Genomic DNA, 125,530 nt, shown 5'->3' with positions numbered 1-125,530 from the left:
CCACTACCTGCAGCAGGGCTTATTCACAATGTGAATTTTCTGTAGCAATTTGTAGCCCCCTGCACTTCACTTTCTCTGTGGCTTCACCTTCTGCAAACCCAAGGAATGTACACAATACCTAATGACCAGGGGAAGAAGATCCGTGGCTAAACAGGGGAATAATGGCAGTTTTTTCCAGAGCTGAATTTAGTAAATAAATCTGAGTGCTTACATCCAAAGTCCTTTAGACCAAAGCCGCATTAGTAGGTAGTTACTACCTACCACAAGCAACTACTTTGTGTCATCCACAGGGTAAGCAAAGTCCACTGAGACACAGTCCCTACTCTCAAGGCACTTACAGTCAAGTGTGTGTAAAGATGTCAAGAACAGGGGAGGGTCCAAAAGTTTACCCTACTTGCAAACTATCAAGTTAGGCTGCCATAGTTTCAGAGGCTCACAGATGCTAGCAGAAGACATGAGACGTATGGGTCAAGGACAAAAGACTCTCACTTGTGGCACAGCAGGCAGTGTAAGCTTCGTGTTTTGCTTCAATTCCCCCTGTCCTCTGCGTCCCTCAAGGATGATGCCAGAGCAGCTTAGGTGGATGCTGTGCACACCATGCATTCGTGTCACAGCCAAGGAACCCTAAGCTTACAAAACCACGTGTCTTAGAAGGAGCTGCTAACAAATCTGCCCAACCTTCATACTGTGAAAGGAAAATATCTTGGGCCCCCAAGATCATTAAGCTAAAGGGAAAAGTCAAGCTGGGAACTGCTTAGGGCAAACCTGCCTCCCATTCTGTTCGAAGTCATCCTTCCGCTCACTGAGATAAATGCATATCTGATTGCCTCCTTTGGAGAGGCTAATCAGAAACTCATTGCAACCATTTGTCTCTCACCTACTTGTGACCTGGAAGCCCTCTCCCTACTTCGAGTTGTTCCGCCCTTCCTGACCACTTTAAGTTGTCCCGCCTTTCTTGACCGAACCAATGTTTATTTTACATATGTTGATTGATGTCTTACGTTTCTCTAAAATGTATAAAACCAAAGCTGTGCTCTGACCACCTTGGTTACATGTCGTCAAGACCTCCTGAGGCTGTGTCAAGGCTAAGTGTCCTCGACCTCGGCAAAATAAACTTTCTTTTTTTTCTCTTTTTGAGACTGAGTTTCGCTCTTGCCGCCCAGGCTGGAGTGCAATGGTGTGATCTCTGCTCACTGCAACCTCTGCCTCCTGGATTCAAGCGATTCTTCAGCCTCAGCCTCCTGAGTAGCTGGGATTACAGGAGCGCCACCACCACGCCCGGCTAATTTTTGTAATTTTACCACAGTAAAGAGATGGCTGCTTTACTGTTTTGGCCAGGCTGCTTTCAAACTCCTGACCTCAGGTGATCCGCCCTCCTCGGTCTCCCGAAGTGCTAGGATTACAGGCGTGAGCCACGGCGCCAGGTTTTTTTGTTTTTTGGTTTTTTTTTTTTGAGACAGAGGAGATAGTGTTTCGCTCTTTCGCCCACACTGCCACACTGGAGTGAAGTGGCACAATCTCAGCTCAATGCAACCTCCATCTCCCAGGTTCAAGCGATTCTCCTGCTTCAGCCTCCCAAGTAGCTGGGATTACAGGCACCTGCCATCACACCCGGCTGATTTCTGTATTTTTAGTAGAGATGGGGTTTCACCATGTTGGCCAGGCTGCTCTCGAACTCCTGACCTCAGGTGATCCACCCACATCGGCCTCCCAAAGTTCTAGGATTATAAGCATGAGCTACTATGCCTGACCTGGCAAAATAAACTTTCTAAATTCTCAAATTTAAATTCTAAATTCTGAAATTTCTCAAATTTTCGGGGTTCACAATCCCTGAGGGGGAGATTATTATACTGCTCAGGAAATAAAATCTTTTCTCTGCCCCAGAGAGAGATACTGTCTTCCAAGGCTGTTTGCTAAGTAAATATCCTTGGAAAGATAGTCTGAGACAAAAGCTGCCATAAGATGGGTAGAAACACCATGGAGAATTGGCCCCAACAAAGGATGGGGTATGGGAAAGACAAGCTCAAGATGTCACAAGTACAGTATTTTTGTGGGGAGCAGGGTCTTGCTGTGTTGCCCAGGCTGGTCTTGAACTCCTGACCTCAAGCAATCCTCCCATTTCAGCCTCCCAAGTAGCTGGATCACAAGTGTGAGCCACCACATTCGGCTCCTGCAAGTACAGTTCTAAGATGTAAATACAGAGAACCTTGGGCACAGTCAGATGGAGGAGCTACTTGCACTAAAGTTTGAAAGCAGGACTTACCAAAATTAGAAAGCCAACAGGTGGAGGCTGGGAAGGCAAAATTCTAGAAAGAGGATGTGCAAAATCATAGGAGTGCTTGAAGTGGCAAGAATTGTTTGGAAACCACATATGATTTTTTTGCTTTTGATTTGTTTTTGTTTTTGTTTGAGACACAGTCCCGCTCTGTCACCCAGGCTGGAGTACAGTGGCACAATCTTGGCTCACTGCAACCTCCGCCTCCCGAGTTCAAGTGATTCTCCCGCCTCAGCTTCCTGAGTAGCTGGGACTACAGGCATGTGCCACCATGCCCAGCTAATTTTTGTATTTTTAGTAGAGACAGGGTTTCGCCATATTGGCCAGGCTGGTCTCAAACTCCTGACCTCAGGTGATCTGCCTGCCTCGGCCTCCCAAAGTGCTGAGATTACAGGTGTGAGCTACTGTGCCCAGCCAGTTTTTTGTTTGTTTGTTTTTGAGACAGGGTCTCCCTGCATTGCCCAGGCTGTTCTCAAACTCCCAAGCGATCCTCCTGCCTCAGCCTCATGAGTAGCTGGGACTACAGGTGTGTACCACAGGGCCTGGTGGAAACCACAAGTAATTAAGTAAAGCTGGAACAAGCTATCAAAAAAGTTGAGAAATTAGACTAAAGATGTTGGCTGGAGCCAAATTCTGAAGGTCCTGAAAGCAGCAAGTGAGGACAAGTCTAGGGTGGCTGGGAGCAACATTTCTGATTTAAGCAATGGGGAGGACAAAGGTTCCACCCACTGTGGGAAAGTCTGTGGGAAGAGGGGCAGGTGTAATGGTGAAGACCATGATACCATTTTGGATGAATATGAGGAGCCAGGTCTACATCGCAATGCAGTTGTCCAATAGGCAGTTAGGAAGTTTTGGAGAAAGGTCTGGCTCAGAAGCATGGGTGTAAAAGTTAGTTTTAATTATGACTAACCATGGGTGTGGTTTAAGTCAGTGAGATACGGGATAGGAATAAACACACTAGCAGCCTAAAGGACGAGGCCATGGGGAGCATTAGTCTTTTGTTGTTGTTGTTGTTGTTATTGTTTTGAGACAGAGTCTCACTCTGTCACCCAGGCTGGAATGCAATGGCGTTGTCTTGGCTCACTGCAACCTCTGCCTCAGCCTCCGGAGTAACTGGGACTACAGGCATGTGCCACCATACCTGGCTAATTTTTTTGTATTTTTAGTAGAGACAGGGTTTCACTATGTTCACCAGGCTGGTCTTGAACTCCTGACCTCGTGATCCACCTGCCTTGGCCTCCTGAAGTGCTGGGATTACAGGTGTGAGCCACAGTGCCCAGCCTGGAGCATTAGTCTTTTAGGGGCAAGCAGCAGAGAAGGAGCTAATGAAGAGAACTGACAAACACTAGCCAGGAGGATAAAAAGAGAACTCAAGAGGAGCACTTTCGTGGAAGCCAGAGGAAGAGAGCACTGGGTAGAGAAGGGAGTGCTCAACAGTGTCACAAACTGAGGAGAGGTCAAGTGAGGCAAGGGCAGAGAGCATTAGGGCCAGACACAGTGGCTCACACCAATAATCCCAGAACTTTGGGAGGCCAAGGCAGGAGGATCACTTGAGCCCAGGAGTTTGAGACCAGCATGGGCAACATGGCAAGATCTCATTTCTGCAAAAATAGAAAATTAGCTAGGCACAGTGGTACGTGCCTGTAGTCCCAGCTACTAGGGAGGTTAAGGCTGGGAGGATCGCTTGAGCCCAGGAGTTTGAGGTTACAGTGAGCTATGATTGTGCCATTGCACTCCAGCCTGGGCGAGAGATCAAAACCTTGTCTTTAATAATAATAATAAATAAAAGAAATAGCAGCATTAGCTGCGATTACTGTGTAACAGATTGCCCCCAAATTTAATGGCCTAAAACAAGCATTTTATTATCTGAAAGTTTCTGTGGGTCAAAAATTAAGGACTGGCTTATATGGGTGGTTCTGGCTTGGGGCCCCTCAGTGGGTTGCAGTTGAGATGCTAGCTGGGGCTGCAATCATCTGGAGGGTTAACGGCACTCAAGGACCTGCTTTCAGGATGGCATCCTCATGTGGCTTTTGGCAGGAGGCCTCAGTTCCTTGCCATGTGAGCTTCTCCATGCGGCCGCTTGGGTGTCCTTGTGACATGGCCGCTGGCTTCTCTCAGAGCAAGTGATCCGAGAGAGACACTGAAGCCACAATGTCTTATATGATCCAGCCTCAGAAATCACACTATCATTTCTGCCTTATTCTGTTTGTTAGAAGTGAGTTAGTAAGACCAGATCACACTCAAGAGGGGGAAGTTAGGCTCTATCTTTTGAAAGGAGTGTCAAAAATTTTGTGGATATTCTTGATATTCTTTAAATCCCCACAGCCTATCTTTTTTTTTTTTTTTTTTTTTTTTTTGAGTTGGAGTATCGCCCTGTCGCCCAGGCTGGAGTGCAGTGGCACGATCTCACTGCAACCTCTGCCTCCTGGGTTCAAGCAATTCTCCACCTCAGCCTCCTGAGTAGCTGGGATTACAGGTGTCTGCCACCACGCCCGACTAATTTTTTGTATTTTTAGTAGAGACGGGGTTTCACCATCTTGGCCAGGCTGGTCTTGAACTCCTGACCTCGTGATCCACCCACCTCAGCCTCCCAAAGTGCTGGGATTACAGGAGTGAGCCACCGCACCAGGCCCCCACAGCCTATCTTTTGAAAGGAGTGTCAATTTGTGGATATTCTTTAAATCCTCACAGCCTATGCCATGGTCACATTTACTTTCATTCCTCCCACATGGAAAACATACTCACTCCCTCCCAAAACCTCCCCGAGATCCCAGCCTTCACGGTAGCCACATGAGGCTCCTCGGGTCTAGTTCCTTGAATACAGCAGTTCCTCTCCATCTGAAGACCTGTGAACTAAAGAGATATCAACACACAATGGTGGGATAGGCACAGCATAACTGCTACAGACACCCCTGTTCAAAAAGGGGGAAACAGGAGATACCCAGAAGTCACAGGTCCACAGAGATTCTGAAATCCAGCCAGGCAAACTTGGAGGTTCCCTTATTAGGACTCAGTCCTCCTCCTGCCTGTGCCAGATGAGGTCATGCAGGGAGAGCCAGCCCTAGACACACACTCCTCTTCCTGCCCCTGGCCTCTGTCCCACACTGGGAGGGGCACACCCTAGCCTGCACATCCAAGCTCTCTCCCCATCACATACATACCCTGCTTGACCACCCCAAGGGCTTAGGGGTATGTCACTGGCAGTTCAGTCCATCTTCTGAAGGAGGGACTCTGAGGGAAAGTCCATGCAGGCCCCAGAAGCAGGCTCAGGATGGCTTCAAATAGGAATTCTGAGGTCTCCTTATGCAGAGTTTGGTCTAGATATGGAGAGGGTGGGCATGGGCTCTGGTGGGCATGTTCACTGGGCCCTGCAGGCTCCTCACCTCATAGGAATGGGCACAACCTGAGAAGGGTTCTGGTGGGGCCTTCCAAGGCATGAGACCCAGGGGGGCCCTCCAAAGCCTGAGACCCAAGGCAGGGACCCTCCAAAACATGAGACCCAGGGGGGCCTCCAAAACATGAGGGCCAGGGGAGGGGCCCCTCTTCCTAGGTTGAAGGGCAATACTGGGGCTAGGGACTGAGAATCTTCCTGTGATTGAAACATGTTAGGATGAAATGAGAGAGAGAGAGAGAGGACTGCAAGCTGGGGTTATGGTTAGAATATGGGACACAGGGAGGCAAGATTTCGCCATGGCACATTCAAGGTGGTGAGCAGCTGTAGAAGCGTGGAGTGAAGTGAAGCCCAGTGGAGCTGAGGTGATCAGGGCTGTAGCTGAGGCTAAGATGTTGAAGCTATGCACACCCCCACACACACCCAGCAAACAGTGGTGGGGTCGGCACAGGTTATTGACAGAGGTACTGATGTCACCAGGGTGTTGCCAGGATAAGAGATGAGGAGGACAACGATGAGTCAGGTACCAAAGTCTTCAGGGGACATGGAGGTGTGACCAGGAAGCTGGCCATAAAGGATGGCAGGAAGTAAAGGATGGCAGAGCTGATGGCATGAACCTCAAAGCAGGTGATCTTATAGGAGGTGATGAGCGAAGTAAGTGGCCCTCTCCTAGCCCCAGTCCAGTCGTGGGGTGTGGAAGGGAGTCTTCCCTGGGCTCCAGTATCCACGGGGAAAGGTGAGGAGAGTGAAAGAGCATTCAGTGGTGCAGCTGAGAACTTAGGGTAGTTTGTTAACAACAGCACAGGCTTCTAGAGGGGCACAATGGGATGGGGTGAGGAGGGCAACAGTAGAAGTTCAAACCAAGGAGAAGGAAGTGCAGACAAGACTGGGATAAAACTAGGAAGAGCAGAAATGAACAGATGAACTCATATTTTGGGGAGTTAGGGCCAACGGCCAGAGGTGCGGGGCATGCTAGGGTTCAGTGGGCTCAAAAGTCAAGCCAGTGCCTGTGAAAATCCATTAAATCATGCATAAAGGACAGTGTGCCTGGTTTTGGATATACAACCTCGGGCTGCCATTTTTAGCCACACTAAAACATGAAAACCACTGATCTAGACTGTCTATCAAATCCTAGGAGTGACTGGGAGAAAGGAGGAGCATTCTGCGGCTTTCCAGATCACATTCAGGGTTAATCTGCCCGATTTAGTCTTTAATATACAATGTGATTATTAAAGCAGATAATGGAGTTATAGCTCAACAGTCAGGACACAAGTTAAGTACAAGCTTCATGCAGCTCCTCTCAACTGATATCCCAGTTTAACCATTCAGAGTTGATATAAAGTTTGATATAAAAGGACTTTCCCGCCGGGTGCGGTGGTTCACGCCTGTAATACCAGCACTTTGGGAAGCCGAGGTGGGCAGATCACTTGAGGTCAGGGGTTCGAGAGCAGTCTGACCAACATGGTGAAACCCCATCTCTACTGGAAATACAAAAATTAGCTGGGCGTGGTGGTGCATGCCTGTAATCCCAGCTACTTGGGAGGCTGAGGCAGAAGAATTGCTTGAACCCAGGAGGTGGAGGTTGATCCTCCAAGATCGTGAGCCAAGTGAGCCAAGATCATGCCACTGCACTCCAGCCTGGGCAACAAGAGCCAGACTCGGTCTCAATTAAAAAAGAAAAAAAAAAAAAAAAGGACTTTCCAGCCAGGCTCAGTGGCTCATGCCTGTAATTCCAAAACTTTGGGATGCTGAGGCGGGCAGATCACTTGACCTCAGGAGTTTGAGGCCAGCCTGGGCAACATGGCAAAACTCCATCTCTACCAAAAAATACAAAAAAATTAGCTGGTGTGGTGGCACACACCTGTGCTCCCGGGTACTTGGGAGGCTGAGGTGGGAGGGTCGCTTGAGCCCAGGAGGCGAAGGTTGCAGTGAGCTGAGGTCGCACCACTGCACTCCAGCCTGGGTGACAGAGTGAAACCCTGTCTCAAAAAAGAGAAAAAAAAAGGCTTTCCTATTCATTGTCCAGTCAGTAACCTGTGGCCTTGCTCAGAGTTCTGGTTGGAACACTGGTGAAACATTGTTTTGTTTCTTTAAAAAGCTCAGCACAGCTGGGCACAGTGGCTCACGCCTATAATCCCAGCACTCTGGGAGGCCGAGGCAGGCGGATCACGAGGTCAGGAGTTCGAAACCAGCTTGACCAACATGGTGAAACCCCATCTCTACTAAAAATATAAAAATTAGCGGGCCATGGTGGCGCACACCTATAATCCCAGCTACTCAGGAGGCTGAGGCAGGAGAATCACTTGAACCTGGGAGGCAGAGGTTGCAGTGAGCTGAGATCGCGCCATTGCTCTCCAGCCTGGGCAATAAGAGTGAAACTCCATCTCAAAAAAAAAAAAAAAAAGCTCAGCACATTCTGTGGGAATGCTTAGCCCCAATAGTGGGGATAATGCAGAGACTCCTGCTCAAGGATCTTCAGTGGCTCCCATTTACCCATAGGATAAGGTCCCTGACACAATGATGATGGAACCATGATCCTACCTTGCCTCTGTCACAGTCATGTTTCCCACCTGCCACCTGTGCCAATTCAGGTCACAGGCAATTCCCAAATCATGGTTTGTTTAGTGTCACTGCCATTGCTTATGCTCACTGTACCTAGAATGCCTCCTTGTCCCCACTGTTTTAAGTTAAATTCTCTGAATCCTTATAAAGCCCAGCTCAAATATACTCCCACCACAATTTTCTTCTGTCTTACCAGCTACAAGTTCATTTTATTTCCTCTGAAATTCTATGGAATTTGTTACCTTATAACATTTATTACATATTTTTTTTTTTTAACTTTCCGAGTGAACATCATTAACACAATATTTTTGTTTTTCTTTTCTTCCTTTCCTTTTTATATTCTTTTTTTCTTTTCTCTTATTTTTCAAAACAAATGCAGTGGCGCAATCTCGGCTCACTGCAGACTTAACCTCCCAAGCTCAAGCAATCCTTTCACCTTAGCCTTCCAAGTAGCTGGGACTACAGGCACGTGCACCACCATACCTGGCTATTTTTCTTATTTTTGTAGAGACAGGGTCTCTCTATATTGTCCAGGCTGGTCTTGAACTCCTGGGCTCAAGTGATCCTCCTGCCTCGGCCTCTCAAAGTTCTGGGATTACAGGCATGAGCCACTATCCCCAGCCCACTTTTTTTTTTATACTAAAAAAAACCAAAAACCACAACTCTGCATTCCCCATCAAGCTCTTCAATAGAATCTTGCCCTGCCCTGCCCTGCCCTGTCCTGCCCTCCTTTCTTTTTTTTTTGAGACAGAGTTTCACTCTTGTTGCCCAGGCTGGAGTGCAATGGCGTGATCTCAGCTCACCGCAACCTCCGCCTCCCAGGTTCAAGTGATTCTCCTGCTTCAGCCTCCCAAGTAGCTGGGATTACAGGCATGTGCCACCACGCCTGGCTAATTTTGTATTTTTAGTAGAGATGGGGTTTCTCCATGTTGGTCAGGCTGATCTCAAACTCCTGACTTCAGGAGATCCACCCGCCTCGGCCTCCGAAAGTACTGGGATTACAATTGTGAGCCCCCCGCGCCCGGCTGAGAATTGTTTCTTACTCAACTCTATCCCCACCACCCACCAAATATCTAATAATGATGACACTAGTCATGAATAATAAACACAATCAAAGTAGTCATGGCTAACACATATCAGGCACTTCCTTTGTGCCAGGCATTGCTCGAAACAATTCATGTGCTTTATTTAATTCTCTCTTTTTTTTTTTTTTTTGAGATGGAGTCTTGCTCTGTCACCCAGGCTGGGGCGCAGTGGCACGATCGTGGCTCCCTGCAACCTCTGACTCCCAGGTTCAAGTGAGTCTCCTGCCGCAGCCTCCCAAGTAGCTGGGATTACAGGCGCCCACCACCATGGCCGGCCTATTTAATTCTCATAACAACCCTATGAGACAGGTACGATTAAGCGTGAAACACAAGCTTACGGAGATGCGCAGGCCTGGCTTGGGATGCATAGCTAGTTCTTCAAGAGCTAGAGACAGAATCTAAGCCAGCTCTCTCTGAGTGTGAGGCGCATACTCTGAGCCACCACTTATATTGCCTCCTCATTGTCAAAGCCTTCCCCATGGAGGGTGACTAGTAATATTTATACAACATTTTTAAAGAGTCCACTGCTTTGGACTATTCCAGTCATGACTTGCATCCATTGACAGAGTTGCCTTCAAAATTCTTTCCTTTTAAATTTGTAGTGAGGACAGGAGCTTCCACAGTGAGGGTAAATTGGGCAGCAGGGAGGGGGCTTCTCCAAGAACTTTCACTGGGTCACCACTGAGAATGTCTCGTGATTCACATCCCACGGCTGTCTGAATCTACTATGTGGCTGCCCTGTGTCTCTGGGGCCAGTGTGGGAGGCAATGGAAGGAGGGAAAGGGAGCATTCTGAAGCCTGGGAAAGTCACACGGGCAATTTGGCTGGCAGCCGCCTGGACACTCAATACAGAGGGAAGCTGATGAGGAGGCCAGAGGGACAAAGGGCCATTATTCTGGCTGTAGGAGTTTGGTCAGTTTGATACTGGGTGACCCACCATCTCTCCCACCAATTTGAGTTCTCCTAGAGCTTTGGTGGGAAGTAAAGCAATTGGATTTCAAATGAGTCACATCCTATGTCTGGAAACTGAGGCAGTGTCAGGGCCGGTTATGGCTGTAAGGACTGATCAGCCATGACTTTGAGGACTTTTGAGGACCACCCTCTCGCTCCAATACACCCCACTGCGAGATGAACACAGCTCTGAGTACATGACTCCCCTTTTCAGAACCTCTCCATGAAGCAACCCACATACCAGGTAACATACAGGTTAAAGCTCTCCACGGCATGGCCTAAACTTAACTTTCTAAGCCAGCACAGCTTTGTTGAATAATTACACATGTCATTAATATAATTTACATATACAGAAAGAGCTCTGTGATCAAATAGGTCGGGGAAACTTTGGATTAAACCAAGATTAACCCATTTTGTAAGTGTAACTTCTCAGAGCCCCACTTTTGTGCAGGATGAGTCTCTGAGAGAATGCAGTATGGCCCCAGTTTTTTACAGAAGGATCTTGAGAGACTAAAAAAGTATGCTGCATTAAATATCATTCCCACCCTGAAATTTAACCAGTTCTTCCAGGCCCATTGTCGCAATCATAGAAAGGTGCTGTTCCGATCTGCTGTTGTGAGGAGCAGAGGGCTGACTGCTGCAGCTGCTGGGCTCTGGACCTACTGATGCCAGGCAGGCTGCTCCCCGCCAAAGACCTGCACTCATGCAGGGCCACCCCTGCAAAACCCGGGACTCCTCTAACAGGCTGCAGCGTTGGCTTGAGGATGACCTTTTGTCCTGGCTGAACTTTATTAGAACTGTGTTGCCATCTGAGGCTCTTCCCACTTTATCTCCCCTCCTTCCTGTGTCACAATGTGCACACTTACACAAAGACATATAGTTTGGAACATATATAAGCTCTGGAAAACTTTGTAATTTTGAGTTGGTCTGGTGATAATTTCCAGGCCTTTGCACTGGTTGCAGAAATAAAAACTCTCTTCCTCCCTAGTTCATCTGCATCTTGTTACTGGGCCATGAGAAATAGCAGCCCAACCCTCAGTTTGGTCCAGGAACAAGAGGGTCTCACCATGTTGCTTGGTCTGGCTTCAAGGGATCCTCCCACTTCAGCTTCCCAATATGTTGGGATTACAGGCGTGAGCCACTGCGCCCAGCCTGGTGGTGCTTGTTAAGCCCTGTTAAATACAACCTGGAAGGGCGGTTTGAGCAGTGAAAGCCTCAGACTCAAGTTCAGCAAAAGTAGAAAAAAATGGCAGAAAACCAAAGGAAGGAAATTCCAAAGGCTGGTGAGAGACAGTGTATCGATGAGGGAGCACAATGAGGACACACAGAATCCAGGCTTTCCTGGCCTTCTCCATTAGTGCAGCATGTCAGGCCACCTTAGTTTTAGAGTTTTCCCAAGGAGTCTGACTTGGCAAGGGAAACCACAGGTCAGGAGTGGTGGCTCCCAAACTAACCTGTTGCGGGTCTTTGTAGGAGGAAGCTACTGGAATTCTTAGATCTTCTGCCTATGTGTCTAGCTGTGGCCTGGCCTCTGTGGAGGCTCAGTTAAGGGCTTCACTCTGTCCCAGGAGTCCAGCATTGCTCTCAGAGGGGAGAAAAGGTTATTTTCACTTACTCCAGCTCTTCCCAAAATCTCATTAGTTCCTTGAAACCATAGCACCAGGACATTTTACTTCCAGCTGTAAGTCACAGCAGGAAGAAATGCCTACGGCCCTACTTTGGGGGCATAGCCCAGCCCTAAAGGCCTCCTTGCTCTTTTTTTTTTTTTTTTTTTTTTTTTGAGACTGAGTCTTGCTCTATTGCCCAGGCTGGAGTGCAGTGGCGCCATCTTGGTTCACTGCAACCTCCACCTCCCGGGTTCAAGCGATTCTCTTACCTCAGCCTCCCAAGTAGCTGGGATTACAAGTGCCCGCCACCACACCCGGCTAATTTTTGTGTTTTTAGTAGAGACGGGGTTTCACCGTGTTGGCTAGGCTGGTCTCGAACTCCTGACCTCAAGTGATCTACCCGCCTCAGCCTCCCAAAGTGCTGAGATTACAGGTGTGAGCCACCGCACCGGCCACCTCCTCGCTCTTATAGGTAAGGGAGCTCATGTGTAGCAAGGTCTCCTCCCCACAGGATCCTTCTTCTGTTCTAACTGGATGATCCTCCATGACCAGTCTCTGTTTTTCTTCATTTAAGCCCTTATGTAACAGGGAAGTTCTACGTGTATGTGTATGTATACAGATGTGGGCTTTTGTGGTTGTAGTTTTTTTGGGGGGTTGGAGGAGGGGAAGGTAGGAGGAGTTCTTGTTGAGAGTTGAGGCTGCTGCCACAGCTGCCCTACAAGTAGAAAGCCACCGGGTTTATGAAATTCAAATATAGAGGCCAAAATGTACCAGGGATGCCACCGTCACCTCCAAAACAACATCGATTTATCTGCATTTCCAGCAATTTTATGAGACAAGCTACAAAGATACACCATTTAGATGAATCACTCTGCTCTCTGCAGTGCCAAGAACTTCAAGCATAGTTAATTCAGAATGACTAGGTCCAGTTAACAAGAGTTGGTTTGTCTGAATCAAAGTATATTTAAAGAAACTCCATTTTATTACCTTCAGGAATCTAGTGGAACTATGCTAATAAATTGCTCCTCTGTGTAGATCTTAAGGGAAATATGCTTTAATGAACAGATGAGAATATTTCCTAATTCAGTCTATCCATTGTTTATATAGAAAGGGTTACTCATCAAGTGTTTAAGTTTACTTGAAATGCTTGCTCTTGTTTACAATCAGTATTTTAATGAACCCTGTGTTTATAAATGGTTTAAAATAAACTATCCATCTTGTCATTCCCTCTAAATTAGTGAAGTCCCAACTAATGCCTCAATGGCTCTGTTAGCATAAAATCAAAAGTCATTGTACCAGCTGGGTACGGTGGCTCACACCTGTAATCCTAGCTCTTTGGGAGGCCGAGGTGGGAAGATCACTTGAGGCCAGGAGTTTGAGACCAGCCTGGGCAACATAGTGAGACCTCATTTCTACAAAAAATAGACCAAATTATTTTTTGTGGCCATGTGCCTATGATCCCAGCTACTTGGGAGGCTGAGGTGAAAAGGATCACTTGGTCCCGGGAGGTCAAGGCTGCAGTGAACCATGATCACGCCACTGCACTCCAGCCTGGATGACAGAGGGAGATCCTATCTCAAAAAAGAAAGGAAAACAATTAAAAAAAAAAAAAAAGAAAGAATCATTGTACCCATCACTCGAAAGAAATACTTAGCTTTTGCATGGGCTATTCTTCCAAGGGTAGGGGTTTGGGGATCCAGCCCTATTCTTTCATATTTTGTGACACACATTCTTTCTCCCTCCTTTCTATGAATGTTTATTAAGGAACTAGTAATGTGTGAGACACTGTGCTGGGGTCTAAGTAACAGTCAACAATCTCACAGTCTAGAAAGGGAGACAGACATGAACAATGAGCAAGTATTGTAAAGTGCTGTAGGTACAAGGATAGCTGTATGAACAGAGGACAGTGGGGTTAGAGGACTCAGTTCACCTAGGGAGCTTCATGAAGGCTTCAGCGTTGAATGGATTCTTAAAAATGGGGGATACGGCTGGGGGCGGTGGCTCACGCCTGTAATACCCACACTTTGTGAGGCTGAGGCAGGTAGATCACCTGAGGTTAGGAGTTCGAGACCAGCCTGGCCAACATGGTGAAACCCCATCTTTACTAAAAATACAAAAAATTAGCCGGGCATGGTCGTGGGTGCCTGTAATCCCAGCTACTCAGGAGGCTGAGGCAGGAGAATCACTTGAGCCCGGGAGGTGAAGGTTGCAATGAGCAGAGATCGTGCCACTGCACTCGTCTGAGCAACAGGAGTGAAACTCAGTCTCAAAAAAAAAAAAAAAAAGGGTGGGGAGGCCATAAGGCCGGGCGTGGTGGCTCACGCCTGTAATCCCAGCACTTTGGGAGGCTGAGTCAGGCAGATCACCTGAGGTCAGGAGTTCGAGACCAGTCTGGCCAACAGCCAAGATAGCACCACTGCATTCCACATTCCAGCCTGGGTGACACAGGGAAACTCTAGTCTCAAAAAAAAAAAAAAAAAAAAGGAGGATATATTTAGTTGCATCATGGGCTATTAAAAAAAGAGAGGATGCTCCAGGCACGGTGGCTCACGCCTGTAATACCAGCACTTTGGGAGGCTGAGGCGGGTGGATCACGAGATCAGGAGATCGAGACCAGCCTGGCCAACATGGTGAAACTCTGTCTCTACTATAAATACAAAAATCAGCTGGGCGTGGTGGCGGGCACCCGTAGTCCCAGCTACTTGGGAGGCTGAGGCAGGAGAATCACTTGAACTGGGGAGGCGGAGGTTGCAGTGAGCCGAGATCGCGCCAACTGCACCCCAGCCTGGGTGACAGTGCGAGAGTCTGTCTCAAAAAAAGGAGAATGTGTTTGGCAGACAGGGAGAAGAAGGGCAGCACATGAAGGAAAGGTGCTCAGGCCTGATACTGCAACTGCAAGACATATTTAGCCAGCTGCAAACAATATGGCAAGAATGAAAATGACAATGGATGGGATATTAGGGGAGAAGGTTACCCAGCAAGACCAGGCTGGAGAGGTCAGCTAAGGCCCGATTGGAACCTACGCAAGACAGTGCCTGCTCAAGTTCTACCTCCTCATGAAATTACAAGCATGAAATAAGACATAGACGCCCAGGTGTTGCTTAGCCCATATCCCCAGCCATGTCATGACCCATATATGCCCAGTCCAGGTCAAGGGAGAGCACGGGTTGGCTGTCCTCAGCACCAGACCCATATCGCATCTGGAAGATCACATTTAGGGCCTCAGTGACAAATTAGCGGGCATTGATGAGGCAAAAGAGTAAATCTCATCCCTGTTACTCTGTCTGGGCCATAGGCAGATGTCTAAAAATATGATTTCTGGCTGGGTGCAGTGGCTCACGCCTGTAATCCCAACACTTTGAGAGACCAAGGCAGGGAGATTGCTTGAGCCCAAGAGTTTGAAACCAGACTGGGCCACAAAGTGAGACCCTTTCTCTAAGAACAACAACAAAAAATTTAAAAATCAGCTGCGTGGGCTGGGCGCAGTGGCTCACACCTGTAATCCCAGCACTTTGGGAGGCTGAGGAAGGTGGATCATGAGGTCAGGAGATCAAGACCAGCCTGGCCAACATGGTGAAACCCTGTCTCTCCTACAAATACAAAAATTAGCTGGGCATGGTGGCGTGCACCTGTAGTCCCAGCTACTCGGGAGGCTGAGGCAGGAGAATCACTTGAACCTAGGAAGCGGAGGTTGCAGTGAGCCGAGATTGCGCCACTGCACCCCAGCCTGGGCGACAGAGCGAGACTCTATCTCAAAAAAAAAAAATTAAATTAAATTTTAAAAAAATTAGCTGTGTGTGGTTGTGTGCACCTGTATCCCCAGTTACTCAGGAGGCCGAGTGGGAAGATTGCTTGATCCCAGGAAGTTGAGGCTGCAGTGAGCCATGATTGCACCACTGTACTCCAGCCTGGGTGACAGACCAAGTCCCTGTCTCAAAAAAAAAAAAAAATTGTGATTTCTCAATTGAAAAATGTAAAAATCATTTGCATTGCTCCACTTAATTCCAGGCAAAGCCAAATGACGATGCACCAGTGAGTCACCAGTGAGATTGCATTTAAAATCTAGCAGCCTCAGAGCCAAGACCAGCCTTGTGTAAACAGAGTTCAGGGAGGAGGGAAGATAGTGGAGTGAGACGTGCCGAGGCCAGCCGGCCTCTGGGCTTGGGGTGGGCTGACCTCTGGGGGGCCGAGTGCATCTGCTGGACTGAAGGCAGAGTAATTTTTTCATCTCATCCAGAAGAAGAAAGAAGATATGTAGCAGAGGAAAGGAACGGAACATTCTCCCTCCCTACCTTACACAGGGGAGTGGTCATCTACACTAAAGCAAAACTTCCTTATCATAGGAAGACCATTTTCCTTGACCTTTAGGTGATTTTATAGTCATCTCGAAAGGGAAACAAAACTCAACTCAGGACTTGATTGAACACAGAGAGTCCACTAGGATGCAGTATTCCTGCCCACTTCTCCAGGAAGAAAGAAGCAAATGACGTGGGTCTTTTGGCACTGTTTGCTTAATTATAAAGAAATTATTTTGCAAGCTGAATACTGATGTTTTATTTGAAACAGGTGCTTAGCTGGTGGCATTTATGAATTCTTTACCTTTTGTTCCAAACCAAAAGACTAAATAAATAGCAAGTATTGGTGGGAAAAAAAAAAAAAAAAAAAAAGACTTTGTTGGGCGCGGTGGCTCATGCCTGTAATCCTAGCACTTTGGGAGGCCAAGGAGGGCAGATCACGAGGTCAGGAGATTGAGACTATCCTGGCCAACATGGTGAAACCTCGTCTCTACTAAAAATACAAAAATTAGCTAGGCGTGGTGGCACGCGCCTGTAGTCCCAGCTACTCGGGAGGCTGAGGCAGAAGAATTGTTTGAACCTGGGAGGCGGAGGTTGCAGTGAGCCAAGATCGCACCACTGCACTCCAGCCTGGGCGACAGAGCGAGACTCCATCTCAAAAAAAAAAAGACTTCAAAACAGTGTGGAATTATGGAAATGGATGCCATCCAAGAAGACTGGAAAAATACACTCTGACCTCTTTATGCAGTAGAGCTAGGCTTTTCAAGATACAGGAGACCAATGAGAAGGGTTTTTTTTAGGCTGGGCACAGTGGCTCATGCCTGTAATCCCAGTACTTTGGGAGGCTGAGGCAGGCGGATCACTTGAGGTCAGGAGTTCGAGACCAGCCTGGCCAACATGGTGAAACCTCATCTCTACTAAAAATACAAAAATTAGTAATCCCAGCTACTTGGGAGGCTGATGCAGGAGAATCACTTGAACCTGGGAGGCGGAGGCTGCAGTGAGCCGAGATTGCATCACTGCACTCCAGCCTGGGCAACAGAGTGAGACTCCATCTCAAAAAAAAAAAAAAAAAAAAGAGAGAAGGGTTTTTTTGTTTGTTTGTTTTGAGACAGAGTTTCACTCTTGTCGCCCAGGCTGGAGTGCAATGGTGCGATCTCCGCTCACTGCAACCTCCGCCTCCTGGGTTCAAGCGATTATCCTGTCTCAGCCTCCTGAGTAGCTGGGATTACAGGCGCATGCCACCACGCCCAGCTAATTTTTGTATTTTTGTATATGGTTTTTTTTTTTTTGAGACGGAGTCTCGCTCTGTCGCCCAGGCTGGAGTGCAGTGGCGCAATCTCGGCTCATTGCAAGCTCCGCCTCCCGGGTTCACGCCATTCTCCTGCCTCAGCCTCCCGAGTAGCTGGGACTACAGGCGCCCGCTACCACGCCCGGCTAATTTTTTTTTTGTATTTTTAGTAGAGACGGGGTTTCACCGTGTTAGCCAGGATGGTCTCGATCTCCTGACCTCGTGATCCGCCCGCCTCGGCCTCCCAAAGTGCTGGGATTACAGGCGTATATGTTTTTTGAAACAGAGTCTACTCTGTTGCCCAGGCTGGAGTGCAGTGGCATGATCTCGGCTCACTGCAACCTCCGTCTCCTGGGTTCAAACAATTCTCCTATCTTAGCCTCCCGAGTAGCTGGGATTACAGGCGCCTGCCACCATGCCCAGCTAATTTTTGCATTTTTAACAGAGACGGGGTTTCACCACATTGGCCAGGCTGGTCTGGAACTCCTGACCTCAGGTGATCCACCTGCCTCGGCCTCCCAAAGTGCTGGGATTATAGGTGTCAGCCACCATGCCTAGCTTAATTTTTGTACTTTTAGTAGAGATGGGATTTCATCATATTGCTCAGGCTGGTCTCAAACTCCTGACCTCAGGTGATCTGCCCGCCTCGCACTCCCAAAGTTCTGGGATTACAGGCGTGAGCCACCACGCCTGGCCTCAAAGTACTTCTATAATATGAACTCAGTAGGTCCTTATAATATCCTTAAAATGTGCTAATAATAGCAATGTTTAACATTTAGAATAATAATATTTAACACTTTACATTCTTTGCATGTTATCCTCAGAATAACCCTATGAAGGTAAGTACTTTAATCACCTCAAAACGGAGAGAAAGCGAGGTTACGTGATTGCCCAAGGTTACTCAGCTAATAAGTGGAGGAGCCAAGATTTGAATCCAGGCACTTGGCTTCTGAATCTGTGTCCTTAAACCACTATGCTATATGCCTTCCAAATATTATCATGCGTTATATCAAAGGAGGAAATTGAGACAGTGCAGTTTGGTGACTTGCCTGACCTCATACACAGTCCCATTACATCATGACTAAGAGACGGAACCCAGGTCTTCCCCTTGAAAGCCAAGCCCCATTAGAGTGTGGCAGTTGAGATTAGCAGCCATTTCTACTTTAGATGGCTTTCTTAATAGGAAGGATTGCAGAGGGTGAGGGGTTGAGTCCAGAGTGGGAGGCCAAAGGCTTGCTGATATTTGCCTTGAGAAGACAATGGCTACCTTTACGTTTAGCAGCAGAGGGTGGATGAAGCCGTGTAAACAGGAGCTGCTTGGTGAGCTGCAACGGGAAGCCAGTCCACATGATGGGGGTTTGGCAAAGGTTGGGCCAAGGGAGGCGATGCTCCCTGTGCCTCTCTGTGAAGACACCCAGCAGCGTATGGGGGAGAGGGCGCAAACACATTACACTGCCACCCCCCCTCCAGATGCCATCTGCCCCCATTTCACTACTGTCCAGGAAAGGGCAAATTCACTCTCCCTGCTGCCTAGATCAGAAGCCCCGTCTCCTGCCTGCCTTTTGAAGCACTCTGAGAGAGCAGCTCCCGATTCCCACTGACCTATCAAGTGGGCTGAGGGCCACCTCCACCTCTGCCAAGCCCTGTTCCACCCAAGGCTTTGCCTCAGAGTCCCCTCGGATGCCACAGCTCAGATACTGGACCCATTCAGGAACTCTGGCTCAGAGAAGCAGGACTGTGCTCAAGGTGAGGCTCAGGGCTAGGCACTTCCCCACTGTGGGCAGGTAGGGGTTCCACTCGCTAGCTCTGGCCAATGAGAACAAACTATTTCATCAAGGCTAGGTCTCCCTCATTTCAGGGCCAGTGGCCTGATCATTTCAGATGTTTTCCCCCTCATTGTCCTTAGTGGTCTTTGCTAGGATTCAGAATACTGTCAAGTTGCTTTGTGAACTGGTGTGTTATCTGCCCCTAAATATCCTGACAGAATGTGGTCGGCAGATCTAGTTCTGGCCACCAGAGAAACCAGAGTTCAAGGTGGAATAGGGGGAAGGATAAAACTGTTCCTATTCAGAAATGATGTGATTGTCTATGACTATGTAAACACACTAACAAATCTACAAAAGAACTCCTAGAACATGACTTTGGCACTGTCACAGGATAAAAGGCCAGCAATTAAAAATCAATTGTATTTCTAGCCGGGCACGGTGGCTCATGCCTGTAGTACTAGCATTTTGGGAGGCTAAGGCAGGTGGATCACTTGAGGTCAGAAATTCGAGACCGGCCTTGGCCACCGTGGTGAAACCACATCTCTACTAAAAATACAAAAAATCAGCCAGGTGTGGTGGCGCGCGCCTGTAGTCCCAGCTACTTGGGAGGCTGAGGCACAAGAATCACTTGAACCCAGGAGGCAGAGGTTGCAGCGAGCCAAGATCATGCCACTGCACTCCAGCCTGGGTGACAGAGTAAGACTTTGTCCAAAACAAACAAACTAACAAAAAAAACCTTCTATTTCTATACACTAAAAATGCACAATTAGATACCAAAATGAAAGCATAGGAGGGAGGAATAAAAAGCTAAGATGCTGGCAGTGATCATTTGTATGGAGATTACTAATTTACAGCATTCAGTACTTTCAAAACAGCCCAGGGGAGGGAGGAGGGAACCCAGGAGCTTGGGGAACACCTGCGTCTTCACTCTAGCCTGTTCTGAAATGCCTTTGGGGGACGCTGCCTCAAGCTGTGGGTGTTGGTGAAAGGCTCTTCAGGGGGTTCTGATCACTTCCTGAGGAAGAACCAGTCTGACTGGGAGCCTCAGCCTCACCTGGGAACCTGTCAGAAATAAAAATTCCTCCCACTTAGGCGGAAGGTAGGGGTTAGCAATGTGTTTTAACAAGCTAGGTGATTCTGATGCACGCCTATTATGTTGTTCAAACCAGTGACTTCCTGTGACAAAGGCACAAGGGCTGCTGGAGGTTTGTGGCACCCTCTGCTGGTAACCAACAGCAAAGGTTGACTTCTGAACCAAAAAAAGGTTCTCATAACTCTAGTTTGTCAGCCTGTGCATTAAAAAAATAAAAAATTTAAGCAAAGAAAAGTTAAAAATCCTGCTTTCAGGCCGGGCGCGGTGGCTCACGCCTGTAATCTGAGCACTTTGGGAGGCCGAGGCGGGCGGATCATGAGGTCAGGAGATCGAGACCATCCTGGCTAACACGGTGAAACCCCATCTCTACTAAAAATACAAAAAATTAGCTGGGCGTGGTGGCAGGCGCCTGTAGTCCCAGCTACTCAGGAGGCTGAGGCAGAAGAATTGTTTGAACCCAGGAGGTGGAGTTTGCAATGAGCCGAGATTGCGCCACTGCACTCCAGCCTGGGTGACAGAGCTCAAAAAAAAAAAAAAAAAATCCTGCTTGCCATTCTATCCAGGGCTGCCTCGTCCCACTGCAGCACTTCTGAGATCACGCTGTATTTTCCTTTGGCTCTGCTGCAGCTTTCGTCTCCTTGAGCATCCTTCAATTCTTCCATGCTCCTAATAAAGCACCCAGAAGCATTTGATGAAACCTTCAAGGTCCAGGGCCAGGCAAACTGGTCTACGCAGAAAGAGCTGGGTGGGGGAGGCCTTCTCTGCCTTGGCCTACACATGTCACTCCAGCTACAATGGAGATGTGAGGTGGGGATGTGAGTCACTCCCCTGCACAAAACCCAAATCCGCCAATGGCTTCCCATGTCACTTGAAGCAAAACTTAAATTTTCACCAGGACCTTCAAGGATTGTAAGACTAGAGCCTAGCTACTTCTCTAAGTTCATGTTCAGTCACTTTTTTTTTTTTGAGATGGAGTTTTTGCTGTGTCGCCCAGGTTGGAGTGCAGTGGCACAATCTCGGCTCACTGCAACCTCTGCCTCCCAGGTTCAAGCGATTCTCCTGCCTCAGCCTCCTAAGTAGCTGGGACTACAGGTGCCTGCCACCACACTTGGCTAATTTTTGTATTTTTAGTAGAGACAGGGTTTCACCATTTTGGCCAGGCTGGTCACGAACTCCTGACCTCAAGTGATCCACCCGCCTCAGCCTCCCAAAGTACTGGGATTACAGGCATGAGCCACTGCGCCCGACCCACTTTCAATGACTCTTCCACTTGTTTACTCTTAAACCAAACTCTTTTTTGTTTGTAGAACATGCCAAGTCTGCTCCAGAGGCTTGTGCAATTGCTATTCCCTCTGCCCCACATGGCCCCTCACTTCATCCAGGGCCTCTGCTCGAATGCCACCTCTGCAGAAGGACTTCCTTTAGTGCTATCTCAGTAGTGAGCATTCCCTGTCACTCTATCCTTTTAGCTGTTCTCTTTTTTTTTTTTTTGTCATAGCTGTTTGGGCTGCCTGAAGGCAATTTCTGCTAGCTAAATATCACCAGGAGCACACCTTAGTAAAACTAAGTTAGGTTTTGTTTTTGTTTTTTTTGAGACAGACTTTCACTCTGTCCTCTAGGCTGGAGTGGAGTGCATGATCTTGGCTCACTGCAACCTGTCTCTCAGGTTCAAGTGATTCTCTTGCCTCAGCCTCCCAAGTAGCTGGGATTACAGGTGTGCACTATCATGCTCGACTAATTTTTGTATTCTTAGTAAGAGTCGGGGTTTCACCACGTTGGCAAGGATGGTTTTGAACTCCTGACCTCAAATGATCCACCCACCTCGGCCTCCCAAAGTGCTGGGATTATAGGTGTGAGCCACTGCACCCAGCCAAAGGTAGGTTTTTAATTAAACTTCCTGCAGCGAGAAAGACTAAACACCTGGAGAAGGGAGGGGAATCTCAGTAAGAGAGTGTTAGGTGGGGCTGGTACAGGATTTGGGCTTGTGTTAGGTGTTCTTAAGGAAGGTTTAGGAAAGCAACCAAGTAGGGTGCTGCTCTGGATTGAGTGCTTTCAGAAACCTGGGGCAATTCGGAATCTTAATTCTTATGAAGGAACAAAGTGATAGTTGCCCATGTTAATCAGGAGCAGCATGTATGGCTATTTTTATGGCTGCACAGTGTCTTTATTGCTGTTCAGGCATGATTACAAGTGAAGAGGATCCATTACAGCCAGGCAGGGTCCTCATCTGATGATGATATTCTATAGAATTGCTTATGTTCAGTAGGAGAATGCCACTGTACCCAGGTCAATTACTAGTTGACAACTGCCAGGAATGCTTTTTTTCTCTCTCTCTCTCATATATGTGTTTATTGTCTAGAAAGTAAGATTCCTGAAGGCCGGGGCTTTGTTTTGTTTACCACTGAACCACTAGCACTTAAACAGTGCCTGGCATAGAATAGGTACCGAATAAATGTTTAATAAATATTCTTTTAAAACATCTTCCATAGCTCAGATCCCACACATCTATAATGAAGCCCTCCACAGGTAAAGCTGGGTCTTTGGAAGGTCTTCCAGGTGATGATGGTAGGGCCAAAAATAGCTACTGCAGGCAGACCAGTATCAACATTACTTTTTACAGAACTTTAAAACAGAGAGCAACTGAGTCCTTTGGCCTTTCCCTTGGGCCAGACAGGACTTAGCCTCCTACAGGTGCTCAAGGAAGACAATGATCAGAAAAAATTGCTACTTTTGAATGACAAGAGATGGCCAATGTAAAGACTATGTTAAAAATTAAACAGGAGAAACACTCCTCAATCTGCTAAATCATCTTCCTGGCTGGGCACAGTGGCTTATGCGTATAATCCTAGCATTTTGGAAGGCCAAGGTGGGAGGATCGCTTGAGGCCAAGAGTTCAAGATCAGCATGGCCAACATAGTGAGACCCCCATCTCCACACACACACAAAAAGATTAAAAAGTATAATTGGAAAATCATTTCTTTTCCCCCTCAACATCTTATAGTCATATGGTCTTTAATAAGTCATAGTTGGCAGTTTAGTCTTCTAGAAAGTTTTGTATACCAAGTTGTCACCACTCCACCAATTCCTTATCATTTTACTATTTTAAAAACATTTTTTTTTTTTTTTTAGACGGAGTCTCGCTCTGTCACCCAGGCTGGAGTACAGTGGCGCGATCTCGGCTCACTGCAACCTCCACCTCCCGGGTTCAAGCAATTCTCCTGCCTCAGCCTCCCGAGTAGCTGGGACTACAGGCGCACGCTGCCACCCCAGCTAATTTTTTTATTTTAGTAGCAACGGGGTTTCACCGTGTTGCTCAGGCTGGTCTCAAACTCCTGAGCTCAGGCAATCCGCCCGCCTCCCAAAGTGCTAGGATTACAGGCGTGAGCCACCGTGCCCTGCATCTTAAAAACACTTTTGGGCCGGGCACGGTGGCTCACGCCTGAAATCCCATCACTTTGGGAGGCCGAGGCGGGCAGGTCATGACGTCAGGAGATCGAGACCATCCTAGCTAGCACGGTGAAAACCATCTCTACTAAAAATACAAAAAATTAGCCGGGCGTGGTGGCGGGCACCTGTGGTCCCAGCTGCTTGGGAGGCTGAGGCAGGAGAATGGCGTGAACCCGGGAGGCGGAGGTTGCAGTGAGCCAAGATCGCGCCACTGCACTCCAGCCTGGGCGACAGAGCAAGACTCCGTCTCAGAAAAAAAAAAAAAAAAAAAAAGAAAAAACACTTTTGAAGATTACTTTTGTAGCTAGGGAATTAAGATATCATTTTAAAATCTATAAATTTAGGCCAGGCGCAGTAGCTCACGCCTGTAATCCCAGCACTTTGGGAGGCTGAGGCGGGTGGATCACCTGAGGTCAGGAGTTTGAGACCAGCCTGGCCAGCACAGTGAAACCCTGTCTCTACTAAAAATACAAAAATTAGCAGGGCATGGTGGCAGGTGCCTATAATCTCAGCTACTTGGGAGGCTGAAGCAGGAAAATCACTTTAACCTGTGAGGCAGAGGTTGCAGTGAGCTGAGACAGCACCATTGCACTCCAGCCTGGGCAACAAGAGCGAAACTCTGTCTCAAAAAACTAAATAAATAAAATAAAATCTATAAAATTGGCAAACATAAAAAAATTCTGTAATATATTGCTTTGGCAATGGTGTGGATTAAGCAATTCTCCTGCCTCAGCCTCCCGAGTAGCTGGGTCTATAGGTGTGCACCACCACGCCCAGCTAATTTTTGTATTTTTAGTAGAGACGGGGTTTCACCATGTTGGCCAGGCTGGTCTCGATCTCCTGACCTCATGATCCGCCCACCTCAGCCTCCCAAAGTGCTGGGATTACAGGCGTGAGCCACCACACCCAGCTCCTCCTGCCTTGTTAAGATATATTAAGATATTCAATAATAGAAATACCCCCATCTAATCAGAACAGATTCCCACTTCAGTTAAACCTTCCCCAGAAGCTGCATAACTCAAGCCCACATCCTATCCTTTCCAACACCTTCCCACTGAGACGCCCCACAACTCCCCATGGTGTGTATTCTCCATTATAACAAACAATAAACCCAACTTATTCAACTAAGGTGTGTCCTTCATCCTTGGCTGGAAGGCACTGGAACATGTTAAGTGAAATAAGCAAGGTATGAAACCACATGTATATGTACATATATATGTATATGCTACAATTGGAGTAAAATAATGTAAACCTTTAAAATTAAAAAAATATGTTTGTAGGCTGGGCGCAGTGGCTTATGCATGCCTGTAATCCTAACACTTTGGGAGGCTGAGGCAGGCAGATCACCTGAGGTTGGGAGTTTGAGACCCGCCTGACCAACGTGGAGAAACCCCATCTCTACCAAAAATACAAAATTAGCCGGGTGTGGTGGCGCATGCCTGTAATCCCAGCTACTTGGGAGGTTGAGGCGGAAGAATCGCTTGAATCCGGGAGGTGGAGACTGCAGTGAGCCGAGATCATGCCACTGCACTCCAGCCTGGGCAACAAAAGCAAAACTCCGTCTCAAAACAAAACAGAAACAACAAAAAAACCCATCAGGTACAGACATTCACTTCATAATATGACCCAGGGCTCCTAAAGCTGGAATATGAGCAGGTCTTGGTGGTTCTGTATTTCTGGCTCTCATGGGAGCCCCGTGAACTGAGAATATACGGCATTTAAATTTCATGCTACTCTACCAGAAGCCTTAAAACTATCATTTGTGCATCTTCAAAGTTCCAGCTGAAGGTGGCAACTGAGCTCCTCTGAGGCACTCTCTTAACTCAGCACCCTCATCTTAACATCTCCGTGAGCAAGGCTACAGTACTTTCATAAATTGGCCCTTAATACAACCTATGTGGTAGGCACTTTTTTCCACTTAAATAAGGTTAAGTGGAGGTTTGAAGAAAAACTTAATCAGTATCAGAAACACAACTCATACCCAGGTAATCAGAGCCTAAACCCAGTGCATTTTCTACTCCACCAAGCTCCTTGAGGTCTCTTCTGGACTATTTTTTTCCCAGAGTTCTCAAAAAGACTAGCTGGGCCAGCGCTACAGAGGCTACATATTAGCAGTGATCAAGAAGACAAGTTCAGTTGCAGATCAAGCTGATACGGTCCTGTACCTGTGACAATGCTTAGCATTCTAACTACTCCACAGTTCTGGACTAAGTTCCACAGATTTAAAGTTGCAGAGCTCAATCATTTGCTTGTTTTTTTGGAGACAGGGTCTCACTTTGTCACCCAGGCTGGAGTGCAGTGGCATCATCTCGGCTCACTGCAGCCTCGACTTCCCAGGCTCAAGCGATCCTCCTGCCTCAGTCTCCCAAGTAGCTGGGACTACAGACACGCACCACCACACTTGGCTAATTTTTGTATTTTTTGTAGAGACGGGGTTTCACCATGTTGCCCAGGCTGGTCTCGAATTCCTAGGCTCAAGCGATCAGCCTGCCTTGGCCTCCCAAAGAGCTAGGATTACAGGCGTGAGCCACCACACCTGGCCAATCATTTGCAAAAACTAAAATTCATTATATAAAAAACTGACCAGCTCCATTAATAATGCAAAGACATTTCAATAAGAAACTGTAATCCAACTTTCAAATGTTTTATTTTTAGTGTTTTTAAACATTTTAATACAACAAAGATATAAAATAATATATATTAGTTAAATCTGGATTTAATTTAGAATCAAGATATTTACTTATGTACAAACACTGTGCTTCAAGGTATGGCTACCACAGGAACTTTCACATCTTCAAGTAATACTAGTTTCTCTGTGGATAGAGAGACATTTAGGTAGAATTCACAAAACAAAACATGTCCGTTTTAGTCCAAGCTAATTTTGCTTCCCCCATTAAGTACCAGTTTCCAATTTCTTTGTTCCATGTCAGAAATACTTCATTTTTCTAATAATACATAGATCCTCTGAATAAAACTTAGTAAAACTGAACATTTTTAAGATGACATTACTAATTGATAATATTGCTTGGCTATGTTCAATTCTCCAGACAACCCAGTTCTTCAGATTGAAAGAGACCTGAAGTAACAATGAAATTACCATAGTGTTCTTTCTCTTGCCATATCAGGCACAAACTTTCCTTATGCTGAAACATGGAATACACTGAATAAAAAGTCCTTTGGTTAATTTAGGGTAGAATGTATTATAAAAACCAGAATAGCTGAAATATGGCTTACAGATTTCAGAGATATTTGTATAGAACTTGAAGCAAAGTAATTGGTCACATTTTAGTTATTTGAAATTGGTGGCATGACATCCGGGTGAGGTGAGAAGGGGGTCCAAAACCTAGTTTCATACTAATTTTAGTCATTCAAAGTTACTCAAAGACAGGGAAAAGAAACAAAAAACCTACTCAGTCTCTTTCCATTCTTATTAGTCACCTGAAGCATTCTGACCTTTGATGTTACTAACAATTCTCCTCTACAGCAGTATGGGATAATTCAGGCTAAACTGCTTACAAACACAAACTGTTAAACTGTCAAGTTGGCATTAAAATTGACACCTTTGCTGGCTTAGAAACTGTCTAAATGAAACCAGTACTGTTTAAGAAAGCAATTGGACTATTCTACAAGACAGCTGTCTTGTCTCAAATGCCTGAATACCTTAAAGAACTGGCAAATGACTATATTATCATTACCTTTAGTATGAAGAAAATGTAAGTCTATAAAAGACTATCAAATAATTACATTTATTAAATTAGAGAGTTTAAAACAAGAATGTGGTTAACATTCTTAGGCAATTTAGATCTAGAATCCTTTAAAAAAGCTTACTATGAAATTAATGGTGAAACTGCCTTTTGTTGAATACAGTCAAAGACTAGTGTTATAAATATGACTTTGTGAATACATGAGTAATACTTTCCAAACAGATGTTTCTAAAACAGACTGTTTCTTATCAGCTATAAAACAATCTGGTTCCTCTGTTTCCGATTTACAAATTACAGGATTTCTGGAATTCTTAGTAAAAACACACAGGCAGAGACAGGGCGTGAAACACCGCTGCTCACAGAGTAAAGAGTTATAATCCCTGCAGGTCTCTTGATCCAATGGGTTCTGGTCTCTCTGTCACTGACTTTTTCTTCTGAATAGCCCACATTATTATTTTATTTTATTTTGTTTTTTTGAGATGGAGTCTCGCTCTGTCGCCCAGACTGGAGTGTAGTGGCAGTATCTCGGCTCACTGCAACCTCCGCCTCCTGGGTTCAAGCGATTCTTCTGCCTCAGCCTCCCGAGTAGCTGGGACTACAGGCATGGGCGTGCACCACCACGCCCGGCTAATTTTTGTATTTTTAGTAGAGACGGAGTTTCACCATATTGGCCAGGCTGGCCTCGAACTCCTGACCTCGTGATCTGCCTGCCTCAGCCTCCTAAAGTGCTGGGATTATAGGCATAGTTCGCATTATTTAACTGACTGGTTCTAAGGATAAGTTCTGATTTCAAAGGATACAAATAAATAGAGCTAGAAGTTCTATTTTTGCCCTTGCAATTCTGGTCAGAAAACTATGGAGAGGATAGCCACATAAAGAATTCTTGCAGCACAGCCACGAAAGGTTTCCCCCAAATTATTTTGTGATAACAGCAAACCTGCCTCCTTCAAAACCTCTTACTCTCTACCACTCTTCAATTACCCTTCAATAACACTACCCTACCTGGTCTTAAAAAAAAAAAAAAAAGGCAAAGAAAAAAAAAGGCAACACTGCTGCCAGGAACACAGAAAATGCATTGAAGACTTGTAACATAACCTCCAGTTTGCATCCCCAAACCAAAAACCTTTTGGTTCCTTCCTTACTAAAGTCTCCATGATGATGTAAGCCTTCACAAGTCTGTAACTACAGAACCAAATACAAGGTCAAAAAATATGTAGACCAAAGCCATGTAGCTTCTCTGCCTAGCCACATTCACAGATAAAATGTAAACATAAATACTATCTTCACTATGGTTTAGATTTTAACCAGGAAAAAAAATGAACACAAAATCTGGAAATTTCTGGACAAAACAAAAAGCAACTAAAATACAGGTTTCATGTTTAAGTAAAACTGAAAATAAATTTGTCTCAATGTTTTCCAAGAAAGAGATGATTAATTTATGTAAACACTGCCTTATAATAGTTAAAACAATAAGTTATACCTAACTTACATTTTTCTCAAAACATACATGAGCAAGTGCAAGGCTGAAAAGTTATTTTACAATCCCCATTGCAGTCTGTTGTTAGGTCTCTCAATGTCAATAGCTCTGCAAAGTTAGTTACATTTATTTTTCTATTTGGTCTTAGAATAGAATTTATATGAAGGAAAGAAGACTGAGGTTAATAGCTATTTAAGTTTTTGTTATTAATTGATTGATTGATTGAGGCAGGGTCTCACTCTGTCCCCAAGGCTGGAGTGCAGTGGCATGATTACAGCTCACTGTAGCCTCAACCTCCTTGGGCTCAAGTGATCCTTCTGCCTCAGCCTCCCATGTAGCTGGGACCACAGGCATGCACCACCACGCCCAGCTAATTTTCTAAACAACTTTTCGTGGGGACGAGGTCTCACTTTGTTGCCCAGGCTGGTCTCGTTTACCTGAGCTCAAGTGATCCTCCTGCCTTAGCCTCCCAAAGTGCTGCGATTACAGGCATTAGCCACTGCACCCATTCTAATTTTTTTTGTTTGTTTTGTTTTGTTTTGTTTTGAGATGGAGTCTCGCTCTGTCACCTAGGCTGGAGTGCAGTGGAGTGATCTCAGCTCACTGCAAACTCCACCTCCTGGGTTCAAGTGTTTCTTGTTCCTCAGTCTCCCAAGTAGCTGGGATTACAAGTGCGTGCCACCATGCCCAGCTAATTTTTGTAGTTTTAGTAGAGATGAGGTTTCACCATATTGGCCAGGCTGATCTCGAACTCCTGACCTCAAGCCATCCGCCTGCCTTGGCCTCCCAAAGTGCTGGGATTACAGGCGTGAACCATTGCACCCAGCCATGTTTTTAAGAGAATGGGTCTTGCTACCTTGCCCGGGCTGGAATGCAGTGGTTATTCATAGGCGTTATAACACACTCCAGCTTCTAACTCCTGGCCTCAAGCAATCCTCCTGCCTCAGCCTCCTCAGAAGCTGGGACTATAGCCTTGCACCACCGCACTCGGCTTAACATTTTAGCATTAATGTTGCCATACAGTTTTTTGAACCCTTTCCCAAAAGCCAACATCAGTGCCTCCCTAGCTAAATTCAGTCTGTTCTGTCATGTAGAAAAATAACAGTAACATATCTTTTTACCTGAAGGGTCAAACCACTCTAACTGGCATAGGAAACATCCTTTACTTTTCATGATTATGCAACTTCTTTACATGAGATGTTGGCATTTTGTTCCTAGCATGTAACAGAATCAGCAATTTAAGATATCAGATTCTGAGGTGTGAGATTTAAAAGCATAAAAGTTGAATTGCCTTGCATTTCTCAAGTGAGAAATACAAAAATAATGTTCACAGCAGACACAAATTGGGGTCATTCAGCACTAGCTGAGACTTGTTTGCATAATTTCCTTTCCTACCCAATTCATTCAGGCTCCTATGTAGCTTATACAGGGGTGGGAATATGACTCAAAGTGCAAAAATAAAATATTTCACCCAGATAAGGAAGGAGCAAGCTTCTGCTATGTGGCCTAATTGCAGGCCTCAGAATGCCAGCACCTTTTCTAAGTTTTTGTTTTAAAATGGAATGTAAAAACTACATAATTAATATTCCAAGCAGCTAAGCTCATTAGTTGGGAGTTTAAATTCCAATTCCATAACCATCCTACTGTCATAACTACTGTAAAAAAATCATTAAAAATAAAGTAACAAATGTTATCATAGACGTGAAATTACTTAAAGTACTAAATTTCTAGTGTTGTAAATAGCAGCTAAGTTATATCACTTCCTGACTGCCAAATTAAGACTAAATAGAAAGAATGTATATACACCATTATATTTAAAAGTAAAAAACAACGAAACTTTTTCATATCCAAGTATGTCTGAGACTGTTTACTTTCAACGGCCAAGAATGATAAATTTCAAAAACCAAAAAGTTATATTTTGCGTGCTGTAAGTTTCTTTTCAGGAGAAAACAATTCTTTGCATGCATACCTCCCTACTTAACGGCATTAAGAACTTTATCTAACATCTGGTAAAACACTCCTATTTGGCTCATTTAATAACACCATTAAAAAAGCATAAAATTGAACTGTCATCTAACAACTATAGCACAAAGAAGTTATTCTGGGTACCTATACCACTAACATTAAGCCCATTTATTTTTATGGATGCAGCCATTTTTCCCTCATGAATACTCACTGAGGGTCACTGAACCCTCAGAACAAAATAGGCACTGCATCTTTTGTTGCATCTTTGGTGAAATATGCCAGCCCTACATTTGCATTAATGAGGAGACCAATGGCATCCTAGCCAGTACTCTGTCACGTCATCTATGGCCTATTCTCTTCTTATTTCAGGCATCCTGGTATGCTCAGTATATTTAAAGATGGTTCAGAAGGCAAAAACTCTTTGTCAGTAAAACAGATCATGTCCCAGGGTTGCATTTTTTAAAATGAAACAAAGATTAGTCCAAAGAACAAGTACTGTCACTTGTTAGGGTTTCTTCTTCTAAAGGTAATAAGGAGCTTCAAAACATATTATTTCTTGACTAGAGCCCTACTGGAAATCAATGAAAATTCCTCAACCAGCAAACTGCTCAAGTTGACTTGTTTAAAGTTCAATAAGCAAATACTCAACAGGTAAGGGTACAGCCTGACTTCAATCACAACATTAAGTCTTCCTAAAGAGAAGGGGCAGAAAACATCTACTTAAGCTTTCTGTTCAAATAGCTACATAAGGACTCTTGATTGTTCTTTCTTGCTTTTTATAATCATAACTTTGCTCAGAACAGAAAACTTTACTTTGTCAACACATAAGCCAGGCATCTAAGAACAACTTAGGGGGAGAACGCAAAGTTACTCATTTTCAACAACTATTATATATTTAATCACAAATTCATTAGAAAGATAGTATTCATCCAATTAGTCTTTTCATTATTGCTGGTTTTGAAAATGGCCAACAATATTCATTAGGTACTGTGCCATTAACATTGCATTCAAAAAAAGAGAACATGGGAAACCAAATCCTTGCTCTCCTACTCTGCTGATATGCTCTGGTATTGGCCAGAGTATGGTAGTACAAAAAGAGTCTTGTTGTTATATAAAAAGCAATAAACACATCAATGGAATAATGTTCATGGGCAGCCAAGATGAAGAAGATTCCAAAGAGGTTGAGAACCCAGGATAAAGTGTGCAAGAAATTCCAGCTTCTTGGTGTATCTAGGAAAAGGACAGAAAGATCATTTTAAAGCTACATTCCTTCCAATGCTTCTCAGTCACGTTTCTCAGGTCAGGCTGTTTTGCCATTCTTCACAGGATCTGACACCCTTCCCACAGCCTTCACTGCAGCAAGTTATCTAATACGCATAGAAGCACTAAAAAGATACTTACATTCGGTGACAAAGAAATTCAGCATAGTTAGGACGACTGTGTGGCCACTAAACATGTAATCTCCACATGTGTGAACGCCAGTCAGGGTCATACCAAAGCCACTCCAAATGGCAAAGGCTCGATGTAATTTCTCCCATACACTGCCGTATATCTATGAAGAAAAGTTATGAATTAGTGCTTCAAATGCTTAGGGAGGTGGGAACTTCCCAACATCCATTCCTATTGAAATTCAAATGCTGAATAACTTAGAAATAAGATCTAAGCCAAAGCATCTAGGCCCTCAGTCTAATGAATTCCAGCCAGACTTCAAGAATGGGTGGGCAAAGCTTGGCTGTACTCAGAAATATTTTGGTAATTAAATGAAATCAGACTGGGCACAGTGGCTCATGCCTGTAATCCCAGCACTTTGGGAGGCTGAGGTGGGCGGATCACCTGATGTCAGGAGTTCAACATCAGCCTGGCCAACATGGCGAAACCCCAACTCTACTAAAAATACAAAAATTAGCCAGGCATGGTGGTACACACCTGTAATCCCAGCTACTAGGGAGGTTAAGGCAAGAGAATCACTTGAACCTGGGAGGCGGAGGTTGCAGGGAGCCGAGATCGCGCCACTGTACTCCAGCCTGGGCAACAGAGTAAGACTCTGTCTCAAAAAAATTGATTAATTAATTAAAAATAAATAAATAAATGAAATCACTGTAACATGAACTCCTTTACTAGGAGTTCTTTTATAATAAAAAGTTCTCTATAATACAAAAACATCTCCAAGTTTTTAATCCAATATCACAGTAGTAGTTGCTTGGCTATACTTGCCAATAAGACATAGGCTATGACAGACGGAGATCAATGTCTACCTTTCAACATCCACTCTCCCCTTCTTCACTGGTAACACAATCTCAAATATATTGAGGCAGCAATGAATTCAGCCAAAATATTGCCTTTCCCAGCCTCCCTTGTAGCTAGGTGTGGCCACGTGACTAAGTTCTGTACAATAAGATCTAAGTAGAAGTGTTAAGGGTTTCTGGGAAGGCTACTTATCAAGGTAAGAGACAACAGTTTTGAGGAAGTCTTTTCTAACTTTTTACCTTTCCTTTTTTGTCTACAACTCAGACTCATTCAACCGGAGGTGAAACTCCAGCAACCATCTTGGACCACAAAGTAGCCTTGAGGATACAAGCCAAGTATTGGGATAGCAGACCAGAATGACAGAAGAATTATGGGGTTTTTTTGGATGACTTCGTAAAATTATCATACCAGACCTTGTGTACCTACCTTCAGACTCTTTTTTGAGAGAGAATAAACCATTGTGTGTTTATTAAACCATAGCCACTTTGAATTTCCAGTTATCAATAGCCAAACCTAATCCCAACTCCCACACATACACCTAAAAAAGCAGTCCATTTTGAGGAAGACCTTGAGTGATAACTGCTTTACAAAAGAGGGACAGTCACTTAAAAAAAAAAAGCATACCGCAGGGTGCGGTGGCTCACGCCTATAATCCCAGCACTTTGAGAGGCCGAGGTGGGTGGATCATCTGAGGTCAGGAGTTCGAGATCAGCCTGACCAACATGGAAAAACCCATCTCTACTAAAAGTACAAAAATTAGCTGGGCATGGTGGCACATGCCTGTAATCCCAGCTACTCAGGAGACTGAGGCAGGAAAATCTCTTGATCCCGGGAGGGGGAGGTTGTGGTGAGTAGAAATCGTGCCATTGCACTCCAGCCTGGGCAACAAGAGCAAAACTCCATCTCAAAAAAAAAAAAAAGAGGCCAGGCACGGTGGCTCACGCCTGTAATCCCAGCACTGTGGGAGGCCGAGGCAGGTGGATCACAAGGTCAGGAGATTGAGACCATCCTGGCTAACACGGTGAAACCCCATCTCTACTAAATATACAAAAAATTAGCCAGGCTTGGTGGCGGGCGCCTGCAGTCCCAGCTACTCGGGAGGCTGAGGCAGAAGAATGGCGTGAACCCGGTAGGTGGAGCTTGCAGTGAACAGAGATCGCGCCACTGCACTCTAGCCTGACTACACTCTAGCCTGGGCGACAGAGCGAGACTCCGTCTCAAAACAACAACAACAACAACAACAAAAACCACACACAAAAAGGCATACTAATATTATTATAATAATACAATTTAATAATAACATAATAATGGTACAAAAAGGTGCTAAAATTTTATGTACATTTACTATGTGCAAGGCATGCTGCTAAGTGCTTTATATGTTACTGCATTTAATTTCCACAGCAATCCTATGAAGTGCTTTAATTGTGCAGATGAGGAAACTGGCTTAGAGAGGTCACATAGCTAGTAAGTAACACAGTCAGGATGTGAACCCAGGGAGCCCAATTCCAAAGCCCTATGTCTTAAAGATTCTATCAAATATGACCAAAATAAACAACCTCATAGATATCACAATCTCATTAGGAATCTCACCTGCTGATTATACACTGCCCAGCTTTCCCTTTCTGCCTCATTTGAGGGAAAGAAAGGAAGAAGAATTTATTATTAGAGAGAAAGAAAGATAATACACATGGGTTTGGTTCTTCTGTGATCGCTATGAACACGGGCTTAGAGATATTACTTTTGAGAAAGTAAAAAATCATGTAGTAAATAAACAGAAGAGACTGGTAGGAAAATGTCTCAACCAAGGATAGGAAACTAGTGATGCCAGTCAAAAGGCAGTTATCTCTCCATCCTTTCCCATCTTAAATGTCTCATATATCCTTCCAAAAAATAAAAACTGAAACACAACGGAGCAGAATGAATAGGATGTTTTGACAAGAGAAGGTGTAGAAATATGCATTAAGTGTTTCTAAATTTCAAAAATAGGCATGTTCTTGGTTCTGTCCTCAAACCCCTTACTTCCAGGAATGCAATTTCAAGCAATTAATTTATTATAATGAAACTACCTTATGGAATTCACTGTAAGGGATTTGATTTCTATTTATAACAATTACTGCAAATAATACGGGTCAATAAGTAGGTTATATTATAATTCAAAGCAATTAACAGTATTTAGGTCAGATTGGAGTAGAAATATCTATAGATAACCAACTGATAAAAACAGTCATTAGAGACAGAAAAAGGGCTGTTTATACCATAGAAGGATGGTATCTAATTTATTTTTGCAGCATATGTTGCAGCCCTATGCACAGATATCCCTCTCCTCAGTGGCTGTCCTACAATTAAATCCCTTAGCTACGGAAAATTTTCTCTTTTCAGTGTAATAAGCTTATATTTTTCTTCTTTAAAATCTGTCCTGGCTAGGTATGGTGGCTCATGCCTGTAATCCCAACACTTTGAGAGGTAGAGATGGAAAGAGCACTTGAAGTCAGGAGCTCGAGACCAGCCTGAGCAGCAAAGTGAAATCCTGTTTCTACAAAAAAAAAAAATTAAAATTAGGCCAGGCACGGTGGCTCACGCCTGTAATCCCAGCACTTTCGGAGGTCGAGGCAGGTGGATCATGAGGTCAGGAGTTCAAGACCAGCCTGGCCAAGATGGTGAAACCCCATCTCTACTGAAAATACAAAAATTAGCTGGGTGTGGTGGCAGGCGCCTGTGATCCCAGTTACTTGGGAGGCTGAGACAGGAGAATCCCTTGAACCCAGGAGGTGGAGGATGCAGTAAGCCAAGATCGCACCACCGCACTCTAGCCAGGGCGATAGAGAAAGACTCCGTCTAAAAAAAAAAAAAATCAGTTGGCTGTGGTGGCGTGTGCCTGTGGTCCCAGCTACTCAGAAGGCTGATGCAGGAGGACTGCCTGAGACCAGGAATTTTAGGCTGACAGTGAGCTATGATCATGCCACACTATACTCTAGCCTGGGTGACAAAGCGAGAATCTGTCTTAAAAAAACAATGACTAAAATACAATAAAATCTCCCCTAATCAACTAGAATACTATTTGGGTGAAACTCTTCATACCATGTACACAGCATACTATTTTGGAGAAACTGCGCACACCATGCACAGAAACAAATTCAAAATAAATTAAACATGTAAAATATAAAAAAATAAGAACATAAAAGCATCAGATATTACCTTTCATCAATCAGAATGGCACTGCTGGCAAGAGGGTGAGAAAGCTGACACGCATACATGTTGGCAGTAGTGAAAAACTCATCTTTTCAAGTGTGTATTTCAGCAACACATATCACTTTCTTTTTTTTTTTTTTTTTTTTTTTTGAGATGGAGTCTCGCTCTGTCACCCAGGCTGGAGTGCAGTGGTGTGATCTCAGCTCACTGCAACCTCTGCCTCCCAGGTTCAAGTGATTCTTCTGCCTCAGCCTCCCGAGTAGCTGGGATTACAGGTGCCCGCCACCATGCCCAGCTAATTATTTGTATTTCTAGTAGAGATGGGGTTTCATCATGTTGGCCAGCCTGGTCTTGAACTCCTGGCCTCAAGTGATCCGCCCACCTCGGACTCCCAAAGTGCTGGGATTACAGGCATGAGCCACCTTGTCCAGCCCATATTATATTTTTTAATGTGCATGTCCTTTAATTCTATAATTTTACTTGCAATAATTTATCTTAAGGAGATAACTAAGTGCAAAAGCACAATGTACAAGAATGTTTACTATAGCACTGTTTATAAATAGTAAAATTTTGAAACAACCAAAATGTACATCATTTGGAGCCTGGTATCCACAATGGAATACTGTTAAAAAGATGAATATGACCACATGTACTTCTTCAGAAAAAAGTAAACAACATACTATTAAATGAAAAATAGGCTAAAGAGGCTGGGCGCGATGGCTCACGCCTGTAATCTCAGCACTTTGGGAGGCCAAGGCGGGCGGATCATGAGGTCAGGAGATCGAGACCATCCTGGCTAACACAGTGAAACCCCGTCTCTACTAAAAATACAAAAAAATTAGCCATGCATGGTGGCGGGCGCCTGTAGTCCCAGCTACTCGGGAGGCTGAGGCAGGAGAATGGCATGAACCTGGGAGGCAGAGTTTGCAGTGAGCCGAGATCGTGCCACTGCACTCCCACCTGGGTGACACAGCGAGACTCCATCTCAAAAAAAAAAAAGAAAGAAAGAAAGAAAGAAAGAAAAGGAAAACTAGGTTAAAGAACAATGTTTGCAATATAATCCTACCTTGTTTCAAAAGTATCTATGAAAACTTATATGAGGGCCAGGCGCTGTGGCTCACACCTGTAATCCCAACACTTTGGGAGGCCAAGGCGGGTGGATCACCTGAGGTCAGGAGTTCAAGACCAGCCTGGCCAACATGGAGAAACCCCATCTCTACTAAAAATACAAAAAATAGCCAGGCGTGATGGTCCCAGCTACTCGGGAGGCTGAGGCAGGAGAATGGCTTGAACCTGGGAAGAGGAGGTTGCAGTGAGCCAAGACTGTGCCACACTACTCCAGCCTGGGCGACTGGGAAAGACTCCACCTCAAAAAAAAACAAAAAAAAAACCCCAAAAAACTTATATGAATGTGTAAGTATGCTTAAAAATGGTCTGTGTGGCTATACACACAACTGTTAACTGTATTATTTATAGGGTGTGGTAAAAAAGAATCAGGTGAATTTTTACTTTTTAATATATACATTTCTATATAATTTGAATTTTTATAATAAACATATAATTTTATAATTTGAAAAAATTACTTTTCCTTTTTGGAAAAAGAAAAAAAGACCTCAAAACAGCTTTTACCTTAAAAATAAAACATTTCCTTTACATGAAATCCTGTGTCATATCAACCCTTCCCCCTTTCTTACTGGTCAGTCTAAGCCTTCCTAATACCAGGAGAAAGTTTTGTCACCCTTCAGCTCAGGGGTATATTTTTAGTTCTTGATCTCCTTTGGCTGCTTAATCTTCCCTTGTTGGCATTTCAGCTATGATATTGCAGTACAAGAAGTGAACGTGAATGCTGTTACAAACAACATTAAAATAATTACAAAGGTGTTAACACATACATTTATTTGAATATGTGAGAACACAGAATTAAAGCATAGAGGCCTAGAAAAGTAGAGTTCTTTTGTCCAAATTTGTATATAATTTGGACAAAATTCTTTGCAAATTTGTATACAGATTTTAGCCAATTTTGTATATAAAGTACAGGCGATTTTCAGAGTCTTATTTTGTTCCCATCTGCATAATTTCTTCTGTTTAATGAGAAGGGATGTCTACAGTACACCAAAACAAATCCACAAAATATAAAATGAAAACCAAAAGTCAGCCATTATTTTGTTTATCTCAGAAAGAGTAAAGTTTAGAGTGCTGAGTATGTCATCAAACTGCAACTTTCTTTTTGTTTGTTTGTTTGTTTTGTTTTGAGATGCAGATTCACTCTTGTTGCCCAGGCTGGAGTACAATGGTGCCATCTTGGCTCACTGCAACCTCCGCCTCCTGGGTTCAAGTGACTCTCATGCCTCAGCCTTCCGAGTACCTGGGATTACAGGTGCCCGTCACCACGCCCAGGTAATTTTCTGTATTTTTAGTAGATTGCACCATGTTGGCCACGCTGGGTCTTTAACTCCTGACCTCAGGTGATCCACCCGCCTTGGCCTCCCAAAGTGCTGGGATTACAGGCGTGAGCCACTGCACCTGGCCGGCAACATTTTTAAAGGAGTGAGGAGGACAGTGAAGGAACCAGAGCATGCCATATGAGAAACTTTTAAAATGCTAAGGATGGTGGGAAAGGGAAAATGATAATTGAAAGAAAATTGTTTTCTTTCTTTCTTTCTTTGTTTTTGAGACAGAGTCTTGCTCTGTTGCCCAGGCTAGAGTGCAGTGGTGCGATCTCGGCTCCCTACAACCTCCGCCTCCCAGGTTCAAGCGATTGAACCTCAGCCTCCCGAGTAGCTGGGATTACAGGCGTCCACCACTGCACCTGGCTAATTTTTGTATTTTTAGTAGAGATGGGGTTTAACCATCTTGGCCAGGCTGGTCTCAAACTCCTGACCTCGTGATCCACCCACCTTGGCCTCCCAAAGTGCTGGGATTACAGGCATGAGCCACTGCGCCTGGCCAAAATAAACACTTTTTTTTTTTTTTTTTTTTTGAGATGGAGTCTCGCTCTGTTGCCCAGGCTGGAGTGCAGTGGCACGATCTCAGCTCATTGCAACCTCCACCTCCCGGGTTCAAGCAATTCTCTGCCTCAGGCTTCTGAGTAGCTGGGATTACAAGTGCCCACCACCATGCCCAACTAATTTTTGTATTTTTAGTAGAGACGGAGTTTCACCATCTTGGCCCGGCTGGTCTTGAACTTCTGACCTCATGATCTGCCCGCCTCGGCCTCCCAAAGTGCTGGGATTACAGGCATGAGCCACTGCGCCCGGCCGAAAGAAACTTGTTTTCTATAGCTCCACAGCATAGAACGAGTTTCAACAGAAATAACAGAGAGGTAGAATCTGGCTTAAGACTTTTACCAAATTATTTCTATAGTTTTTTTTATAGACATTGCAGATACTAAAAAGCACATTTTAATACTATAAGCAAAATCTTAGCCCTATTGCATATAGTGTGCCATCAACCCACCAAAAACAAGAATGATAAAGAAGGTAGCAGGCTACCTTTCCAGTACACTGCAGGTGTTGTCCTGGCACGGAGAGGGAGGTCACAAACATGGTAAAGCAGCGAAGCAAGAATACAGTTCCCATCAGACTACAGAGCCTTCGCAGAAGTATTGACCTGTAACAGATCAACCAAAAAGGGGGAAAGATCAGAAGAAAACAAACCAAAAAACCCCAGGCATCAAATATTTACTTCAAGGAAGAGCAAACAGAAAAATCACTAGACTCTTTGAAGAGGACAGAAATCTTAAAGACCATCAAAAGCATCGTTGTCCAATAGAATTCTCTGCTTCTCTGCAATGATGGAAATGTTCCATATACTGTCCAAGAAGCTATTTATATACTATGTGGATCTTACGGACTTGAAATGTGGCCAGTATGACTGAGGAACTGAGTTTTAAATTTTATTTCATTTTAGTTAATTTAAATTTTGCCATAATGAACAATACAGACCTAAATTAGATTCTAAGAGCATCATTTCACTGATAAGAAAATATGGCTAAGAGTCCAGGCGTGGTGGTGTGTGCCTGTAATCCCAGCTACTTGAGAGGATGAGGCAGGAGAATCACTTGAACCCGGGAGGTGGAGGTTGCAGTGAGCCAAGACTGCGCCATTGCACTCCAGCCTGGGCAACAATAGTGAAACTCCGTCTCAAAAAAAAAAAGAAAATATGGCTAAAAGAAAGTAAAAGAGTTATACAAGACAGAAGACAAGTAAGCCTGGTGTTAGTCCTATTACTGAAAATTGCTCTTAAATTATTTATAAGAGATAAAGTTGGCCGAGGATGGTGGCTCACGCTTGTAATTGCAGCCCTTTGGGAGGCCAAGGTGGGAGGATTGCTTGAGTCCAAAAGTTTGACAACAGCTTGGGCAACATAACCAGACCTCATCTCTACAAATAATTTAAAAATGAGCTGGATGTGGTGGTGCACACCTGTGATCCCAGCTACTTGAGAGGCTGAGGTGGGAGGGTTGCTTGGGCCTGGGAGTTGGAGGCTGCAGCAAGCTATGATTGTGCCACTGCACTCTAGCTTGGGTTTCGGAATGAGACTTGTCTCAAAAAATAAAAATAAAAAACAAAAAAAGGAGGTAAAGTTAAACACCTGTGATTCCAGGGAATTTTTTGCTCATTAATAACACTGTAGGCTAGGTGCAGTGGCTCATGTCTATAATCCCAGAACTTTGGGAGACCAAGGCAGGAAGGAGGATCGCTTGAGACCAGCCTGGGCAACACAGTAAGATCTTGTCTATAAAAAATTAGTCAGGCATGTTGGTGTGTACCTGCAGTCCTAGGCTGAGGGGAGAGGACTGATTGAGCCTAGGAGGTCAAGGATGCAGTGAGCCATGATCATGTCACTGCGCTCTAGCCTGGGTGACAGGGCAAGACCCTATCTCAAACAAAACAAAAAAACCCATTGTAAATTAGTTAATGATAGTAGCTATCAAATACTCATTCTAACTTCTCTTAACTTAAACTTAAGCTAGAAAACACTATGTTTTTAAAAAAAGTTTATATCAAGTATATATCCAATAAAAATTCTGAGTAACTGTCACTTGGGTAATCATGAACTGCACTGTGACAACACCAGTACTGTTGGACTAATATTCCTGAGGACAGGGACCATACATCACATATTTTTGAAATGATCCTCCCACCCTCAGAGAAAGCACTGAACACAAGGCTAGGTATGTTTCAAGCATTAGTGTGCACTCCTGAGATGGAGCCTAGGAATCTGCATTTTAACAAGCACCCAGGTGATTCTAATGAAAGTGGTACAAACACTTTGAGAAACACTTTCTTTGACTAAGTAAACATTAACACTTGGATTTAACGGGTTACCTCTATGCTTTGTTAAACCTACCAAGGTTTCCTGTAAGGTAAACTCCAGTTTTGAAGAGTAGATAAATTCAAATTCATGAGATCTTGTGAGGCAAAGTTAACCAGAAAGCAGCAATGATACACATGTTTTAAAACCACCTCTGGTTTTAAGCAATCCAGAATTTAAAATATTGCTGCAAAACAGGACAAAATGGGAGAGAATATGGCTCAATGTGGCCTAAAAGTATGATAAGAATAGTAACCACCAACCTTTCTTTTCACCTTCAGAACACTGAAGTAACTGCTGCTTAGGACCTAAAGCTCATCACTGTGGTTTACCTCAAGCACTTCCTGGTGAGGAGAAAGGTCAAAACCTCAAGCAACTACCCTTGTTCCTCTCTCCAGTGTTCCAAAGACAATGGAGAGCAGAAGCTACATTTTTTTTTTTTAAGCAATCTCAAAAGCTCACATATCTACAGTTTTTTTAAAAGCCCCTCAGGAGCTCTTATGCAATATCTACTAATTTTATCTTTACATTTTTTGTTTACAATGCCTTGTTTTTTACTTAAATCCACTAATTCTTCCTGCCCATTAAACTAGGAAAGGAGCCCCCCAGGCTTCCTTTTTTTAATTAAAAAAATTCTTCCTGGCTGACTCTGGGTACACTGCCTGTGAGTTAGCCCTGCTCCACAAGAAGCAGTAAAAGTAAATAAAATGAAAGTAAATAAATTCTTTCGTCTATATTTTTTGGTGAAAGTGCCAAGACGCACTTTCCAATTTAGCAACTTCCCATACCATCTGAAGTAAACCACACAGACTATATGTACATGTTGTGCAAAATAATCTTTCTTTTTTTTTTTTTTTTTTTTTTTGGAGACAGGGTCTGGCTCTGTCACCCACGCTGGAGTGCAGTGGCACAATCACAGCTCACTGCAACCTTGACCTCCTGGGCTCAAGCAATCCTCCCACCTCAGCCTCCTGAGAAGCTGGGACTATAGGCGTGTGCCACCACACCTGGTTAATCTTTAAATTTTTTGTAGAGACAGGGTCTCCTCATGTTTCCCAGGCTGGTCTTGAACACCTGGGCTCAAGCAATCCTCCCACCTCAGCCTCCTAAAGTACTGGGGTTACAGGCATGTGCCACTGTGCCTGGCTAATAATCTTTTTTTTTTTTTGAGACAGAGTCTCACTCTGTCACCCAGGCTGGAGTGCAGTGGCACAATCTCGGCTCACTGCAAGCTCTGCCTCCTGGGTTCATGCCATTCTCCTGCCTCAGCCTCCCAAGTTAGCTGGGACTACAGGCACCCGCCACCATGCCCGGCTAATATTTTGTATTTTTAGTAGAGACAGGGTTTCACCGTGTTAGCCAGGATGGTCTCAATCTCCTGACCTCGTGATCCGCCTGCCTTGCCCTCCCAAAGTGCTGGGATTACAGGCATGAGCCACCGTGCCCGGCCAATAATCTCTTTTTTAATGGGCCTCCTCAAAGCAGAGAAAATTTCTTCCATCTAAACATGTGACCAAAGAATGTCCTTGGAAGAGTTTCTATCCTACAGAAAGTAACTTTTCCAGTTTGTTTCTAAGGAAAGAAAAGGCTTTCTTATCTCAGCTCACCACAACGTCCGACCCTGGGGTCCAAGCGATTCTCCTGCCTCAGCCTCCCAAGTAGCTGGGATTATAGGCATGTGCCACCACGCCCAGTTAATTTTGTATTTTTAGTAGAGACGGGATTTCTCCATGTTGGTCAGGCTGGTCTCGAACTCCTAACCTCAGGTGATCCGCCTGCCTTGGCCTCCCACAGTGCTGGGATTACAGGCATGAGCCACCGCGCCCAGCCTCTTTTTTTAGATCAGAGATGAGCACGATCAGCCATAGGGCATCTCTGATCTTTCCGTGCAAAATGCATTCAGGATTATTACTAAATATGTAGATATTATCTTAGGCTGACTCTTACTCATCAAACTCAAAATCCTTTGTTAATAACTATGTCACAATGACCAGAGAAGGAAATTAACAAGGAAACTGCAAAGAGAAAGGTTAAGATTTTATGATCTTGATACAATAGTCAAAACATTTTCAGTCATTTAATGGAGTAATGAGGTACCTGTGCTTGTGAAGAAGAAGAACCAGGAGCCAAATATAGCACAGAATCATGCCACATACTTCCGTCATGGCAAAGGCCCATGGGATTCTAGGAACGCTGGAACAGAAAAAAATGATTTTGAATTGAAGAAGTATACAGGTGAATGATGCCACCCTTTTCAGTAAGGTGCTCTTTTAATAATGACCTTAAAATTGGTTTTATATAACTTTTATCTCTTACAGAAGATGATATTTGGAGAAACTGGGAGAAAAAATCTGTGTCATAAAGTACCCCCACCTATCGGAACCTGTTTCTTGTCCGTTGATTCCCAGTTAGGGTTCTCTATAAAGAAGTGACTGACAGCAAATACCAGAGGGAAAAAAAAAAAAAAAAAGTGGCAACCCTTTTCTCCCATCCTATAGCACAGCAGATCTGGATATAGGACTACCCACAAAGGACAATGGGAGAAAGGCCCATTTCTTGCATGAAGTGCTCTTTTCAGAGTGCAAACAATCAGGGTTTGAACTTGATGCTTTGTTGTTATTGTTGTTGTTGTTTTTGAAACAGGGTCTTGCTCTGTCACCCAGGTTGCAGTACAGTGGTGCCATCATGGCTGACTGCAGCCTAGACAGCCCAGGGCTCAAGTGATCCTCCCACCTCAGCCACCTAAGTGGCCGGGACTACAAGGCCCGTGAAACTATGCCTGGCTAACTTTTTGTATTTTTTATATGGGGTCTCACTTTGTTGCCCAGGCTGGTCTCAAACTCCTGAGCTCAAGTGATTCTCCCGTCTCAGACTTCCAAAGTGCTGAGATTACAGGTGTGAGCCACAGCGCCTGGCCCCTTGTTTTTGTTTTTTTGTTTTACCTCTTTCTCTCTATCCTCCCTTGTTTTGTAACCCTGGTTTTTTTTCTATTTTCAATTTGTCCCTTTTTCCTCCCCACCAAACAGCTCCTATGATTACCCACTAATAAAGGACAGGTCACTTTAAGAAAGAAAAAGGAGAGAGAGGGAGAGAAAAAGAAAGAAAGAGGCTGGGCATGGTGGATCACGCCTGTAATCCCAGTGCTTTGGGAGGCTGAGGTGGGCCAACTACTTGAACTCAGGAGTTCAGGAGACCAGCCTGGGCAACATGGTGAACAACCCCAACTCCCAGGTCTCTACGAAAAATACAAAAATTAGCCAGATGCGGTGCTGCGCGCCTGTAAGTCCCAGCTACTTGGAAGGCTGAGGTGGGAGGATGGCTTGAGCCTGGGAGGCAGAGGTTGCAGTGAGCCGAGGTTTCATCACTGCCTCCAGCCTAGGCGACAGAACCAGACCCTGTCTCAAAAAAGAAAAAAAGAAAGAGGGAAGAAAGAAGGAAGGTAGGGAGGAAGAAAGGAAGGGGAAGGAGACTGAAACGAATGAAACAGTCCAATAGGTCATCTCTGGGTGCCAGAATTATTGACGTTTCTTTTATTCTTTGTACATTTCTACTAAAAACTTTTCTACAATGACATGTTAATTTTATAACTAGGGAAATAAAGGTATTTAAAAAAAGAAAACATGGCTGGGCGCGGTGGCTCACGCCTATAATCCCAGCACTTTGGGAGGCCAAGGCGGGTGGATCACGAGGTCAGGAGTTCAAGACCAGCCTGGCCCACATAGTTAAACCCCGTCTCTACTAAAAATACAAAAAAATTAGCCAGGCATGGTGGCAGGCACATGTAGTCACAGCTACTCGGGAGGTTGAGGCAGAGAACTGCTTGAACCTGGGAGGCGGAGGTTGCAGTGAGCCGAGATCGTTGCCACTGCACTCCAGCCTGGGTGACAGAGCGAGACTCTGTTTCAAAAAAAAAGAAAAAAAAATTCCTCTCTTGTACAACTTTTTGTAATTCTCTGGAGCTAATAAATTCTTCTTTTTTTTTAGTTTGCTCTGTGTTTCCTGAGTGCTTATTACTAACTCATCCCCAAACTAATCTATCAATTTCAATTTTTCCTCCAGGGCAATCTCTCCTAGAGCCTTCTCCCTTTTATTCCAATTTAGAATGATTGTATTTTCCAATCCTCCTGCATGGTTATTTCCTAGAATAAAATTAACTCTCATCTTGGCAATTCAGTTTTATTTTTTTTTTTTTTGAGACGGAGTTTCACTCGTGTTCCCCAGGCTGGAGTGCAATGGCGCCATCTCGGCTCACCGCAACCTCCGCCTCCTGGGTTCAAGCAATTCTCTTGCCTCAGCCTCCCGAGTAGCTGGGATTACAGGCATGCGGCACCAGGCCCGGCTAATTGTGTATTTTTAGTAGAGATGGGGTTTCTCCATGTTGGTCAGGCTGGTCTCGAAATCCTGACCTCAGGTCATCCGCCTGCCTCAGCCTCCCAAAGTGCTGGGATTACAGGCGTGAGCCACGTGCCCAGCCTCACTTTTTTGAAACACAGTCTCGCTTTGTCACCCAGGCTGGAGTGCAATGATGCAATCTTGGCTCATTGCAACCTCCACCTCCTGAGTTCAAGCAATTCTCGTGCTTCAGTCTCCCGCGTTGCTGGGATTACAGGTGCCCGCCACCACGCCCAGCTAATTTTTGTATTTTTAGTAGAGAAAGCGTTTCACAATGTTGGCTAGGCCGGTCTCAAACTGCTGACCTCACGTGATCCACCTGCCTTGGCCTCCAGAAGTGCTAGGATTACAGGTGTGAACCATGGTGCCTGGCCAATCCTGCTGGATTTTATTTTTTATTTATTTATTTATTTGAGACGGAGTGTTGCTCTGTTGCCCAGGTTGGACTGTAGTGGCGTGATCTTGGCTTACTGCCACTTCTGCCTCCTGGGTTCAAGCAATTCTCCCTGTCTCAGCCTCCCGAGTAGCTGGGATTATAGGCACCTGCCACCACGCCTGGCTAATTTTTGCATTTTTAGTAGAGATGGGGTTTTCCCATGTTGGCCAGGCTGGTCTTGAACTCCTGACCTCAGGTGACCCGGCCACCTCGGCCTCCCAAAGTGCTCCCAAAGGATTACAGGTGTAAGCCACCACGCCCAGCCCCTGCTGGATTTTAAATCTCTACTTTCTTTTTTTTTTTTTCCCCAAAAGCTCTTTTTCTCTGAATCTTCTTTGGGCCTCTCATTACTGTCACATAGAATGCAACATCTCTTATTTCTCTTGAAAACACGGAAGTTTTTTTTTAAGTGTTCGTCTGCTCCCTATTTTGTTTTCCAATTTACTTTTTTTTTTCTGTTTGCGCTTATGTTTTTCTCAGACGTCTGGTTTCTTGACTGACCATTCATATTTGACAGTAAAGTACTAAAAAAGATGAGACATTCTGTGGGCATAGACTGAGCTTTGTCAAGCTTTGGGTTTCTCTGCGCACTCAGGGTGCACAGAGATCTGGTTGATTAGATAAGGATATCCCAACCAGTTATTTACATTGTTTTTCTTCAGGTTCTCCAAGGAAAGGAATCTTACCCTTCTTGGAAGACTGGGGTTGGGTAAGAGGGGAGATGAGAAATAAGTCTGGCTACTTAAGGAAGGGAGCTAGAAGTCTCTGTGATTGGTATATAGACTTTTAATGAATCCTCTTTAAAACATGGCAGCTCTGTTCTCATCTGGACACGGTATCCCTAAGTCAACAGTGCTTCATATTCAACTGCTCTGGAGAACAGATCACTAGTCTTCCGTCAGAGTAGAGCAGGTCTAAAAGCTTAAGTAGATTTTTTTTTTTGAGACAGGGTCTCACTCTGCGGCCCAGGCTGCAGTACAGTGGCGCAATCGTGGCTAACTGCAACCTCCACCTCCTGGGATCAAGCCATCCTCCCATCTCAGACTCCCCAATACCCGGGACTACAGGCACACTCCACCATGCCTGGCTAATTTTTGTATTTTTTGTAGAGAAAGGGTTTCACCATGTTGCCCAGGCTTAAGAAGATTTTTAACCAATTTTCCCCTATTTAGCTCCTATCTGTACCTGGCCTTGAGTGATGCTTGGTACTTTCTGTTTTATGGGAGCTCTGAAGTACAAATAAACTTACCTCTTGGGCAGGGCCACCTTCCACCCACAACCTCACAACAGGTACTTAGCGTTCTACTTTCCAAACTTTCATTATTAGCACTGTTTTTGCTTTCATGGGATTATAGTTTCTTCACTCTTTTACTGCCATTTTAGTGGACTGTTGTGAGGAACCTGTCAAATGTGTATTCAATCCCTCATATTATTTTGAGCTAAGCTTTTAAAATGCATTATACATGGATATGCCTTTTTTCTGGATATAATTTAATTTTCTTGGCTGGGCATGGTGGCTCACGCCTGTAATCCCAGCACTTTGGGAGTCCAAGGTGGGCGGATCACGAGGACAGGAGATCGAGATCATCCTGGTTAACACAGTGAAACCCCGTCCCTACTAAAAAACACACACACAAAAAATTAGCCTGGTGTGGTGGCGGGCGCCTGTACTCCCAGCTACTTGGGAGGCTGAGGCAGGAGAATGGTGTGAACCCAGGAGGCGGAGCTTGCAGTGAGCTGAGATCGCGCCACTGCACTCCAGCCTGGGTGACAGAGCAAGACTCTGTCTCAAAAAAAAAAATTTAATTTTCTTTAGTAATTTAGAGTCATCACTATGAACACTGATTATTACAACTGTATATGGTAATGACCTTGGAGACTACTGAGAAATGAAGAGCAGTTAAGCCCCAGATTGATGCAGTTTTTCCATTATTTGTGTTTGCTTTTTATAGTGCTTTTGTTTCCTCCCTTGCTATTATGGTTATCAGCTCTCACTTCTCACTGCTGTAGGTGGGCCTGCTTCTAGAAACATTCCTATCTTCTTCTAATTTTCTGTTTCTATATGCTGAACATATTGGATTTGTGTAAAATAAGCTTCAGAAGCAGACCCTGAAACAAACATCAGTGTGAAAGTCAATGACAGGGAAATGTTCTCAAAGAAAACCCACAGGGTAGTGGGTTATGAGATTAGAAGGCAAGGAAGCAAAGCAAGGGTGAGACATCAAGCAAAGCCCTGTGGAGAACTCAGGAAAGGGTAACTTTCGCTCAGGCTTATGAGTAATTTGGGACAGTGTAGGTCCAATCTAAATGTTGTCCCAATTAGGGCAAAGAGAAATGAGTCACTGGTTAAGGACAGCTGCTGGTGGGAAGTAAATTTCCAAGTACTTTTTGGCTTTCTCTCCAAGTAGGCAAAGAGCAGCCCTCCAACGGAGACATATCTGCTGGATGTTGGGAGTATCCATGTGCAAGAAAATGGAAAAGGGATCTGAGGGGATATAGAAGGAACACTGACAGCATCTGCTACCATTCTCCTATGAATAAAGTTTAGATGTTTAAGACCATGGAGTTTTAGTGAGTGGCATAGTAAGTAAAAAGAGTTAGGCAAAATTTGGTTTGAAATCCTCACTGCAAATTGATAATATATGTCCCGCTGGGTGTGGTGGCTCACACGTGTAATGCTAGCACTTTGTGGGGGCTGAGATGAGCGGATCTCTTGAGGTCAGGAGCTTGAGACCAGCCTGGCCAACATGGTGAAACCCCGTCTCTACTAAAAATACAAAAATTAGCTGGGTGTGGTGGTGTGCACCTGTAATCCCAGCTACTCAGGAGGCTGAGGCATGAGCACCGTTTGACCCAGGAGATGGAGGTTGCGGTGAGTTGAGATCGCACCACTGTACTCCAGCCTGGGTAACAGAGTGAGACTGTCTCAAAAAAAAAAAAAGAAAAAGAAAAAAAAATTTTTGTCTACACAAAACTTTGCATATGAATGTTCATAGCAGCATTATTAATAATAGCCAAAAAGTAGAAACAACACAAACACCTATCAACTGATAAATGGATAAACAAAATTGGTACATCCATACAATGGAATATTATTTGGTAATTAAGAAAGAAGGTAGTGCTGATACATGCTACAGTACGGATGAATCTTGAAAATATTATGCTGAGTGACACAAAAAGACCCGATATTGTATGGTTCCACTTATATGAAATGTCCAGAATAGACAAATTCATAGAAACAAAGTAGATTAGTGGTTGCTAGGGTCTGGAGAAAGGAAGGAATAGAGTATGACTGCTAATGGGTATGAGTTTCTTCCCAGGATGATGAAAATGTTCTGGAATTAGTGGTGATGGCTCTACAACTTTGTAAATACACTAAAACCCACTGAATTGTATACTTTATTTATTTTTTTTTTTTTGAGAGAGTCTCGCTCTGTCACCCAGGCTGGAGTGCAGTGGCATGATCTCGGCTCACTGCAACCTCCACCTCCTAGGTTCAAGCAATTCTCCTGCCTCAGCCTCTGGAGTAGCTGGGACTACAGGAGCATGCCACCACGCCCGGCTAATTTTTATATTTTTAGTAAAGACAGGGTTTCGCCATGTTGGCCAGGCTGGTCTCGAATTCCTGACCTCAGGTGATCCACCTGCCTCGGCCTCCCAAAGTGCTGGGATTACGGGCATGAGCCACCGCACCCAGCCTGTATACTTTAAAATAATAAAAGCCTCATTGTTCTGCTGGACCATTTCCTGCTCTCCCACTATGCTTTGTTTTTTTTATTTTTTGCTTGTTTTTTATTATTTTTTCATCTACCTTACATCCTTTACTTCCTTCTTTTTTTCTTTTTTTTTTGAGACAGAGTTTTGCTCTTGTTGCCCAGGCTGGAGTGCAATGGTGTGATCTCAACTCACCACAACTTCCGCCTCTCAGGTTCAAGCAATTCTCCTGCCTCAGCCTCCCGAGTAGCTGGGATTACAGGAATGCACCACCATGCCTGGCTAATTTTGAATTTTTAGTAGAGATGCGGTTTCTCCATGTTGGTCAGGCTGGTCTTGAACTCCCGACCTCAGGTGATCCGCCCGCCTCAGCCTCCCAAAGTGCTGGGATTATAGGCGTGAGACACCGCACCCGGCCTTACTTCTTTCCTCATCCATATCAGTCCATGGTCCCTCATTAAAACCACTCCCTTGCCACTTTTCCCTTCATTGTACTGCCTAGCAAAACTCAACCCTGCTTAAATCCAGTTCTCCACCTATTCCATACCTGTATCTGCTGTTGAATGAGGCTGGTAAAAACACACAATGCTAATATGACTACTAACCTCAAGGAGACAACATTAAGTGCTGCTAATGCATTACACAAGTCTATTCACTCTCCTACTCTCCTAGATGGCTTATTTTATACATCTCATCCTTCCTCCTCAAGCCTCCATCCTCCTCTCCATTTTGTCTTTAAACAGAGAAAATAAAAGCAATCAGGAGAGCACTTCGTTGTGCTCCACCATCACATATGGCAACCTCCACCTATTTTCCTATTTTCTACCTTCCCCTCTGTTATGAAGGAACAGCCCAAGGGCCTAAGGCCAGCCTCTCCCAGCCACAAGGTACCATTCCTTTTCATCTACTCAAGGGCACTGTTCTAATATTATACCCTCTCTTTCCTCTACCATCATTACCCCCCTACATTGAGTCATTCTTATTATCAATACAACAAACATGCTATCATATAGCCAATCAAAAAAACAAAAACGAACAAATGCCCTCTTGACCCTAGATCCTTCCCCACTCCTGCCCAAGCTACAGCTCCCTTTCTCTGCTGCCCTTCCAGGAAAACTTGCCCCTACAGGAAAGACTTTGTCTCCAATTTCTCTGTTCCTATTCTCTCTCTCTCTCTCCCTCTCTCTCCCTCATCATTTCTTTGCCTAATTCTTTTAACGTGAAAAATTCTGATCCTAAAAAAAAGTTAAAAGAATCAACACTATATTATTCACCTAAACTCATCATTTACAGTAATTAACATTTTGCCACATTTGCTTGCTTTCATTATTTCTATACATACCTACACACATACTCTTTTCGGGGAGGTGAACCCCTCCCCGAAGCAAGTTGCAGACATTATGACACTTCTCCCCTTTGTTTCTCTAGGAACAAGGATATCCTCCTCATAACCCAATACACTATTACACCAAGGACATTGTAACACTGATTTAGTACCATTATTTAACATGCAGTCCATATTCCAATTTTCCTAATTGTCCCAAAAATGTCCTGTATAGCATTATTTTTGTTTTCTTGATATAGGATCTAATTAAACTTCACGTGGCTCTTGGTTGTCTCTTCAATTTCCCTTACATTTCCCCCTGGATTTTGCCTGCCATGACACTGACATTTTTAGAGTCCATGTCAGCTGTCTTGTAGAATGTTCCATGTTCTGGATTTGTCTGATTGTTTCTTCGTGATTAGATATAGGTTAAAGTTTTCTTTTTTTTTGGAGAAGATGATTACATAGGTGATGCTGTGGACATCACGTCCAATGCACATAATGTCTGTTTGTCCCACTGTGATGCTACTACATTTCATCATTTGGTTAAGGTGATGCATGTCAGATCTTGCCATTGTAAAGCTACCTCATTCCCTCTGTAATTAAGTAATAGGTGAGATGAAACTTTCAGATCATGTGAATAAGCTCCCCCTCAGTGGCCTTTCACCTAATAGATTTTATCATCTACTGATGACTTGCCTGAATACACTGGAGGAGGCAGAATAATCATGCTGCCCACATTTATTTGCTCGTATTATTCTTGAAGAGCTTCCCCTCTCACCCCACAATTTTTGTTTGCTTGGTCTCAGCCCTGGTCTAGTTCATTTTCGTGAGGAATGGTATGTATTTATTTGTTTACTTACTTACGTACTGAGACAAACAAAAGGTCTCGCTTTGTTGCCCAGGCTGGAGTGCAGTGGCATGATCACAGCTCACTACAGCCTCGATCTCTTGGGCTCAAGTGATCCTCCTGCCTCAGCCTCTGAAGTAGCTGGGACTGCAGGCATACACCACCACACCTAGCTAATTTTTAATTTTTTGTAGAGACTGGATCTCACTAGGTTGTCCAGGCTGGGCTAGAATTCCTGGGCTCAAGCAATCCTCCCGCCTGGGTCTCCCAAAATGCTGGGATTACAGGAGTCAGCCACTATACCTGGCCTGGGAACAGTATTTTAAAACCATGATCTGTGTGCTCATAGTGCTATTGTTGCTGAGTTTTTCCTGCAAATCATTTTGTATCAGTTCACAGAAATTGTCTTCATTCTTTTCTATGATTAAATAGTATGCCACTGTATAGATGTATGATAGTCTACTCAACCAGCTTCCCATGGGTAAGCATTTAGATTATTTATAATATTTATAATTATTACAAACAATGTCACAACAAATACTGTTGTGCTCATGTTGTTTCACATTTGTGGAGTACCTTCATGTAAATTCCAATACATCTCACATTCTCTCCTGAACCTATTATAACCCATTTTTGCCCTTATTAACTCTTGTCATAGTCACTGATGACCAACATGTTGCTAAAGCCAATGGTCAATTATCCTCATCTTACCTGACCTTTCAGCAGCATTTGCTACAGCCAATTGTTCCTAAACTTCTTAAAATACTTTTTTTTTTTTTTTGCTTGGCTTCTGGCATACTGTTCTCTCTCTCTGCCCATTCCCAAATCTTAGCCTAGATTTCTGTCTCTCTCAATCTCTCTGAACTTCTGCTCATATTTCCATCTCCTCCTTGACATCTGAATTTGCTACAAAACATATTTCAAACCTGACATGTCGAAAACCAAACCCTTAATTTTCCCTCCAAGTCAGCTCCTTCCACAGTTTTCCCATCTCTGTAAATGGCAACTCCATCTTTACAGATGCTCAGGTTAAAAATCTTGGAATAGGCTGGGGGGTGGTAGCTCACACCTACAATCCCAGTGCTTTGGGAGGCAGAGATGGGAGGATCACTTGAGGCCAAAAGTTTGAGACCAGCCTAGGCAACATAGCAAAACCCCATCTCTACAAAAGATTTAAAAATCAGGCAGGTGTGGTGACACACACCTGTAGTCCTAGTGACTCAGGAGGCTAAGGAAGGAGATCACTTGAGCCTAGGAATTTGAGGTTACAGTGATCTATGAATGCACCACTAAACTCCAGCCTGGAGAACAGAGTTAGACCCTGTCTCAAAAAAAAAACAAAAAACAAAAAACATCTTGGAATAATATTTGATTTCTCTCTCTTAATTCATCAAATCCAAATTCATCAGCAAATTCTGTTAGCTCTAATTTCAAAATATATATAGAATTTGACTCTTTCATACCACCTCTACCACTGTTCTCATCCAATCTAAAATCTTTGTCTGGATGAATTTAATAAATTCTTAAAGGATCTCTAGATCCCCACCCACACCCCCAGGGTATTCTCAATACAACAACTAGAATGACCTTTTAAAATAGAAGTTAGATCCCTCAACTCTTGTCCTCAGTACTTTCCAGTGGCTTCCCTTTTCATTTAGAATGAAAGCTGAAGTCCTTACAATGGTCCTCAAGTCCTTACACAACCTGGCTTCTTGTCTCCTCTCAGATCTGCTCATCTCTCACTGGTTGTTCCTTAAACCTGCCAGGAACACTCCCAGTTCAGATTTTTGCACCCAGCTGTTTGCTTTGCCTAAAGTACTATTTTCCCCAGACAGCCACATGATTTCTTCCTTACTTCCTAGTGGTCTTCTGTTTACAGTTGGAAAAACTGTATAGAAGGGGAGACGAGATACACGGATATAACAACTTCTTAAACAGCTTTCAATAAGTTCTCCTTACTTTGGAGAAATCTGCAATATAAACAGGGTTGGTTCTCAGTTTTCCCCATTGCTCAAATTTTATAATTAGGTTAATTTTGGGTTTGTCAATTGCCACTCATCCATCCGTCTTCCAACTTCCAAAAATGTATGGCTGTTTTCTCCTATTTTATCCACTCCATCCTGTGGGCTTACTTAAAAAACAAAAACAAAAAACTCTTTACTACAGCTCACCAGGCATGGTGGCTCACGCCTGTAATCCCTATACTTTGGGAGGCCCAGGTGGGTGGATCATTTGAGTTAGGAGTTCGAGACCAGCCTAGCCAACACAGTGAAACCTTGTCTCTACTAAAAATACAACAAAATTAGCTGGCATGGTGGCACATGTCTGTAATCCCAGCTACTTGAGAGGCTGAGGCAGGAGAATAGCTTGAACCCGGGAGGCAGAGGTTGCAGTGAGCCGAGATTGTGTCACTGCACTCCAGCCTGGACTCTATCTCAAAACAACAAAAACAAAACAAAAAAAAACCTCTTTACTATAGTTTTAGTTGGGGTTTGACAGGGAGCAAAATGAGATGTATACATTATTCTGGCATAGGAACACGGACATTTTAAATTCATTTCATTTTCAAATACAAATACTACACGGCAGTTTTATTTTACTTTATGTATTTTTTTTTTTGAGACAGTCTCACTCTGACACCCAGGCTGGAGTGCGATGGCGCGATCTCGGCTCACTGCAACCTCTGCCTCCCAGGTTCAAGCAATTCTCCTGCCTCAGTCTCCTGAGTAGCTGAGATAATTACAGGTGTCCGCCACCACATCCAGCTAGTTTTTGTATTTTTAGTAGAGACGGGGTTTCACCATGTTGGCCAGGCTGGTCTCGAATTCCTGACCTCAGGTGATCCCACCAGCCTCGTCCTCTCAAAGTGCTGGGATCACAGGTATGAGCCCTAACGCCCAGCAAAGGCACTTTTAGAAGGGCAAAATGTTTTATAAAAAACAAACAAGGGGCCAAGCGCGGTGGCTCATGCTTGTAATCCCAGCACTTTGGGAGGCTGAGGTGGGCGGATCATTTGAGGTCAGGAGTTCGAGACCAGCCTGACCAACATTGTGAAACCTCGTCTCTACTAAATATACAAAAATTAGCCGGTCGTGGTGGTGGGTGCCTGTAATCCCAGTTACTCGGAAGGCTGAGGCAGGAGAATCACTTGAACCCAAGAGGCGGAAGTTGCAGTGAGCTGAGATCGTGCCATTGTACTGCAGCCTGGGTGACAGAGCAAGACTCCATCTAAAAAACAAAAACAAAACCAAAAACTAACAAACAAGAAAGTAATACCCAAATTTTTAAAAGATTTAAAAATCAAAAATGTGAAAACAGTTCTGAGTACTTGTTTACTGTTTTATTATTATTATTGTTGTTGGAGACAGGCAGGGTCTCGCTGTGCTGCCCAGGCTGGAGTGCAGTGGTGTAACTATAGCTCACTGTAACCTCGACCTGTTAGGCTCAAGTGATCCTCCCACCTTGGCCTCCTGAGTAGTTAGGACTACAGGCATGTGCCATCATGCTTGGCTAATTTTTAATTTTTTAGAGAGATGGGGGTCTTGCTATGTTGCAAGTCTTGAACTTGTAGGCTAGTCTTGAACTCCTGGACTCAAGCAATCCTCCCACCTGGGCCTCCCAAAGTGCTGGGATTATAGGCATGAGCCACCATGCCTGGCCTACTGTTCTATTCTTATTTTTCATATGTTACACATATACTACATTTTTTTAATGTATTCAATATTTAATAAAACAGCATGCTATCACTGAATCCACTTGTCCTCTTTGTGATAGTTCCAATTCATTTGGTGATATGACACCATCAATATTTTTGAAAAAGCAGAACCCTATTCTTCATTAAAAAAAAAAAAAAAAGGCAGCCAAGTTCCATTTATTACAAACATCATTCCAGATACCCTCTTAAAATCTAAAGTACCTGGCCAAGCGCGGTGGCTCACACCTGTAATCCCAGCCTTTTGGGAGGCCGAGGTAGGCGGACTGCCTGAAGTCAGGAGTTCAAGACCAGTCTGGCCAATATGGTGAAGCCCCATCTCTACTAAAAATACAAAAAAAGTAGCTGGGCCTGGTGGCGGGCTCCTGTAATCCCAGCTACTGAGGAGGCTGAGGCAGGGGAATGGCTTGAACCAGGGAGGTGGAGGTTGCAGTGAGCCAAGATCATGCCACTGCACTCCAGCCTGGGTGACAGAGCGAGACTCTGTCTCAAAAAGTCTAAAGTACCCAAGGAGCTATAACTACACAAAAATAAATTAAGCAGTCCAGGCCATGATGGCTCATGCCTGTAATCCCAACACTTTAAGAGGCCAAGGTGGGAGGATCGTTTCAGCCTAGGAGTTCACCCAGCCTGGGCAACACGGTGGGACTCTATTTCTACAAAAAACTTAAAAATTAGCTGGGCATGGTGGAACATGTCTACAGTCCCAGTTTCCTGGGAGGCTGAGGTGGGAGGATTGCTTGAGCCCGGGAGGTTGAGACTGCAGTGAGCCATGGTCATGCCACTGCATTCCAGCCTGGGTGACAGTGCAGTGTGAGACTGTCTCAAAATAAAAAATTAAATTAAAATTAAAATTAAATTAAATTGAAAAATTAAAAGAGCAGTGGTTTTTCTCACACACCTAGGCTTAAGGCCTAATTTACTCTAAGTGAAAAAGGTAATTTCAAAGCATTTTATACCGCCAGATAAAGCAAATGGAAAGTATACATCTACCACAATAAGAAACAATATAATTATCATAAATACAGTATCATTGCTGTTAATTATAGCAACATCCTACAAACTTAGCAACTAGAAACAAAACTTACCTGTCTAAGAATATATCTGGGAGTGGTGGATAGGTCTGCATGTCAGGCACTCGCTCATGGACTATAACCATAATGAAAGATGTAAATCCAAATACTATAAAAACATATATACAACTCAGTATAGTCTTCCAGTATTCTGGGTCCAATCTTCGAACAGAATGTTTGTTTTTACCATTCATGTACTGGTACTGATCAGAATTCAAGTCAGTTATGGGTCCGTCACAGTCATGGGAAAGCTCCCCATTACAGAGCCAGTCTGTACTCTGAAGAGCACTGATGAAAGGGGTCATGGAACCCATGGGACTGTCACTGTTGTAGCCCATCTCTTCTAAAACATCAATATGTATTTTCTGCAATTTTCGGACTGAGAGCATTAACCTTTTAATGTCCCCTAAGACTTTGATTTCCAGAGGAGGAGACCGGAGATCATATTCAGTCAATGTTAGCAATGTGATTCCATCAAGTCGGTGCTTATTGCATAAAATGTCCACATATTCAAAAAAGCCTTCATCCTTCAGCCACACAGCTACATGCTTGGTAGTCCAGCGGCGAATGCAGAGTTGATTAGGACCTGCCATTTCCTCCTCCGCTGCCTGTAGAGAGAAAACAGGAAAACAAAACAAAAGCTTCAGTATGTCCTAACAATTTCTTCAAAGACAAACACACATAAATACACCAGAAACAGGCCAGGCGCAGTGGCTCATGCCTACAATCCCCAGCACTTTGGGAGGCTGAGTTGGGAGGATCACTTAAGCCCAGGAGTTCGAGACCAGTCCTGGGCCACGTAGCAAGACCCTATCTCTACCAAAAAAAAAAAAAAAAAATTTAGCCTGGGCATGGTGGGACACCTATAGTCTCAGCTACCTGGCAGGCTGAGGTGGGAGGATCACCTGAGTCTGGGAGGTCAAAGCTGCAGTGCGCCATCGTTGTGCCACTGCACTCCAGCCTGGGCAACAGAGGGAGATCGTCTCAAAGAAAAAAAAACAAAAAACTATATATATATATGTAGAGACAGAGAGATAGATGTACACACACACACACGCACACATATGTATATACGCACACGCACCCCAGAAACAGTAATTTACCTACACTATCCTATTGGTTTCTGGAGTAAAAGAAACAAAAATTATTCAATAATGAATGGTTTTCAATAGATTAACACACTAATAATTTTATGCATATGACTCCAACAGCAGAAGAAAATTTAATAACCAAACATTTTTACAGAAAGACATTTTACAAATGGCTTTTCCACTGCATGAGTCACAATTTAATTAAAAAGCCTACTCGAGAACTGAGAAAAATCCCATTTTAATACTTTTCATAAAATCAAGAAATATAGGAAGATTTATTATATTTTTAAAAATCAAAGAAAAGAGAAAAAAATCCAATTTCTGAAATCTCCATGTTCATGGAAAATGTATCTCCCCACCTGGGGGGAAATAAACATAAAGGAAAGTAGATAACTGTAATTCCAGGGAACCCTTTAGATTAAGCGTATTTCTAACTACTGTACACATAATGATTTCTATAACAGATATGAAGGCTTTAAACTAGACATATATTTGAATCTCAATAATAACTCAGTTCTTTCTACAGCTTTGAATATTACATTATAGAACTGAATAGGGCATTTTATTCTTAAACTATCACGGACTTTAGCAATAAAATTTTTAAAAGAAAACTGTCATTTCCATGTACTCACAAATTTGATGACCCAGACTTTACACTGCAGAATAAAAGGCCAATAAGGTGCTATGTTTTAAAAAGTACCAATAATTTTTACTACTTTGATTTCACACAGCTCTATTTATGTTCTTCTTTTATTGTAAAACATTCAGTTACTTGGGCCTTCTCAGGTTTATAAAGTATATCAGATACATAGGAGACAAAGGCCTACATGGAAAAAAACACTATTTCTCAAAAGTACTTTCTCAACTATTAAAGCCTGTAGGTTTTCTGACACTTTCCAGACCTCTGAAGATTGTATTTCCACCTGAGATAATTTTTTTAAAATGGTAGGCAAACTTCAAAGCATAAAAGAATAAAATGATACAACGAACACCTATGTGCCTATTACCCAGCTTGAAAAAAAGAAAAACTGTTCTAATACAAATGTTCTTTTTTAAAAATCTGCATATTAGTTACATAAGTTTGTTCCTTTTGTGAAAATTCATCAAGCTGTATAATTGTGATCTATACTTTTCTCTATGTATGTTAGATTAAACTTTATTTTCAAAGTCTTGAAAAACCAAACAAAACATCAATACAAATGAATATCCTTCTATCCTGAAGGACAAATGAATGAGGACAGCATCCTCTTCCTTTTCCCACAATGTAATAATTCTTGATTTGAGTGTTTATCATGGCCTTATAAATGCATTGTTGGCTATTAAAAACTTTCTGTGCTTCCTTACAACAAGCAAAGTTAAAAGCTGGTACTGCGGCCGGGCGCGGTGGCTCACGCCTGTAATCCCAGCACTTTGGGAGGCCGAGGCGGGTGGATCACAAGGTCAGGAAATCAAGACCATCCTGGCTAACAAGGTGAAACCCCATCTCTACTAAAAATACAAAAAATTAGCTGGGCATGGCAGCGTGCGCCTGTAGTCCCAGCTACTTGGGAGGCTGAGGCAGGAGGATGGCGTGAATCTGGGAGGCAGAGCTTGCAGTGAGCCGAGATTGTGCCATTGCACACCAGCCTGGGCGACAGAGCAAGACTCTGTCTCAAAAAAAAAAAAAAAAAAAAAAAAGCTGGTATTGCTCTGCATTCTTTCCCTACCCACATAAACTCTTGCCACAAAGACTTACAGTAACTTGGCAAAGGCAGACACTAACTACATGAGCACCATTTATATCATCAAAACTATTTAGAAAACAAGAAATAAGCTTGATAAAATCCACCCACAGATGAATGTCAGGGAAGTGTCAGTTAAACATTAAGTATTTATTTCTTTATTACTAAAAGCAATCGTAATTTTTGGAAGACTTAAGTCATATTTTGTTTCACAAAAGAACTTATATTATTGACCCACATAGTTTCCCTGTCTTTGAAAATTATTATAACATCCATTTACAAGGAGTCTGTATTTTTTACAAAGTTGTCTAATTCTTATGCATTATGGAATAACAAAAACTCTTAACTCTTTTTAGCTGTAGCATATCATCACCACCTCAAATGTCAAAGAATTATGATTTATTCACTTTAACACATGGAACTTACACATTTATTATATTATTTTATATCATTTATTATATCATATATACAATTCCATTAGAAATATGATTTTGCTGTTTTAGTTCACATGGATAACTAGATGCTTTCACCCTACCTACTATACATATCTTCTTTTACCCAAAGTATCTCTGATAAATTACTTCATCCTCGGATATCCAACAAGCACATGCTATAATCTCTGTAGTGGTTATGATATAGCAAATCTGAGAGACAAGTTTCCTTCACATAAAACAAAGCCAGCCGGGCATGGTGGCTCACGCCTATCCCAGCACTTTGGGAGGCTGAGGCGGGTGGATCACGAGGTCATGAGTTCAAGACCAACCTGGCCAAGATGGTGAAACCCCGTCTCTACTAAAAATGCAAAAAAATTAGCCAGGCATGGTGGCGGGCGCCTGTAATCTCAGCTACTAGGGAGGTTGAGGCAGAGAACCGCTTGAACCTGGCAGGCAAAGGTTGCAGTTAGTAGAGATCACACCACGGCACTCCAGCCTGGGCAACACAGTAAGACTCTGTCTCAAAAATAAAAATAAATAAATAAAAAATACAAGGCCAGATTTCTTCAGTCACATTATTTCTAGTCTGTTAACATTCCCCTTTCTCTAACAGCTTACCACCAATGGGTTCCATGTCACTCCCATTCTTGTAGCATTATTCGTTAGGACAGTTTCCTCTCATACTCTGTTCAAAATGATTCTTCTCTTCTTTTATATGTTTTTTTCCACTGTCTTAGCTCACCAGTTCTTTATAACCTCAATCAGGCTAATAGGCTTTGATGCTGACATTTTAGCTGCTAGAAAATATAAGTTATACATGGAAGTCTCTTGGAAGTCTTTGAGCCTGCTGTGGGAATGCCCTAAAAGCATGACACATTTCACTGTTCTGCTTTATCAGGTCAGTGCATGCCCTTTAATTGTATGCTACTATATAATAGTTAAGAGGCCCATACTAAATCACTACTTAGCTAACACTGTGAAAGCCTGCATGAAAGAGGTATATTAAAAGATGATAAAAAGCTTTAGGGCCAATTTAATATTTATGTTGTACCAAAGGAATTACAGGGAACAGGAGACTTTGAATGATAAATACAAATTGATAAAATAAGGAAATTAGATTAGTAAATGTTTAAGAATTCAGCTTTTATCAATAATTAATACAAATAAATGATCTGTTAAAGGACATGTGCTTCTGACCAAGATTTACTAACAAGAACCAGATTTATCCTCTGACCTGAAACAACCAAAAAACAAACAAAATATATGGGGAAAAAAAAGTTTCAGCCAGGTGCGGTGGCTCACGCCTGTAATCCTAGCACTTACGGAAGCTGAGGTGGGCGGATCACCTGAGGTTGGGAGTTTGAGAACAGCCTGACCAACATGCAGAAACCCTGTCTCTACCAAAAATACAAAAAATTAGCCAGGTGTGGTGGCAGATGCCTGTAATCCCAACTACTTGGGGGGCTGAGGCAGAAGAATGGCTTGAACCCGGGAGGCGGAGGTTGCGGTGAGTTGAGATCGTGCCATTGCACTCCAGCCTGGGCAACAAGAGCGAAACTCTGTCTCCAAAAAAAAAAAAAAAAAAAAAGTGTCAAGACACTGGACATCAGGAAAATCCCTGAGAGCCAGGAAACAAGTAAGGTGAACCCTACTGCCCCAGGTTACGGCCTTGAGTTTCCCAGCCACAAGAGGCACAGGATGGGAAACTCATGTGAGGCCTGGCAGGCTCACTGAGTTGAAGAGATGGAGCTGAGAGTTTGGGGCAATCAAGATGGCTAGTGTTTATGGGGCACAATACTGGAGACGAGATACACAGACAAGAACTCCAGAGACCTGCGGGTCTCTCTTGAATATTTAGCTGAATGCCTATCAGCACATGTATGTAAGGAAACTAACCAAGACCAAGGAAAGACCACCCAAATGAATTCCCAGCACTCACATGAGGCCAAGAAAAGTGCCTATTCCAAAGAGCCAGATTGAAAAAAGGTCTCATGAACGGCTTTGGGTAGAGTACACAGAAAGATCTTGCCATAGTAGTACGGCAAAACTAACCCTAAGGCAGCAACTCTCAACTGCGGGCAATCCTCCCCACTTCCTGGAACATTTGGCAATGTCTGAAGACATTTTTGGTTGTTACAACTTTGGGGGGAATGATGTTAAACATTCTATAATGCACAGGACTATCCCCTCCCCCAACAAAGAATTATTTGGCCCCAAATGCCATGGTGCTGCTATTGAGAAACCCTACCCTTGACTAAACATGTCTCTGGGTTCATCCTAACAAATCTTAAAAGGAAGACTCAAAAGGATCAAACTCTGTTCAAGTAGTTGAACAGCATCCCACAAAAAGCTCAAGAATATTAATAGAAATACCAAAGTATCTAGAGCCCAACAATGAATTCATAATGTCCAACAATGAATTCATAATGTCTGGAATCTATTCAAAGATTGTCAGGCATGCAAAGAAGCAGGAAAGTATCACTTATAATGAGGAGAACAATCAATCAATCAAGAACTGACACATTTAATAAAATTAGCAGATAAGGAAATTAACTCAGTTATGATAATTGTGTATAAAAAGTTAAATGAAGAAATAGACACATAATGGCCAGGTGGTGGCTCACGCCTGTAATCCCTGCACTTTGGGAGGCAAGGCAGGAGGATCCCTTGCGGCCAGGAGTTCAAGGCCAGCCTGAGCAACAAAGGGAGATGCCCCCTGCCCCTGCACCATCTCAACAAAAAAGGAAATAGATACGTAAAAAAAGACTAACACAACTCCAAGTTCTAGAGATAAAATGAAATAATCTGAGATGAAAAATACCCTGGATGGGACTAACAGCTGCTGAGCCACTGCAGAAGGTAAGAGCAATAAATGTAACTAAGTAACAATAGAAACAATTCAAGGGCGCTGGTTGCAATCCCAACACTTTGGGAGGCTGAGGTGGGAGGATTGCTTAAGCCTATGAGTTCAAGACCTGCCTGGGCAACATAGTGAGACCTCGTCTCTATAATTTTTTAAAATTAGCCAGACATGGTTGCCCATGCTTGTAGTCCCAGCTACTCAGAGGCTCAGGCAAGAAGATCACCTAAGCCCAGGAGTTCAAGGCTGCAGTGGACTGAGATCGCGCCACTGCACTCCAGCCTGGGCAACAGAGCAAGAGCCTGTCTCAAAAAAACAATGAAAAGAAAAGAAACTTTTCAAAATAAAACACAGAAAAAAAAAGAGAACTTTAAAAAAGAGACTATTATTCAGCCTTAAAAAGGAAGGAAGTTCTGACGCATGCTACAACATGGATGAGCCTTAAAGACATTATACTAAGTGAAATAATAAGCCAGTCACAAAAGGACAAATACTGTATGATTCCACTTATACGAGGTAACTAGAGTAGTGAAATTCACAGAAACAGAAAGTAGAATGGTGGCTGTCAGGGACTGGGAGCAGGGAGAATGAGTCATTTTTTAATAGGTATAGAATTTCAGTTTGGGAAGATTTTTTTAAAGTTCTAAAGATGGATGGTGATAATGGTTGCACAACACAGTAAATGTACTTAATGCCACTGAACTATATAAAAAAAATCATTTCAGCCGGGAGCAGTGGCTCACGCCTGTAATCCCAGCACTTTGGGAGGCCGAGGTAGGCGGATCACGAGGTCAAGAGATGGAGACCATCCTGGCTAACACTGTGAAAACCCCATCTCCACTAAAAACAGAAAAAAAGAGCCTGGCATGGTGGCGTGTGCCTGTAATCCCAGCTACTCTGGAGGCTGAGGCAGGAGAATCACTTGAACCCGGGAGGCAGAGGTTGCAGTGAGCCGAGATCGTGCCACTGCACTTCAGCCTGGGTGACAGAGTGAGACTCCAACTCCAAAAAAAAAAAAAAAAGTTTAAATTATAAATTTTGTTGTATATATTTTACCACACACACAAACACACCAAAGAAAGAACATCAGTGAGAGGTAGAACAACATCAAACAGCCTCCAAAAGACAAGAGAGAACAGAAAAAAATATTTGAAGTAACAATGGCCAAAAATTTTCCAAATTTGGTGAAAACCATAAACATGTGTATCCGAGAAGCTTAACAAACTCCAAAAATAAGAAACAAGAAGAAAGCTATACCAAGGCATACCAAAATCAAATTACTTAAAAACAGTGACAATGAGAAAATCTTAAAAGCAAAAAGAGAAAACAGACACATTAGGAACAAAGGTAAGAATGATAAGAGATTTCTTACTGGGCTCAAGCCAAGCTGGAATACAGTGAAACAACATAAAGTACTGAAAGAAAAAAAAAACAACAACCTAAAACCGTAGGCCCAGTGAAATATCATTCACAAGCAAAGGCAAATACTTGTTCAGACACACAAAAGCTGATTTCATCACCAGCAGACATGCACTACAAAAATTTAAGGTCCTTCAAGCAGAAAGAAAATGTTACCATACCAAAATATGAATCTACACAAAGAAATGAACACCAAAATGGTAGCCACATGCATAAATATATACATTTTTTCTTATTATTTAAGTTAGTTAGTTTGTTTATTTATTTATGAGACAGAGTCTCACTCTATCACCCAGCCTGGAGTGCAGTGGCATGACCTAGGCTCACTGCAACCTCTGCCTCTGGGTTCAAGAGATTCTCCTGCCTCAGCCTCCCCAGTAGCTGGGATTATGGGCCCGTGCCACTGCACCAGGCTAATTTTTGTATTTTTAGTAGAGACGAGATTTCACCATGTTGGCCAGGCTGGTCTTGATCTCCTGACCTTGTGATGCACCCGCCTCGGCCTCCCAAAGTGCTGGGATTACAGGCGTGAGCCACCGCGCCCGGCCGCAGTACCAGCTTTTAACTTTGCTTGTTGTAAGGAAGCACAGAAAGTTTTTAATAGCCAACAATGCATTTATAAGGCCATGATAAACACTCAAATCAAGAATTATTACATTGTGGGAAAAGGAAGAGGATGCTGTCCTCATTCATTTGTCCTTCAGGATAGAAGGATATTCATTTGTATTGATGTTTTGTTTGGTTTTTCAAGACTCCTGACCTCAGGTAATCTGCCTGCCTCGGCCTCCCAAAGTGATGGGAGGCACTGCACCCGGCCTTAAATTTCTTTAAAAGATAATTTAGGCCGGGTGGTGGCTCATGCCTGTAATCCCAGCACTTTGGGAGGCCGAGGCGGGCGGATCACATGGTCAAGAGATCGAGACCATCCTGGCCAACATGGTGAAACCCCGTCTCTACTAAAAATACAAAAATTAGCTGGGCGTGGTGGCACGCGCCTATAGTCCCAGCTACTCAGGAGGCTGAGGCAGAAGAATCGCTTGAACCTGGGAAGCGGAGGTTGCAGTGAGCCAAGATCGTGCCACTGCACTCCAGCCTGGTGGCAGAACAAGACTTCACCTCAAAAAAAAGATAATTTACTGTTTAAACAAAAAGCAATGTACTGTGGGATTTATAACATATGTAAAACATATGTTAACAATAGCACAAAGGTTGGGAGAAATGGAAATCCACTAATGTCAGCTAAAATAATACCACCAAGAAGCTAAAGAGAAAATTAAACCCAAAGCAGAAGGAAATAATAATGATGAGGGCAGAAATCAATAACAAAGGCTGGGCATGTTGGCTCATGCCTGTAATCCCAGCACTTTGGGAAGCTGAGACAGGCAGATCACCTCAGGTCAGGAGTTTAAGACCAGCCTGGCTAACATGGTGAAACCCCATCTCTACTAAAAATACAAAAATTAGCCAGGCATGGTGGTGGGTGCCTGCAATCCCAGGTACTCAGAAGGCTGAGGCAGGAGAATTGCTTGAACCCAGAAGGTGGAGGCTGCAGTGAGCCACCTGGGCAACACAGTGAGACTCTTTCTCAAAAACAAAAATAAAAATAAAATTTTTTTAAAAAGCAAGTGTAAGGAAAAAAAAAAGATGCAAGGCAAGACCGTCACTCTCACCACTTCTACAAAACATCAGAAGTTCTGGTCAGTGTAATAAGATAAAAAAAAGAAGCAAAAGGCAGGCCAGGCGTGGTGGCTCACGCCTGTAATCCCAGCACTTTGGGAGGCTGAGGCAGGTGGATCACGAGGTCAGGAGATCGAGACCATCCTGGCTAACACGGTGAAACCCTGTCTCTAATAAAAATACAAAAAATTAGCCGGGCGTGGTGGCAGGCACCTGTAGTCCCAGCTACTCGGGAGGCTGAGGCAGGAGAATGGCGTGAACCCGGGAGACGGAGCTTGCAGTGAGCAGAGATCGCACCACTGAACTCCAGCCTGGGAGACAGAGTGAGACTCCATCTCGAGGAAAAAAAAAAAAAAAAGTAAAAGGCATACAGATTAAAAAGGAAGAAATAAAACTCTATTTGCTGACAACTTGATTATTTATGTTGAAAATTCAATAGACTATACCAAAAACAGTTACTAGAATAAGTCAGTTTAGCAAGATTGCTACATATAATATCAACAAACAAAAATCAATTGTCTTTTTTTTTTTTTTTTTTTGAGACAGGGTGTCACTCTGTCACCCAGGTTGGAGTGCAGTGGCACGATCTCGGCTCACTGCAACCTCCACCTCCCAGGCTCAAGCCATTCTCCCACTTCAGCCTTCCAAGTAGCTGGGACCACAGGTGCATGCGCACCACACTTGGCACACTTGGCTAATTTTTAATATTTTTGGTAGAAACAGGGTTTTTCTATGTTGCCCAGACCCATCTCGAACTCCTGAGCTCAGGAGATTCACCTGCCTCAGCCTCCCAAAGTGTGGGATTACAGGCGTGAGCTATCACACCCAGCCATCAATTGTATTTCCATATACTAGCAACAAACAATCAAAAATTAAAATGTATAAAATACCATTTATAATAGCATAAAAAATATTAAATACTCAGGGATAAATCTGACAAAACATGGGCAAGACCTATATGCTGAAAACAACAAAAAACACTGCTAAGACCAACACCTAAAAATGAGAAATGAGTAGGTCAGAAGAATCAATACTGTTAAGAGGACAATTTTCCCCAAACTTATCTGCACATTCAACCCAATTCCAATCAAAATCCCAACGGGCCTTTAATTTTGTAGATATTGATACATTTCATAAACAGCTGATTTAAACACTTATTATACAACTACCTGTATTTGTTTTCTATTGCTTTGTAACAAATTACCGTAAGCTTACCGACCACTCGAATTCTTTACTGCATGGCCTCCTCTTTTCCCAAAAATCAGCAGCTTCTTCTGTGTTGAATTCCCTTCCCTTGTACTTGGATTATTTCTCCAGGAAAAGCCCAGTCCCTTTTAAGGGTTTGTCTGATTAGATCAGGTCCACTGAGGATAATCTCCCTTTCTTAGTCACCATGGGAGTGATATCCCATGATTAGGTGGGATTACAGGTCCCTCCCATTATACAAAAGCATAGGTCATTAGGAGTCATTTTAGAATTCTGTATCTTGACAGGGCGGGGTGGCTCAAGCCTGTAATCCCAGTACTTTGGGAGGCAGAGGCGGGTGGATCACTTGGGGTTAGGAGTTCGAGACCAGCCTGGCCAATATGGCAAAACCCTGTCTCTACTAAAAACACAAAAATTAGCCTGGCTTGGTGGTGCTTGCCTGTAGTCCCAGCTAATCAGGAGGCTAAGGCAGGAGAATTGCTTGAACCCGGGGACTTCTGCCTATCTCAGTACTCAAATCAAGACAAAGTGGTGTTAACATAAATCAAGGAAACAGAATATAGAGTCCAGAAACAAACCTATACATATATAGATATCTGATTTTCTACAAATGTGCAAAGGCAATTCAGTGGAGAAAACACAGTCTTTTCATTAAATGATGCTGGAACAAATGGATATCCATATGTAAAAACCTCAAAATTCATACTTCTACCACATATAAGAATTAACTGAAAATGGATCATAGACCTAACATAAAACCTAAGACTAGAAAATTTCTAGGAGAAAATCTTTCTGACCTGGGTTAGGTAAAGATCTCTTAGATGTGACACCAAAAACAAAATCCATATAAAAACAAATTGATGAATTGGTCTCCATTTCTCTAGGTCAGGGACAGAGGAAGGATTTTTAGGGTTTTTAGTCTGCAAGTTTCTGCATGGTTTGAATCTTTTATAATTAAGTCTCTCTATAATAAAAAGCCAAATATATAGAAGCAATATATATTCACTGAAGAACAGAAAATTTGAAAACTAATCCCTAAAGAATCACTCCTTATAATTTGTTATATTTCTCTCACACACAAAATTTTCTATAAAGAGAAATCACATCATACATAATTCTGTATCATTTTGCTTAACATTATTGCATGAGTCCTGTCTAATGCTATTAAATATCTTTTGAAAAGATAGTTTTAAAACATTCCATTGTATGACTATACAATAATTTATCCATCTCCCCATTGTTAGCAATTGTTCACTATTTTATTATTATTATAAATGGCATTGCAGTGCTTTAGGTTAAATTTCTAGAAGTGGAATAACTGTATCAACAAATCTGATTTAAATACTAACTCTTATTACACCATTAAAGCGTGGTCCACCTTAAAAAGCATTTCATGCAAAGCTTGGTACTTGTCCAAAATGTTAATGGGTGGTGATCCACGCCTATAATCCCAGCACGTTGGAAGGCCGAGGCGGGCAGATCACTTGAGGTCAGGAGTTTGAGACCAGCCTGGCCAATGTTGTGAAACCCTGTCTGTATTAAAAATGCAAAAAAAAAAAAAAATTAATCGGGCGTGGTGGTGCATGCCTGTAATCCCAGCTACTCAGGAGGCTGAGGCGGGAGAACTGTTTGAGCCTGGGAGGCGGAGGTGGCAGTGAGCTGAGTTCACACCATTGCCCTCTAGCCTGGGCAGCAAGAGCGAAACTCCGTCTCAAAAAAAAAAAAAAAGAAAGAAAAAACCACTTAAGCATCAAAGGTCAATACCTATCAAGGTGCTGAGAGAACAGTCATTCCTGCAGAATCGGATTATCAACAGGAATTATTCAAACTTAGTTTTAAGTCACAGATAACAGATAAAAACACCGGACTGTTCTGAACAATATGAAATATCTTATCTTTTGGGTGACCTCTGGTTAGAATTTTTGAAAACTGTTTTTAAGAAGTGCAATTTTCAGCAAGTAAATGCCTTACTAGTAAATTTGTTTCTTTTCTCTCCAAACAAATTTAGTTCATACTAATTAGAGATTTCAGCAGCCTAAGAGCAAAAGAACTCAGTATATTTTCTATTATATTCTTATATCCATACTTGATGAAATGAAAAAAGCTTATCATAAACATAACCACCTTACATTTGGTACTCCTAAACATTAGCCCAGATAGTCTTTAGTCAATGAGTCTTTAATGCATCCCATTAGAGTGACCCAAATCTCTTTACAATAATTTAAATAATCCAAATGTGTTCTACCACATTAAAACTGCAAATACCATAGCACAATCAGCCCATTAACTGCAAAAAGAGATAATGACTTTGTCCCCACCCTACCTCTCCAACTTATCAGCTGCAGGACATTCTCAATACTACTGGAAATGGTGACCTGACTAAAAGGAGCACTGCCATCTACGAATCACCTCTGACTCAGTGCCTGTGGCAGATATGATGAAGCAGCACTCAGTATCCTTTCTAGTCTCCCTCTAGTCGTTTCCTCCTACTACAGAGTCTGAAAAGCTAATCATTATTCCTCAGGGTCCCTTGCTACTAGGATTCAAATGTGAATCAGGTTCAGCCAACTAGATGCTCATGAGATGCTCATGAGATATGGAAAACAGATGGTGAAATGGGAGTTGTTTTACTGAAGTTTTGGCTATCCACAAGGATTATGGAAATGCTGACCACGTGCACATAATTCTCCAGGTTTCAGTCACTAACTTTGTAAGGGTCATGAAGCAGCTGCAGTTGTGGGGCAAGTAGTAGTGGTTTCCTAATACCTGCATAACAGATACATGCTCTTTTCTGTGTGTGTGGTTAACTATACATAAAATTTACCATTTTTACCATTTTAAGTGTTATAGTTCTGTTTCCTTAAATACATTCACAATGTTGTGCCACAGTTACCACCATCCAACTTCAGAACTTCATCATCACTCCAAGCAAAAACCCTGTAACCTATTAAGCAGTAACTCACTATCCCCCTCATGCTCAGTCCCTGGTATCCTCTAATCTATATTCTGTTGTTATGAATTTCCCTATTCTAGATATTTCACATAAGTAGAATCATGCAATATTCGTTCTTTTGTGTCTCACTTATTTCACTTAGGCTTCAAGGTTCATCTGTGTTGTAGTGTATGTCAGAATTTTCTTTCTTTTTTTTTTTTTGAGACGGAGTCTCACTCTGTCACCCAGGCTGGAGTGCAGTGGCACGATCTTGGCTCGCTGCAAGCTCCGCCTCCCGGGTTCAAGCAATTCTCCTGCCTCAGCCTCCCAAGTAGCTGGGACTACAGGCACCTGCCACCACACCCAGCTAATTTTTGTATTTTTAGTAGAGGTGGGGTTTCACAATGTTGGCCAGGCTGGTCTCGAACTCCTGACCTCAAATGATCCACCCACCTCAGCCTCCCAAAGTGCTGGGATTACAGGCATAAGTCACCGCGCCCAGCCCAGAATTTTCTTTCTAAGGCTGAATAATATCCCCTTCTATGTATATATCACATTTTGTTTACACATTCATCCATCCATGGACACTTAAGCTGCATTCATCTTCTGGCTATTGTGAATAATACTGCTTTGAACATGGGTAAACAAATATCTGTTCAAGTCCCTGCTTTTACTTCAGGTATATACCTAGAAGTGGAATTGCTGGCTTGTACAGTAATTCTGCTAAATTTTTTGAGGAGTCACCATATCATTTTCCACAGCAGCTGAACCATTTTACATTCCTACTAGAAATATGCACAAAGTGTTCTAATTTCTCTATATTCCTGCTAATACTTGTAATTTTCTGTTCTTTTTCTTAATAGTAGCCATTTTATGACATAAAGTAATATTCCATTGTGATTTTGATTTGATTTCAGTAATGATTAGCCATGTGGAACATCTTTTCATATGCTTACTGGACCTTTGTATATTTTGCTTGGAGAAACACCTACTCAAGTCTTTTGCCTATGTTTTTACTGGGTTTTTTTGGTGTTGAGATGGCGCATTCTCAAACTCAGCATTTCATGTTGGCCTCCTAATGCCAACCTTCTGACTGTAGCAAAGGTAGCATTCCTCTGACAGGCCAATTTAAATATTGTAGTAGAAGTCATTCCTAGCCCAGACCAGAGAAGTTTCTCTCTCTTGCAAGTGAACCCTGACTGATTACCAAAGGCTCTTTAGTCCTCTGAATTGCTGATTTCAGAGCAAGCTAAGTACCCAAAGGTCAAGGCTTCAAGCTGTCTCATATAAGGTCCACATTCTGGTCCAATTCTAGGTAAGGCAAGGTAAGTTTATGTTTTTTCCCCTTAGCTTCCTGGGAAACTAAGCAGGATATGTTTTTCAGCTCTCTTCTCATTAACTATATGTACTTTTGCATTCTTTGGAATGAATGACATGTTTTATTTCAAAAAGCTATTCAATTATTTTTTCTCAACCAAGTACTTAGTGACAGGGGAAAAAGACTTGAATAGTAAAATAACCCATTAGTAACTTACACAAAACAAAAGCTCTGATCTGGCTACTTCATCTACTAAGCAGGTTCAACAGTAGTAAGAACATGAAAGCAGACAAGTACCATACTACAAATTAAAGAAAAAGAAAAGGGAGGAAAGGCAAAATGAGAGTGTATCTAGCCAAAAAAAAAAAAAAAAACCCAAAAGAAAAGAAAAGAAAAGTAGCACTCAGTGCAGCAGAAGAGCTTAGCGGGTTTTTGTTAGGTTATTTTTGTTTTATTTTTAGGAAAGATAGAGTAATCAAGATGATTACTAAGGCCTATATGATTAGCACATGGTAGGTTCTCAATAAACATTTATTAAATAAATGTGCAAAAAAAAGCAGCAATCAAAATAATAATTCATTCAGTTCCCCAATGTCCTTCTAAACAAGATTTTTTTTTTTTTGATACGGAGTCTTGCCCTGTCGCCCAGGCTGAAGTGTAGTGGCGCGATCTCAGCTCACTGCAAGCTCTGCCTCCCAGGTTCACACCATTCTCCTGCCTCAGCCTCCCAAGTAGCTGGGACTACAGGCGCCCACCACCACGCCCAGTTAATTTTTTTGTATTTTTAGTAGAGAGAGGGTTTCACCATGTTAGCCAGGATGGTCTTGATCTCCTGACCTCGTGATCCACCCGCCTCGGCCTCCCAAAGTGCTGGGATTACAGGCATGAGCCACCGCAGCCAGCCACAGATCATTTTTAAAATTTCAACTTTATTTATAATTGACACATAATTGTACACATTTATGGGGTACAGTGTAATTTTTTTTTTTTTTTGAGATGGAGTTTCGCTCTTGTTGCCCAGGCTGGAGTGCAGTGACACGATCTCAGCTCACCGCAACCTCTGCCTCCCGGGTTCAAGCGATTCTCCTGCCTCAGCCTCCTGAGTAGCTAGGATTACAGGCATGCACCACCACTGCCCAGGTAAATTTGTATTTTTAGTAGAGACGGAGTTTCTCCATGTTGGTCAGGCTGGTCTTGAACTCCCGACCTCAGGTGATCAGCCCGCCTCGGCCTCCCAAAGTGCTGGGATTACAGGCATAAGCCATCACGTCTGGCCCAGTGTAATATGTTAATACATGTATACATTGTATGATGATCAAATCAAGATACTTAGCACATATATAATTTTAAAGTTATCATTTGTTTTTTGTTTTTTGTTTTTTTCTAGAGACAGGGTCTTGTTCTCTTTCCCAGGCTGGAGAGCAATGACACAATTATAGCTCAATGAAACCTCAAACCCCTGGGCTCAAGTGATCCTCCCACCTCAGCCTCCTGAGTAGCGGGGACTACAGGCATGTGCCATCATGCTTGGCTAATTTTTTTTTTACTTTTTTGTAGAGACAGGGTCTCACTATGTTGCCCAGGTTAGTCTCAAACTTCTAGGCCCAAGTGATCTTCCTGCCTCGGCCTCCCAAAGTGTTAAGATTACAGGCATAAGCCACCACACCAGTCACATCTATCATTTCTTCGTGGTGATAACATTCAAAATCTTCTAGCTACCTTGAAATATACATTATTATTAGTCATAGTCACCCTCCTGTACAAAAGAAAACCAGTTACGCTTCTCATCTAACTGTAATCTTTTTTTTGGGGGGGGACAGTCTCACTCTGCCACCCAAGCTGGAGTGCAGTGGCGTGATCTTGGCTCACTGCAGCCTCCACCTCCTGGATTCAAGCAATTCTCCTGCCTTAGCCTCCCAAGTAGCTGGGATTACAGGTGCCCACCACCACGCTCAGCTAATTTTTGTATTTTTAGTAGAGATGGGGTTTTACCATGTTGGCCAGGCTGGTCTCTAACTCCTGACCTCAGGTGATCCGCCCGCCTCGGCCTCTCAAAGTGCTGGGATTACAGGCATAAGCCACCGCGCCTGGCCTGTTATTTTATTTTAAATTCCAGGATACATGAGTGGGACATGCAGGTTTGTTATACAGGTAAATGTGTGCCATGGTGGTTTGCTGCACCTATCAACCCATCACCTAGGTATTAAGCCCTGCACGCATTAGCTATTTATCCTGATGTTCTCCCTCTCCCGGCTGCCCCCCACTGACAGGCCCAGTGTGTGTTGTTCCCCTCCCTGTGTACATGTGCTCTCACTGTTCAGCTCCCACTAAATGCCATTTGTCCCAGCAATACCATTACCGAGTATATACCCAAAGGAATATAAATCATTCTATTATAAAGATGCATGCACACGTATGTTCACTGCAGCACTATTCACAAGAGCAAAGACATGGAATCAACCCAAATGTCCATCAATGATAGACTGGATAAAGAAAATGTGGTACATATACACCACGGAATACTATGCAGCCATAAAAAGGAATGAGATCACGTTCTTTGCAGGGACATGGATGGAGCTAACTGTAATTTTGTACTTGCTGACCAACCTCTATCCATCCTCCTCTCCTATCCTTTCTCTCTAGCCTCTGATAACCACTATCCTACTTTCTACTTCTACAAGATTAACTTGTTTTTAGATTCCATATATGAGTGAGATCATGTAGTATTTGTCTTTCTGTGCCTGGCTAATTTCACTTAATATAATGTCCTCCAGATTCATCCATGTTGCTGCAAATAACAGGACTTCATTCTGTTTTGTGGCTGAATATGAATATGGTGCATGCACACAGACATACACACATTTTCTCTATTTATCTGTAGACGGACACTTAGGTTGATTCCTTATCTTGGCTATTGTGAATAGTGCTGCAATAAACATGAGAGTGCAGTATCTCTTCAACATCCTGATTTCATTTCCTTTTGGACATATATCCAATAGAGAGATTGCTGGATCGTATGGTAGTTCTATTTCATTTTATTTTTTGAGACAGGGTCTCACTGTGTAATCCAGGCTGGAGTGCAGTGGTGCAGTCTTGGCCCACTGCAACCACCGCTTGCCAGGCTCAAGCAATTCTCCCACCTCAGCCTCCCAAGTAGCTGGGGCTATAGGCACGCACCACCACGCCTAGCTAATTTTTGTATTTTTTTGTAGAGATGGGGTTTTGCCATGCTGCCCAGGTTGGTCTTGAACTCCTGAGCTCCAGCAATCTGGCTGCCTCAGCCTCCCAAAGTGCTGGGATTACAGGCGTGAGTCACCACACCCAGCCTCTATTTTAATTTTTGAGGAACCTTCACAGTGTTTTCCATAATGGCTGTATTAATTTACATTTCCACCAACAGTCAATCAGGATCACTATAAACAAAACAAAAACCTGCCTTTTTCTTTCTTTCTTGATTGACTGAGACAGACTCTTGCTCTGTTGCTCAGGCTGGAGTGCAGTAGTGTGATCACGGTTCACTGTAGCCTTGACCTCCCAGGCCCAAGGGATCTTCCCACCTCAGCTTCCTGAGTAGCTGGGACCACAGGTGTGTACCACCAAGCCCAGTTAGTTTTCTTATTTTTTGTAGAGATAGGGTCTCCCTAGGATGCCCAGGCTGGTCTTGAACTCCTGGGCTCAAGTGATCCTCCTGCTTTGGCCTCTCAAAGTGCTGGGATTACAGCCGTGAGCCACCATAGCTGGCAAAAAAAAAATCTGCCTTTGGACAGCTGATTATTTCAGTCTTAAGAGTATACAGGAAAGATTTTATTACATATTTCTCTTTATTTATATTTTTATTATAATACTTTATTACAAATTCTTCACGGCTTCAGGGAGTTTTATATCCATAAATTTAAAATGTCCAAATGTCAAGAGATAACACAGGGTCACTAATTTGGTAAATTTACCAGGAATCAGGATCTGGTATTCACCCTTAGAGATCAAAACTTGACCCTGTCAGTTCCCCAGATTTGGTCAAACCAAGAGAGACTAAAAGCAAACTCACAAGGTACTAATGGATAAACTAGAGAACCAATTCTAGACACTCAAGTGTCTAAAAAGAATGCTCAAGCATTATCTCAGGCACATCCTTTTATAATTCTGAAGTGTCTAGGAGGCTGATTTAATAATCAGAACGCTACTTGTAGAGCAAGTAATCAGGGCAAAGAAAAACAGATCGTCTTGGGCAAAATCTAATCCAGCTTCCTGTGAGACCTAACGTAACATCAGTGCCACAGAGCAGAGAGTACCTGTCTAGAAAAGGTTGTTTGCATCTCCCAGTTTCAGTCTCTCTCTCTCCTAGACAGTGTAGGATATAAAAAGCCAATTCTCTTTGACGCCTCCTTTGCCTAGGCTTCCAAGGAAACTACATATACAAAGGTTTTCAACCCTGGCTATACATTAGAATAGTCTGAAATTTTAAAATGTATTTGTATCAATGTCCATGCCTCATCCTAGGACAACTGAATCAGAATCTCAGAAGAGACAGAAATTTTATATCTGCATTTTTTAAAAAGCTCCCCACGTGATTCTAATGCACAGTGAGGCCTGAGATGCCAAGATGTTTAGAGTATTTAAAGTCATCTAGAGAGTTAATATTGGTGTTGAAATTAAACTCCAAGAATTTCGACAACAAATTCAGTGTTCTTTCCACCATTTCATGCTGCTTTTCCTTGGAGCTAAAGGATGAGTTAATAATGCTATCAAGTTCTAACAGAGATTTAAAGATTTATTATAGATTTTTAAAAAATATTCTTACCATATTTTGGAGGCTCACTTATTTCTTTAATTATCAGAAATATATAAATTGTAGATAAATTTGATCAGTTATTTTTAACAATCAAAATTCTGTTTTCTGGCTATTCAATTTTGGTATTATAGACAGATTCTAAGCTTCTAATTAGTATATGTTTTAATATAAAATAACCTATAATTTTTCTTAATATATATCTTCAGTCAACACTAGAGTGTGATTTTTCTTTTCAGACAGTTCTGTGTATATGCTTAAACTATATTTTATTCAACTGTATTATGTAGTAATTAGTAGAGGCAACAAGCCAACATCAAATCAAGATGTAATAGATGAAATAAGATGTGTGCAAAGGCACCTCAAAGACTCAATGTTATACAAACCAGAAGCAGAGAAGAAGCAGAATTAGAATGGATGGTCACATAGTGCTCTGCAAGCCTCAGATTAAATAATACTATAAAATGAGGAAGGAAAGAAAGGGATAACAGAAGGAAACTAACATTTATGAATACCTACTACAGGTTAGACCCTGCAGGGTGATTTCATGTGGGATCTCATTTCCTAATTATAACAACAACTGCTTGATCTTTGCCTAGTTGTTTTGAGGGTTCTGCCTGCCTGAACTTCTGTTTTATATTTCTACCTCGAGTCTTCCAAGCTCTCTTCAAAGTAATAGATAATAAAATAAATATAAAACAATAACAGCAGCAGCAGCTACATTTGTTGAATGCTCAGGCACTATTCTGAGCACTTTATAATACTATTTAATCCTCACAACACTTTTATGAGGTAGACATTACTATTATCTTCATTTTACACGAGACAATGAAGGCACAGAAAAGTTAAGTGAAGTGACCAAGGTCCTACTTGAAATTGTCCGAGCCAGGATTCAAACATTTTGCCAGATTTGCTTTACACAAATTATTTAAATTATTATAATTTAAATTATTTAAAGTCACCTAGAGAGTTAATATTGATGCTGAAATTAAACTCCAAGAATTTTGACAACAAATTCAGTACTCTTTCCATCACTTCATGCTGCTTTTCCTTGGAGCTAAAGGATGGGTTGAAAATAAAGCTACTAAATCCTACCAGAGATTTAAAGAATGATCATAGTGTTTTTTTTTGTTTTTGAGATGGAGTTTCGCTCTTGTTGCCCAGGCTGGAGTGCAATGGTACGATCTCGGCTCACCACAACCTCCACCTCCTCGGTTCAAGCAATTCTCCTGCCTCAGCCTCCCGAGTAGCTGGGATTACAGGCATGTGCCACCAAGCCCGGCTAATTTTTTTTTGTATTTTTAGTAGAGACGGGGTTTCTCCATGTTGGTCAGGCTGGTCTCGAACTCCTGACCTCAGGTGATCTGCCTGCCTCGGCCTACCAAAGTGCTGGGATTACAGGCGTGAGTCACCGTGCCTGGCTGATCATAGGTGTTTTTTTTTTAAGCATTCGTATCTTATTTTGAAGACACTTCTTAACTGTTTAATATAAAGACATTATGATATTCACCATAAATATTTCGGCATCCAGTTGTTATTCATCTTCTAATAATAATGACAACTTCCTAAATAAGTACAATACACATTACCACACCTAAGAAAATTAACCATAATATCTCCCCTAATTGTCCCTCAAATTTATTTTATTTCTGTTTCCTCCAAAAATCAGGATTCAATTTAGGTTCATGTATTACACTTGGTCATCACATCTTGCTAGTGTCTTTTAGTCTAGAACAGTGCCCTAGCTCTTGTTTCTTTTTAGGGGGAGACAAGTTCAGGGTAGTTCTTTGTAGAATAACCTATATTCTAGATTTACCTAGTTGTTTATTTCCTCTACTCTTAACCACTATACTATGATGTCAAGGGTTAAGATCACAGCTAAACCTAACACAAATCTCCAATCATATGTATTCATGTAGCTACTCAGATGGCTTTGGGGTGTTTCTTAAAACATTAATGGCTTTGTTATGTATCTAAGGCTATATAAACAAACCATTTTCTACTGTCCCTAAGATTATATAACTTCTTTATCCTACGTAGATGACAAATTCAAATCTAAAGATGCCAAATGAAACTAGCTAATCATTTTAACTTTAAAGAAGTCCAGGCCGGGTGCGGTGGCTCACACCTGTAATTCCAGCACTTTGGGAGGCCGAAGCAGGTGGATCACGAGGTCAGGAGATGAGAGCCTCCTGGCCGACATGGTGAAACACTGTCTCTATTAAAAATACAAAAATTATCTGGGTGTGGTGGTGCATGCCTGTAATCCCAGCTACTTGGGAGGCTGAGGCAGGAGAATCACTTGAACCAGGGAGTTGGAGGTTGCAGTGAGCCGAGATCATGCCACTGCACTCCAGCCTGGTGACAGAGCAAGACTCCATCTCAAAACAAACAAAAAAACCCAGAAGTCCAAAAGAGTCACTTGAGCTGGGGACTTCCAGGCTATAGTGAGCTATTACTGTACCTGGGCAACAGAACAAGACCTAGTCTTTAAAAAAAAAAAGAAGAAGAAAAAGAGGAAGTACAAAGAAGATATAACAAATATCTTTAGAATTAGAAGAAAAGCACACTGGAAAAAAGATCCAGTTGAGATGGTTTTTTTTTAGGTGATTCAGAATACAGAAAGAAGTATGGAGGAAAAGCAGGGCTTCTATATTACGAAAGTGTCAACTTTTGTTAAAAGACCCTTTTGCAGAAGAAGTAATACATTTTCGTCAGTATGTGTCTGAAATTTTGCTATTTAGGCACTAAAACCAATTATATGCATGTATTAATAATGCAATACAAACAGCTGGATAAAAAAGCAAATCTTTTCATCTCAGGCTTGCAACTATTCACTTCCTTTAATCTGTAATCACCCCAAGGCACCAGCCCAGTATCACTGTGTACCACTTCTAATCAATAATTCCCTTCCCCACCCCCTGCCGACCACCCATGGTAACCACAAACCTATCTTCATGATAATCCCTTGTTTTTCTTTATAGCTTTACTACCTAAGCATATATCCATAAACAATATAGTTTAGTTTTCCCTGCATTTGTACTTTATATGAATGGAATAATACCATATGTATTCTTTTAATCTTACACAAATGTAGATTTCAGAATTCACCTGTTATTAAAAATATCTAAGCTGGGTGTGGTGGCTCATTTCTGTAATCCCAACACTTTGGGAGGTGAACTCAGGAGGACTGCTTCAGCGAAGAAGTTCAAGACCAGCCTGGGCAACATATGGAGACCTTGTTTTTATTAAAATTTAAAAAAACAGAAGGGCGGGTGCGGTGGCTCACGCCTGTAATCCTAGCACTGTTGGAGGTCGAGGCAGGTGGATCACTTGAGGTCAGGAGTTCCAGACCAGCCTAGCCAACATGGTGAAATGCTGTCTCTACTAAAAATACAAAAATTAGCTGGACGTGGTAGCATGCGCCTGTAATCCCAGCTACTTGGGAGGCTGAGGTAGGAGAATTGCTTGAACCTGGGAGGCGGAGGTTGCAATGAGCCAAGATCGCGCCACTGCACTCCAGCCTAGGTGACAGCGACTCTGTCTCAAAAAAAAAAAAATTAAAGAAGAAAAAAAAATCAGAGCCAGATTAATTTTAGAGGGCTGTTAAAACAGTTTTAAGGTTCAAAATAATACAGGGAACATTAAACAGTCATTTTAATTTGTCAGTAAAGACCGGTAAAGGGTTTATCACCTAGGAAGAGTTAACTGCACTGAATGGGAAAGCATATTCAACCAGAACAAATAAAATATCCTTCAAAGGAAATACAGTGAACAAAAGTACATGTTGTTCCTTAGCATGAACTAGTTAATCCTTTCTGAGTTAAAATGTCTCAAGAGGACTTGTTTATTTAACATTTACATGCTGAATACTGTCTGTCATGTAACTGGGATTATCAGCTATCCATTCAATACCTAGTTAAAATAGTAGGAAGCAGACAGGATGTACAGCTAGAGGATATATGATGTCAGCAGAGTGTTATTCCTTAAAAAGAATGTACACCCTAACTCACAAACTCAAGTTCTGAACCGTGTTCAGTGCATTTTCAGGAAGTAACAATAAATTAGCTAACATTCATGGCATTTACAGTGTCTGAGGAACTGTTCTACGTGTTTGACTTATATGCCCAAATAATCCTCACAACTATATAAAGTAGGTACTATTAATTTCCTCATTTTATAGATGTGACAACTGATATAAATGGGTTAAGTTCCCCAAGATCAACTTGTACTAGCAAGTAGTACAGAGAACTGTTCAACCTAGGCAATCTCATTTTAAAGTTCATATTCTTACCCATGACAATATACTGCCTCACATGAACTGAGGGCTCTTGTACTTCTGCAAGAACTAAATCTCAAATATAAAATACTAAATATTTTCTAGTTATCAGCAGAAGAATGTATCAAAGTTACATTACATAACAAAGATTTTTTTTTTTTTTTTGAGACAGAGTCTCGCTCTGTGCCCAGGCTGGAGTGCGGTGGCGCAATCTCAGCTTATTGCAACCTCTGCCTTCCAGGTTCAAGCGATTCTCCTGTCTCAGCCTCCCGAGTAGCTGGGACTACAGGCACAAGCCGCCTCTCTCCACTAATTTTTGTATTTTTTAGTAGAGACACGTTTTCACCATGCTGGCCAGGCTGGTCTCGAACCGTTGACCTCAGGTGATCTACCCGCCTCGGCTTCCCAAAGTGCTGGGATTACAGGTGTGAGCCACCGTGCGCAGCCTAATGAAGACTTTTTGAATCACAATTTTGCACTGTTCAGTCTCAAACATTTACTAAGTGTCTATTATATAGAGATGCCAGACACTAAGGCACTGAGGATACAATCCGGCCAACTCGGTGGCTCAGGCCTGTAATCTCAGCACTTTGGGAAGCCAAGGCCAGAGGATTGCTTGAGCCTAGGAGTTTGAAATTAGCCTGGGCAACATAGGGAGACCTCATCCCTACAAAAAAAAAAAAAAAAAAATTAGCCAGCGTGGTGGCACGTGCCTATAGTCCCAGGTCCTCAGGAGGCCAAGGTGGGAAGACCACTTGAGCCTAGGAGGTTATGGCTTCAGTGAGCTATGATCATGCCATTGTACTCCAGCCTGGATGACACAGCAAGATACTGTCTCAAAAAAAAAAAAAAAAAAAAGCAAAAGCACTCATATGTTACATTTATTCATCTATTAAATATTTACTGTACACATACTATATGAAGGGTATTACACTAGGCAATGTGGCATTCATCCAAATGAATCTGAATCAGATCTTGCTCTCAATGATTCTACAGTCTAGAAAGGGATATTAAAGAGAGTCATAATTAGTTCACTCAATCCTCAAAAGACTAATAAAGTGGATATTTATCTAATTTGCTAAAAATTAGAAAGTTAAAGGAGTTGGAAAAGAGAAGTTATTTCCAGTTGGTAAAATCAGAAAAGAGTTCTTGGAAGTGACTTTTGAGCTAAGCGTTAAAGGAGTAGTAAAATTATGTGGATAGAGATGAATAAAGTACAATAGCAAAAATTTAAAAATAAATAAATAGATCAATAAATAAAAATAAAAGTATACTAGCAGAGGAAATTGCATGACCAAAGTATGAAGGCAGGAAACAGTGGTGAACCATCAGTATGTAAAAGGCACAGGGGAATAACAGGATAAAAAGTTGAAAATATAAACTGGGGCCAGATGATGAAAACCTTTTTGTTTTTGTTTTTAGTATAATCTCCACTTTATCTTTTTCCAGAAGATAGTTTTTCTTCAGTCCTTAAGGAGTCGGCTCCTTATACGGACTTTGGTGGAGGTCATGGGGCAGCACTCAAAAGTCTAAATCAGGTGGACATGTTTGGTCCTTGCAGGCTTCACAAGTTCGATTCTTGACTACCTTTCTGCGAATGGCACAACTCATGTAGTTACGTAGCTTCACACACAGCTTTGGAAGCACATAGGTGCCCAAGGTACTTGTTTCAGAAATGTCCCTGATAGCTGTGGGCTCGACTATGTTTCAAATAATGAACTTTATTTTTTTTTCCTTTTTTTGAGACAGGGCCTCACTATGTCACCCAGGCTGGAGTGCAGTGGCACAATCTTGGCTCACTGCAACCTTTGCCTCCTGAGCTCAAGTGATCCTTCCACCTAAGCCTCCCAAGTAGCTGGGACCACAGGTGTGCACCACAATGCTGGGCTAATTTTTGTACTTTTTTTTTTGTAGCGATAGGGTTTTGCCATGTTGCCCAGGCTGGTCTCAAACTCCTGGGCTCAAGTGATCCTCCCGTCTCAGCCTCCCAAAATGCTGAGATTACAGGTGTGAACCACCACACCCAGCCTCAAATGATGAACTTCTTAAAAGGCTTGTCCCTGGGCATACATCATGCACAGTTCATGCAGCAAATAGGCTGCATAAGGCAGTAGCCCTTTTAGACACAACAGTTGTTCCTTCTTGGAAACGAGGACCTGAGAGAGCCATGGAAACCTCTGTCAAGTTAAAAACATTCTACACACAATGGGATTCTCTGCAGATAGCTGAAAAAGAGGATGACATAATCAGAGTGTGTTTTAGAAAGAATAATTGGCTAGGTGTGGTGGCTCATACCTATAATCCTAGCACTCTGGTAGCTGGAGGCGGGAGGATCACTTGAGGCCAGGAGTTCAAAACCAGCCTGGGCAACATCGTGAAATCCCATCTCTGTAAAAAACAAACAAACAAACAAAAACAACAACAACAAAAAAATTAGCTGGCTGTGCTGGCATGTGCTTATACTCCCAGCTACTTAGGAAGCTGAGCCATGACTGTGCCATTGCATTCCAGCCTGAGTGACGGAGTGAGACCCCATCTTAGGAAAAAAAAAAAAGAAAAAAAGAAAGAATAATTGTCTTAAGAGTGTAAAACAGATTGTGAGACAGGATGGAATATAATGACAGACATGAAGACAGAATGAAGGAAACAGCTTCTAAAAAGTAGAGGAACAGAAGAGACAGCTACTCTTCACTATGTGTACCGTTTTGCTCTCTAGATATTTCTGACAGGTACCTTTTTTTTTTTTTTTTTTTTGAGATGGAGTCTCGTTCTGTCACCCAGGCTGGAGTGCAATGGTACCATCTCGACTCACTGCAATCTCCGCCTCCCGGGTTGAAGCAATTCTCCCACCTCAGCCTTCCAAGTAGCTGGAACTACAGGCGTGCGCCACCACGCCTGGCTAATTTTTGTATTTTTACTAGAGACAGGGTTTCACCACGTTGGCCAGACTGCTCTCGAACTCCTGACCTCAAGTGATCTGCCCGTCTTGGCCTCCCAAAGTGCTGGGATTACAGGCATGAGCCATGGTGCCTGGCCTCTGACAGGTACATTTTAAAAAATAAATGGATTTCTGCTTGCAGGAAGATGGAGTAGACATACTTTTTCCTATTACTCTATGGACATTATATATAAAATAAACATAAGAAGACTCTGAGAAATGAAGAGGAAGACTGACTGGCCAGGCACCTTGGGACCCAAGGAACAACACAGTAGTGAGCTCTTTGGGTGTTTTGTTTGTTTATTTTGCCACATATATCCCAAAGTGGATACTAGAGAAGCTAGCAACCTGGAAATGTCAAAGGTGCAGATAAAAAAAGCTCCAAGAAAAAACAAAAGACCGGCTGGGTGCAGTGGCTCATGCCTGTAATCTCAGCACTTTGGGAGGCTGAGGCAGGCGGATCGCTGGAGCTGAAAAGTTTGAGACCACCCTGGGCAACATGGTGAAACTCCGTCTCTACTAAAATACAAAAAATTACCTGGGCGTGGTGGCGTGTGCCTGTAGTCCCAGCTACTCTGAGGCTGAGTAGCTACTCTGAGGCTGAGTAGCTACTCTCAGGCTGAGGCTGGAGAGTCGCTTGAGCCCTGGAGGCAGAGGTTGCAGTGAGCCGAGATCATGCCACTGTACTCCAACCTGGGAGACAGTGAGACTCCACCTCAAAAAAAAAAGAAAGAAAAGAAAAACCAAAGGACCAGAAAAAGAGACAGCCTAGCAAGACGTAAGACTTTTAGACAATAACCCACTCCATTCCAGCCAAACACCACATAAAAAACCAGCCCCATTTCCACTCCCACCCTCACCAGGAAAGGCCAAATGGAGAGCCTTGATTTTTAAGCCTGTCAGGTTATAATCCGGCCATATCTCTCTCCACACCAGGGTGGTATCAGAGAAGACCAAGTAGGGAGCTGGGATTGTCATCATTGTCTAGCAGTAACAAGTCTCTCCCCCTCTCTTAACATGCTGTCAGAGGAGTCCATTTGGGGAACTTGGACTTCAAACCCAAACAGCACTTATGAGGCACCCCTCCTGCTCCTTGCCGAGGTACTACCAGAGGAAGCCTGCTGGAGACTCAGGACTAACACCACTCAGTGGTATATCGGAGGTAACAAAGCCACCCACAACCCTCATCTCCTTTACCCGCCCAACCCCCTGCACAGGGTGGGGTGGGGTGGGGTGAGGTGGGGTGGGAAGCAAGCATGAGGTGTCCATTTCCTTCCCAGCAAGCAAGGTACAAAACTTAACCCTTCTCCACCTGGCACTATGGAGATGGTGTCTGTAGAAGGGCCAATATCCCTCACGAATATAGATGCAAAAATACTTAACCAAATATTAGCAAACAGAATTCAGCAATATATAAAATTAATTATATATCATGACCAAACAGGGTTCATTCCAGGGATGCAAGGCTGGTTCAATATTTGAAAATCAAACAACGTAACTCACCATGTTAACCTGCTAAAGGAGAAAAAACACAGGAGCATATAAATAAAAAAAGCATCTAACAAAATTTTTATCGCAAATACCCATTTATAATACAAATTGTCAGAAAACTGCTAACAGAGGAGGATTTTTTGGGGAAGGGGTAAGAGATGGGGTCTTGCTATGTTGCCCAGGCTAAACTCCACGGCTCAAGCATCCATTCCTGTCAGCCTCCCAAAGTGCTGGGGTGCTGGGTTTACAGGAGAGAGCCACAGTGCCCAGCCAAGAAAATTTTTTTTTTTTTTTTTGAGACAGAGTCTCCGTCTATCATTCAGGCTGGAGTGCAGTGGCATAATCTCAGCTCACTGCAACCTCTGCCTCCAGGGTTCAAGTGATTCTCATGCCTCAGCCTCCCAAGTAGCTGGGATTACTGGTGCCCCCACCACGCTCAGCTAATTTTTCTATTTTTTTTCTGGAGACAGGGTTTTGCCATGTTGGCCAAGGTGGTCTCGAATGCCTGACCTCAGGTGATCTGCCTGCCTCAGCCTCCCAAAGTGCTGAGATTACAGGCGTGAGCCACTGCGCCCAGCCTATAATTATTTCAAAATAAAAACTGAGAAAATTTTAAAAGAAGCACAATGTCCTAAAAAATAGCAAATATGGTATATGTGTATATTGTTAAATAAATAAATATCAAACTAGTAATATTTACTCCTTGAATGGGCCCTTTCACTGTCTACATTCAAATTTTCTAAAATTTCTATATTCCATACAATAAGAATGTAATACTTATAATCAGAGAGAAAAGGTTTTTTTAAGAAAATGATGTGATATGATTTTGAAAAAAGAAAGAAAATGAAAGCAGTATTATTTTTCACTGTTTGAAGCAAATCTCATTTAAACAGATATAAATAGAAAATTAAGAAAGTCGCTGGGCATGGTGGCTTACTCCTGTAATCCCAGCACTTTGGGAGGCCAAAGAGGGTGGATACTTGAGGTCAGGAGTTCAAGACCAGCCTGGCCAACATGGTGAAATGCTGTCTCTATTAAAAATACAAAAATTAGCTGGGCATAGTGGTGGATGCCTGTAATCCTAGCTACTTGGGAGGCTGAGGCAGGAGAATCGCTTGAACCTGGGAGGCAGAGGTTGCAGTGAGCCAAGATCGCACCACTGCACTCCAGCCTGGGCGACAAAGTGAGACTCAGTCAAAAAAAAGAAGAAAAGAAAATTAAGAAGGTCAATTAAATTCAATTATTAACCCATATACGCATATACACACTAAGTATATGCATGAGGCAACCAGCAAAACCAGGAAGTCCCAGAAAAGATCTGATCCAGTTCCACGACCCATTAACAGTGTGATGTTGGAACCAGCTTAACCTTTATCTCATAAGGGATCCAGAGATTACAAACAGAAAGTAATTTGAAACATTAAACGTGTTGTGTTTTGTAAATCAGGATGACAGAGTTCTTAGGTTAGAAATGGAAGTGATCTGAGAGATCTAGTACAATTCCTCAATTTACAGCTGAAGAAACTAAGGCTAGAGAGTTAAGCTTCAGATAAATAAGCTATTCGCCAACAACATCTGATATACAGCCCAGAAAGTAAAGAGTACTGGCTCTAGAATTAAACTGCCTAGGTTCAAATTGAGGATTTACCACTCACAGTTATGTGACCCTGCAGAAGTTACATAACTTTCTTGGGCCTCACTGTCTTTATCTGTAAAATGAGGAGAATTCCTACTTCATAGGCTTGTTGTGAAGATTGCATGGAATTATACATGTAATGCACTTACAATAATGCACTTATAATAATGCTTAGCAAATAGAAACTGCTCAAAAGGCCGGGTGTGGTGGCTCCCGCCTATAATCCCAGCACTTTGGGAGGCCGAAGTGGGTATATCACTGAGGTTAAGACTTCAAGACAAGCCTGGTCAACATAAAACCCCACCTCTACTAAAAATACAAAAATTAGCCAGGTGTGGTGGTGCACGACAGTAGTCCCAGCTACTCGGGAGGCAGAGGCAAGAGAATCGCTTGAACCTGGGAGGTGGAGGCTGCAGTGAGCTGAGATTGCACCACTGCACTCCAGCCCAGGCAACAGAGTGAGATTTCGTCTCAAAAAAAAAAAAAAAAGATGGAAATTACTTTTCAACATAACAACGTAATTAAGCTACATAAACTGAGAAACAATAATACAAAATAGAGGTTCTAGTTACTCAATGCATTGCTCTACACATCAATATGCACTGCTCATATAAAGACTTAACATAAAATTTAACTATTAATAAATATTTCCACAGGAGCATACCACTCACCAACATTTTAAAAAGTATGACGCTGGCCGGGCGCGGTGGCTCACGCCTGTAATCCCAGCACTTTGGGAGGCCAAGGCGGGCGGATCACGAGGTCAGGAGATCGAGACCATCCTGGCTAACACGGTGAAACCCCATCTCTACTAAAAATACAAAAAATTAGCTGGGCATGGTGGCAGGCGCCTGTAATCCCAGCTACGGGAGGCTGAGGCAGGAGAATGGCATGAACCTGGGAGGCGGAGCTTGCGGTGAGCCGAGATCGTGCCACTGCACTCCAGCCTGGGCAATAGAGTGAGACTCCATTTCAAAAATAAATAAATAAAATAAAATAAAATAAAAAGTATGTCAGTGATGTAACTGATTACTGTTGATACCTGAAAGCACATCTGTACAGTTTGGGAATTGGGAAACTTCCTAAAGTGATAGGCACTAAAAACTAGAAAGACACAGCTATTCCACTGGGCTTAATTATACCAACACACAAGAGACCAAAATAGCCTCTAATCCATCACTGGACAATCTTTACTTTTTTTTGAGACAGTGTCTCACTCTGTCGCCCAGGCTGGAGTGCAGTGGTACAATCTCGGCTCACTGCAACCTCCACCTCCCAGGTTAAACCGATTCCCTTGCCTCGGCTTCCCGAGTAGCTGGGATTACAGATGCGCGCCACCACGCCCAGCTAATTTTTTTGTATTTTTAGTAGAGACGAGGTTTCACCATGTTGGCCAGGCTGGTCTTGAACTCCTGACCTCAGGCAATCTGCCTGCCTCGGCCTCCCAAGGTGCTGAGATAACAGGCGTGAGTCACCGTGCCCAGCTAACAATATTTAAAATACAGAGAATATATCAACAAAATGAAACCTTTACAATATGCTTACTTTTACAGAAGCAAAATCCATGTTCAGATGGTGATTACAGTGACTTAAACATGCTGGATTTTTCTTGTAGTTTCACTTCTCACGTGTGCGCACGTGTGTGTGCATGTGTGTGCAGAAAATCATCAAAAATATTGGAGTACAACCAGCTGAAGCAACTGTCCTCTATTCTAAATTCTGTGATTGTATTTAAAAGCTCTACGTTCAAATGCCCCTAAAGGAATTCACAACTGATAAAACTTGACTCATAAATACAATATGTGCTATTTGTATAAATTATTATTGATTCACGCCTGTAATCCCAGCACTTTGGGAAGCCAAGGCGGGCAGCTCACCTGAGGTCAGGAGTTCGAGACCAGCCTGACCAACATGGAGAAACCCCGTCTCTACTAAAAATACAAAAAAATTAGCTGGGCATGGTGGTGCACCCCTGTAATCCCAGCTACTCAGGAGGCTGAGGCAGGAGAATTGCTTGAACCCAGGAGGCAGAGGTTGCAGCGAGCTGAGATCGCACCACTGCACTCCAGCCTCAGTAACAAGAGCGAAACTCCGTCTCAAATTAAAAAAAAAAACAAATTATTACTGATTTAGTTTACAAAATTTAAAAGTTAAACAGCTTCCAAATGATGTATAAAACGTAAAAAAATTAAGATCCATATCCCAAGATAAACACTGAGGAAAGACTTCAAACATTATATAAAGCTAGAGTTAATAAATTTTCCTTAGGGCAATTATATATTATAGATGCACTGAAGCTGAAATACAGCTAAATCAAATACATTTAGCTTATCTAATATCCACATAATAAAGACTACATGTTTGCAGATCCATAAACCAGAACATAAAAACAATTCTTATGAAAGCAAAAAGCCTAAACTATGATGTAGGAGGATAAGGTTTAATTTGGGCATATATGGCTAAACTTTGTGATTAATAACTCTGTAGTTTATAGTATTTGGGATTATCCAACTTTTTTCCATCCTATTTTAAAATTTTTACCATAAATGAAAACATTTTCATTCAGCAAACAAAAACTACTCTTTTCTCTTTATACTTATAGAAAGATATTTTTCTTTTTCTTTTTTGAGACGGAGTCTTGCTCTGTCGCCCAGGCTGGAATGCAGTGGCGTGATCAGCCCACTGCAGCCTCTGCCTCCCAGGTTCAAACAATTCTCCTGCCTCTGCCTCCCAAGTAGCTGGGACTATAGGGGCACACCACCACACCTGGCTAATTTTTATATTTTTAGTAGAGACAGCATTTCACCATGCTGGCCAGGCTGGTCTCGAACTCCTGATCTCAAGTGATCTGCCTGCCTCACCCTCCCAAAGTGCTGGGATTACAGGCACAAGCCACTGTGCCCAGCCTATTTTGCATTTTCTTAGTAAGCACAGGGTATTGTTTCCAAAACATCGATAAAATCTGCAATAATTACAAAACAGTTTCAAAGACCTTGCACTAATTCCTACCATCCATTTTGAAACTCTTTAGTGGTGATTTTCTGTTTTGTTATGTCCCACTTCTGAGCAGTAGAATTTAGGGCAGCATCTTTAAAAGAATTAAATTCCCTCCTCAGTTACATCATCATTCTCTTGGCTGCACTTCAGTTCTTGGACTTCTTTGCTGCTCTAACCGTGAACTCTTATAATTTTACTCAAAAAAAGTTGTCATATATACCAAATAACATAATCTTTTTCTGGTTCCAAATAGCCTTTAAACTAACTTCTACTATCAGGCTGCACCAAGTTATCTACACCAAATCCAGAACCGTCTCCCCTCAATGAGTAAGAATCTGACAGATATTACCGTCCATTTTATATTCTCAGTTATACCAAAAGTTTTTGCACGATGATAGGACTTTGGTGATAAATTTGGTAAAGGGTTCCTGACCTGGCTGCAATGCCACAGCAAACCAGTAAAGAAGCTAAGTATCTAAAATTCTAATTTTTATTCTAACCAGGCTAGCAGTTTAACATATCAATTTGGTAAAATCTTTTTTGTTTGTTTGTTTGTTTGAGAAAGCATTTCACTCTTGTCGCCCAGGCTGGAGTATAATGGCGCAATCTCGGCTCACTGCAACCTCTGCCTCCTGGGATCAAGCAATTCTCCTGCCTCAGCCTCCCAAGCAGCTGGGATTACAGGTACGTGCCACCACGCCCAGCTAATTTTTTTGTACTTTTAGCAGAGAAAAGGTTTCACCATGTTGGCCAGGGTGGTCTTGAACTCCTGACCTCAAGTAAGCCACCCACCTTGGCCTCCCAAAGTGCTAGGATTACAGGTGTGAGCCATCACGCCCACCCTTTTTTTTTTTTTAAGATAGGGCCTCACTTTTTACCCAGGCTGGAGTGCAGTGGCGCAATCACAGCTTACTGCAGCTTTGACCTCCTGGGCTCAGGTGATCCTCCCACCTCAGCCTCCTGAGTTCTGGGACTATAGGTGCACACCACCACACCCGGCTAATTTTTGTATTTTTAGTAGAGACGAGGTCTCACTATGTTGCTCAGGCTGGTCTCAAACTCCTGGGCTCAAGGGATCCACCCACCTCAGCTTCCCAAAGTGCTGGGATTACATGCATGAGTCACCCCACCCAGCTGGTAAAATCTTTATTTTTAAATATGCTACACTGGCAGGCCGCGGTGGCTCACGCCTGTAAACCCAACTTTGGGAGGCCAAGGGGGGCGGATGCCTTGAGCCGAGGAGTTCAAAACCAGCCTGAGCAACATAGTGAGATCTCGTCTCTACTAAAAACACAAAAAATTAGCCGAGCATGGTGGCACGCGCCTGTAATCCCAGCTACTGGGGAGGCTGAGGTGGGAGAATTGCTTGAACCCGGGAGGCGAAAGTTGCTATGAACTGACATCACGCCACTGCACCAGGCTTCAGCAACGGAGTGAGACTCTGTCTCTAAATAAATAAATAAATATGCTACATCCAAAATCTAATCAATATAATGGAAAATGAGAAACTGGCTCAAGACTTCAAACTCCATTAAATATTGTGAAAATGGATTGGATTTGCAGCCAAATTTTAATGTATGGTTTTGGAAATCTCTGGCTTTCATGCTAATATTATATTGATGGAACTGACATCAATTCCATTTAATCTCAAAGTTCCAAACTAAAACAGATTTGCAAGTATTTCCAAAAACTCAGTGACACCAGTTAACCTATAGGAAGGCCCTAAATTAGCAGAATCCATGGTTCTCACCTCCAACTAGAATTTATCTGTCAAAAATTTCAAGACAACAGAACAAGTATCAAGATAACAGATACTCATGTTACTACCTCTTGTCCTCTGCCACAACTCATAAGCTTAACTAAATGCACTTCAAAAATTTAAGACACTCACACCTGTAATCCTAGCACTTTGGGAGGCTGAGGTGGGAGGACTGCTTGAGGCCAGGAGCTCTAAACCAGCCTGGTCAACATAGCTGATACCCCATCTCTACAAAAGAAAAATTTAAAAAAATTAGCCAGGTGTGGTGGCACACGCCTATAGTCCCAGCTACTCAGAAAGCTGAGGCAGGAGGACTGCTTGAGCCCAGGAGTTCAAGGCTGCATAAGCCATGATCGCGCCACTGTATTCCAGCCTGGGAGACAGTGAGACCCTATCTTTAAAAAAAAAACTACCAAAAAATACTTAGACAAATATAAATATAGTTCACTGCCCTGCCCCACAACACTCTTTTCTGAGGTACATATCATAAAACATTGTTTTATGGTGAAACACTGTGGTGAAACTATTATAACCAAGTTTTTCTTAGTTAATAGTCTTTTTTTTTTTTTTTTTGAGACGGAGTCTCGCTCTGTTGCCCAGGCTGGAGTGCAGTGGTGCGATCTCCGCTCACTGCAAGCTCTGCCTCTCGGGTTCATGCCATTCTCCTGCCTCAGCCTCCTGAGTAGCTGGGACTACAGGCGCCTGCCACGAGGCCCGGCTAATTTTTTTGTATTTTTAGTAGAGACAGGGTTTCACCGCATTCGCCAGGATGGTCTCGATCTCCTGGCCTCGTGATCCGCCCGCCTCGGCCTCCCAAAGTGCTGAGATTACAGGCGTGAGCCACCGTGCCCGCAGTATGTTACATTCTATAGTATTGTGAGGACCCAATAACAGAACATTTCAATACGGAAACATGAAGTCACTGAACTCAGCTAAAGGTTAGGCTTCAGATCTGTGATGATGGTGCTGTGTGTATGGGAGGAGGGGGTTCAGGAATATTCACATCACAGGTCTGTTACAAATCCATACCCACACATTCATATGGCAAATTACCAGGAAGCAACAGCGGTAGCATGTAAACACCAATCTGTTTTCCCAGTGTGCCTGGCCCATGCTCTCCTATTTTTAGTTAACATCTTGATTTCTCAAGGCCAAGAAAACCACAAGACCTAAAGTAAGCATCACTGTCCTGATGATATCTGTTGTCAAATGGCTTTCTCTGTTCTTGCCCTACTATTAACCCCTCAATGTGTTACATCATACCCTTAGAGCAAAACAAAAACAAGAACAAAAACAGGTTCCAAAAGAACTCCCAAAATCACATGTAAGCAAGTATTAAAGATACGGCATTTTGCAAATAAGTAACTCTTTATTTGTAAACAAATATAAATACATGAGACGTGAAAATAATCAAGGCTCTCCCCTGTCATCTCTGCAAATAAGTAAAACATTTAATCTAATCTGGGAATGAAATAATATAGTCCTCCTCTATAACCTAAATCCCTTAAAAGAATTTTGATTAGCTCATACTGTATTTTTTCACCAAATACCACAATCATTCAAAAGAGCTTCATAGGTAATTTAGCAGAATATGCAATTGTATTCATATCTCATATAAATCAGTTTGATGTCCAAAGAGAATCAAAGCTACAGAAGCTTTAAAATTAAAAAGTGAATTCAATCTTAGTTCATTAACAATCCACTGGCATATGAAAAATGAAGGGGGTAGAATCTGAAGACAGGAAAGATTTCCATCCATAAATTAACGGGCATGCTAGGTACACCCAACAATTAACACCATATATTACATCAGGCCTGGAAGTAAAAATCTTGAAAGAATAGCTTGTTAACATGGCATTCTTATAAAACAATAATAATACTATTCATGGAAACATCTGTGATTTAAGTTTCTCAAAAAAAGTGTTCAAATTTCAATTCTTAGAAAAGCCATGAAAATGTCTTAATCAGTAACAGCAAAGTTTTGAAGAAGTATTGAGGATCTAATGATTAACAAAATAAAAAAATGTTTATAAGCAACTGTGCAATGTGAATAAGCTTTTGCAGAAGGGGGGTTATGCTACTGAAATCAAAACTGATTTACCTAAATATGTCTGCATATTCTGCCATTGCAGTCATGATGGCTTCTTCTGCCTTAGAGAAACCTTTTTTTTTTTTTTTTTTTTTTGAGACATATCACTCTGTTGCCCAGGCTGGAGTGCAGTGGTGTGATCTCAGCTCACAACCTCTGCTTCCCGGGTTCAAGAGATTCTCCTGCCTCAGCCTCCTGAGTAGCTGGGATTACAGGTGTGAGCCACCACACCTGGTTAATTCTTTTTATAGTATTAGTAGAGATGGGGTTTTGCCATGTTGGCCAAGCTGGTCTTGAACTCCTGACCTCAAGTGATCTGCCTGCTTCGGCCTCCTAAAGTGGTGGGATTACAGGAGTAAGCCACCACACCTAGCCAAAAACTGATTTTCTTTATTCAATGGGTGTGAGAACTGACAAAGGGAAACAAAAATTAAAAAACTATTAGACATGCTAATATGTTAATTGTACAACTCCATCTAACAGTTTCTCTTTAATTTTGCAATAACATTAAGCTGTAATCTTAATAGAGTTCTTATATTGCAATTCAGCAAATTTTTACATGCCATGACTTTTATTCACAACTAAGTATGAAGATAAGGTCTCCAGAGGATCTCACTCTAAAGATAAAACCAACAAACAGTAATATTACATAAACTTCAATTGAAGATAATTTGTATTAAGTTAAAGAAGAGGGAATTAATACTTTAACAATCTCAGCATTTTTAGCTAAGAATTCACATATCCTTTGAAGAAACAATTACTATTCCACTGTGCATCTGAGGGTATGTCACACAGCCCATACACATAAACTAATTTAAAAGCTGTTGCAAATCAAATTATCATCTCATGAAGATTAAACAGTAGATATCCATTTAGATTTAATCAAGCATTTAGAAAATGCTTGATGCTAACAAAAATTAGCCAGCCATGGTGGCGCCCACCTGCAGTCCCAGCTACTCCCAGCTACTTGGGAGGCTGAGGTGGGAGGATCACTTAAGCCTGGGCAACACAGCGAATCTCTGTCTCAAAAAAAAAAAAAAGAAAAGAAAAGAAAAGAAGGAAGAGAAAAGAAATGGCCAACAACTTTACAAACCTATAGTCACATAAAAAGTTGTAAAACATATGAGACGTGGCTAAAGTCAAAGACTTCATGGAACCATGTTATGACTTAACAATCACAAAAGGAAGTCAATTTATCTCTACTAAAGTGAATATAAATATTGCAATCATTCTTTTTCTGGCATAATTATGTTTTGGAACTATGTCTTCTATAAAAAGCATCTGTATACCCACCTGTCCCAGTTGTGTTGGCTGCCAACTACAAGCATCCTCTGTCCTTATTTTTCCAAATCACTCTACTAAAAATACTATTCACACAATACCTGCAAAATAGTATTTCAGTATTGGTTTTGCCAATCAGTCAAAGGTACCTCTCCAATTTTCAAGAGATAAGTCCAATCCTGGGGTTATCAGTGAGAGGAAGATTTGGTATTGCGCCTAGACTGTGGCAAGTTCACTGTGCCCCCTTCACCCAGAAACTTGCATTGACCATACATTTACTATGTGGCAAATACATGTGTCAAGTTAAAACTTTGAAAGTGGAACCAGTCCATGTTGAGTATCTGTAAAATCCAAGTGTCCAAATTCTTGTTTCAAGTTTAATTTTTAAAATCTGAGTATCCAAAGTCTTGTTTCAAGTTTTTAAAACTTAAAGGTAATATAGTAAATTTTTAGGATCTTAACATGTCTGGTATTTAAACTTATTTACGAAAAAATTACAATGAAAAAAAGGACACCATTACTGTCAATAAATCCAAATATCTTCATTTTCAGAATCACGTCTTCCACTACCTTCTTCAAACATCACTTCCTCTCCACTACTTCCCCCAGTCCTTTAGGCAAATCAGTGATTCACACCGCCCCTTCCACCCAAGATTCTTAAAAGGATCCACTGTGCACGAACGAGAAAGCCCCACGATCCAAGTACATTGCCCTAGTGATCTTTGATGTTTTAAAAGGCACCTGTAAAAATGCCAAAGCCCAAAATTAGATCCCCAAGGGCTCCTTTTCTTTCTTGACCACACTTCTCTTTTTCAGTGCCTCCCTCACCCCTTGAGGCCAGACGATTTCCCATCCAACAGCCCTCCTCCTTCTAGTCAAACCTAAATCCTGCCCTCCATCACCACCAGCCCCACCCGGGGTGGGAGGCGGATAAGAGGGCTCCATAAGAGGAGAACCCCATGAGAGGGCTACAGTCCCAGCCCCGATCGCCCTCCCTCGCCCTAGGAAGGGAACACCGGCCCAGGTCTTGCTCCTCTGACTCCTCATCCCTGCTGCCAAACCCAGAGCATCTCTTCCTCCGGGTCCACATTCCCGCAGGACCTTCGATCTTTTTCTCCCACTGCGCAGCTTTCAAAAGCCCCCAAGCTCTGGGCTCTTCAAGCCTCCCCCTCTCGCTCTCTCCCTCTCGTTCCTCGGCCTCCACTTACCCCTCAGCCTTCAGGCCCTCAGTTCGACAACCTCCATTTGCTTCAGATTCCATTCCAGAGCTGACTATCCCGGTTCCCTCAACCGTCTCCCCGGGGCCCCTCCAGGTCGCGGTCCCTCGGCAGCCCCCGGCTCCATCCCAGACTCCCCACTCACCCTTGGCAGCAGGCGCCCCCCAAGCTCCCCTCTCCTCAGCCTCAGCTCCCGCTCACCTCCGCGGTCCGAGTCGGGCTCCCCGGACCCACCTCCGAGTCGGCGTCCGAGCCGCCGTCGGAGTCCGGGGCCCTCCCCGCCTCGCCGGAGTGAAGCACCTCAAGCGGCAGGGGCGGAGCCCGGGGCGGGGAGCCGGAGTGGAGGCGGGGGCGGTGGCGACTGCGCGCAGGCATCGTCCCGGCCGCCGTCACCGCCGCGCCGGCAGCTGCTCGGAGCCGAACCGGAACTGCTTCGGGAGGCGGGGCCCTACCGGCCGGGGACGGGGTTCTACCGGCAGGGGGCGGGGCCCACACTGGAAAAGACGCGAGGCTCCAGATGGGCCCGAGAGGAGAACCGAGATGGGGCCGCGGAGGAGCCCGAGGGCGCATGCGTCATGCCGGAGGCCAAAGCGACAGGAGGAAGCGGGGCTAGCGGAGCCGGGGCGGGGCCTGTGGGATCAGTAAATGGGGTTAGGGCCTAGAAGGAGGTAATCCGAATTCCTCTGGAGAGAGCCAGCTCTTCTCCAATAGCCAGCCCCCAATGATCATTGTTATAATTTATTGCCCATTTACTCTTTGACAGTGTCTATGCCAAACGCCATATAAACATCTCATTTAATCTTTGTGCTAAGGCCGGGAGCGGAGGCTCACGTCTGTAATCCCAGCACTTTGGGAGGCTGAGGCGGGATCACCTGAGGTCAGGAGTTCGAGACCAGCCTGGCCAGCATGGGGAAACCTCGTCTGTACTAAAAATACAAAAATTAGCCGGGCGTGGTGGTGCATACCTGTAATCCCAGCTACTCGGGAGGCTGAGGCAGGAGAATCGCTTGAACCCGGGAGATGGAGGTTGCAATGAGCCGAGATCACGCCATGGCACTCCAGCCTGGGCGACAAGAGCAAAACTCCATCTCAAAAAAAAAAATCCTAGTGCTAATTCTGCAAGGGGGATCCTATAGCACAGAAAGGTAAAGAAACATACTGCCTGACATATTGCAAACTGATATTCCAACCCAAATCTCTCTAACATCAGATCCTGTATTTTCCTCACTCCACCATGCTGCACCACCCTGAGGGAAGGTCTCCTCCCAAGCCAGGTCTAGCATTGGCATAAACCAAGTCCAAACCCAGCTGTAACCTGGACACGAGCCCCTCCTTGGTCTTGCCTCCCCACACAGTGCCGGGCCGACTTCAATGGTTCTGAATGGGATAGACATGAGTGTAGACTGCTTCCATGGGATGCCCTGGTGTGGCCTTTCCCTTCAAACTGGTCTTAAGGCCAAGGGCAGCTGGGAACCTCCCCACTGCAGCTCATACCCTTCCCAGCTCCATTAGGGCCACTGAGAAGTCACATGAGAGAGGGTGAGACATCTCATCTCTTTTGCTGATAACCAGCTCTGGCAGAAGGACAGGTTGACCTTTCTCAGTTTCTATTTTGGGACCCAAAGCCCTTATAGGCAGAGGAATCTCCCTCCCACTGTTTCTGATGACAGTTAGCCCCTTTGGCTCTCAAAGTCTAGGGCAACACTCACCTCCCTTCTCCCCATTTGACATACAAGGCCCTCTTCAGCCTTCTCTTCTGAGAAGTTAGCCATCTTCATTACAGGACCATTGTTCAAACCTTGCCCCATTGGCCCAGCACGGTGGCTCACACCTGTAATCCCAGTACTTTGGGAGGCCGAGGCAGGCTGATCACTTGAGGTAGGAGTTCAAGACCAGTCAGACCAACATGGCAAAACCCCATCTCTACTAAAAACACAAAAATTAGTGTGGCATGGTGGCACATGCCCTAGCTACTCAGTAATCCTAGCTACTCAGGAAGCTAAAGCAGGAGAATCACTTGAACCTGGGAGGTGGTAGTGGCAGTGAGCCAAGATGATGCCACTGCACTCCAGCCTGGGTGACAGAGTAAGACCCTGTCTAAACAAAACAAAACAAAACAAAACCTTCCCCCTCCCCCCATGAATCTTGTGGGCACCCTTTAAAGGAAGCTCTCCATGTCTCTTACCCATATTTCTCTGACTCTACAACTCAGAAAACTGTCCCTGACCTCCATAATTCAGAGACTCATCCAACAGACATCCAATCCAGCTCCTGCCCAATTTGTGGCCCACCTAGACTGTACACTTCTTTCAGTTCTTTCTATCATTCATCCTTGGAACCAGCTACCTCCTCTGCACCCTGGATCTCTACTTTAACTCAGTCCTCAGAACCTAATAGCCTTAGGCAGGGCTCTACATCTACTAATTCCACAGATGTTTCTAAGCACCTACTATGTGTCAGACCCAGCATGTCCTTTGTTTCATCTAATCCTCAAATTCTCTGAGGTAGGTGTGATTATCCTTACTTTACAGATGAAGAAACTGAGGTTCAGGGTGGTAGCTGACTTGCAGAGGTCTCTCTGATTCCGTGTTCTCATGGAGTTTGGGGGTGGGGGGAGGCTTGGGGAGGAAAAGGTCTTGTCCACTCCAGAGGCCCCTGTGACTTGCTGAGTCACTTGCTTCTGTCACCTGTCCCTGTCAATCTCTGGGAAGGAGAAATGACACTGAAGAGGCAGAGAGGAGTGACCACAGAGGCAGAGGGGTGGGCGGGCTGGCCCATGGCTGAGACCTCTCTCCCAGAGCTGGGGGGAGAGGACAAAGCCACGCCTTGCCCCACCATCCTGGAGCTGGAGGAGCTCCTGCGGGCAGGGAAGTCTTCTTGCAGCCGTGTGGACGAAGTTTGGCCCAACCTTTTCATAGGAGATGCGTGAGTGGTAGCTGGCCAAGGGGCATGGGGGTGGGGACGTGGAGAGGCAGTTCTTGGTCGCTTTACCAGACACAGGAGGGTGGAAACAAGGAGAAATAGCTCTGCTCTGACCATCCCAGGCCAGGGACCTTCTCCAGGACCCCCGGGGGTGCTGAGGTCAGTGCAGTGACCAGGTATGGCCACCAGGGAGAGCAGGGACTTCGCCTGCCTGAAAGCAGGGAGTCTCCCAGGAGTCCCAGGAAACATTTCCAGGACAACTGTCAAGTGTAGAGGCAGAGGCCCGGGAAATAGTATTTGGGGCATGAGATAAGGTAGACAGAGAGCCCCCTGCTTCTGGGCCCAGGCTCCCTCCTCTGGATACAGACAGTGGAGAAGCCTGACTGAAGGTGAATCAGAGAAGGTGTTGCCTCTAAACATTTGTAGGTTAGAAGCAGGTATGAGGTGGTAGCCAGTAGAGGACGGATATGCGCGGGAGGACATGGGGCAAGAAGGGAGGGGCAGCCAGGTTCCAGGGCTGAAGCAATCCCTTCCTTCCTGTCCTGGCCAAGGCAGGGACAGATGCATTGAGGAAGCAAAGAGGGTCTAAAGATCCCCCGACACACACACCGCCGGCTCTGCCACTGGGTATAGGGCTGTGGAGTCAGACCCCACTTGGAGCTTGCTGGGGTTGGACTCTCTTTGGACCCTAATGGCTTGGTCCCTCTGCAGCAGGGGGCCAGGCACAGCCTCCCTCCTGGTCCCATGGCTTGGCCGGCATCAAGTGCCCTTCCTGCCCTCCCCAGGGCCACGGCAAACAACCGCTTTGAGCTGTGGAAGCTGGGCATCACCCACGTGCTGAACGCCGCCCACGGGGGCCTCTACTGTCAGGGCGGCCCTGACTTCTACGGCAGCAGTGTGAGCTACCTGGGGGTGCCAGCCCACGACCTCCCTGATTTTGACATCAGTGCCTACTTCTCCTCTGCGGCTGACTTCATCCACCGTGCCCTCAACACGCCTGGGGGTAGGACTTGGGATCCAAGCCCATATCCCATCTTGCTCATTCATGGGGAGGATGCCTCATTTCCTCTCAGTCATCAGTGCCCTCCCATCCCTGCTTTTTAAAAATCCTCTGCTTAGGCCGTGTGTGGTGGCTCATGCTTGTAATCCTAGCACTTTGGGAGGCTGAGGTGGGTGGATCGCCTGAGGTCAGGAGTTCAAGACCAGCCTGGCCAACACGGTGAAACCTCGTCTCTACTAAAAATACAAATATTAGCCGGGCATGGTGGCACCCACCTATAATCTCAGCTACTCCAGAGGCTGAGGCAGGAGAATTGCTTGAACATGGGGGGCGGAGGTTGCAGTGAGCCGAGATCATGCCACTTCACTCTAGCCTGGGCAAAAGGGCGAAACTCCATCCCCCACCCCCCAAAAAAAGTCCTCTGCTTAGTGCTCCAGCATTTTATCGAACCCTATTCCTTCCCAGATGGGGAAACTGAGGCCTGGAATACAAGGTCATGCCATGAGTTAGGAGCAACCCTGAGGCTGAAAGCCATTTCTCCCAAACAGCAGAACAGCTCTTTCTCTGCAACACTCAACTTTGGGAAAGCACCATTTGGTACCTAGATGTCTGCCCCAAAGTACTTTTTCTCTTCTTTATTTTTTTTCTTTCTGAGACAGAGTCTCAGTGCTACCCAAGCTGGAGTGCAGTGGCGCGATCTCTGCTCCTCCACCTCCTGGGTTCAACCTCTGCCTCTGGGCTTCAAGCAATTTTCAGCCTCCCAAGTAGCTGGGACTACAGGCATCCGCCACCATACCCGGCTAATTTTTGTATTTTAGCAGAGACAGGGTTTCACCATGTTGGCGAGGCTGGTCTCGAACTCCTAACCTCAAGTGATCTGTCTGCCTCGGCCTCCCAAAGTGCTGGGATTATAGGCATGAGCCACCGCACCCGGCCCCCAAAGTACTTTTAACTAGAAAAGAAATATATCTTCAAATACTCAGGATACAGCATAGGAGCCCAGGGAGGCTGGTGTCCCGGCTTTGTGTCCATCCTAGAAGACAGCTGTGTCCCTCACTGTGTGACCCTGGGCAAGCCAGTGTCCCTTTCTGGACTTCAGTTTCCTCATCTATGTGACAGGAATGACAAGATTACAGCTCACATGACTTTTTAGTATCCAACACACTTTGACATTCTTTTGCTATTTATCCATTCATTCACCAGCTATTTACTGAGTATCCACTACGTGCCTGGCACTGAGCTAAATACTGGGAATCCAGACTTTAAGAAGCAGGGTCCCTGCCCTCTTGGAACTGGTGGAAAGACAGCCAAATTGCGAATAGTATAGTGAGAGCTACTCATAAGAGTGGGCCAGTGTGGAGGGCTCTGGGAGCACACGGCGGGGGTGCTGAGCCCAGAGGATCGGGAAGGTGGGGGGACTTCCCTCTACAAAGGTATCCATGGGTAATATGCAAAAAAGATGAGCTGCTTTGTGATTCAAGCAATACTTTGAGCAATCAAGAAAGCCTGTGGAGGAAGCCGTATCTCAGCCAAAACCTGGTGGATGAGTAGTGGAAGTTAGTCAGACCGAGACCAGGGGAAACAATTTGCAGGTATTTGGAATAGCATGTGGTAAGGCTGGAGGTCAGAAACCATGGCAGCCTCAAGGAACTGCAAGTTCCTCCATGTTTCTCGAGCTGAAGGTGGGGGAGGGACAATCTGAGATGAGGCGACAGGGGCCAGCTCTTGAAGTGTTAAAAAGGTTTGGAGGCCAGGAGCGGTGTCTCACGCCTGTAATCCCAACTCTTTGGGAGGCCAAGGTGGGAGAATCACTTAAGTTCAGGAGTTCAAGACCAGCCTGGGCAACATAGTGAGACTTTGTCTCTACTAAAAAAAAAAAAAAAAAAAAAAAAAAGAAAGAAAAGAAAAAAGAAATTCGGACCCTATCCCAAGGGTAGGCAGAACAGGTGTTGATCTACCCATTTTACCGATCAGGAAACTGAGGTCCATAAAGGCTGAGTGACTTGCTCAGGATCACAGAGTGCACCCAAGGCAGGGTCAGGAAAGGAACTTGGGTCCCCATCCCAGCCCGTGGGTGGGCCGGTGTGTGGGACAGGGTTTTTCACCAGGATGTCTTCCTCAGCCAAGGTCCTGGTGCACTGTGTGGTGGGCGTGAGCCGCTCTGCCACGCTGGTCCTGGCCTACCTCATGCTGCACCAGCGGCTGTCCCTGCGCCAGGCGGTGATCACCGTGAGGCAGCACCGATGGGTCTTCCCCAACCGAGGCTTCCTGCACCAGCTCTGCAGGCTGGACCAGCAACTGCGGGGTGCCGGCCAGAGCTGAGGGGCCAGGTGAGGCCTCAGGGCGCAAAGCTGGATGTGGTTGGCCGGAAGAGGCCAGGTGAGGGCCTAGGCTGCAGACATAGGATTGGATTCTTCCAGGATTGGTTGGCAGGGCTGTGTGTGGCTGGAAGTGAGGATTAAAGGGGGCCTGGCCCTCTCCCCAGACTGCTGGGTTCCCTTAACCTACCCAGGGTCTCACCCAAGGGCCTGGCCTAGGCAATTCTCCTGTAGGACCCCCAACCCATATCCCCCACCCCACCTGGATCCTTCAGACCCCAAAGAGAAGAGAAGGACTAGGATGCGAGGGTGTAGAAAGCATAAAATGTAAGAGGGGAGACTTTCCTACCTGGTCTTGGGGCCAACCTGCCCTGCCTCAGCTGAAAGCCTGTGGGGGCTTCCCTAAATCTCACTGAGGCATCTGCACAGCCAGCCTGGACCCTCCTGAACCTCCACATCCCCTTCCCCCTAGGTCTGGACCCCAGGTACAGTGCCACAGAGAAAACCTTCCAGGCTTAGCTAATTCTCATCAGTGAGCTAAGGCCAGGCCTCCATGGTGGCTCCCCACCCAGCAGGGCCTGCCTCCACCTCTGCTTCCCCTACAACTCCTTCCCTGTCTCGCTTCAAGCCTGTCTTTGGCTGTCCCTACCACCCCATGCCACAGACGGGCTGCCATTTGGGGGTGGGTGACTGGCCTGGGCATGCTTGGGAGCTGGAACAGCAGCAGCTTTTTCCTCCCAGAAACCTCCCAGGGCAGGGCCTGACTCTCTCCCTGCCTCCCGCCCCTAAGAGCAGTTCCTGTCTCTGAAGGCATAGCCAGCCCAAGCAGAAGGGAGGCCCTTCAGCAGCATCGACCCCTTCCCCCGTGCTGGCTGGAGGATACGCATCTTGAGGAGCAGGATTAGGGAAGGATCAGGGGCTAAGTTTAGAGTTTGGGGGTGACTGTGATAAGAAACTTTGGGTTATAGCTGGGCTTGAGATTGGCCTGTAGCCAAGCTGTGGCATGGAGCTCTGTGGGTAGAAGGTCTGAAGGGGGCATGTTTCCCATGGAATGGCAAATTCCCTGCCTGCTCTCTCTCCTCCAGACAGGACCCAGGAACCTGGCAGAGCATCAGATCTCGGACCATGCCCAGTCACCCTTCTCCCTCAGCCTGGGGCCTTAGGCTCCCTGACCTCTGACCTCAGCATCTTTCCCATCAGGCAGCTGACTTTGGGGAAGTTGGATAGGCAGGGGTACAGCATTGCACAATTCATGGAGGTGTCATCCACCAAACTGTGCAACTGGAGGCCCCAGGAGTTATGCAGTGTGCAGCCTGTGCAGCCATACAGAGCAGCTCTGGGTCCAGGTACTCTGAAAGATAAGGGGCCCATGGGGAGAGGTCATCTCTGTCCCCAAGCCATGGATACCAAATCTACCTCCTCATCTCTCCCAGCAGCTGCACTCACTTGACCTTATGCACAGGGCTCAAGGCAGAAGCAGGTTTAGGTGACAGCTCTTATCCCTGCCCCAACAAGTCCCAGCCAGCCTGGGCCTTGGTTCACCTGCCTGTAACACAGAGCTCATCTCTCTTCCAGAGCTGGTCCTTACTCCCTGCCACGGGGCTCTGCCACTTTGCCACCCTGGCACTGATCCTGCTGGTGCTGCTGGAGGCTCTGGCCCAGGCGGACACACAGAAGATGGTGGAAGCCCAGCGTGGGGTCGGCCCTAGAGCCTGCTACTCCATCTGGCTCCTCCTGGCGCCTACACCCCCTCTCAGCCACTGTCTTCAGTCTCCACAGGTGGGAGTGGGCTCCCCTCTCAGCCAAGCCCTCAGGCTTCTTGGCCAGGGACCCCAAGTTCCCTGGGAAAGTGGGGAGGGGAGGAGAGAGGAAGGGGGTTCCAGGTATTTGTGATAGCTGTTGGCCACAGCTGTCTCCAGCAGCTCCCCTCAGGGCTCAGAGAGCCCCAGGAGGGGCTGAGCCTTAGCTCCCTGGAGCTCAGACCTCAGAGACCCAGTGCAGGTATGGCTGCAGGCATGGGTGTGCCCTGTTCCCACCATCTGGGAGTGCAAGCGGGGAGTAGTATCAAGGTATGCGTGTATGACAAAGGTCTGTGGATGACAGAGAAGATTTCTAGTAGGCCCAATTGAAGGTCCTAGCTGACCACAGTTAGCTTGGGGAGAGACCTTAAAGACCATCTCTCTGGCCTCAGGGGACAGTGGGGCCTGGGTGTCCCTGCCTTTTGGGTTGGGGGAGGAGCTTGGCAGAGGGTGGGAGTGGCCCTGGACACACTGCTTCTGCCTGCAGCCCAGGGCTGTCTGAAGACCTGCTCTACACCTGTGTCTGTGTGTGGGCCTGTGCCGCTTCCCTCAGCCTGAGTCTTCTAGGTCTTTATCCTGGACCTGTCCCATCGGCCTTGGCCCCTAACTGAGGGCCCCGAACCTGGGTCCTGCTGTTGGCAATGCCACCAGTTTACATGTGATTTTTGGCTAGCCTCTTCACTGTCCTCCTCCACAGAACATCCTTCCAACTTGAACTTCCTGCCCTTCTTCTATAATACCCTTGAAGGCCAAGGGAGAGGGTCTCACTCCAGTTGCTTAGGCTGGAGTGCAATGGCATGGTCAAGGATTAGGGCTCACTGCAGCCTTGACTTCCTGGGCTCAGGTGATTCTCCCACCTCAGCTTCCCGAGTAGAAGGGACTGTAAGCGTGTGCCACCACAACCAGCTAATTTTTTTTTTGGAGACGGAGTTTCGTTCTTGTTGCCAAGGCTGGAGTGCAATGGCGTGATCTCAGCTCACTGCAACCCCCACCTCCCGGGTTCAAATGATTCTCCTGCCTCAGGCTCCCGAGTAGCTGGGATTACAGGCATGCGCCACCACGCCCAGCTAATTTTGTATTTTTAGTAGAGGCAGGTTTTCTCCATGTTAGTCAGGCTAGTCTCGAACTCCCGACCTCAGGTGATCCGCCCACCTCGGCCTCCCAAAGTGCTAGGATTACAGGCATGAGCCACCGCGACCAGCCCAACTCGCTAATTTTTTGTCTTTTTAGTAGAGACAGGGTCTGGCTATATTGCCTAGACTGGTCTTGAACCCCTGGGCTCAAGCAATCCTCCCACCTCAGCCTCCCAAAGTGTCAGGATTATAGGCATTAGCCACTGCATCCGGCCAAGGGACCTTTTAAAATGGTTTATTTGATCTTCCTTCTCCCACTATCTCTTTTTTTCTTTTTTTTTTTTTTCTTTTTTTCTTTTTGAGACGGAGTCTCGCCCTGTCGCCCAGGCTGGAGTGCAGTGGCGCGATCTCGGCTCACTGCAAGCTCTGTCTCCCGGGTTCACGCCATTCTCCTGCCTCAGCCTCCTGAGTAGCTGGGACTACAGGCACCCACCACCACGCCCGGCTAGCCTGTTAGCCAGGATGGTCTCGATCTCCTGACCTCATGACCCGCCCTCCTCGGTCTCCCAAAGTGCTGGGATTATAGGCTTCAGCCACCGCGCCCGGCCCTTTCTCCCACTATCAACATACATGTACACAATATGCCACAGTCAGACCTGGGCTGAGCTGCCTTGATTCTTAGCAGTGCTGGGACAGAGGCCTGGGCCTGGAGGGAAAGGTGCCTGACTGTGCTTGGCACTGGCCATGCCATGGAACCAGTGGACAAGTTGGGAGTGGCAGGGGAGGCTGGAAGAGGGGAGTAGACAGCATGCTTTATAATTAAACTCAAATCAAAAAATAGAAACAGCATCAAGTGTGCGGAGACAGGCGGCTGAAAGCCGGCAGCACAAACTGCCCGTCAGAGAAGTGCACAGCCTGGGCCAGATACTCCCACAGGTGGGTGAGTGCTCCTAATTTGGCGGGGGTAGGATGTGGTCCCTGAGCATGCTGGGTAATGAGGGCCAGGACACTTGTGCCTGTGTGGGGAGGGGTGGGGTTTGGGTTGGGTAGAGAACCGACTGGGTCAGAGATGAAGGTGCAGACAAGGTATAGTAGAGTCAGAGAGACCTAGGTTTGAATCCTGACTCCCACATCAATTGGCTATGTGACTCTGGGTATGTTGCTTAACCTCTCTGAGTCTCGGTTTCCTCATCTGTAAAATGGGGATGATAATATTACCTGCTCCATAAAGGCACTGTGAGGATTCAGTGAGAAAATGTAAGCGCCTAGCTCTGTCTGGCACATAGTACATCCTTGATGAGTGCTAAATATAACAATTATTGCTGGACAGAGAAAGAAATATCAAGAAATACAGAGATAGAGAAGAAATCTCACTGTCCCGTAGGGAAGTTACCCTCCACATAGGATATGGCTGGGGCTGGAAAGGGTAAGAGTAATTATAGTAGTGATAATAATAGTAAGACGTGCCATTTATTGGGCATCTACCATGAGACAGACCCTGTGGGAGGTGCTTTACATTAATTATTACATGGAATTCTCACAGCAGCCCCACTGAAGAAACTGGCTCAGTGAAGACAAGACCACATAGCTGCAAGTACCAGACCTGAGATTTCTACCCAGGTCTGCCCTCCCCAAGACCCTCAGGCTGAGCACAGAGACCCACAGCTGTTCCCCACTGGCAGCCACACGCCACCCTTCTGCAGGCCTTCTCCCCACACTCCTCACTGGTCCTGCCCTGAGATCTCCAGCCCCACATGGCCTGTGGCCACACTTCTGTCTGGCCTCCCTGGAGTGGAGTCAGAAAGGATGGGCAGGAAGAAAGTCCAGGGGACTATCTGAAACTGCAGCTGAGAGGTGGATGGCAAACAGCTGCCCCCTGCCCCAAGGAAGCCTGTGCCTCTGCCCGATGTCGTGGGCACACAGAGCAGCGTCATGGGAGGCTGCAAAGGCACATGAGCTTCCTGGGGGAGGATGGGAGACAGAGGCAAACAGGGGAGTGACCCAGGGAGGAGAGATGCAAACACAGAAAACAAGTGCATGGACTTGCAAACAGCAGCAGCACAGGAGCAGCCAGGAAAAGCCCTGCCTACAGAGGCAGCTGCTCTGCTGAGCGGGGGAGGCAGGAAGGGGGCGAGGAGGAGCACGGGATCAGGGAGAGAAGGAAGACTGCAGGGAGTGGGAGGGGAGCTCGGCCGGGCCCTGGCCCTGCTGGACGTTGGGCCTGTGTTTCACCCAGCTGGGGACAAGGAGACATGGAATGTAGTGTCAGGCAGGGCCCTCCGAAGACCAAGTCTCAGGTGTCAGAAACCGGCGGAGCTGCCACAACCACTGACTTCCCCTCCTTGGGAGGGCCTGGGGCTTAAAGGATGAATCCCTGGGTGGGTGGCCGGGCCTGACTCTGACTGATGGGATGGGCTGGGTCCCAGTGGGTTAGAGTGGACAGGTGGGGCAACACCCTGAGCATCGGGAGCAAGGCATTAGGTGGAGCCTGACCAGGCATAGCGCTAAGTCCAGGGGAGAGCCCCGTTCTTCAGACCTGGGCCTAGGTCCCCTCGGAGGCAGAGGCATGCACTGTGGCCTACCAGCCCCCAAATCCTTGACCCCTCTGGAGCCTCCTGGGGGTGGAGCCTGGCTGCCTGCTCCCTGGCAAGGCTGGGCTGTGACACACCTATTGGCCACCAGGGGGCAGCCTCACCCCATGCCAAGCTCCGCAGGCCTGAGCCCAGAGCCTGTCCCACTTCCCAAAGCCCCATCTCCTGCCTGGGGTGGTGCAGCCCCACCTGATGGCTCCAGACCAGTGTGGCTGTTGGACTCCTCTGGGGCCTGGGGGCTTCCCCAACTCCACCACACTACACTGCCCTCTGCCCTGCAGTGACCGCATATCCAGACACTCCTCTCTCATTCTCGGGTCAGACCCCCAGAGCATCCTGAAAATTAAGTCCAGGATCCCTAGCATGGGAAGATAAACTGTGGTCCAGATGGGAGCAAAGACTTGCTCGTGGCCACAGAATGAGTTATGGCAGAGTCCTGGGGGAGCCAGGCTCTCCTCCCTGCCTCAGAAGTTCTCTTCCCACCTCTTCAGGTAGCCTCCCATCTTCATGGAGGGTTATGGAACCAACGGTCTTCAATCCCAAAGAGATACCAAGCAGAGAGGAGGCCTGGGGGTTTAGACGGACCGGAGGGCCCACTGCAGTCCACAAGGCCTCAGTCGGCTCTCAGGCCCCACCCCCCATGGGCGCCCCAGCCAGCACCTGGAATTCTAGCCGCTTCACAGTGTTTGTGTTCTGGGCAGAACCTGCCCAGCCCTGTTCCTCTCAGGCAGAGTCCTGCCCCTGCACCCACTCCCCCATTCCCGGCCCCAGGCCATGCCCCAGGTAGGTGGCAGGCCACTCAGCCGCCTGGAGAGGTCACAGTGGGGGATGAGGAGGACAGCTTGGTCTTCACTTCCGCCTTGCCCGACAGCCTCCCACTGGGTGAGCCTGGCCAAGCCGGCAGCCTCCTGGGTGCCTGTTTCTTTTTCTGGTCCTGGCACTGCCTACCAAAGGGAAAAGATGTTCTTCCCAGTATGCACCTTCCCTAGTCACTGGTCCAGGGGATCAGGGGCAGTTAGCAAAGACAGGACTCCCTCTCCAACACGGCACCAGGCCCATATTCTGGTGCCGCTGAAAATCCAGCTCCGCAGGGTCCCTGACTCCTTCAGCCAGCAGATGCCTGAAACAAGCTACCCGACCCGGGTGGGGCCTGACATCCAGTGCTGGCCTGAGTCGTGGGGGTAAGGAGGAAAACCCAGGGCCTATAGGCAGGTGTGTGGCTCAGCAGTACCAGGCTCCCTTGAGGAAGCAGATGGGTTAGTGACCACTCTCTGGAGGCCCCAAAGATGGTAACTGAAAGGCTTGGGGATGGACTAAAACCCCAGCCTTGCTACTCATGAGCCGTATGGCTTTGGGCATCACTTTTAAAACATTCTGAGCTTCAGCTTCCTTCTGGGTAAAATAGGAACAGACATCCCACGAGTGAGACATCAGGCTTTTTGTTGTTGAGATGGACTCTTGCTCTGTTGCCCAGGCTGGAGTGCAGTGGTGTGACCTCAGCTCACTGCAACCTCTGCCTCACAGGTTCAAGAGGTTCTCCTGCCTCAGCCTCCCTAGTAGCTGGGACTACAGGAGTGGACCACCACACCTGGCTAATTTTTGTATTTTTGGTAGAGACAGGATTTTGCCTCATTGGCCAGGCTGGTCTCGAACTCCTGACCTCAGTTGATCTGCCTGCCTCAGCCTCCCAAAGTGCTGGGATTACAGGTGTGAGCCACCGTGCCTAGCCAGAGGCATCAGGCTTATAAGAGGCATTAGCTCATTCCATGTGGAGATGCTAACAAATACCAGTTCGCAGTCCTGGCCTCTTACCTGGAGATAGGCTCTGATCTCCAAGCCCCTGAAAGTGGGAGGGGACGGGGGTCTGAGGATGAGTACTGGAAGTAGCAGGTGAGGGGGCTTGAGATGAGCTGCTTAGGTTGGTGGGGGCTTCCTGGGTGCCCTGAGAGCCACAGCCATCTGGGGCTTTCATCCCTACAAAGTCCAAGCTGATTTAGGGATGAGATCTGCACTGACTAGTGCCACAAACAGGGAACTCCAAGGGCCCCTTGGCCAAAGCTTCATACATCTGCAGCTCAGCAGAGGGCAGGAGAGAGGTCTGCCCAGCTCCATAGCAGTGACAAAGGCTTGATTCCCTTGTTCCCTGGGGAAGGGTTCTAGGCCTCAGCCCCAGCTGAGCTTGTTAATACCTCATGTGAAATAGATGAAGCCCTTCCTGCAGCATCCCCGTGGCACCTAGGCACTGCACCATGGGCTTCCCCATCAGCTGGATCCACCCTCTGGGAGCCTGCCTCCAGCCACTGCGGTGTCCACTGTGTTCCAGGATGGACTCACTGCAGAAGCAGGACCTCCGGAGGCCCAAGATCCACGGGGCAGTCCGGGCATCTCCCTACCAGCCGCCCACATTGGCTTCGCTGCAGCGCTTGCTGTGGGTCCGTCAGGCTGCCACACTGAACCATATCGATGAGGTCTGGCCCAGCCTCTTCCTGGGAGATGCGTGAGTAAGACCCACGTTAGGAGTGGGGGTGGCGGAAGGGTGTGAGGTTCACACGGGAATGGGGGCATGAGCCTCTCTCAGAGCCCTCTAGGGCAGAGGTGGCACCCTTGCCTCCCACCGTCTCTTTCCCTATGTTTCTTTCCTTTTATATTATTACTGCTTTTAACTGTGGAACTAGAATGCACATAAGAAAAGTGCACAGGGCCGGGTGCGGTGGCTCACGCCTGTAATCCCAGCAATTTGGGAGGCCAAGACAGGTGGATCACTTGAGGTCAGAAGTTCGAGACCAGCCTGGCCAACATGGTGAAACCTCATCTCTACTAAAAATACAAAAAATTAGCCAGGTGTGGTGGTGGACGCCTGCAATCACAGCTACTCAGGAGGCTGAGGCAGGAGAATCACTTGAATCCAGGAGGCAGAGGTTGCAGTGAGCCGAGATCGTGCCACTGCACTCCAGCCTGGACAATAAGAGCGAAACTCTGTCTCAAAAAAAGAAAAAAAAAAAGGAAAAAGGAAATATGCACAGAGCACGTATGAACAGCTTCATCACCCAGTGAAGAAAAAGGATATTACTTGTCTCCCAGAAGCCCCTACTGAATCCTTCTCATTATAACTTTTCTATTCTCTGTGGTTAATCACTATCTGTTGAATTAATTATTTTCTGTAAAGTTTTACCATCTATATATCTAAACAGTGTAGTTAGTTTCACCTGTTGTTTAAAATGATATGAGTGGAATCATGTTGTGTCTGTTTTGTGCCTGGGATCATTTGCTCAAATTTGTGAGTCACCCACATTGTTATGTGTACCTGAAGTTCATTCATGTTTTCACTGCTGGAGTCATCATATGATTATGCCACAGTTTATCCATTTTACTGAATATGGACATTTGAATTGTTTCCACTTTTTGACTATTATGAACAGTGATCCTAGTAATATTTCATTTTAAAATTTTTATTTATTTATTTAGAGACAAGGTCTCTCTCTGTTGCCTAGGCTGGAATGCAGGGATTATCATCATTCACTGCAACCTCAAATTCCTAGGCTCAGCAATTCTCCCACCTCAGCCTCTCAAGTAGCTGGGAATACAGGTTTGCACAACCACACCTAGCTAATTTTTCTTTTTTTTTTTGAGGCGGGGTCTCACTGTGCCACCCAGGCTGGAGTATAGTAGTGCAATCTCCACTCACTGCAGCCTCAACCTCCCAGGCTCAGGTGATTCTTCCACCTCAGCCTCCCAAGTAGCTGGGACTACTGGCATATGCCACCATGCCTGGCTAATTTTTGCATTGTTTGTAGAGATAAGGTTTTGCCATGTTGCCCAGGCTGGTCTCGAACTCCTGAGCTCAATGAATTCTCCCGCCTTGGTCTCCCAAAGTGTTGGGATTATAGGCATAAGCCACAGTGCCTGGCCTGAAAAGGAGTCTATTTTTTGTTGTTGTTGTTGTTGTTGTTTTGAGATGGAGTCTAGCTCTGTTGCCCAGGCTAGAGTGCAGTGGCATAATCTTGGCTCACTGCAACCTCCACCTCCTGGGTTTAAGTGATTCTCCTGATTCAGTCTTCTGAGTAGCTGGGACTACAGGTGCCCACCACCATGCCTGGCTAATTTTTGTATTTTTAGTAGAGATGGGGTGTCACCATGTTGGCCAGGCTGGTCTCAAACTCCTGACCTCAAGTGATCTGCCCACCTCGGTCTCCCAAAGTGCTGGGATTATAGGCATGAGCCACTGCACCCAGCCCGAAAAGGAGTCTTAAACTCCAACAGGAGGAGCCCCTTCACCCTGGGCCAATTTGCAGGCTCTTGTCTCTACCCTTGGTGGGTGGTGGGCGGGGGTGTTTGCAAACTTCAACCCAGCCAGAGCTGCCACAGTGAGATCTACCTCCACTCTCCTAACCCCTTGTGCCCTCTCCTCCAGGTACGCAGCCCGGGACAAGAGCAAGATGATCCAGCTGGGAATCACCCACGTTGTGAATGCCGCTGCGGGCAAGTTCCAGGTGGACACAGGTGCCAAATTCTACCGTGGAATGTCCCTGGAGTACTATGGCATCGAGGCGGATGACAACCCCTTCTTCGACCTCAGTGTCTACTTTCTGCCTGTTGCTCGATACATCCGAGTTGCCCTCAGTGTTCCCCAAGGTGCACTTCTGGGTCAGGCATGGTGGAGGGTGGAGGGTGTGCTTTAGGACTCTCCATTATTCCAGTAGCACTGGTGGGTGGGAGTCCAGAGAGACAAACCCTTTCAGTAACCCTCCCACTCCATAGGGAAAATAGCTACTACCATTCAGTGAGTGTCCCCTTCAGGGACACCCTGGAGGCTAGCAATTGCAGACATAACTAAGATGCAGTGTGGTCATCAGCATCACCACATCCCTCCATAAGAGGCCAGGCACTGGACAGAAGGTATAGGACCCAGTGAAGCTCTTGAGCAGGTTCCTCTAAGATGAGGCCTTGGCATAGAGCTGCAGGGGCAGGTGAGAGGGCAGAACTCGGGGGAAAGGGAGGTAGGTGGACACCCCCTATAATCTGATGCAAACCCAGTGACCTCAGGAATTCAGTAAACCCCCTTCCCCTGGCCCAGAGTTGCAAAGGATGCCTGAGGAAGCACCTGGACCGGAAGAAGGAAATCCCGGCTGCTAACCTAAACCCTGCCTCTAACTTGCTATGTGACTTTGAGCCAGCCTCCTCTCTTTGGGCTTCAGTTGCCCCATTTGACAGAGTAGACAGTGGCAGTATTCCAGGATACTGTAGAGGATGGCCATGGGTGTCTCTTCTTCCCAAAGGGGTGGGTGGTTCAAGGGCAGGTAGCTGATGCTAAGTTGGTTCTCCCTACAGGCCGCGTGCTGGTACACTGTGCCATGGGGGTAAGCCGCTCTGCCACACTTGTCCTGGCCTTCCTCATGATCTATGAGAACATGACGCTGGTAGAGGCCATCCAGACGGTGCAGGCCCACCGCAATATCTGCCCTAACTCAGGCTTCCTCCGGCAGCTCCAGGTTCTGGACAACCGACTGGGGCGGGAGACGGGGCGGTTCTGATCTGGCAGGCAGCCAGGATCCCTGACCCTTGGCCCAACCCCACCAGCCTGGCCCTGGGAACAGCAGGCTCTGCTGTTTCTAGTGACCCTGAGATGTAAACAGCAAGTGGGGGCTGAGGCAGAGGCAGGGATAGCTGGGTGGTGACCTCTTAGCGGGTGGATTTCCCTGACCCAATTCAGAGATTCTTTATGCAAAAGTGAGTTCAGTCCATCTCTATAATAAAATATTCATCGTCATAAAGACAGGTGATCTTTTGGTGGTCTGTGGGGCAATGACTTACTCTCGGGATGGTCACAAGGTTCCAGATGGCTTGCCAACTCTGATTCAGTGGGATGGCAGCCTCGGGGAGGAGTACAGGTGGGGATAATTCGTGATATCTGCCTTGGGTGCAGGAGGAAGGTTTGGGGGTACAAGTGTGAGGATTAGATAACCTCATCCTCATCTTGTCCTCCTCATACCCTCACCCAATAGTTAGGTTGTCTGATAAAGACCCAAGTTCAATGCATCACCATTATCTCCATGCCCATCCTACCCAAGGCTGAATATCAAAATTCACTGTCCACTAGTAGCATCTCTTGAAACCAGTCTTTTCACTGGCACTCTGCTTTCAAACGGACTGCTTAAAATTAGACTCCTAACAAATTAAAACATTAAACAAGAGGATGATGGGGTTGGGAAGGAGACATACCAGAAATACTAGGCAAAGGACAGTTATATGATGGAACAAAACAGCTCTGAGTTTCTTAGTTCTTATCTTGGCACAACATAAAATAAAACAATAAAGAAAGGCCCCCTCCCAGGTTCCTCACCTGTAAAATACATCATAAAAACCCAAGGTATTTATGGGGTTTAAATGGGCAGCTTTCCTCTACCTCTCTGGCTGCTGTTAGTGAGGTCTTGCCTCCTCTGTGTGTGTGTGTGTTTGGGGTTTCTGGTTATTTTGAGACAGGGTCTCACTCTGTGGTCCAGGCTGGAGTGCAGTGGTGCAGTCAGCTCACTGCAGTCTTGATCCCCACACCCCAGCTCGAGCAATCCTTTCATCTCAGCTTCCCAAGTACCTGGGACCACAGGCGTGAGCCACCACACCCAGTTAATTTTAAATTTTTTTTGTAGAGATGAGGTCTCACTATGTTGTCCAGGCTGCTCTTGAACTCCTGGACTCAAGTGATTCTCCTGCTTCAGGCTTCCAAAGTGCTGGGATTACAGGTGTGAGCCACTGTGACTGGCCCCTTGCCTCCTTTGGCTGGCCCTTCAATATCAAGGTTTCTCAGAGTTCCATCCTCTGCCTCCTCTCTCCTGCAGTGTTTCTGCTCTCTCAGTTCTCTGCAACACTTGCTCCCAATCCCACATTGCTGTTGGCTGCCTCAGGTGCTCTCTGGGTCTTTTACAGAGGATATACATATGTCTTAGGTGGAGGATGGCGGGAGGGCTGGTGCTGCCGTGTCTAGCTTAGTCACAGGGCCCAGCCCCCTCCTGGCAGGTGCAAACACTCCTGGGCTCCCCACCCTAGGAATGGAAGACTGTTCTCAATTCATCCTGGGGTTGATGGAGTCTATGATTCTCTGGAGCAGACAAACCCAGTTCCAGCTCAGTAGCCCCACCTGCCCATTCCCAATTCCCTTGGATCCCTCTTCCACCTGACAACTCAATGCTTGTTGCGGTTTCTTGCTCATGCACCATCAGTGGGACCCAAGATAGTGGCTCCAGAAGCCAGTCATCCCCATCTGAGTATGGGCAGCCTGCCCCTGTTGGCTGGGGTGGATGCACTGAGGCTGCGACAGAGCCACACTCTGGGCCTGGGGCTTGGGTTCCAGCAGGTCACCTTCTTGGGGCTCTGTGGATTGGGTACAGAATCTGAGTCTGCAGGGGGAGATTGAAGGAAGCCATGAGGAGGCAGGTGGAGGGGAAGCCAAACATTCCCCAAGTACTGAGGAAATCGAGGCCGAGCTCCAGGCTGGTACCTCCTCTGGGATGCCTTCCTGCCTGCCACACTCACCCAGGGAAGCCTGTAATAACATATCTCCCTCTTCTATAGAGCAGCCTTGTGAAAGAAGTGGTGTATTGTGAGGAGCACCACTTTGGAGCCAGACTCTTTGGGTGCAAATCCTACTTCTGCCCCTTGTCAGATGTATGATCTCAATCTCTCCATACCTCAGTTTCCCTATCCATAACACAGGATTAATGACAGCCACCACATAGGATTGCTGTAAGGATTAAGTGGGGCATATAGAAAGTGCTTTGCACAGTATGTGGTGAGTTCCCAGAAATGGTAGCTGTGGCCGGGTGCAGTGCTTCATGTCTGTAATCCCAGCACTTTGGGAGGCCAAGGCAGGAGGATCGCCTGAGCCCAAGAGTTCGAGACCAGCTTGGGCAACATGGCAAGACCCCATGTCATTTATAAAAATAATAAAATACATAAATAAATGATAGCTGTGATCAATCATCATCACAGCACATAGTACTGGGGCTCCAGTCTTGGACTGAAAGCTGGCAGCATTCTCAGTGCATTGAACGAATGGATGAATGAGTAAAAATTAGCTGACTTAAAGGCAACGTGGTATCCTGGATTGGATCCTGGGTTTTTTTTTGTTTGCTTTTTGTTTTGAGATGGAGTCTTGCTCTGTCGCCCAGACTGGAGTACAGTGGCACAATCTCGGCTCACTGCTCACTGCAAACTCCGCCTCCCAGGTTCAAGTGATTCTCCTGCCTCAGCCTTCTGAGTAGCTGGGATTACAGGCACCTGCCATCATGCCTGGCTATTTTTTGTATTTTTAGTAGGAACAGAGTTTCACTATGTTGGCCAGGCTGGTCTTGAACTCCTGACCTCAGGTGATCCGCCCACCTCGGCCTCCCAACGTGCTGGGATTCCAGGTGTGAGCCACTGCGCCTGGCATATTATTTATTTATTTATTTTTTAGTAGAGACAGGGTTTCACCATGTTGGTCAGGCTGGTCTCCAACTCCTGACCTCAAATGATCTGCCTGCCTCAGCCTCCCAAAGTGCTGAGATTACGGGAGTGAGCCACCCCACCTGGACTTGGATTGGATCCTGGAACAGAAAAAGGACATAAGTGGAAAAACTGGTGAAATCTGAATAAAGTTTGTGGTTTAGTTAATAGTGTTATAGCAATGTTAATTTATTTGATAAAGGTAGCAAGGTTATGTAAGAAGCTAACATCAGAGAAAGCTGAGTGGATATACAAGAAATGTCTCTGCTATCTTTGTAAGTTTGCTGTAAATTTAAAATTATTTCAAAAATAAAAAAATTAGCTGACAATTACCAACTGCTTTGCATATGCCAGGCACTGTGCCAAGTTCTTTAGATACATATTTTTTTTTTCAAATTTCATCCATAATGTTTTATGTCTTTTGAAAACACATGAATCAGAGCCCAGGAGCTATAGGCTACAGTGAGCCAAGCTGTGATTGCACCACTGCAGTCCAGCCTGGGCGACAGAGTGGGACCCTGTCTCTAAAAAGGAAAAAAAAAATCAAGTATCAAATACAGCAAAATGTTAAGATTTGACCATATTTATGGAGTTGTGGGAATATAGGTGTTTATTATATGATTTTTTATATTTAAAAAAATTTCATCACTTTAAAAATTAAAAATAAATAAATCTACTAACTTCTAAATTAGGAACATCCTACTCTGTATTTAGGTTTGGAAACCATCAAGTCAAATGGATTTTAGGAAGTATTCTGGGCTAGGCGCAGTGGCTCACGCCTGTAATCCCAGCACTTTGGGAGGCCGAGGCAGGCAGATCACTTGAGGTCAAGAGTTGGAGACCAGCCTGGCCAACATGGTGAAACCCTATCTCTACTAAAAATACAAGAATTAGCGGGGTGTGGTGGTGCATATCTGTAGTTCCAGCTACTTGGGAGGCTGAGACACAAGAATCGCTTGAACCTGGGAGGAAGAGGCTGCAGTGAGCCAAGATTGCGCCACTGTACTCCAGCCTGGGTGATAGAGCGAGACTCTGTCTCCAAAAACTAAATAAATAAAAATAAAACTTTAAAGAGGCTATATTACAAATAATCTTGCTTAAGAAAAAGGTAATGATGACTCAGTTGGTAGTATTTAGATAAAGTAACCGTGTTGAAGAGAAGCTAAGCCAGTAAGTCATACTCTCCATCATTTCTTTCACTCCTCAATCCTGTAGGGTGGGTCATGTGAACACCATTTTATGGGTGAGAACACAGGCCCAGGGAGATTAGGCCAGAACAGCAGCTAGTATTGATTGAGAACTTTATTATCTACCCGTACCTCAGTCAGTCAGGCTAGGCCAGTGACTCTGACAGCCCCAAAACCTGAGTGACCTAAACTCAGCAACACTTTATTGATTGATATTTTTATTTTTTAGATAGCGACTCACTCTGTTGCCCAGGCTAGAGTCCAGTGGTACAATCACAGCTCACTGCAGCCTTGATTTTCTGGGCTCAAGGGGTCCTCCCACCTCAGCCTCCCAAGTAGTTGGGACCACAGGCACATGCCACCACGCCCAGCTGATTTTTTGTAGAGACGGGGTCTCCCTATGTTACCACTCTGTTCCCAAACTCCTGGGCTCAAGCGATCCTCCTGCCTTGGCCTCCCAAAGTGCTGGGATGACAGGCATGAGCCACCACACCTGGCCGGGCCATGCTTTATTTTTTATTCAAACACAGGTAGATGGAGGGCCAGGAGAGTAAGCATGGAGAAATGGAGGCCAGGTCTACTACTGCCCCTCAAGTTCCATGGGCCAGAACCAGTCACATGGCCACACCTAACTGCAGGGGAAGCCAGGAAATAGTCTAGGGTGGTGCCCAAGAAGAAGAGGAAACTGCAGATATTGATGATCATGAGCTTTCTACAGCGGGCATTAAAAAAAACAAAAACAGGCTTTGCGGACGCCACAGCCACTGGCAGGAGCCTTGTACTATCAGCCATGGTTAACCCCACCATGTTCTTTGACATCGCCACGAGCCCTTAGGCTGTGTCTCCTTCGAGCTGTTTGCAGACAAAGTTTCAAAGACAGCAGAAAACTTTCGTGCTCTGAGCACTGGAGAGAAAGGATTTGGTTGTAAGGGTTCCTGCTTTCACAGAATTATTCCAGGGTTTATGTGTCAGGGTGGTGACTTCACATGCCATAATGGCACTGGTGGCAAGTCCATCTACTGGGAGAAATTTGATGATGAGAACTTCATCCTAAAGCATACAGGTCCTGGCATCTTGTCCATGGCAAATGCTGGACCCAACACAAATGGTTCCCAGTTTTTCATCTGCACTGCCAAGACTAAGTGGTTGGATGGCAAGCATGTGGCCTTTGGCAAGGTGAAAGAAGGCATGAATATTGTGGAGGCCATGGAGGGTCCAGGAATGGCAAGACCAGCAAGAAGATCACCATTGCTGACTGTGGACAACTCTAGTAAGTTTGACTTGTGTTTTATCTTAACCTCCAGACCATTCCTTCTGTAACTCAGGAGAGCATCCTTCCACCCGATTTGCTCGCAGTATCCTAGAATCTTTGTGCTCTCACTGCAGTTCCCTTTGGGTGCCATGTTTTCCTTGTTCCCTTCCGTGCCCAGCTGGATTACAGAGTTAAGTTTATGATTATGAAATAAAAACTAAATGCCAAACAAACAAAATATATACATACACATACACACATGTATAATTTATATGTATAATTTTTACATTTGTGTTAATTTAGAAATTATATATATGTATATATAATTAAACTCTCATAAACCCTAAGAGGTAGATAATGTTGTTATTCCCATTTTACAGATAAGAAAACTGAGGCTTAAAGAGCTTAAGTAAAGTTTCTCAGGTTGCTTAGCTAGCAGGGTAGAATCATACTACCAACTCAGTCAGTGAACCTGTGTTCTTAAACACTTCGTGAGCCTCCATTCTGGATTGGCCTTAGTGACTTGCTGGCCAGGAGAATGCAGCAGAAGCAGCATTCTGGGGCTTCCGAGGCTGTCATAAGACACTTTGCATCTTCTGCCTGGGTCTCTTGGAATGTGCTCTCTGGGAATACTGAGCCACCCTGTAGAAGTCGGCCTGTGCCCCACTCTGCCATGCTGGACTGGTCATGGGTAGGCCAATTGGTTGACAGCCTCACTGAGCCCAGACACTAGACATTTGTGTGACCCTTTCTTGTTCACTCCAGACCAGCATATCTGCCAGCGAAATACCACAGAGTGACCTCTGTCAATGCCACATGGAACAGCAAAATTGTTTACTGAACCCTCCTGAATTACTGACCTAAAATTAGATATCAGAAAATGCTCTTGTTTGGAGTCACTAAGTTTTGGGGTAGTTTGTTACACATCAATGGGTAACCAGCACAGGGGCAGAGCCAGGTCTGACCAGCAGCCCTGGCTTGTAGCCACTTCATTAGCCTCCAGAGGAGTGTGTGAGTGAGGAAGGGACAGGGCGGCTACATCCATCCCCCCGGTGCTGAGTGCATGGAGATGAGAGGCCCTGTGTCTACAGGGGAATGAAGATGGCAACAGAGCTCCACTGGAGACCAGGAAAGATGTTAGGGGCCCAAGGGGGATATTGGTGGCAAAGGCTTTGAGATGGGGAGGGTGGAGAGGTTACCAGAAAGAGAACCTTTCCCCACTCCTCATCCACATCCCCAGCTCTTTCCTAAGCTCCAGCCATCCTACCTTCCTCCCAGGACAATAAACTCCAGCTGAGAGGCCCGAGACCTCCTTCCTGCCCTCGGCAAGGCCTCCTGGGGGTTCTGCTGGCCTCTAGCTCAGAGCCAGTCCTTGATGACTGCCTCCTCTGCTTTCTGCGCTGGGGTGGGGAGGGCAGTTGCAGTGTGGAATCCGTAACCAGGGAGGCCTTGGGGGAAACTTGGTTGGGGAAAACTCAAGGGGAACTGGCCCACCCCATGACATCCTCCCCAGGTACTACCCTCCCTACCAAGCAGAAGGAACCGCCACCATTATTCTCCTTTGCCTCAGATCACTCTGCTTTTCTCAGCTCATTCCCCCAGGTGTCTGCATTCATCTCCTCATCTGTGCTTCTTGATCCGTATGATGTCAGGTCAGCCTGGTCTCTCTCCTTGGGAACTGCTAGCATTTCCCCTCCTCTGAGATTTTCTGCACTCCGGCTGCTACTTTAGAGCCTTCCATCAGCCCATTCTTCCCCCACTCCCACCCTCCCGCTCCCTCCTCAGAACCCTTTCCCTTTCACACCTGTGCAGGTGTTTGGGCTTTGCCTCCTGGACCCTCTGAGCCTGTGATGGGGCTCCTGGGACCCATGACTATGACCCCATCAGACTAGGCTTGTGGGCTCCAGCTTAGTGATAGTGATTGCTAGGACCATCCTGACTTGGATAGTGATTGTGAGGGAGGGCCCAGGATCAGGGGCACACTTTAAAAGGAGTGCTGGAGAAGGCATCACTTCATTTGAGTGATGAACTTGCAGGCAGCAGTGCTAAGGGGGAAGCTTGGGAGTGGGGTGAAGAGGCTCTTCTGGTTCCTTTTCAGCCATGCCACATGAATATGAATGAGCACTCTGTCCAGCCTGTGCAAGGCACCCATTGTGCCAGCACCCCTTTCTGAGGGATTCCTGGCCTCACAAACTCTTTACAGGGTGGATCTGCTGTCCTAGCCAGAGACGGCTGCATTAGGATGAGCCCTGTTTAAAAAAAAAATTGGTGATGCTTGTTAAAGCACAGAAAGGAAGACTTCAGGACCACCGAGATGGGTATGGGGACCACAACAGTGGGATTTTGCAGTGGGAAGAAGAGATTGGGTTCAACTCTGAATACGGCATGGACAAGTGGGAATTTATAGACAAGGAGAGGGGTAGAGTTAGTGGAAGGAAAATTACCAAGAGGAAATATCAGGGATAAGAGGGATTTTGGCTAAACCAGCCCAATAGGATTTTTGCTGAAAACAGGCCAGGATGGCTCGATATCACCTGAAGAAGGGTGGAGGAGGAGAAACCTGATCAGATATGCAAGGGAGCGGGGGCAGGGAGGAGTTCCTGATAAACTGACTTAGTGGGGTTGTTGCTAAAACTCAATTTTACCAGGAAGTGCACAGGTGGGCCTAGAAGAAGGTTCAGGAGCCTGACTGAAGTTTGGTCAAGCCAAGAATCTTTGTCTGGAGCTGGATAGCGACTTCTACTTGCCTCCCAATATTTATTCTCCCCTTTACTTTGGCAAAGAGCCTCGAGTGTTATCTGGGCGGCCATGAACCCAGCTAAAGTAGAACATCTCCCAGCCTCCTTGCAGGTAAGTGTGACCAAATGACTACATTCTGGCAGATGAAACGTAAGTGGAATTCTTGTGTGGAACTTGTGAAAAGTCTCTTTGAAAGGGAAAGACTAGGCCGAGGCGGGTAGATCACCTGAGGTCAGGAGTTCAAGACCAGCCTGGCCAACATGATGAAACCCTGTCTCCACTAAAAACACAAAAATTAGCCGGCCATGGTGGTGGGCGCCTGTAGTCCCAGCTACTAGGGAGGGTGAGGCAGAAGAATCGCTTGAATCCTGGAGGGGGAGGTTGCAGTGAGCTGAGATGGTGCCACTGCACTCCAGCCTGGGCGACAGAGGGAGACTCCATCTCAAAAAAAAAGAAAGAAAAAAATCACCTCCGTGATGCTGCCTGGAGTGTGAATGTGAGTGTGGGGCTCCCTGCTTGTCCTGAACCACCTCTGCAGTCCAGGACGAGCGAGAGAGGAATGATTATCTTGAGAGAGAAATGATTATCTTGTTTAAGCCAAGTTTATAATTTCTGAGAGAGAAATGATTATCTTGTTTAAGCCACTATTTTTCAAGTCTCTGTTACTTGCCCCAAACCTGGTCTTAACTGTTCTGTCTCCTGACCCACAGGTAGCCAGAGGCCTGTGAGGCCCTTTCATGTAAGAGCTGCCATTGACAAGACGGGGAATTGCCCACCCAGTGAGGCGCTTTCTGGGAGAGTTTGAATGGGAGACAGAGTCAGAGGTGGCAGGTTGGGTTGGAAGGTGCCTGGAGAGAGAGATCAGGAAGCAGGAGCCAGAAGGCAGCAGAAGTCACCAAGAACCAGAGGCAGGCAGCTGCAGCCACAGGAACCTCAGAGGCAAAGCAGAGGAGAGTCTCCGTAACCAGAGCACTGGGAGGCAGAGCAGTCTGCACTTTAGAACCCATGTGGAGCCAGCCAGGGAGCCATGGCCATGCCGGGAGGCACTCCCATTGCCCAGCAGAGTCCTTGCTCTTAAGTGTGTTACTCATGAACCTCTGAGGTCACCTGAGAGGGGGTCCACCTTGTGGCATCTGAAAGAAACTCATCATTCACTTCTTGAACCTTGATAGGACCATGGGCACCACCTGAAGAGAGGGAGCACCTTTGGGAGGATGGCGGGTCAATGGATCCAGGCCTGTCCCAGAAATGGGCACCACACAGAGGTATGTGGCCGATCTCACTCACTCTCCATCCAGCGCTGTCCCTCCTGAGAAGCAGCGACATGTCTCCAGCAAGGAGATCGTAACACACCCCGCCACCCACGCACCGCCACCACCAAGCTGCGCCGCTGCCTGGGGCAGGAACTGAAAGGTAGAAAGAAGCGGGCCTTGGACACGGGTGGACTCGGGTTTTCGCTGCGACTCCTCCTGCGACCAGGAGCTACGACCAGCTGTGTGAACCTGAGCAGATATTGAACTCCTCTGAGCCTCAGGTTCCTCAAGTGTCAAAGTGGGAAGGATTAACAGCCTTGCGCAGCTCTGCTGGGAGGGTGGAAATAACAAAGCAGCCCAGTGCCTGGCACATAGTAGGCGCTCAGTACAAGCTTGAGTATCTCTCCTTCTGCTGAGACAATCAAGAGCGCAGAAGGAAGACCTGTATCTCCATCCTTCCTGAGTGGGCGGTGGGAGGGCTGGTCACACAGACCCCAAGAGAGACGCTGTCTTTTCCTGCAGCTTCTCAGAACAGCAGTGGGGGGAGGTGCGTGAGTGAGGCAGGAGGACATAACAGGGCCATTTGAGTCTAAAAGACCCTCATCTGGCTTTACTTCACATTCTTTTAAATATATGTATATAATTTACAAACTTTTGCCCAGCAGTTTCACAGAGATAACAGGCTCTGCATTCTATTATAGATTTCCTAACTATGGTTGTCAACTTCCATTAGGATATTAGGCTGTCATGACAAGCGCAGCCCTCCTACGTAACACTCAGATTCTCCAGCTACTGCAGTATTTACTTAATGAAAAGATTCTTGCAGGCTCTCCAGAATCCCTACTGATCTTTATTCTGATCCTTAATTTAGAGAAAAGGAGAGAAAAGTAAAATGCCTTACATGAAACCTCCTCACTTTTTCAACAAAGACGCCGGTGTGGTCTGGCCAAAGTATATGCATGTTCATACATGCACACACACACACACACACGCATGCATACACACCTGAAGCAGGCTTATGAGAAAAATCTGGAATGTCTTGGAATTTTTTTTCAATTATAGCTCAATAAAAATGTCCTCATAAAATCCTAGGTAAGCAATTGCTTTGCCGACAGGATGGGGCTACCCACATCCCAGGGACGCCTGCCTGGTGTGATTGGGGGAGGAAGGGCAGAAAACCAGAGTTGATTCCTCCATCCTACCCCCAACTCCACCCCCCTCACACACAACAGACACAATGGGCTCCTCTAAGGAACAGAATAGCCCATGCTAGGGGGGAAGGTAGGGAGAAACCTCCTTCTTTCTGAAGCCTGTCTAAGTCTGTCCAGACAAGAGGCCAGAAGGAGGTAAGCCCTGTATCAAGCATAATATTTTGAAAATACTGAATGGCTGTACTTTTCATTCCTCTCGCCGACAATTAAGTTGTCTAGAAGTAGGGTTGCCAGATAAAATACAGGACACCCGGTTAAATTTGAGTTTCAGATAAGCAACAGATAACTTTTTAACATAAATATGTCCCAAAGAAGCATGGGACAAACTTAATCTAAAAATTTATTTGTAGGCCGGTGCAGTGGCTCATGCCTCTAATCCCAGCACTTTGGGAGGCCAAGGCAGGAGGATCACTTGAGACTAGGAGTTCAAGACCAGCATGGGCAACAAAATGAGACCCCCATCTCTAAAAAAATAAAGAAAAAAAGTAGCCAGGTGTGGTGGTGCATGCCTGTAGTCCCAGCTACTCAGGAGGCTGAGGTGGAAGGATTGCTTGAGCCTGGGAGGTCAAGGCTGCAGTCAGCTGTGATCGTGCCACTGCATTCCAGCCTAGGTGACAGAGCAAGACCCTATCTCAAAAAACAAAACACAAAAACCCATTTATTTGTAAATCTTTCAACCCTACCTGGAAGTCATTTTGTCATTATTGTCCCAGAAAAATGGGAAAGGGGGGCCACATTCAGTAGGAGGAGGCCAAGAGGAGAGGATATTCTGGTAAGAAAGGAAAAGAAAGAGGATGCTTGAAGAAGAGGGAGGTGAGGAGGGGCAGCAACAGAGGTCTATGGAGGGTGACCTCCCTTCTCTAAGACAGTGTCCCAGATGTAGGTGGGGGTGCCATATAGAACGAGGAAGACACTGAAAGAGGGGGACTTTGCTCTTTACTCAGGCTTCTGGAAGATCATTTTGCACCAACATAGATGTGTAACAGCCAGACTCAAGGGGCCCATAGCATCAAGGCCTTCTTGCCACCTTGCTTCTTGCAATAAACCCTGATGTCATCCATAATCCATCTTGGGCAGGAGAAGGGAATTTGAAGTGCTTGAGGTGTTGTTTTTTTGTTTGTTTGTTGTTGTTGAGACAGGGTCTCACTGCTACCCAGGCTGGAGTGCAGTGGTGCATTCACTGCTCACTGCAGCTTCAACCTTCTGGGCTCAAGTGATCCTCCCACCTCAGTCTTCTGAGTAGCTGGGACTACAGGTGCGCACCACTAGAACTGGTTGGTTTTTTATTTTTGTTTTTTTGTTTTTTTGTTTTTGTAGAGATGTTGCCCCGGTTGGTCTTGAACTCCTGGCCTCAAGTGATCCTCCCATCTTGGCCTCCCAAAGTGTTGGAATTACAGGCATGAACCACAGCAGC

At 45.0% G+C, this 125,530-nt stretch overlaps 2 protein-coding genes and 1 pseudogene across 6 annotated transcripts; 2 read left to right on the top strand and 1 right to left on the bottom strand.

Moving 5' to 3' along the window:
* Positions 1-26,391: 26,391 nt before the first annotated feature.
* Positions 26,392-108,616, bottom strand: SAMD8 (sterile alpha motif domain containing 8). Of its 3 annotated transcripts, none has more exons than XM_063607774.1 (6): positions 108,480-108,616; positions 57,178-57,770; positions 43,759-43,854; positions 39,837-39,954; positions 32,311-32,461; positions 26,392-32,139 (listed from the first exon to the last, which is right to left on the bottom strand). In XM_063607774.1, exons 2-6 carry the CDS (start codon positions 57,753-57,755, stop codon positions 31,835-31,837), a joined length of 1,248 nt encoding a protein of 415 aa, XP_063463844.1. In that variant the 5' UTR covers positions 57,756-57,770; positions 108,480-108,616; the 3' UTR covers positions 26,392-31,834. The 3 variants fall into 3 exon arrangements, with proteins under 3 accessions (XP_063463844.1, XP_008963808.3, XP_008963807.2); XM_008965560.4 differs by lacking the exon at positions 108,480-108,616 and adding an exon at positions 96,495-96,898; XM_008965559.4 differs by lacking the exon at positions 108,480-108,616 and adding an exon at positions 96,439-96,592.
* DUSP13B (dual specificity phosphatase 13B) lies at positions 101,382-113,769 on the top strand. 3 transcript variants are annotated; one of them, XM_008965562.5, is made up of 6 exons: positions 101,382-102,545; positions 104,109-104,312; positions 106,247-106,341; positions 110,320-110,493; positions 112,408-112,628; positions 113,325-113,764. In XM_008965562.5, the coding sequence occupies exons 1-6, from the start codon at positions 102,459-102,461 to the stop codon at positions 113,525-113,527; spliced, it is 984 nt and encodes a 327-aa protein (XP_008963810.5). In that variant the 5' UTR covers positions 101,382-102,458; the 3' UTR covers positions 113,528-113,764. The 3 variants fall into 3 exon arrangements, with proteins under 3 accessions (XP_008963810.5, XP_008963814.4, XP_054949010.1); XM_008965566.4 differs by lacking the exons at positions 101,382-102,545; positions 104,109-104,312; positions 106,247-106,341 and adding an exon at positions 108,631-108,779 and having other exon boundaries at positions 113,325-113,769; XM_055093035.1 differs by lacking the exons at positions 101,382-102,545; positions 104,109-104,312; positions 106,247-106,341 and adding an exon at positions 108,682-109,177 and having other exon boundaries at positions 113,325-113,769.
* A 4,673-nt stretch (positions 113,770-118,442) lies between these two features.
* On the top strand, positions 118,443-118,932 carry LOC100977430 (peptidyl-prolyl cis-trans isomerase A-like; annotated as a pseudogene).
* Positions 118,933-125,530: the final 6,598 nt, after the last annotated feature.

The sequence above is a fragment of the Pan paniscus genome, chromosome 8 (genome assembly GCF_029289425.2).
Source record: "Pan paniscus chromosome 8, NHGRI_mPanPan1-v2.0_pri, whole genome shotgun sequence".
Lineage (NCBI taxonomy): Eukaryota > Metazoa > Chordata > Mammalia > Primates > Hominidae > Pan > Pan paniscus.
Note: the sequence above shows the minus strand (reverse complement) of the source record. Positions and strands in the feature narration are given on the sequence as shown.

Excerpts from the sequence above, each read along its gene's own strand:
- SAMD8 (XM_008965560.4), bottom strand. The coding sequence starts at position 96,863 with ATGCGCCCTCGGGCTCCTCCGCGGCCCCATCTCGGTTCTCCTCTCGGG. Across the intron at positions 57,771-96,494 it reads GCCCGACTCGGACCGCGGAG|GCAGCGGAGGAGGAAATGGC; the intron begins GTGAGCGGGAGC and ends TTCTCTCTACAG. Across the intron at positions 32,462-39,836 it reads ACCTGCAGTGTACTGGAAAG|ATATACGGCAGTGTATGGGA; the intron begins GTAGCCTGCTAC and ends TTTTCTTCATAG.
- DUSP13B (XM_055093035.1), top strand. The coding sequence starts at position 108,771 with ATGCCCCAGGTAGGTGGCAGGCCACTCAGCCGCCTGGAGAGGTCACAG. Across the intron at positions 110,494-112,407 it reads AGCCTCTTCCTGGGAGATGC|GTACGCAGCCCGGGACAAGA; the intron begins GTGAGTAAGACC and ends CCTCTCCTCCAG. Across the intron at positions 112,629-113,324 it reads TGCCCTCAGTGTTCCCCAAG|GCCGCGTGCTGGTACACTGT; the intron begins GTGCACTTCTGG and ends TTCTCCCTACAG.